This window comes from Oncorhynchus tshawytscha, linkage group LG03, assembly GCF_018296145.1.
Source record: "Oncorhynchus tshawytscha isolate Ot180627B linkage group LG03, Otsh_v2.0, whole genome shotgun sequence".
Lineage (NCBI taxonomy): Eukaryota > Metazoa > Chordata > Actinopteri > Salmoniformes > Salmonidae > Oncorhynchus > Oncorhynchus tshawytscha.
The window spans coordinates 19,496,113-19,617,541 of record NC_056431.1 but is presented as its reverse complement, the minus strand read 5'-3'; the positions used below and the strand labels follow the sequence as shown (position 1 = coordinate 19,617,541).

At 44.3% G+C, this 121,429-nt stretch overlaps 2 protein-coding genes and 1 pseudogene across 3 annotated transcripts; all 3 read left to right on the top strand.

The window, feature by feature from the left end:
• Positions 1–9,022: 9,022 nt before the first annotated feature.
• Positions 9,023–61,475, top strand: LOC112229587 (synaptic vesicle glycoprotein 2A-like). 2 transcript variants are annotated; one of them, XM_042311611.1, is made up of 14 exons: positions 9,023–9,239; positions 18,400–18,450; positions 33,218–33,985; positions 46,553–46,733; positions 47,095–47,246; positions 48,740–48,873; positions 49,113–49,202; positions 49,607–49,714; positions 53,239–53,327; positions 53,717–53,881; positions 54,113–54,246; positions 55,765–55,971; positions 56,308–56,467; positions 57,173–61,475. In XM_042311611.1, exons 3-14 carry the CDS (start codon positions 33,379–33,381, stop codon positions 57,354–57,356), a joined length of 2,211 nt encoding a protein of 736 aa, XP_042167545.1. In that variant the 5' UTR covers positions 9,023–9,239; positions 18,400–18,450; positions 33,218–33,378; the 3' UTR covers positions 57,357–61,475. The 2 variants fall into 2 exon arrangements, with proteins under 2 accessions (XP_042167545.1, XP_042167537.1); XM_042311603.1 differs by lacking the exon at positions 18,400–18,450.
• A 12,748-nt stretch (positions 61,476–74,223) lies between these two features.
• LOC112244998 lies at positions 74,224–74,676 on the top strand (annotated as a pseudogene).
• A 24,417-nt stretch (positions 74,677–99,093) lies between these two features.
• On the top strand, positions 99,094–115,745 carry LOC112229571 (nuclear receptor subfamily 2 group F member 5). The gene is made up of 4 exons (XM_024395497.2): positions 99,094–100,177; positions 110,748–111,028; positions 111,398–111,644; positions 113,641–115,745. The coding sequence occupies exons 1-4, from the start codon at positions 99,811–99,813 to the stop codon at positions 113,955–113,957; spliced, it is 1,212 nt and encodes a 403-aa protein (XP_024251265.1). The 5' UTR covers positions 99,094–99,810; the 3' UTR covers positions 113,958–115,745.
• Positions 115,746–121,429: the final 5,684 nt, after the last annotated feature.

The window sequence follows — 121,429 nt, the reverse complement described above, 5'->3', positions numbered from 1 at the left end:
CAACAGAGGTGACTCTGGCAGCAGTTCAATGCAGCTTCAGAAAGAACAGGAGTACAGTCGACATGATATTCACCGCACGGCATCTCCAGGAGAAGTGCTGTGAACAACATCAGGACCTTTTCATGGCCTTTGCCAACCTCTCCAAGGCCTTCGACACAAAACAGGGAACTACTATGGGGCATTCTACTCAAATTTGGCTGTCCAGACAAATTTGTCAACATCCTTTGCCAGTTCCATGATGGGATGATGGCTTGGGTGGCCATAGGAGGGCAGGAGTCAGTGCCCTCTGGAGTAATCGTCGCTGGGAGGCAGGGGCGTGTGCTGGCACCTGTACTCTAACATCTTCCACCTAGGTGTCACCCAGCCTCTCCATAATAAGCTTGAGGACAGCAGCAGGTTTGCAGTGGACTTCAGGCTGGATGGAAAGCTATTCAACATCAGGAGGCTCCAAGCAACCACCAAGGTTTTGACGGCACGGGTTCTTGAACTGCAGTATGCTGATGACTGTGCTCGTGGCCACACTCTGGAAGACCTTCAGTCCATCCTTGTAGCGGCTGTGATGGTCTAGAGCAGGATGGGACCGTCTATCAACACTCTACCAATGGAGATCCAGCCCTCCACCCAACATGCCTGTCTTCACCATTGAACACAAATCACTGGCAACAGTCACATCCTTCCAATACCTGGGCATCATCCTCTCTGAGGACTGCAGCATCGACCTCTAAATTAAATATAGGATCAAGCAAGCATCAACTGCCTTCGGGAAACTCATACGAAGGGTCTTCCAAAACAGGGATCTCCACATCCAAACCAAAGTTGCTTTCTATCAAGCAGTCTGTATCACCACACTTCTTCACAGCTGTGAAGCATGGGTCACATAAGATGCCTGAAGCGCATCCTGGGAATCACCTGGTGCGACCGTGTGCCCCATACAGAAATATTTGCAAAGACCAACTGCAAGAGTATGGATGCCATGATCACACAACACCAACTGCGCTGGCTTGAGCATGTCATTAGAATGTCTCAGAAGTGCTTGACGCGGAAGATCCTGTATGGCCAGCTACATCTTGTCCGGCGATATGCTGAAAACGTTGCTGAAGTAGTGCAGCATCAAACCCACAGACCTGGAGGATGCTGCTGCTGACCGTTCCACCTGGCGGCAGCTCTGTCATAGCGGTATACATAGTTGGGAGGAGGGGAGCACAGCAAAACTGCAAACATAGCTCAGGAGACATACAACCATGCCCCGCCAACACAGACTGCATATGCCCCACCTGCAATAAAGTTTGTGGATCTCGGATTGGATTCTACAGTCACCAAAGAATTCACTGTTAACTTAGAAGTCATCATCGGATACGATGGACAACCGTAATGTAACATACCATCTCTTACCTTCTCCCTATAGACTGTCTCATCGCTGGTGGTGATCAGGCCTAACACCGTTGTGTCTGCAAACTTAATGATGGTGTTTGAGTCATGCATGGCCACGCAGTCATGGGTGAACAGGGAGTACAGGAGGGGACTAAGCACGCACTGGAGGGGCCTCCGTGTTGAGGGTCAGCTTGGTGGATGTGTTGTTGCCTACACTCACCACCTGGAGGAGGCCTGTCAGGAGGTCTAGGATCCAGTTGCAGAGGGACATGTTCAGTCCCAGGATCCTTATCTTAGTGATGAGCTTGGAGGGCACTATGGTGTTGAACGCTGAGCTGTAGTCAATGAACAGCATTCTCACGTAGGTGATCCTTTTGTCGAGGGCAGTGTGGAGTGCAATAGAGATCGCATCATATGTGGATCTGTTGGGCAGTATGCAAACCGGAGCCGGTCCAGGGTTTCTGGGATGATGATGTTAGCCATGACCAGCCTTTCAAAACATTTCATGGCTACAGATGTGAGTGCTACAGGGTAGCAGTCAGTATTGATTTGATTTAGGCAGGTTACCTTTGCATTCCTGCGCACAGGGACTATGGTGGTCTGCTTGAAACATGTATTACAGACCGAGTCAGGGAGAGATTGAAAATGTCAGTGAAGACACTTGCCAGCTGTTCAGCGCATGCTCTGAGTATGTGTCCTGATAATCTGAATGATAACCTGTTTAAAAGAGGTCTTACTCACATCATCTATGAATTACACAGTCATCCGGAACAGCTGGTGCGCTCATGCATGGTTCAGTGTTGCTTGCCTCGAAGCGAGCATAGAAGGCATTTAGCTCGTCTGGTATGCTCACATCACAGGGCAGGTCGTGGATGGACTTCCCTTTGTAATCCGTAGTAGTTTGCAAGCCCTGCCACAACCGACGAGCGTCAGAGCCGGTGTAATAGGATTCGATCTTAGTCCTGTATTAACGCTTTCCATGTTTGATGGTTCATTGGAGGGTGTAGCGGGATTTCTTATAAATGCCCGGATTAGTCTCCCACTAAAGCAGCAGCTCTAGCCTTTAGCTCAGTGTGGATATTGACTGTAATCCATGGCTTCTGGTTGGGATATGTATGTACGGTTACTGTGGGGAACGACGTCATCGATGCAGTTAATGAAGGCGGTGACGGATGTGGTAGTATACTTCTCAATGCCATCGGATTAATCCTGGAACATATTCCAGTCTGCAGAAGAGTCAGGCCAGAGATCACAATGGAGGGCATGCCATGGACCCCAGATGACCAGATGATGATGTTCTGCAATCATTCAAGTCTTCAAACAGAGTAATACAATTCACAAACTTTATTTTTTTAGCAAAATATATATTTACAATATGATATTGAACACTTTAAAAGTAGCATGGCACTGTACAATTAAGTTAAATTAAAATGCATAAGCAGTAAGTATACTCAAAATATCATATTTTTTAAGTAAGGTCCAAATGTCTACTAATAATAAGCAGTACACATAAATGTAAAGAACTGTCTGACACAAACATCTAATACTTAGCTCTGGCTTAATCACCCTGTAATATCAATTTACAGTATGTCATGGCACACCAATGGACATTATCTGTAATGTTATGCACTTCCATTAGTTTCACTTCCACCACCATATTACACAAAGAAGAAACACTGAGCCACTATCCATCACACAATACCAGATCACAATCTCAGTGTAAGGCAGTGCATTCAAATATTCAAATCAAAACACTAAAGACATAACTGAAAAGTCTAAATGGTTCCTACAGTATTTCATCTGGAGAGGGGACAACATGCATTTGTTTTTTAACCACACCCCTTGATGTACAGTATAAACTGCCTCAGTTTTACCCCCAGCTGCTCCCATGCTCTTTAGCCACCTGCTACTGCAGGGTCCCACATGGCCCAAAAGAGGGGGTACCCAGGTACCCATAAGAGGGGGGGCCCAGGTCCCCAAGCTGGCGGAGGGACTTGCACATGGGGCAGGGGTAATCAGAGAGTCCCTCGATGTCCTCAAAGGCCAGGTTGACGATCTGGTCTGTGCAGGGGTCACAGTAGAGGTGGCCACAGGACAGGCGTTTCAGACGGGCTTCGTAGGAGATGCAGCACTGGCAGTGAGGCAGGTCTGGCCCCAAGGAGAGAGAGCCAGTCAGGGAGCTGCTTTCCAGACTACCTGCCTGGCTGGAGCTCAGCTTGCCTGGAGACCTACAGAGGGGATGAGAAGTTAGGGGTTGGACTCTGGGTAAGAGATGTGTAATGTATACACAGGGAGTCAGGGAGCAGGCGCAGAAGGTGAGTTTAATAATGATAAACATGAAGAAAATACAAAACAGGATACGCGTACTGAACGTGACCAAAACCCAATACTGCCTGATGACTGAGGATTACTGAGGGCTATATGAAGGGAAAGTAATCAGGGTGGTGATGAAGTCCAGGTGTGCTTAACAATGGGGAGCAGGTGTGCGCCATGATGGTTGCCAGGTTTACGCAATGTGGGTTGCCAGGACTGGTAGTTAGTAGACCGTTGACGTTGAGTGCCCGAGGGAGGGAGCAGAAGTAGGCGTGACAAGGTGTTTGCTGAAGTGCAATGGTAAAGACTATACAGTGTAGTACTCTGAATCTTCTAAAATGAATTTATCCCAAACAAATGCTGTGGGGCAAAATGGTATGTAATAGGATCATATAAGTATAGAAACTATCATTCAGCAATCCTGAATAGAAAACACATATCATACATGCAGATGTCATTGCATTTTCAGTATGATATACACTGTATGATATGTTTTGGTTTAACAAAGGGTTTCCAACAAAGTCAGATGCATTTCTGGCTACATTTGTGGTCATGTAACACATTATTTCATACCTTTCATAATGTGTCTCATGAAGACAATGCTGGAGAATGGAGGTAAACCTTTTTGCTTCACAAACCTTTTGTCATAACAACTAAAGGATGGATTTTTTCTTCATAGCAAATATATTGTTACAATTCACACACTCTTATAGAGGGGGGGATCAAATAGATGATCCATATGCTATTAATCTAGTCTTAAAACGGAAATGAAATATTACTTACTGTGATATTGACACTTCGGCTCTGACTCCATAATATACCGAAAAAATATAAAGCACAACATGTAACGTGTTGGTCCCATGTTTCATGAGCTGAAATAAAAGATCCCAGAAATATTCCATATGCACAAAAAGCTCATTTCTCTCAAATTCTGGCGCAAATTTGTTTAGATCCCTGTTAGTGAGCATTTATCATTTGCCAAGATAATCCATCCACCTGACAGGTGTGGCATAATCAAGGAGCGGATTAAACAGCATGATCATTACACAGGTGCACCTTGTGCTGGGGACAAAAGGCCACTAAAATGTGCAGTTTTGTCACAACTCAATGCCACAGATGTCTCAAGTTGAGGGAGCATGCAACTGGCATGCTTACTGCAGGAATGTCCACCAGAGCTGTTTCCAGAGAACTGAATGTTAATTTCTCTACCATAAGCCGCATCCAACGTCATTTTAGGGAATTTAGTCCAACTGGCCTCACAACCACGCCAGTCCAGGACCTCCACATGCGGCTTATTCACCTGCGGGATTGTTTGAGACACGCCACCCAGAAAGCTGATAAAACTATGGGTTTGCACAACTGAAGAATTTATCCACAAACTGTTAGAAACCTTCTCAGGGAAGCTCATCTACATGCTCGTCGTGCTCACCAGGGTCTTGATCTGACTGCAGTTCGACATTGTAAGTGACTTTAGCGGGCAAATTCACACCTTTCGATGGCCACTGGAGAAGTGTGTTCTTCACGGATTAATCCCGGTTTCAAGTGTACCGGACAGATGGCAGACAGCGTGTATGGCGTTTGTGGGTGATCGGTTTGCTGATGTCAATGTTGGGAACAGAGTGCCCCATGGTGGCGGTAGGGTTATGGTATGGGCAGGCATAAGCTACGGGACAACAAACGCAATTGCATTTGATCAATGGCAATTTGAATACACAGAGATACCGTGACTAGATCCTGAGGCCCATTGTCGTACCATTAATCTGCCACCATCCCCTCATGTTTCACCATGATAATGCATGGCCACATGTTGCAAGGGTCTGTACACAATTCTTGGAAGCTGAAGATGTCCCAGTTCTTCCATGGCCTGCATACTCACCAAACATGACACCCATTGAGCATGTGTGGGATGCTCTGGATCGACATGTATGACAGAGTGTTCCAGTTCCCACCAATATCCAGCAACTTCACACAGCCATTGAAGAGGAGTGGGACAACATTCCACAGACCACAATCAACAGCCTGATCACCGTTATGCGAAGGAGATGTCTTGTGCTGCATGAGGCACTGGAAAATGGATGGTCACACTAGATACTGACTGGTTCTGATTCATGCCCCTACCTTTTTTTTAAGGCATCTGTGCACAACAGAAGCATATCTGTATTCCCAGTCATGAAATCCATAGATTAGGGCCTAAATAATTTATTTAAATTGAATGATATCCTTATATGAACTGTAACTCGGTAAAATCTTTGAAATTGTTGCATGTTGCCTTTACATTTTTGTTCATTTGTAATATATAATGGCATAACAAACTGTGGGATATCATACAAACAATTATGGTCATTGGGAAAAATTAGATTTTCTCACACTCACCTCTGTGAAGACGCCGAATCCTTAAAACAATCGAAGCTCAGAGCCGCTAAGATTCTCCATAAAAGGTCCATACCATTTCCTCTCATGATAGCGCCAATATTTCATCGACCTGGTTTCTGGGCCACATCCTCTTTGCGTCTGTCTTATTTCATATGTTACAATCTCTGTAGTCCTTAAAACCACCCTATCTAAATATGAAATTTAGGCAAATCCAAAAACCATAACAAAGCAGTATCGTTGTACTAGTTCCAGTCGAGAAAAAATGAATAACGTTACAATGGCGATTTTTCCTCTACCTACAGTAGGTTACATTGACACCAAGTATACACCGCACGCGAACAGAAACGGAATACGAAGTGGAGCAGCTGGAGTAATCAGGATAGACTAAAAGCGCGCACGACGTAGACTAGATTTGACCAATGCGATGAAAACGGGACAGTTGATATTGATCTTTACGTTATTTATTATCATACATGGAAAGTCTATAGGCTACACTTGGCGTTTCGGAATATAGCAATAAATTAATGAAATGGTCTGACGCCAAACGCGCATAGGGGTTTTCTCTTTATGGGCCATGTTCATGTGTTTCTTGTGGAATATCGGGTCATTAAGATGCGGCGATCGCTACATGAAGGCGTAACTTCACAAGGTAGCCACATGGTGGCGATACATACCTGAGCATTCTTTGACTAAATTTACTGGCCCACTGAGTTTTAATGTCAGCTATGGGCTACAATCAATACGTTTTTAATTATATAGTCAGTCAATCGTTTTAACTTTACGTTTGAAAAAAAATAGTTGTTCCAATGCAAGTGTTCTATTATTTGTCTTATATTGTTATCATAAAATATGAAATTATAAGGCAGGGAAGGAAATGATGATGCCACTATTGTGCTCAGGAAATTGGATCTCTTTGTAATTAAATTAGGTGTTCTTGGTAAACTAGCACCGGCTAGGCTCACTTTTGTTAGAGTACAAATATATGACACAGTCCTATATTCTTCTAAATTAAATGTAATAACAGGCAAATAATAGTAAAATAGCTGCAAATAGCAATGAAGACCATTCTACGGTGGGCCACATGAGATGCTAGCTAGTCTGGGCAGTGTTTACTTTCAGGCACATTTGTTTGTTAAGATTGTAATCTTTTCTGTCAGTTATGTGGGTCTCACACAAGCCAGCCCATCTGCTGACTGGTTTGTGGGCAATTTGTGCAGCTGTGTGGGAGTGTTGATCAGGTCTGTCAGTTTTCTAACAGGTTCCTCGGAGTGTGATGCATGGATAGCTGTTGCTCCTCCCTCGACTGGAGTCTGGACCACCTGTGGAAATTATGTCTAGTTAAGATACAGTACAGCATTATAAGCACCTACTGCAATACAGGATGATCATTTTACTCAGGTTTGTGTGTGGTTGCAGTGATACAGTGATTATAAGGATTATAGTATTATATTAATATGAATTTAGTTTAAGTATTATAGATTGTAATGGAAATGAAATGTTGGTCTCTGTTCGTTACAGTATTGTTATCATGCAATTTCATAACATGAAAATCATATAGAAACATGTTTTGTTTACTGTAGCAATAGGCAACACAACTTCCCCAAACATCTTTTAATGTGTTTCATTAAAAACAGCATGGCCTCCCTAATGAATTCTAAGCTGGTATCACAGCACCCTGAGAGTTCCATTTCCTGACTTCTGTTCTGATTTTAATTGTATGCTTTTCAAGTATGCTTTCCAAGTTGGATCGTGCTACGAGGGAGAAGTCCCTTGGAACTCTAATGCAGATCTCTCACATCAATGCTGATTAAATAACAAGGCAGCTTTAATCTGTTGACTTTTGACCCCAACCAATCAGATCTCTCACCAACAAACCGTGCGGGAAATGATTGGAAGACAGTGACACGTTGCTGGAAATGATTGGAAGACGGTGACGAAGTTGCACTGTACTACTCCCATATGTCAGCCAGGGTGGAGGGAAGAGTGTAAGATAAGCCATATAGCTATTCTAACATAATGCCAGTCATGCACTGAGCATCCCACTGCGACTGAGTGCAGAGCATCAGAGGTCAGGAGTACTATGGGGTGTCCTGATGTCCTGTTCCCATCATCATCACGGTCATGTGACATGTTACTTTGACAGCTTCAGTCAATCACTTCTCACTTTATGTGAATGAAAGGGTATAGGCTTATCTAATGTGGAATCAGTGCAGATATTGTGGAAAATATAGGAGTATAACTGTTGTGGTCAATAGATACCAGCCTGTAGGACCTGTCCAAATGGCAGCTGGCCATCTCTGAAATAGACTGTGGCTGGTGACTATAGTAACGCCTGAAGCTAAAGGCCAGGAACTCATCTGGTCTGATGAGATCAGGGTTTGCAGTTGGCATGGCAATATGTAGGCTTATTAGGGTTAGATGTATGGTGCAGTGTACAGTTTGGTAGTGTATGTTAGTCTATTTTGGTGTTACAACTTATGGTTTGCGCAGACTGTGAATACCCAATGAATTTACAGCAATACCTTTCCTGAAAGATTTTACACCTTTTACTTCTCCCAAATGATTTATCAGTCTTTTACAAACACAGTGTCAAACAGTATCATTTCTCATGTCCAATTATAGCCAGGAGCTGCAGCACGTGTAGGCAGAGGCATCTCGTGCACAGCTCAATGCACCAACAATTTGGTGAGTATGGCGAGAAAGACGGTCGAATCCATATCAGTTTGGGCAGAAATCTATAGCGTCTATAATATTGCCAAATATGTCTTCAAATGCTCCGGTGGTTTGAATAATGAATTAATGCCACATCACAAACAGCGTACGGTTCCATTGACATTCTAACGTCCACACTGAAGCAAAAGAAGAACACCCTCTCGGAAGAGAATTGTGTACGCGAGACTAGAGGGATGGATGCTCGAGAGGAGGGGGATGCTCGAGAGGAGGGGGATGCTCGAGAGGAGGGGGGTGCTCCAAGAAGGATGCTGTGTGGTAGGGTAGCGTACGACGTCAGCCTTGTGCACACAACAGGGTTATGTTGTATTCTAAACTGGGTAGGTGACCACAGAACAATTTTCATAGACCGGATTTAACACCTTTTGATTTTTTTTAACACGGTGACAACCTTATTAACAAATAAATACAGTTGAGGTCGACTGGAAAAACGCCAACCTTCTCTACCAAAGGTAAGGAAGAGTATAAGTCTCAGTTACGTTTATTTGCCGTAAATTTCGTCATACTCGATGTTTATCAAGAGCATTTAGGGTAGTATTGCAATAATTGTGTTAAATAGCCTAGTCAATAGTTTTCCACCGCTGTCCATGCCGAGCTGCCGAGGTTATTTTGAGCGATAGCAAGAAAGCACAACCGATAGAAAATGACCCCCCACCCCATCCCTAAATAGCCTGTTAGTGAAATAGCCAGAAGAGAAGTCAACGTCTGTGTGTAAAATACAAGTGATATACATCCGTTTCTACAACAAAAACAACATATCTCCAAAGAACGAATAGCATTTCTAAAGCCACCAAATTTGGTCCGGTGGTCTCGTGCGTAATAATGTAAACCTGCATCCCTGCTCCATCCCGGTGCCATCACATTTGAGCCATTATTACTACTGAAAACTGAGGTCTTCTCAAGCATGACATAACATGGCTAAATATAGGCTACAGTGCATTTACGTATAGTGGTGAAGACTCTTCCATAGTTGAGTTTATGGTTAATTGGCGTTGATTTAAATAATGACTCTCACCTTATCGCCTCGCCCCTTCACCAGTCTGGACTGCTTGAATTTGATTTGATGATTGGATATATTCACCCTGAACCATAAGGTATAGGCTGCACACACTGTTGAGCATCAGTGAATGTTTTTTTTTACCATAGGCTATATGTAGACTGTTTATTATTATTTTTAAGATAAGCGGCATAAACGGCTGCGTCCTATTCATTACGCGTAGAACGCGATAAATGACCTTGCGCTCTGTGATCTCGAAGATGAACTGAACTTGCTTAGAACTTCTTTTGTTCTTTGTCAGTGCAGTGTCGCGTTATTTCTGCTACAATGACCTTGTCATTTAAAAACATGACACATAGGCCTATACAGTCGATTTTTGAAGGCATCTTCAGGTTGTCCCAGGGTCTAGAATGGATAGGCTACGGTTACTGATTGACATGTTGGCCTGATAGAAAGGGCCTTCAGGGAAAAATATTCGATCTGATTGTAAAATAATTTGACAACAATTGACACCTATCTCTTTTACAATCATTTATTCACAATCATTGTTACATTTTGTTTACTAGGCTATAGCCATAGAATGTTGTTACAATGTCCATGTGTTCTCACCTTGGATAAGATCAACTACAATATGGCCTTTACCAATATAATGATAGCCAAATAAAATAAACATTTATAGGCTAACACACTATTTATTAAGATCGAAATGTGATTGGAAGATTGGAAGCTTTGTGATTTACATCAGTTCATAATCTAATTGACTAGGCCTATGGATTGGATTACAGTGCTTGCCAAATAGTGACACAGTATTTACTACCCTCCCTTTCATTTGTTATGCTTGTTGTCAATCAAGTCCTGCTGTAGCTACTTGCAAAGCCTGTTGGTGACTCAGATATATAAATGTATGTTTTTATCTAACCTTGCAGTAAATCCTCTGTCAGTCTCTTGGCTGATTCCCTACTCTTTTGATACTGCAATACTCATTGTAGTGTAACCTTAAGAGATTACATCTGAAAGGTGTGTGTACTGTAGAGTACTGGGTAAAACAGAATACATTGAGAATGACTTGGCAGCTCAGGTTGATGACAGCTACAGTCATGCCCATGATGATACATTCCTCTTCAGTGCATAATCTTCTTTGGAGTTTTGATATTACACCCTCTGTTGTTTGTGCTTGTTCAACAACCCTTTGAAGCCAGACGAGCCATTGCTAAAGTGGTGTTAAAGGCAGTATTCATTAAATACAGTGGCTATTTGGTCTCCTTGAGTTGTGTGTGATGTGGCACAGAAGTACAATCAAGTACATCAAGTACCAGCAAACTGGGGAAGTATTGAGACATCAAGCTCTGGGTGGTTATACTAAGGGAGAGTTGATCTAATCGATACAATAACAATATAATGGAGGTTATCCATTGAAGAGAGAGAGTATGGTGGATATGAGACAGCAGCTCCAGCCTCCACAGTTAGCCAGACGACAGGGAAGGGAGCTGGACAGTTTGGTGGTCTTATTTTCTGCCTGCTACCTCTGCTGATTAGGGTGTGCTCTGAGCTGTCCTCAAAGATTAGACTTGTCACAAGTTACAACTTCACTCTGCGGTGGCTGTGAGCACTGGGGCTTACTGCATTAACATAACACATCCTAAGACAAGGCTGAAATAGCCTGTGGACCAGCAACACAGACATTCAACTCATTCTCATTCCCATCCACCAGTATCCAATACATATCGTTGAGATCACTTGATCAGTGCAGGTGTTGCTAAATTTAGACAGTCCTCTTCCATCACCACCTAGCGACCCAGAAACACAGGCCATCGGTCAAATACATACTTACGTGTTTTACATTTCTACTCTCTTGTAGATTTACCGTACAACTGAGAGATAATCAATGCCTTTTTTCTTCTCAAAGCACATTACCATCAGTCTTCCACTGACAGCAAATGTGCTTTTAATCTGCCATATGGGGTATCTACCTCGGAGGAACGTAATGTTGTAAACCAAACGGTAAAGCGGTAGTGAACCACACAGTGTAGCTGCACAATAGCAAAACAAATAGCCCCAGTGCATGCAGTACTGGAGAGCAAACATTGTAGCTGTAAAGTAGCCATTTCAAACGCTTCACATTGGCTATTTTCGTCAGAGTCCAACAACAACCAAATGGTATTAATCCAATGCATAACACTGAGCATGGAGAGCTTGCCATATTTTCTACATAATGCAGTGGTGAGGATATCTGCATAGAGAGTACCCCAGTCCCCAGCATCATCATCTTCTCCTCCCATAATCCCTGCAGTATATTCTTGGGTTCTGTTGGAGAAATTACCTTCTCCTCTCTGGTATTTCACTGCAGTGTACAATTTCCCGTTTGTAAGATTCCTTTTCTCCAGCAAGGACGCTTTATACTTTCCTCTCCAAGCTTTCACTGTCTTCTCATATTTCAGTTCAAAGCTTGGCATTATTGTGTTAGCATCTACACCTGCTGCTACATTTGAAACAGTAGATTGACGACAACATTGTTGTTATGAGTCATGAAACGACCATGAAAATGGTAAAAACCCTCTACATATCTATTATTTCATACGTAGGCATTACAACTCAGGCATTACAGTAGGTATAATCAAATGCCAATAGCTTATATTAGAGAATCAGAGCCTCCGTTTAAAGGTGGACAGGAGTGGTACAAAGTAGTTCCCCTTGACATGGATACCACCAACATCCAATTCAAGTACTGGACTGTTAAAACCTATGGACCGTTACATCATTGAAGGGTATAACAAGCTCATTGAGTTGTCTCCCTCTGCATATATCACCCATTTCCTTCCCTTGTTACCTCTCAAAACTGACATGAAGAAGCCCTCTCAAATAGTACAATATTTTGTATATTCAACTTTTCTGTAGCAAGGGCAACTGCCACAGATGCTTATAATTCACTTTTTCATTATAGGTACTGCGACTGCATCCACAGCAGTTTTTTCTTTGAATATCCATATAGCAGTGAAGGGAACTAAAATGGATGCTGGGATGACATGCTGTTTGACATGGTGTTGCTAGCTGCTGTAGTGAGCCCAGGTTGACTATGTACACTGAGAGGTTCCGCCCAGGGAAAGATGACAATGATGACGTGACTCATGTTGGGCTGTGCCCTTTCCAGAGGGGACCTCTCTCTCTCTTTCTCTGCAGAACCATGCATACTGTCTAGGTGGGTGGAGCTACTGTATGATCCATGAAAGGAGCGTGTTTACGCACATCCAAACATGGCACTGGAGCTGGACAGAAAAGAACAGCTAAATAAATAGATGTTGTCTCCTCTCTGTTTGCTACTCCTGCTGAACAGCCTCTCATCATCCTCTCTCAGGAATACTTCCACCCTGTAATGCCCAACCCAGGAGTGTCCAGCCTGTGCAGTGTTCAGGCAGCAGGGACACAATGTAATCAAATAAAGAAATACATTTTTCTCTGGGACTCTTTCTAGGTACAGTACCAGTCAACAGTTTGGACACACCTACTCATTCAAGAGTTTTTCTACATTGTAAAATAATAGTGAAGACATCAACACTATGAAAAACACATATGGAATCATGTAGTAACCAAAAAAAGTGTTTTATATTTTAAATTCTTCAAAGTAGCCACCCTTTGCCTTGATGATGGCCTTGCACACTCTTTGCATCCTCTCAACCAGCTTCATGAGTCTTGAAGGAGTGCTGAACATTTGTTGGGTGCTTTTCCTTCACTCTGCGGTCCAATTCATCCCAAACCATCTCAATTGGGTTGAGGTTGGGTGATTGTGGAAGCCAGGTTATCTGATGCAGCACTCCATCACTCTCCTTCTTTGTCAAATAGCCCTTACACAGCCTGGAGGTGTATTTTAGGTCATTGTTGAAAAACAAATGATAGTCCCACTAAGCGCAAACCAGTTGGGATGGCATATTGTTGCAGAATGCTGTGGTAGCCATGCTGGTTAACTGTGCCTTGAATTCTAAATAAGCACCCCCACACCTCCTCCTCCATGCTTCACGGTGGGAATCACACATGCGGAGATCATCCGTTTCATAAAGATAAGGCGATTGTATCCAAAAATCTCAAATTTAGACTCATCAGACCAAAGGACAGATTTCCACTGGTCTAATGTCCATTGCTCGTATTTTTTGGCCGAAGCAAGTCTCTTCTTCTTATTGGTGTCCTTTAGTAGTGATTTCTTTGCAGCAATTCGACCATGAAGGCCTGATTCACGCAGTCTCCTCTGAACAGTTGATGTTGAGATGTGTCTGGTACTTGAACTTTGTGAAGCATTTATTTGGGCTGCAATCTGAGGTGCAGTTAACTCTAGTGAACATATCTGCAGCAGAGGTAACTCTGGGTCTTCCTTTCCTGTGACGGTCCTGATGAGGGCCCGTTTCATCATAGCGCTTGATGGTTTTTGCAACTATACTTGAATAAACTTTAAAAGTTCTTGAAATGTTCCGGATTGACTGACCTTCATGTAATAAAGGATCGGACCCTTTTTTTTCAATTTTCAACTAAAATGACATACCCTAATCTAACTGCATGTAGCTCAGGACCTATAGCAAGGATATGCATATTCTTGATTCCATTTGAAAGTTAAACACTTTGAAGTTTGTGGAAATGTCAAATTAATGTAGGAGAATTTAACACATTCGATCTGGTAAAAGATAATACAAATAAAAATAAAAAATTGTAAGTTTTTTTAATCATCTTTGAAATGCAAGAGAAAGGCCTAAATGTAATATTCCAGGTTAGGCGCAATTTAGATTTTGGCCTCTTGATGGCAGCAGTGTATGTGCAAAATTTTAGACTGATTCAATGAACCTTTGCATTTCTGTTCAAAATGTTGTGTCAAGACTGCCCAAATGTGCCTAATTGGTTTATTAATACATTTTCAAGTTCATAACTGTGCACTCTCCTCAAGCAATAGCATGGTATTCTTTCACTGTAACAACTACTGTAAATTGGACAGTGCAGTTAGATAAACAAGAATTTAACGTTACACAATACATGTATGTTTTGTTCGATCAAGTTCATGTTTATATCCAAAAACCTCAGTTTACATTGGCGCAATGTTCAGAAATGCCTCCAAAACATCCGGAGAAATTGCATAGAGCCACATCAAATAACAGAAATACTCATCATAAACTTTGATGAAAGATACATGTTTTACATAGAATTAAAGATAAACTTGTTCTTAATTTAACCGCTGTGTCAGATTTCAAAAAAGCTTTACAGCAAAAGCACAATATTCAATCATCTGAGAACATCGTTCAGCCACAAAAGCAAGCCATACATTTACCCGCCAAGTTGTGGAGTCAACAAAAGTCATAAATAGTATTATAAATCTTCACTTACTTTTGCTGATCTTCGTTGGAATACACTCACAGGACTCCCACTTCCACAAGAAATGTTCGTTTTTCTCAATTACATCCATATTCATGTCCAAATACCTCCGTTTTGTTTGCGCGTTTAGTTCACTATTCCAAAGGCACAATGCGCGAGCACAAAATCCAGATGAAAAGTCCAAATAGTTCCATGCAGTTTGTAGAAACATGTCAAACGATGTTTACAATCAATACTTAGGGTCTTAGGGCTTATGATAAATCTTCAATAATATTCCAACCGGACAATAGCGTATTCATTACAGAGGAAAAAGAAGGAACGGCGCTGCGCGCCCGCGTGACCGCGCAGTAAACAACTGATTGGCCACAGCCAATCCACTTGTTGAAACAGCTCTTATTTGACCCCGTTCCACAATAGAAGCCTCAAACAACTTTATTGTTGTTGTATATTGCCCACATCGTTGTAGACTACTGTAAGCTGAATACATTTGACCAATGTCCTGTTGGTGGGAGTTTATCACCTCACGCGTCTATAGATCATCACTTAGGGATGACTTGGCTGCTGCACCTCTGTCCTTGTGCCCAGACAACCAGGCATGAATAATGGATGGGTGTTTCGATCGGTCCAGGCCACCCCTGGACGCTCAGACCAGAGCAGTCAATAACTGATGGATGTTTTGACCAGCCCAGGCCACCCCTGGATGCTAAAACCAGAGCAGCACATATCTGAATAATGCGAGAGAAAAAAGGAACTGAGTCATAACTTAGCTGTCTAAGTAGATCATATTTCGAAAGTTACTGTAAAAACCTCACCTCTCCCTTTCCTTTTTTCCACAACTTTCTTTTTCAAAATGATACTCTTTTCTCTCCTTTCTTTGCAGTTTGTGGTAGATGGACATTAAATAAAATGGTGTGTGAGTGCGTGCGAGCTTGTGTGCATGTCCTCAGGGGAGTCCCAAGGCTCTCTACCTTAGTCTGCCTTGCCTCAACAGAGCACTCAATTGTCTTCCTAGACTTATTCCTTGAGGGCAATTCAATGACTTTATTACTTGTCTAGTCTATCATGTTGAGTATTCTCCAAACTGCAACACAACTTTCGCCTCGAGTTAGATGAAGTGAAATGGTATTGGTTTAACCTCTGGTCTTTCAAAGCGGCACCTCATCCGCTCCAAGGGGAACCAATTTAAACACATTTACTAACAAGCTTTCTGGTATTGAGGAAATTATAGAAATCAAAAAAAGACACTCACAAGAATGTGAATTTGATCTCTCGCTCGGTGTGTACACTGGAAATGAGTAATACCTATCAAAGTGTTATTTGCTCCCTGTTGAACAGAAACATACTCCCAATCAAATAGACTTGACTAGATACACATCCTCCTCAGTGTGTATGTGTTTCACCATGGTGGACAGGATGGTACCAGCATAGGTGTTTGTTGACTGGACCCTGTGGGTATCACTTCAAACAGACCAGACGTGTGCCAGCAGTGAGTGGGCCGCACTGACATGGCCCAGCATGCATTGCTCTGCACACATGACATTGTGGCAAGCCAAGGTTTTGTTAGCAAAACCACAAGTGGGAGTATGGTGTGAAAATATGGCTCAACCAGAAACGTGATACATTGGATACTGTTTGAGGTATATTTAAGCACGAGCGGGTGTGGTATATACAACGTTATGCACTAAATTTGTAATTGTATTTGAATGTGAAATGAAAATAAAAATAATTTTTCAAAAAAAAAATATAAAAAAAATATGGCCAATATACAACGGCTAAAGGCTGTTCTTAAGAACGATGCAACGCGGAGTGCCTGGATACAGCCCTTAGCCGTGGTATATTGGCCATAACCCACAAACCCCTGAGGTGCCTTATTGCTATAATAAACTGGTTACCAATGTAATTAGAGCAGTAAAAATAAATGTTTTGTCATACCCATGGTATACAGTCTGATATACCATGGCTGTCAGTCAATAAGCATTCAGGGCTTGAACCACCCAGTTTATAATTACATATGCTGTAAGCCTACCCAGGTAATGAAGAAACAGGGATTGTCAGAGTCGTGTGTATAGGTGGCAGAGAAGTCAGGCGCAGGAGAATCAAACTGAGTGTAATGGAGTGTTTAATAACAAATAAACAAAACATACTCCAAACACTAAATGTAACAATAAACAAAACATACTCCAAACACTAAATGTAACAATAAACAAAGTGGGTACGAGGACCCCGTTGCGCACCAATACAAAAACAACACAATACTGAATAACAAACCATCTCTGACAAAGACATGAGGGGAAACAGAGGGTTAAATACACAACAGGTAATGAATGGGATTGAAACCAGGTGTGTAGGAAGACAAGACAAAAACCAATGGAAAATGAAAAATGGATCAATGATGGCTAGAAGACCGGTGACGCCGCCCACCGAGCACCGCCCCGAACAAGGAGAGGCTTCGACTTCGGTAGAAGTCTTGACAGGGATGAAGATATACTGCAGTTACCTATAAAGGATATTGATGGTTTTCCCCATAACTAATCAGGCCATGCGTCTTATCTCCTCACCATGTAAATCTCAAGCCCATTGCTATTCATTTGGACCATAACACTTCAAATCATATATGCGGAAATTCCCAGCAACTGAATTCACTGTGTGTTTATTAATAGTAAGAAACTCTTCTGGACATCAGCAGGCAATTACTGGCATTTTCCACTGTATTTCAGTTGGGTTTATCAGGCATGAATGCACTGGTGCTACAGTTTAGCTGAGCTGCTTTAGCTACACTTCTGATGAATATTGCAAGGCTGCTGATGACCAAGCCACTCTCTCTCTGCAGTATTCTACTGTAACTTGGTGTTGATGAGGTTTTCCATTAAATGTTCTATTATGTTACCTCTTAGTCAGCCTCAATGTCTGCGTTTACACAGGCAGGCCAATTCTGATCTATTTTTTATTATGTTGTTCTGCAAGTTTCATTCAATTCTTTCAGAAGCTCTAGATAATATGCGGTAGCATTGTTATTTAAAAAAAAATGTTAACCTTTATTAAACAAGGCAAGTCAGTTATGAACACATTCTTATTTACAATGACAGCCTAGGAACAGTGGGTTAACTGCCTTGTTCAGGGGCAGAACGACAGATTTTTACCTTGTCAGCTGGGGATTCGTCTTAGCAACCTTTCGGTTACTGGTTTAGCAAGTCTTCTCACCAGAATGGCATAGCTTAAGGGAAGATATGTGATCATACCAACCGACAGCTGTCCTTTTTAATCCACAGCTGGAGAGGACAGATCCTTTTGCCTTGATGAAGGCGGTATTTTGAACCAATGTAAGTATAAGTGGCTTTTCAAATGCACATTATTGTTATATTGGTCTCTGAAAAAAATCTGATGTGAAAAGATCAGATGTGATTGGTCAAAAGACCAAATATTAGAAAAAAATATCAGAATTGGGCTGAACTGGGATATGCTTAACACCCTGGCAGTCCTACAATCTAAAATAGATGCAATCTCACACAAATTATCAAGGAACCCACCAGGTACAACCCTAAATCCGTAAACATGGGCACCCTCATAGATATTATCCTGACCAATTTGCCCTCCAAATACACCTCTGCTGTTTTCAATCAGGATCTCAGCGATCACTGCCTCATTGCCTGCATCCGCTATGGATCCGCGGTCAAACGACCACCCCTCATCACTGTCAAACGTTCCCTAAAACACTTCTGCGAGCAGGCCTTTCTAATCGACCTGCCCCGGTTATCCTGGAAGGATATTGACCTCATCCCATCAGTCGATGATGCCTGGTCGTTCTTTAAAAGTAATTTCCTCACCATCTTAAATAAGCATGCCCCTTTCAAAAAATGTAGAATTAAGAACAGATATAGCCCTTGGTTCACTCCAGACCTGACTTCCCTCGACCAGCACAAAAACATCCTGTGGCTTTCTGCACTAGCATCGAAAAGTCCCCGCGATATGCAACTTGTCAGGGAAGTCAGGAACCAATACACCCAGTCAGTCAGGAAAGCAAAGACTAGCTTTTTCAAACAGAAATTTGCATCCTGTAGCTCTAACTCCAAAAAGTTTTGGGACACTGTAAAGTCCATGGAGAATAAGAGCACCTCCTCCCAGCTGCCCACTCCACTGAGGCTAGGTAACACTGTAACCACCGATAAATCCACGATAATCAAGAAACATCTGGCCCTTCTTTGGACACTGTGTTAACTAACCTCCAAACGAGCTTCAATGCCATACAACAGTCCTTCCGTGGCCTCCAACTGCTCTTAAACGCTAGTAAAACCAAATGCATGCTTTTCAACCGTTCACTGCCCGCACCCGCCTGCCCGACTAGCGTCACTACTCTGGACGGTTCTGACTTAGAATATGTGGACAACTACAAATACCTAGGTGTCTGGTTAGACTGTAAACTCTTCTTCTAGACTCATATTAAACATCTCCAATCCAAAATTAAATCTAGAATTGGCATCCTATTTCGCAACAAAGCCTCCTTCACTCACGCTGCCAAACATGCCCTCGTAAAACTGACTATCCTACCAATCCTTGACTTCAGCAGTCATTTACAAAATAGCTTCCAATACTCTACTCAACTAACTGGATGCAGTCTATCACAGTGCCACCCGTTTTATCACCAAAACTACTTATACCACCCACCACTGCGACCTGTATGCATGCTCTAGTCCTCGCTGGCCCTCGCTACATATTCGTCGCCAGACCCACTGGTTTCAGGTCATCTATAATCTATGCTAGGTAAAGCTACACCTTATCTCAGCTCACTGGTCACGATAACAACACACACCCGTAGCACGCGCTCCAGCAGGCATATCTCACTGGTCATCCCCAAAGCCAACACCTCCTTTCCTTTGGCCGCCTTTCCTTCCAGTTCTCTGCTGCAGCTCTGACTGCAATGAATTGCAAAAATTGCTGAAACTGGAAACTTATATTTTCCTCACTAACTTTAAACATCAGCTATCTGAGCAGCTAACCGATCACTGCAGCTGTACATAGCCCATCTGTAAATAGCCCACCCAATCTATCTACCTCATCCCCATATTGTTTTTATTTACTTTTCTGCTCTTTTGCACACCAGTATTTCTACTTGCACATCATCATCTGCTCATCTATCACTCCAGTGTTAGTTTGCTAAATTGTAATTACTCCGCTACTATGGCCATATTTATTGCCTTGCCTCCTCACGCCATTTGCACACACTGTATATAGACCTTTTTTTTACTGTTGTGTTATTGACTGTACGCTTGTTTGTTCCATGTGTAACTCTGTGTTGTTGTTTGTGTCGCACTGCTTTGCTTTATCTTGGCCAGGTCGCAGTTGTAAATGAGAACTTGTTCTCAACTGGCCTACCTGGTTAAATAAAGTTGAAATAAAAATACACCAAAAAAATGTGATTTAGAGTGATGACAGTGGAGCACATACCTACAGGGGGGAGTTATTACAGACATCTGCATTTGGAGGAGGTGGCAGAGGGCCAACATGGAGGTGGGGAGAGATAATGTGTGTGTGTGTGTGATTAGAAGTGGAGGTATATGCATCCCTAGAGAGATGTAACACAATGCTAAAGCCCTACTGTTTGTACCCTGTCACCAAAACCCCATAGATCAACACATCCATAAAGAGCCAATCTCATTCACTCTTCTGTCCTCAAATAATATTTTACTGTAAACTCCGTCCGGAGCATTATGGATAATCTTCCTGATTAGCTAGTTCATGTAAGCACTCGCCAGACTACTGTATTGGACAGCCAAACAATACTATATTGTTGAGGCAAACTATGCTCTCGTGGAAGTAAATTTAGTTGTCCAAACCCATACAGTATCTGTAGAATTCCATCAAACCCGAGTTTAGTCGAGAGGATATGATTTGAGTGGGAGATTAGGCCTCCTGTCAAAACAGTGCACTATCTATCTGTTTGGTGTCTTTAGTCCTACTGTCATCCATCTTCTTACTCCATTACTGGCTGACTTCTCCCCGGCAACCCTGTCTCCTGCTAAACGTTTAGAAAGCCTCCGCTGAATAAAATGTCACTCCTTTATCACGTGCATTTCTCTCTTTGGTGGGTATATACCCCACTTTGTCAAATGGAGATCTGTTTGAAGTGGATTTAAATGACCGATTTATATGCACATTCACCTAGCTTATCCAAGTGTAGCCAAAGGCTAAATTGACGTGTCCTTATTCAGCACAGTTGTGGATCTTTCTGGTTTTCTGTGGAAGGGTTTTCTTGCTGGTAGGAGATATGACAGCAGTTAGCGTTCACTGACAGACTCCCCGAGCGACTCATGACATTTTCTAATGGGATCTTGACTCTTGTCCTGGCAATCTGGCAATCTGGGCTCTAGTGAACTGTAAACAGAGGAGTCAGAGAGAGTCGACTGAAACGGAAACATCATATTTCCTCCTTACTCCACTGTTTGAACAGAGGGAGACACTGTGCACAAAGTCAATACTGCTTACGGTACGAATTTATACACTGAAAGGTATTTAGGGTCTCATGTGCTGTGATTAAACAAACAAGACTTTTGGACAGCCGGCCAGACAACTGTACTGTGCAAACACATCTTCTATTGAGTTACAGGGCCTACTCCACCGAATCTGTTTTCATTGACTTGTGACTTTTATTGATTGTCTCACACCTTATACCGCATTACATAATGTTGGGCCTGTGTCTCTACAATTCTCTTTCAACATACATACAGTTTTTCCACTCTCATAACCCTTCTTGGCTGGATTAATAGTCTTGGTAGCATTAGCTCTAAGCTAAATCTGAAACATGCTAGGGTTGTTTTAAGCCACGGTGACGTACCCTTCTGGCATAGAACTGTCTGAACTTGTTGTTGTCTTTAACTTCAGCATATATTCATCCATTACTAATACCACAATGGTTTAAGGGAGGAAATGGGCAGTGTTGTATCACATTTAGCAAATGGTTGCTCATGTTAGCATTGGAAATTGACCCACACAATTTTAGCTGTTGACAGTTGCCTAGCCCAGTGCTCGAGTCTACATTTACTAGCTGTATTTTAGCTGTGGTAGGGCCTGTTAAGATAAGCAAATAAAATAGCTTCAGCCAGAGCATAAGACTCTTCCGCTTTAGTGCACTGCCTCACTTTTAACGTGCTAGCTAGCGTTATCTTATTGCCTGTTTCTCTCTGCTCTCTTTTGTTGTTAGCAAGTTGCTGCTCTGTTCCAGTATTGTGTGTGGTGTAGAGAGGAGCTCCACTGACCCCCTGGCATCCTCTCAGCTCACTAGAAGGAAATAGGTTTACATAATTAAATCTTTCATCACTGGCAAACGACAGCTAGGGTTTTGGTCCGGCTCCTCTCGGACACTTAATTTATTATCAATTTACACTTCATTAAAGATGCCAGGCCCGATAGGAGATGTGCTTTACTTTGGAATAACTCATTACGTTGTTATCTTATCGACTTTCTTGCTGTTTATCCCATATATTAAGCCTTTTGTTGTTGCATATTTCCAGAAGGATTTGCTGTCTTGTTGCGGCCAAATGTCCATATCATGACTCACAGATTAGTTAAGGGAAATGAAATATTCTCATCTAGATTTTTTAGTGCTAACAACCGCGTACTTGCAGCAGCATGACTCTTCAGAAGATAATGGTTTATTATTCCAGGCTAAAGAGCCTATCTGTACCTACTCATATCGATCAGTAGTGGAGATGTAAAGGGTAATCTGGTAGTGATGGCTAGCTCATTGCATTTAGATGGAGTAGTGAGTGGCTCCTGGTGTGAAGGTCGTGACCATGGAGACAAAGAATGACCAGCCAACCGGCTGGCGCCTCCGAGAGAGATTGAGGCGCTGTGCGAAGATCAAGATTTCTAGACCAAGAGCAGAGGTGGGCGGTTTTATGTGCCCTGAAGATCATGGATTGCTAAAAGATGATACAATATGCTTTTAGTTTTGGAGCAGCTATTTTACAGAATAGCTTAGATCAGTGGGCCATTAAAGTAAGGTACACCGGGGTATCTAGAATGGGGTAGGTGAGTAATAGCCCTCTTAAACTATTAAAGAGCAGAGATTAGACCTTTAGGGAGTAAGGAGTAACTATATTTCAGTAGGTGGGGGAGGTTGAATACAGCTTTGATTCTTCTGTTTTATTGTCACGTTTTCTTATCCAAACATATAACTAAATATGTCCTATGGGAGGGCCTCATTCATCTTCTTTGACTACACATGTAATAAAGTTGGATGTTTACATACACTTATGTTGGAGTCATTAAAACTCATTTTTCAACCACTCCACAAATTTATTTTTAACAAACTATAGTTTTGGCGAGTTGGTTAGGACATCTACTTTGTGCATGACACAAGTCATTTTTCCAACAATTGTTTACAGACAGATTATTTCACTTATAATTCACTGTATCACAATTCCAGTGTGTCAGAAGTTTACATACACTAAGTTGACTCTGCCTTTAAACAGCTTGGGAAATTCCAGAAAATGATGTCATGGCTTTAGAAGCTTCTGATAGGCTAATTGACATAATTTGAGTCAATTGGAGGTGTACCTGTGGATGTATTTCAAGGCCTACCTTCAAACTCAGTTCCTCTTTTTTTGACATCATGGGAAAATCAAAAGAAATCAGCTAAGACCTCAGAAAAAAAATTGTAGACCTCCACAAATCTGGTTCATTCTTGGGAGCAATTTCCAAATGCCTGAAGGTACCACGTTCATCTGTATAAACAATAGTATGCAAGTATTAACACCATGGGACCACGCAGCCGCCATACTGCTCAGGAAGGAGAGGCATTCGGTCTCCTTGAGATTAACCTACTTTGGTGCGAAAAGTGCAAATCAATCCCAGAACAACAGCAAAGGGCCTTGTGAAGATGCTGGAGGAAACAGGTATGAAAGTATCTATATCGAAATAACCTGAAAGGCGGCTCAGCAAGGAAGAAGCCACTGCGCCAAAACAGCCAGAAAAAAGCCAGACTCCGGTTTATATCTGCACGTGGGGAGAAAGATCGTACTTTTTGGAGAAATGTCTTTTGGTCTGATGAAACAAAAATAGAACTGTTTGGCCATAATGACCATCGTTATGTTTGGAGGAAAAAGGGGGAGGCTTGCAAGCCAAAGAACACCATCCCAACCGTGAAGCACGGGGGTGGCAGCATCATGTTGTGGGGGTGCTTTTCTGCAGGAGGGACTGGTGCACTTCACAAAATAGATGGCATAATGAGGGAGGAAAGTTATGTGGATATATTGAAGCAACATCTCAAGACCTCAGTCAGGAAGTTAAAGCTTGGTGGCAAATGGGTCTTCCAAATGGACAATGACCCCAAGCATACTTCCAAAGTTGTGGCAAAATGGCTTAAGGACATCAAAGTCAAGGTATTGGAGTGGCCATAACAAAGCCCTGACCTCAATCCTATAGAAATTGTGGGCAGAACTGAAAAAGCGTGTGCGAGCAAGGAAGCCTACAAACCTGACTCAGTTACCCCAGCTCTGTCAGGAGGAATGGGCCAAAATTCACCCAACTTATTGTGGGAAGCTTGTGGAAGGCTACCCGAAACGTTTGACCCAAGTTAAGCAATTTGAATGCAATGCTAGCAAATACTAATTGAGTGTATGTAAACTTCTGACCCACTGGGAATGTGATGAAAGTAATAAAAGCTGAAATAATTGATTCTCTCTGCTTTATTCTGACATTTAACATTCTTAAATAAAGTGGTGATCCTAACTGACCTTAAACAGGGAATATTTACTGGGATTAAATGTCAGGAATTGTGAAAAACTGAGTTTAAATGTATTTGGCTAAGGTGTATGTAAACTTCAACTCTATGTCCTCTGGTTGCTGGATTGAGATGTCTTACCAAAGCAGACAGCTCCCAACAGAGTCATTCTGTGTAAGGATCCTTGTAAACTATGGACCATTAACCACTAATGATGTCAAGGCAGGAAACTCCTGCATCAATACAGGCAGGCACAAGGGACAGAAGTTTTCTTTGCATGGTGACATATTCTGATACATTATCTGTCTGTTTCAAATTATATAATATTTCTCTTCTTTGAATGGAATTTATATCAACATGGATTCATTAGATTCCCTCTCAGCCCACATTTCCAATCTCATTACAATTTAATATAATGTTGTCAAAATATTCAATTATTCAATGTTTTCTTAGAGAGGCTGCTGGCATACACATCAGCATATAGAACTATTCTTGAGCTTCCTCCTCTTTACGCACTAACTCCATGTGTAATGCAACCACAAGGTTGTTCCCTTCCTGGGAAACCTGCTTGTTACTGCAGGCCTCATGTTTTATACATACTATATGTCTGCTCTTGTTCACCTGCCAAAGGTCCTACAGGAGGATTTCAATTTCATATTTACCTCCATATGTTTTTCAAGTATTTCTTTATTATAATTCATATTCCCACCTGCACGACAAGCTCTGTGCAGTAGGAATGGAAGATTGTCTCTCTTGTGCTTTCTCTTCCCTGAACGATGCTTGTGGTACAATGGACCCAGGTTTAAATGCAATGGCTTCAGGATTCTCGAGCAATACATATGTAGGTTCTTAATTTGCACCAGTTTGCTACAGCAGGAAAATAACCTTACAGCAACAGGCAATGTGAATTATTATGTGGATAATAATTCATGGATATTTTTGTAGGGGTTGATACATTTTCCGTTAAGGGCAAATCAAGTCTGAATTTTCAAAGTGGAAATTACAAACTTTAGAAGCCTTTTTAAAACTCAAATACACTACAAGTTTGCATTTCCTGCTGTGCATGAAAATTCTCAGCAACAAAAAATTGATCAGATTAAGATCCTACATCTGTAGCTAGCAGATGGGGTCTGACTCAGAGTCAGGGATTTCAAGGGCTAGTAGGGGCCATCTCACTCACTGCCATTTATATGGAAATCGGGCTTCTATGTTCCACTCTGGTGGCACCTAATGCGCACTTTACCGTGTGAAGTGGATGAAGCAAATCCACATACAATATACTGGCCTATATTAGCCCAGCAGCGAACAAGGAGAGGACATGATATGTAGAGAATTTTAACATGCAATTCAATGCAATCTAATTAATTTACATTGACATGCAATCATGTTTCAGTGTCACAGTATCTGCTAATACAGTGCATGTTTGGAGGAACTGGTCATACATAGGACACAAAGCTGGGATAATATGTCATATTCATATGAATTTAATCATTTCCATCCATTGTATTCATCCACTGTATTCGTATTATTCTCAAATCAAAAATCAAATCAATTTTTTTTTGTCACATACACATGGTTAGCAGATGTTAATGCGAGTGTAGCGAAATGCTTGTGCTTCTAGTTCCGACAATGCAGTAATAACGAACAAGTAATCTAACTAACAATTCCAAAAAACGACTGTCTTATACACAGTGTAAGGGGATAAAGAATATGTACATAAGGATATATGAATGAGTGATGGTACAGAGCAGCATAGGCAAGATACAGTAGATGATATCGAGTACAGTATATACATATGAGATGAGTATGTAAACCAAGTGGCATAGTTAAAGTGGCTAGTGATACATGAATTACATAAGGATGCAGTCGATGATATAGAGTACAGTATCTACGTATGCATATGAGATGAATAATGTAGGGTAAGTAACATTATATAAGGTAGCATTGTTTAAAGTGGCTAGTGATATATTTACATCATTTCCCATCAATTCCCATTATTAAAGTGGCTGGAGTAGAGTCAGTGTCATTGACAGTGTGTTGGCAGTAGCCACTCAATGTTAGTGGTGGCTGTTTAACAGTCTGATGGCCTTGAGATAGAAGCTGTTTTTCAGTCTCTCGGTCCCAGCTTTGATGCACCTGTACTGACCTCGCCTTCTGGATGACAGCGGGGTGAACAGGCAGTGGCTCGGGTGGTTGATGTCCTTGATGATCTTTATGGCCTTCCTGTAGCATCGGGTGGTGTAGGTGTCCTGGAGGGCAGGTAGTTTGCCCCGGTGATGCGTTGTGCAGACCTCACTACCCTCTGGAGAGCCTTACGGTTGAGGGCGGTGCAGTTGCCATACCAGGCGGTGATACAGCCTGCCAGGATGCTCTCGATTGTGCATCTGTAGAAGTTTTTGAGTGCTTTTGGTGACAAGCCAAATTTCTTCAGCCTCCTGAGGTTGAAGAGGCGCTGCTGCGCCTTCCTCACGATGCTGTCTGTGTGAGTGGACCAATTCAGTTTGTCTGTGATGTGTATGCCGAGGAACTTAAAACTTGCTACCCTCTCCACTACTGTTCCATCGATGTGGATGGGGGGTGTTCCCTCTGCTGTTTCCTGAAGTCCACAATCATCTCCTTAGTTTTGTTGACGTTGAGTGTGAGGTTATTTTCCTGACACCACACTCCGAGGGCCCTCACCTCCTCCCTGTAGGCCGTCTCGTCGTTGTTGGTAATCAAGCCTACCACTGTTGTGTCGTCCGCAAACTTGATGATTGAGTTGGAGGCGTGCGTGGCCACGCAGTCGTGGGTGAACAGGGAGTACAGGAGAGGGCTCAGAACGCACCCTTGTGGGGCCCCAGTGTTGAGGATCAGCGGGGAGGAGATGTTGTTGCCTACCCTCACCACCTGGGGCGGCCCGTCAGGAAGTCCAGTACCCAGTTGCACAGGGCGGGGTCGAGACCCAGGGTCTCGAGCTTGATGACGAGCTTGGAGGGTACTATGGTGTTGAATGCCGAGCTGTAGTCGATGAACAGCATTCTCACATAGGTATTCCTCTTGTCCAGATGGGTTAGGGCAGTGTGCAGTGTGGTTGAGACTGCATCGTCTGTGGACCTATTTGGGCGGTAAGCAAATTGGAGTGGGTCTAGGGTGTCAGGTAGGGTGGAGGTGATATGGTCCTTGACTAGTCTCTCAAAGCACTTCATGATGACGGATGTGAGTGCTACGGGGCGGTAGTCGTTTAGCTCAGTTACCTTAGCTTTCTTGGGAACAGGAACAATGGTGGCCCTCTTGAAGCATGTGGGAACAGCAGACTGGTATAGGGATTGATTGAATATGTCCGTAAACACACCGGCCAGCTGGTCTGCGCATGCTCTGAGGGTGCGGCTGGGGATGCCGTCTGGGCCTGCAGCCTTGCGAGGGTTAACACGTTTAAATGTCTTACTCACTTTGGCTGCAGTGAAGGAGAGACCGCATGTTTTCGTTGCAGGCCGTGTCAGTGGCACTGTATTGTCCTCAAAGCGGGCAAAAAAGTTATTTAGTCTGCCTGGGAGCAAGACATCCTGGTCCGTGACTGGGCTGGGTTTCTTCCTGTAGTCTGTGATTGACTGTAGACCCTGCCACATGCCTCTTGTGTCTGAGCCGTTGAATTGAGATTCAACGCATAGACATCACCAAAGTCACCTTTATATGTGTGGCACATTACTGCTCCTTACCATGGTAGAAAAGACAGAGGTCAGAGATGACTGATATAGCTGCTGTTGTTTCCGGGGTTCATTTTCAGTCTAAGTGAGTGTTACTTGGAAACACAGTCTTCCCAGAAGACCTTTGGGTTCAGTGATCTCTGCCAGTCTGTTTTCTGAGCAGCTCCCCAGCCATCCATCCTCTTCTCCAGTTTCTCTCCTCTCCTCTCCTCTCCTCTCCTCTCCTCTCCTCCTCTCTCTCCTCTCCTCTCCTCTCCTCCCTCCTCTCCTCCTCCCTCTCCTCTCCTCTCCTCTCCTCTCCTCCTCTCTCTCCCTCTCCTCTCCTCTCCTCTCCCCTCTCTCCCTCCAGTTTCTATCCCATCTGATCTCATGCTACTTAGCCAGGACACTCCGAACACAGTATAGGAAGTAGTCAGTTTGGTAAGGCTGTAATAGTAGCCTGTTACACAGTTGACTTGGTAACTACGTATGTGCCTTTTAGGTAACAGGTACTGAATCGCAGCACCAGAGAGTACCCCTTGTCCAACAGGTACTAGCTGAACTAGGACCGTAAAATAAAGTGTTAACAGATTAAAGGGGGGCCACTAACCAAAGAAGGGTGGGGACTGTTACAGTATTTCAGAGTGTGTGCATGGTCATTGGGTTCAGCTATGGTCTAAGGATCCTCCCTGAGGCCTGTTCTCTTCTCCTGCTGTGTCTCCTCCTCTTCAAAAGGCCAGAGAATCCAATAGCATTAGGCAGCCACAGTGGGCACCAACACCACTCTATCAAGGGATCAGCTTCACACTGTCTCCTACACATCCCCATTTGGGATTGGTGTTATTCTCAAACTAACAGCATACAGTCACATTTCTGAAAAAAATCGAATCATATTTTAAGGTTGTATAGTAGGCTAGGCTATATATTGTGCATGGATTTCAATGAACAGTGTGCACACTTTCTCTCTTAAGATATTGTATATTAATCTGACAATCTGACTGCATCTGTTTCCCTTGGCTGTATTGCTGTATTCCTCTGTGAGACAAATTTGATGGGCCTGTGTGTGTTATGGTGACAGAGGTGCAGGGAAAAGAGCAGGCCACTCGGCTGCCCATTTTTCTGTCAGCCTTGTTCTCCGGGTCAAGGTTTAACCTGCCTGCTATCTCTGGAGACTCTAGCAGGAGAGAGAGACTGGGAGGTTAAACAGCACAGCCCAGGCAGGTTAGCGTTGCCGATAGCGCCACGAGGAGCGGAATACACAACAGAAAGAACAGAGTGAAGCTGAGAACCAATTATCCTTACCCACAAATAACAGAGAGAGAGAGAGAGAGAGAGAGCCAGGGGAGGGAGAGAGAGAAACAGAGATAGAGAGCCAGGGGAGGGAGAGAGAAAAACAGAGATAGAGAGCCAGGGGAGGGAGAGAGAAAAACAGAGAGAGAGAACCAGGGGAGGGAGAGAGAGAAACAGAGAGAGAGAACCAGGGGAGGGAGAGAGAGAAACAGAGATAGGGAAGGAGGGAGAGAGAGAAACAGAGATAGAGAGCCAGGGGAGGGAGAGAGAGAAACAGAGAAGAGGGAGAGAGCCAGAGGAGAGGGGGAGGGAGAGAGAAACAGAGATAGGGAAGGAGGGAGAGAGAGAAAAGGAGAGAGAGAGAGAGCCAGGGGAGGGAGAGAGAGAAACAGAGATAGAGAGCCAGGGGAGGGACAGAGAGAAACAGAGAGAGAGAACCAGGGGATAGAGAGAGAGAAACGGAGATAGGGATGGAGGGAGAGAGAGAAACAGAGATAGAGAAGGAGGGACAGAGAGAAACAGAGATAGAGAGCCAGGGAGGGAGAGAGAGAAACAGAGATAGGGAAGGAGGGACAGAGAGAAACAGAGATAGAGAGCCAGGGGAGGGAGAGAGAGAAACAGAGATAGGGAAGGAGGGAGTGAGAGAAACAGAGAGAGAGAGCCAGGGGAGGGACAGAGAGAAACAGAGATAGAGAGCCAGGGGAGGGAGAGAGAGAAACAGAGATAGGGAAGGAGGGAGAGAGAGAAACAGAGAGAGAGAGCCAGGGGATGGAGAGAGAGAAACAGAGAGAGAGAGCCAGGGGAGGGAGAGAGAGAAACAGAGATAGAGAGCCAGGGGAGGGACAGAGAGAAACAGAGAGAGAGAACCAGGGGATGGAGAGAGAGAAACAGAGATAGGGATGGAGGGAGAGAGAGAAGCAGAGATAGGGAAGGAGGGACAGAGAGAAACAGAGATAGAGAGCCAGGGGAGGGAGAGAGAGAAACAGAGATAGAGAGCCAGGGGAGGAAGAGAGAAAAACAGAGATAGGGAAGGAAGGAGAGAGAGAAACAGAGATAGAGAGCCAGGGGAGGGACAGAGAGAAACATAGATAGGGAAGGAGGGAGAGAGAGAAACAGAGATAGAGAGCCAGGGGAGGGAGAGAGAGAAACAGAGATAGAGAGCCAGGGGAGGGAGAGAGAGAAACAGAGATAGAGAGCCAGGGGAGGGAGAGAGAGAAACAGAGATAGAGAGCCAGGTGAGGGAGAGAGAGAAACAGAGATAGGGAAGGAGGGAGAGAGAGAAACAGAGATAGAGAGCCAGGGGAGGGAGAGAGAGAAACAGAGAGAGAGAACCAGGGGAGGGAGAGAGAGAAACAGAGATAGGGATGGAGGGAGAGAGAGAAACAGAGATAAGAGAGCCAGGGGAGGGAGAGAGAAACAGAGAGAGAGAACCAGGGGAGGGAGAGAGAGAAACAGAGATAGGGATGGAGGGAGAGAGAGAAACAGAGAGAGAGAACCAGGGGAGGGAGAGAGAGAAACAGAGAGAGAGAAGGAGGGACAGAGAATGAGCAAGAGGAGAGGGAGAGAATGACAAGAGGGAAAGAGATGAAGGATGGGGAAAGGAGAGAGGATGAAGACAGGGAAGGAGAGAGGATGAAGACAGAGAAGGAGAGAGGATGAAGACAGGGAAGGAGAGAATAGAGAAAGAGAGAGGCTGAGACGAGTGGGGGAAAAGGAAAAAATAGGAAAGGAAATGTGGAGATAAGGGGCCACGCTCACTAGACACTCACTAGTCACTCACCAGACACTCACCAGACACACACCAGACACTCACCAGACACTCACCAGACACAACACTAGACACACACCAGACACTCACCAGACACTCACCAGACACAACACTAGACACACACCAGACACTCACCAGACACTCACTAGACACTCACCAGACACAACACTAGACACACACCAGACACTCACTAGACACTCACCAGACACAACACTAGACACACACCAGACACTCACTAGACACACACCAGACACTCACCAGACACTCACTAGACACTCACCAGACACTCACTAGACACTCACTAGACACATACTAGACACACACCAGACACTCACTAGACACTCACCAGACACTCACTAGACCACACTAGACACACACCAGACACTCACTAGACACATAATAGACACTCACTAGACACACACTAGACACTCACTAGACACATACTAGACACTCACTAGACCACACTAGACCACATTAGACACACACTAGACACACACTAGACCACACTAGACACACACTAGGCAAACTTAGAAAACATTATTGCCACGTCACATCAGTTCACAGAATACCACAAGATGATTTTTAAGTTGATATAGCTGAAAGACTAAGCTATCTCCCAAAAGAAACTGGTAGTGTTACCTAATTGCCTACAGTAGCTCATCATATTAATCCATTCATCTGCTAGACATGTAGGCTTATATCACCCCATTCTCCAGATTGTCAGACAGGAAATACTAATGTCTCTTTATAGACTTCTTGGGAACAAATGTAAATGCAGTGCTCCTAATTGCTCCTAACCTTCAGTGTTGCTGTATGTAGCCTAGTGGTTAGAGTGGTGGACTAGCAACCAGAAGGTTGCAAGTTCAAATCCCTGAGCTGACAAGGTACAAATTCTGCCCCTGAATAGGCACTTCACCTGCTGTTCCTAGGCTGTCATTGAAAGTAAGAATTTGTTTGTAACTGACCTGCCTAGTAAAATAATGGTAAAAAAAAAGGTTTGATTCAAGCTGAGAGCCATTAGAAATGCCATGCTGTGACTTGTGGACGGGCTGGGAGAGAGCAATGAGATAACTGGTGCTCAATCAATGTAGGCCACTGAGTTAGAACAGGTGCTCTTCTGTCATTTTCTAATTAAAGCTGTCATTTCCACTTATTAAGGACATTACATTGGGTCAGATAAGGTGGGCTGAATGGGCTCAGCCATAGGAATAAGGCCATTTGTTGAGAATCATGAATACAGGTACTGAGATCCTCCATGCGGTTACTGACTTCACTTGAGTTTGGCTTTCTGTGGCACGTGCAGCACAGGAGGCAGGACGGATCATAATAATGACTGGGATGGAGGAAATGGAATGGTGTCAAACACGTGTTCGATACAATTCCATTTATTCCCCTCAAGCCATTACTATGAGCCCGTCCTCCCAATTAAGGTGCCACCAGCCAGCTATCATGTACAGACGCAGGTGTATACTCTTATAAAAATTCCAACCGTATATAAACACCATAGTTTGTATTTCTTGATTGGAAGTTGACGGAGTGAGAATGAGTGAGAACTGCGATGGACAGTTGATGCTGCGTAGTGTCTTTCCACAGTGTCTTTCCACAGTGTTGGAGGTGCCGTTCTAACACAATCCCCTCTTTCATTCCAGGTCTCAATTTGGAGGAAGATATTCTATCTGTAGCTGATAAAGGAGCTGTCCGTGGTGCTGAATTCCAGATCCACAGAGATCCCCAGTTCACACCCATGCCCTTGTGCCACTCCTGATATCTCCCGTTCCTAGCAGCAACCAACCTCACCGCCAGAGCCAAGATGGACGACGGCTACGGACAAGACGGACGTCAGGACTTCATCCGCGGTGCCAAAGACATCGCCAAGGTGGTGAAGAAGCAGGCGGGCAAGAAGGTGGGCCGCAGTGTGGACAAAATGGCCGACGAGTACACCAAGCGCTCATACAAGCGCTTCGAGGAAGAGGACGAGGATGACGACTACCCCGTGCAGCAGAGCCAAGATGGCGACGGCTACTACCGCAATGACAGCCGGGCCAACGACGACGAGGGCGGCCACAGCGACTCCACGGAAGGTCACGACGAAGACGATGAGATCTACGAGGGAGAGTACCAGGGGATCCCCCGGGCGGAGTCCGGCAAAACGGGTCCGGTGGACGGGATGGCCCCCCAAGCTCAGATCAGGGACCTGGCCCAGTTCGAGGCGGAGAGGAGGAAGGATCAGGAGGAGCTGGCCCAGCAGTACGAGACCATCCTACAGGAGTGTGGCCATGGGAAGTTCCAGTGGACGCTGTACTTTGTTCTGGGGCTGGCCCTCATGGCAGACGGTGTGGAGATCTTCGTGGTGGGCTTTGTGCTGCCCAGCGCAGAGAAGGACATGTGTCTGTCAGAGGAAAGCAAGGGCATGTTGGGTAAGATGGTTCTAATGGCCTAACAGCCTGCTATCGATTATTCTAACTGTGTTACTCTCTCTCTATTCCGGTTCCCTTATTCCGCTTTCCCTCCTTGTTTATTCGCTCTTTAGCCCTCTCTCTCTCTTTTTCCCTCTCTCTCTTTTTCCCTCTCACTCTCTTTTTCCCTCTCACTCTCTTCATCAGTTTGTGTCTGCATCTCTTTATTCCCTACAAAAGCAAGCTTGAGTTCAAAGAGGTGGCCTATTCAAGGGATACTTCAGGATTTTTGCAATGAGGCATGCATGCTAGTAGATACCCATAGACTTCCAGTCATTGCGCTACCACTAGTTAGCATTAGCTCGAGAAACTTCCCTCTAAAGTCCTTCATACTGGGCTCCCGGGTGGCGCAGAGGTCTAGGGCATTGCATCTCAGTGCAAGAGGTGTCACTACAGTCCCTGATTCGATTCCAGGCTATATCACATCTGGCCGTGATTGGGATTCTCATAGGGCGGCGCACAATTGTCCCAGCGTTGTCCGGGTTTGGCTGGGGCAGGCCATCATTGTAAATAAGAATTTGTTCTTAACTGACTTGTCTAGTTAAATAAAGTTTTTTTTTTTAAATGAGACGTAAAAATGCTATCCAGAAATTCATCTTATGCTGGGGAAGTAGATAAAGGGCCGCATTGCCAAAATGCTGAAGTATCCCTTTATCAAATGTTCCCCATGCCACATTTTCCCCATAGTCTTATTATTTTAACACACTTTATATGAAGTTACAGTAGCTAAAGGCCTTTAGGATTCACTGCCCATGTAACTACTGAATGCTCCAAGCCAAATCCTATACATGCTTTGGTTCAGGGGTTTTATAGCAGAATATACTGCACACTGGAGACCATAGCATAGGCCCATTAAGAGAATGGTGAGAATGGTGTGTGTCTGTGTGTGTGTGTGCTGTGTGAAGTTACTCATGTGACCATTTCCCTTGCTGGGGGACAATGTCCATTCCATGCCATCTGTCTTTGGCCATTCAGCAAGGACACAATGAACGAGGGCTATGGTCCTAACACATTCAACTCATTCTGTATTTATACTGGCAGGCCATGTGTTATGCATGTTGTTTTTTATCGATTCGTTTTGTTTGTGTTGTTGCTTTTTGTTTGATGTGGGGAGTGAGGTCAGCGGATTGAATGGCATGTTCAAAGGGGTATCATGTTTTTATAGTATAGCAGAATTGAGAATGGACTCAAACAACCTCTCTCCATCACCATTACATTCTCCTCTCTTGTTGTTCGGCCAAAAGTCATACTGATCCATAGTGATTATTTTGTCAATGGCAGTTTTCGCTCATATTTAGATTAATTCAGTGAATGATCATATACACGCCACATAACACTGACATAGAGATGACTCATTTGACATCCTGTCATGCGTGTGTGGGTTGTTTTCTAGTCGACATATGACATGTGTGCATGCTTTCGTATGTAATGGGTGTGTAGGTATGGACCCAGCAGTGACACTCCCCCACATGTGCTCTGGCAGGCGTATATGTTTGTGTTTGTGTCTGTGTGAACTGTATGTGTGGTCTCTGGCTGACGACTGGCTTGCATGTGTATCTCTCTCGCTCGCTCTCTCTCTATGTCCCTCACTGGGTCTCTGTACGTGCTGTGTTGGGGGAGCCAGTATGGAAACAAGGCCCTTGGTCTCTCCCCTGTTACACAACATGCCTGACTCATGCTGGAGTGCTTCACTCGTGTATGCCACTGTGCCGCCCATGGGTCCTAGTGTCCTCGCTGTTCCCTCCTCCCTGACTGCCATTGTGTTACCCTGCCTGCCATTGTATTAGTAGTCAGAATAGACCGCTGTTAGTGTTGTCAAGGAGCCAGTCTCTTTAACCTGACGCACTCTGGCGGAACCACACAGTGTATGTGTGTGTCTGTGTGTGTGTGTGCGGCAATGACCATAATATATTCCCCCCTACTGTGCCCATCCAGCAGCGGTAAGTATCCACATTAGTCAAAGAGGTGAATTTGGAAATCGTGACACTGTGCTTGGAACATCCATTTTTTTCACGAAAGACAGAAAGGTGCATGGCTACAGATGCATTGTTACATTTCTCTGTACAGAACGCAAATGGAGAATCTTTGGTTGCCATTTTACGGTAGTACTGTCTGCCGCTCAGCAAGAGATTTCTGGGGAACTGCTGGAGATGTAGCTGTAAGATTTCACTGTCAGACAGATTTAACACAGTTGAGCAGATACACTTCATTTCTACTGACTACTGATACAATATCAAGACTCCATTTTCAAAAATGATAGCATTGTGTCTTGTTGACAGTGTGGTTATATTCAAACCGTTAGTCGTGGTGCCTTTTCTCTTTACCGTGGTTATGTTTTCAAGGTGGATGTTAACATAGCCATAACCTTGGGAAAATTCACATTGTCCCCTTTGGTCTTTTTCATTGTGTGCTTGTCTCTTGTTTTCAGATCAGCTGGTAGCCCTGAGGGTAAAGAGAACCTTTCTCTCCTGGTGTCTCCTTGGCCTTTAGACAACATGGCACAAACTGCTTAGCATATCAACGGAATGGTGGGAGAGATGGAAGGAGGGAGAGAGGGATGATTAAAACAAGGGCTAGACCGTGACAGCAGAGCAGAGGTGTGTCTGTTTTACTCAGCAAAGCAAGGAGGGACATGGTTAGCATTTAAGGGACTGTGAAAGCAGTGTGTTAGCATATTAGCAATGGAAGATGTAGAGCTTTTTTAGCAAGGGTAGAGTCATGATAGCATTTAGTGATGCATGATGGATATAGTAGTGTATTAGAAAACGATCTTAGCATTGGTAGTATTATATTAGCATTTGGAATATTTTAGGGAACAGAATGTCCTATGTTCAGTGTGCAACATCAGCATTTTAACAATGTACAGCAAAGTAGGAAGCATTTTAGCTTTTGCAAAGAAACAGTAACACCATGATAGATTTATACTGCTTTTTTACATGAGGGGACAGAATTTGTGAGAGCAGTAGCATTTTGACTGTAATGATGATGGTCAACTAAATCAACTGGCACAATGCTCTCTACTCTATGAAGGATCCTCTGCCCCTGGCTCACTCAAAAAGCCCTGTACGCTCTCGCAGAAAGGAGCTATTAATAGTGCCCCCTTAACCCCCCCTTCCCACACACACACGTGTGCGCACACATGCACACACACACACACACACGCACGCACGCAGGCGATTGCACACACACACACACACACACACACACACACATACACATACACACACACACACACACACACACACACACACACACACGCACACACATACACATAACACACTCCTCCATAGCCCTGCAGCCTCAGTGAGCCTCACCACGCTGCAGCTCACAGATTGTGGACTCCCTCCTCTCATCACTCTCTCTTCTCCTCCTCTCCCCTCCCCACATCCTATTTTCTCTTTTGAATCATGTGGAGCTCAGCTGTCTGGAAGGCTCCTCCTACCTCTCTCTCTCTGGCTCTCTCTCTCTCTAACTGCCTCCCATGGGAGTCTCCCCTACTGTTTCCGTGATCCTCTTGGGTACAGTAAACAGAGTCAACATTGGTTAACAACAGCACTCAGAATTGGCAGAATGATAACAGACCACCACCATTGGATGCAAGTCGGCACTACAGAATTAATATCGTAATAAACTCACTCAATTATGCATCAATGAAATATAAACATTAGCAATGTTTATGAGTGCTACTTTAGGCTACTGTATGTTTCATCATGGGATCCGTAGCCAATATGCCACAATTTGTAAAATGCCTAATATGAAGTATGGAAGGGGTATCATGGCAGAATTCACAAGCCATCTGTGAATATCTTCTCAACTATAGCATTTTTTTTTGTGAGTGTGGATATTTTATACAGTTGCCATTGACAACCATTATTTTAACATTGCAAATCATTTATTTTGTCAGATCTTCTATTTTTAGACCCGTTGGCGTTTTTAATATTCTCCCGCTGTATTAGTAATAAAAGGCCTATAGATGTATTTCTCAGGCCGTGTCAGACTGACTCAATTCACCAGGAACAATCTCTCACAACATTAAAAGATAAAGCATTTATCACACCCTATGTGATTTCCTCTGTGGCTGGACTGTTGCATTCCTGCCAGTCCCTGGGATGTGCTGCTGACTGTGGCTGCGATAGCCTTGGTGTCTAACTTGACGACAGAAATACAGATTTAGAGATTGAGGCTACTTTTGACCAGAGCTCTATGACCAAAGCCCTATGGGCCCTGGTCAAAATAAGTGCACTATACAGGAAGTAGGGTACCATTTGGGAAGCATTGAGCAATACAGTGAGTGCTAGGGTAGATTGAGGATCAGCACCACAGACAGCTCCCCTGGCAGAGCTCTGCTCCCCCTATAGGCCAGGGAAGAGAGGGAGAGAGGCACAGCCACCCAGGCCACTGGCTGCCACTGATACTGCATTGCGGCGATGGCTTTCAAGCTCAGTCATCATCACCAGCTCCCTCCTGCCACTCAGGCCTATTGTTAAGGCGGGGTACACACGACGGCGTTGACAGCTGCCTCAGTACACCGTCGCTGCACAAACAGAGATAGAGAGGTCTCGTACACACCTCCTAGCACGAGGAAGAAAGTCACCTTCAGACCCATCTAGGCATTGTTCAACACACACACACACACACAGCTGAAGGGGAAGGCGGTGGGACACCCAACATCACACAGGTGACTGACTCACCAACAACACAGTGCTTCTGTACTGTTACACTTGGTACCATGAAATCGCTATTTCAACGTTAGCCTACACTGACCCTGCATTCACCTGAGCTCCAACACTCATTCGCTTCCTAGCCTTAGTGATGGATTAGCACAGCTGATATTATAGATCCCTTGTACCCATTATGGGCTTGTTGACTTATCTGTGTGAATGGGCCCATAGTGTGGTCGGTGTGTGTCAGTCATCGTGTTGGTGTATTTACACCACTGAGGTATAAAAAGAACTTGAGACTGTATGCCTGTGGTATACACACATACGACAGACATACAGTACACACAAGCGGGTCTGAATTGATGTCTGTGGTATGTGTGTACAAATTGTGCTTGTGAGAATGTGGTTAAGAGTGTTGGGCCAGTTACCGAAAAGGATGCTGGTTCGAATCCCGTAGATGACTAGGTGAAAAATCTGTCCAGGTGTCCTTGAGCAAGGCACTTAGCCCTAATTGCTCCTGCAAGTTGCTCTGGATGAGAGCATCTGCTAAATGACTAAAATGTCAAAAGAAGGAGAATCCTTTAGCAGATCTCACTCACCAGTGACTTACATTGGATTTGTTTGTGTTAATAATATACTGTTGGAGTGTGTGTGGATGTCTTCAAATACAATTTTTATATACAGTACCAGTCAAAAGTTTGGGCACACCTACTCATTCAAGGGATTTCATTTACTATTTTCTCCATTATAGGATAATAGTGAAGACATTACAACTATGAAATAACACATATGGAATCATGTAGTAACCAAAAAAGTGTTAAACAAATTAAAATATACTTTAGATTTTAGATTCTTCAAAGTAGCCACCCTTTGCCTTGATGACAGCTTTAGGCTCTAGGCATTCTCTCAACCAGCTTCATGAGGAATGCTTTTCCAACAGTCTTGAAGGAGTTCCCACATATGCTGAGCACTTGTTGGTTGCTTTTCCTTCACTCCACGGTCCAACTCATCCCAAACCATCTCAGTTGGGTTGAGGTCGGGTGATTGTGGAGGCCAGGTCATCTGATGCAGCACTCCATCAAATAGCCCTTACACAGCCCGGATGTGTGTTGGGTCATTGTCCTGTTGAAAAACAAAGGATAGTCCCACTAACTGCAAAACAGATGGGATGGTGTATTGCTGCAGATTGCTGTGGTAGCCATGCTCGTTAAGTGTGCCTTGAATTCTAAATAAATCACAGACAGTGTCACCAGAAAAGCACCCACACACCATCACACCTCCTCCTCTATGCTTCACGGTGGGAACCACACATGCGGAGATCATCCGTTCACCTACTCTGCATTTCACAAAGCCACAGAGGTTGGAATCAAAAATTTCAGATTTGGATTCATCAGACCAAAGGACAGATTTCTACCGGTCTAATGTCCATTGCTCGTGTTTCTTGGCCAAAACAAGTCTCTTTATCTCATTGGTGTCCTTTAGTAGTGGTTTCTTTGCAGAAATTCAACCATGGAGGACTGATTCACGCAGTCTCCTCTGAACAGGTGTGAGATGTGTCTGTTACTTGAACACTGTGAAGCATTTATTTGGAAGGAAAGAAATTCAACAAATTAACTTTTAACAAGGCACACCGGTTAATTGAAATGCATTCCAGGTGACTACCACATTAAACTAACCCTGATTCAGCTGACCATCCTACCCATGCTAGATTACGGAGACATAATTTAGCAGGTAAGGGTGCTCTCAAGCGGCTAGATATTCTTTACCATTCGGCCATCAGATTTGCCACCAATGCTCCTTATAGGACATATCACTGCACTCTATACTCCTCTGTAAACTGGTCATCTCTGTATACCTGTCGCAAGACCCACCGGTTGATGCTTATTTATAAAACCCTCTTTGACCTCACTCCCCCCTATCTGAGATATCTACTGCAGCCCTCATCCTCCACATACAACGCCCGTTCTGCCAGTCACATTCTGTTAAAGGTCCCCAAAGCACACAAATCCCTGGGTCGCTCCTCTTTTCAGTTCGCTGCAGCTAGCGACTGGAACGAGCTGCAACAAACACTCAAATTCGACAGTTTTATCTCAATCTCTTCATTCGAAGACTCAATCATGGAAACTCTTACTGACAGTTGTGGCTGCTTTGTGTGATGTATTGTTGTCTACCTTCTTGCCCTTTGTGCTGTTGTCTGCGCCAAATAATGTTTCTACCATGTTTTGTGCTGCTACCATATTGTGTTGCTACCATGTTGTTGTTATGTTGTGTTGCTACCATGCTGTGTTGTCATGTGTTGTTCCTTGCTATGTTGTTGTCTTCGGTCTCTCTTTATGTAGTATTGTGTTGTCTCTCTTGTTGTGTTGTCTCTCTTATTGTATTTATTTTTTATTTTTAATCCCATGCCCCAGTCCCCGCAGCAGGCCTTTTTCCTTTTGGTAGGCCGTCATTGTAAATAAGAATTTGTTCTTAACTGACTTGCCTAGTTAAATAAAGGTTAAATCCATTTGTTTATAAAAAGCTAGTTGAGAGAATGCCAGTGTGCAACGCTTTCATCAAGTTAAAGGGTGGTTACATATATTTTGATTTATTTAACACTTCTTGGGTTTCTAAATTATTCCATATGTGTTATTTCATAGTTTTGATGTCTTCACTGTAGAAAATAATAAACATAAAGAAAAAGCCTGGAATGAGTAGTTGTGTCCAAACTTTTGACTGGTACTGTGCAGGCCAAAAGTTTAGAGAATGACACAAATATTAATTTTCACAATGTCTGCTGCCTCAGTTTGTATGATGGCAATTTGCAAATACTCCAGAATGTTATGAAGAGTGATCAAATGAATTGCAATTAATTGCAAAGTCCCTCTTTGCCATGCAAATGAACTGAACCCCCCAAAAAACATTTCCACTGCATTTCAGCCCTGCCACAAAAAGGACCAGCTGACATCATGTCAGTGATTCTCTCGTTAACACAGGTGTAAGTGTTGACGAGGACAAGGCTGGAGATCACTCTGTCATGCTGATTGAGTTCGAATAACAGACTGGAAGATTCAAAAGGAGGGTGATGTTTGCAATCATTGTTCTTCCTCTATCAACCATGGTTGCCTGCAAGGAAACACGTGCCGTCATCATTGCTTTGAACAAAAAGGGCTTCACAGGCAAGGATATTGCTGCCAGTAAGATTGCACCTAAATCAACCATTTATCGGATCATCATGAACTTCAAGGAGAGCGGTTCAATTGTTGTGAAGAAGGCTTCAGGGCGCCCAGGAAAGTCCAGCAAGCGCCAGGACCGTCTCCTAAAGTAGATTCAGCTGCGGGATCGGGGCACCACCAGTACAGAGCTTGCTCAGGAATGGCAGCAGGCAGGTGTAAGTGCATCTGCACGCACAGTGAGACGAAGACTTTTGGAGGGTGGCCAGGCGTCAAGAAGGGCAGCAAAGAAGCCACTTATCTCCAGGAAAAACATCAGGGACAGACTGATATTCTGCAAAAGGTACAGGGATTGGACTGCTGAGGACTGGGGTAAAGTCATTTTCTCTGATGAATCCCCTTTTTCCGATTGTTTGGGGCATCCGGAAAAAAGCTTGTCCGGAGAAGAAAAGGTGAGAGCTACCATCAGTCCTGTGTCATGCCAACAGTAAAGAATCCTGAGACCATTCATGTGTGGGGTTGCTTCTCAGCCAAGGGAGTGGGCTCACTCACAATTTTGCCTAAGAACACAGCCATGAATAAAGAATGGCACCAACACATCCTCCGAGAACAACTTCTCCCAACCATCCAGGAACAGTTTGGTGATGAACAATGCCTTTTCCAGCATGAGGGAGCACCTTGCCATAAGGCAAAAGTGATAACTAAGTGGCTCGGGGAACAAAACATCGATATTTTGGGTCCATGGCCAGGAAAATCCCCAGACCTTAATCCCATTGAGAACTTGTGGTCAATCCTCAAGAGGCAGGTGGACAAACAAAATCCCACAAATTCTGACAAACTCCAAGCATTGATTTTGCAAGAATGTGCTGCCATCAGTCAGGATGTGGCCCAGAAGTTAATTGACAGCATGCCAGGGCGGATTGCAGAGGTCTTGAAAAATAAGGGTCAACACTGCAAATATTGACTCTTTGCATCAACTTCATGTACTTGTCAATAAAAGCCTTTGACACTTACGAAATGCTTGTAATTATTCCTTCAGTATTCCATAGTAACATCTGACAAAAATATCTAAAGACACTGAAGCAGCAAACTTTGTGGAAATGAATATTTGTGTCATACTCAAACCTTTTGGCCACGACTGTACAGGGGGGTACCGAAACAGAGTCAATGTGCGGGAGCACTGGTTATTTGAGGTAGTATATACATGTAGTTAGAGTTATTAAAGTGACTCTAAGAGAGTAGCAGTGGTAATGACAACAGAGAGTAGCAGTGGTGTAAAGAGGGGGGCACTGCAAGTAGTCTGGGTAGCCATTTGACTAGATGTTCAGGAGTCTTATGTCTTGGGGGAAGAAGCTGTTTAAAAGCTTCTTGGACCTAGACTTGGCGCTCCGGTACCACTGGCCGTGCGGTAGTAGAGAGAACAGTCTATGACTAGCGTGGCTGGAGTCAATTTTTAGGGCCTTCCTCTGACACAACCTGGTATAGAGGTCCTGTATGGCAGGAACTGGGCCGTACTGGGCCGTTAGCACTACGCTCTGTAGTGCCTTGCGGTCGGAGGCCGAGCAGTTGCCATACCAGGCAGTGATGCAACCAGTCAGGATGCTCTCGATGGTGCAGCTGTAGAACCTTTTGAGGATCTGAGGACCCATGCCAAATCTTTTCAGTCTCCTTAGTGGGAATAGGTTTTTGTCGTGCGCGCTTCACAACTGTCATGGGGTGCTTGGACCATGTTAGTTTGTTGCTGATGTGGACACCAAGGAACTTGAAGCTCTCAACCTGCTCCACTGCAGCCCCGTCGATGAGAATGGTGAGTCCTCTTTTTCCTGTAGTCCACAATCATCTCCTTTGTCTTGATCACGCTGAGGGAGAGGTTGGTGTCATGGCCCAACACGGCCAGGTCTCTGACCTCCTCGCTATAGGCTGTCTCGTTGTTGTCGGTGATCAGGCCTACCACTGTTGTGTCAAGCCAATGACTGATGTGGTGTTCTCCTCAATGCCATCGGAGGAATCCCGGAACATATTCCAGTCTGTGATAGCAAAACAGTCCTGTAGCTAAGCATCTGCTTCATCTGACCACTTATTTTTATTGATCTAGTCACTGGTACTTCCTGCTTTAATTTTTGCTTGTAAGCAGGAATCAAGAGGATGGAATTATGGTCAGATTTGCCAAATGGAGGGCGAGGGAGAGCTTTGTATACATCTCTGTGTGTGGAGTATAGGTGGTCCGGAGTTCTTTTCCCCCTGGTTGCACATTTAACATGCTGATAGAAATTTGGTAAAACTGATTTAAGTTTCCCTGCATTAAAGTCCCCGGCTACTAGGAGCGCCGCCTCTGGGTGAGCGGTTTCTTGTTTGCTTATGGCGGAATACAGCTCATTCAATGCTATCTTAGTGCCAGCCTCTGACTGTGGAGGTATATAAACAGCTGCAAAGAATATAGATTATAACTCTATATAGATGAAACACCCATTCAGGTGTAGGATCTTAATTTGAACCAGTTTTCTGTAGCATCCTGCCACAACAGGAAATGTGAATTATTATGTGGATTATAATGAATGCACATTTTGTAGGGGTTGATACATTTTAATTAAGGGAAAATCAAGTCTGAAAGTCTTTTAAAGTGGAAAATGAAATTCTAATCTACGTGTTTTTCCCCCCTGCAAAGTTCTACTGCAATGGGGCGATCAAATTAAGATCCTACACCTGTATTCTGAGATGCTTGACACATATGTCCCCTGATGTGTAATAATGTTAAAGGATACAACATTCTTTAATACATTTTTGTGGTAGAAGAAGCAATTGTGTATCTGTCCGATGAGACTGTCTAGTTAGCTAGATTAAGGATTGCCTGGAACTCTATCAAGAGCTAAACTGAATTAAATGTAAATGAATGTATTGATCCATACTATAAAATACAATGAAAGGAACATGCTTGGAACCTCTAACCCTGGCAATTTGCCTGGCAAACTCATGGGTACACTCTCAATGGCTGCCTGGTATTGTGATGCAATCATTTCCATGGTAATGTAAACTGAGCAAAAAAAGAAAAGTCCCTTTTTCAGGACCCTGTCTTTCAAAGATAATTCGTAATAATCCAAATAACTTCACAGATCTTCATTGTAAAGGGTTTTAACACTGTTTCCCATGATTGCTCAATGAACCATAATCAATTAATGAACATGCACCTGTGGAATGGTTGTTAAGACACTAACAGCTTACAGACAGACGGTAGGCAATTAAGGTCACAGTTATGAAAACTTAGGACACTAAAGAGGCCTTTCTACTGACTCTAGGCTGAGAGAGGCTGGACTGAGGGCTTGTAGGCCTGTTGTAAGGCAGGTCCTCACCAGACGTCACCGGCAACAACATTGCCTATGGGCACCAACCCACCGTCGCTGGACCAGACAGGATTGGCAAAAAGTGCTCTTCACTGATGAGTCGCGGTTTTGTCTCACCAGGGGTGATGGTCGGATTCGCGTTTATTGTCGAAGGAATGAGCATTACACCGAGGCCTGTACTCTGGAACGGGATCGATTTGGAGGGTCTGTCATGGTCTGGGGCGGTGTGTCACAGCATCATTGGACTGAGCTTGTCATCGCAGGCAATCTCAACACTGTGCGTTGAAGGGAAGACATCATCCTCCCTCATGTGGTACCCTTCCTGCAGGCTCATCCTGACATGACCCTCCAGCATGACAATGTCACCAGCTATACTGCTCGTTCTATGCTTGATTTCCTGCAAGACAGGAATGCCAGTGTTCTGCCATGGCCAACGAAGAGCCCGGATCTCAATCCCATTGAGCACGTCTGGGACCTGTTGGATCAGAGGGTGAGGACTAGGGTCATTCCCCCCAGAAATTTACGGGAACTTGCAGGTGCCTTGGTGGAAGAGTGGGGTAACATCTCACAGCAAGAACTGGCAAATCTGGTGCAGTCCATGAGGAGGAGATGCACTGCAGTACTTAATGCAGCTGGTGGCCACACCATTGTTCAGTTTATGTCTCAGTTGTTGAATTTTGTTATGTTCATACAAATATTTACACATGTTAAGTTTGCTGGGAAACAAATGCATTTGACAGTGAGAAGATGTTTCTTTTTTTGCTGAGTTTAGAATGTTCATTCACATGATGCTAACTGATGTGGCTCATTTTTGTAATGTCAGTTGAGTTGAGTCAAAAAATCACGGCAGAGATTAATGGGTACACTTCCTGCTTTTACTTCCTGATTTGCTCCTATGGGTACACTCACAATGGCTGTCCACCCATTACACCATCATTGACTTGAATGGGGACGCCAGTTCCCTCCATTCTATTTCTATGATCCATACACTTTTAGAAAAATAGGTGCTATCTAGAATCTAAAGGGGTTCTTCGGCTGTCCCCATAGGAGAACCCTTTGAAAAACACTTTTTCGTTCCGGGTAGAACACTTTTATTTCCAGGTAGAACCTCTTTGAGTTCCATGTAGAACCCTTTACGCAGAGGGTTCTATGTGGACCCCAAAATAGTTCTACCTGGAACCAAAAAGGGTTCTCCTATGGGGACAGCGAAATAACCATTTTGGAACCCTTTTTTATAATAACCCTAATAGGTATTAATAACCTTCTCTCTCCCCCTCCATCCCTATATTCCCTCTCACCTTTTCTCCTCTTTCTCTCTCTCTCTCCCTTGTTCTCCTTCCCACTTCCCCACCCCCTTTCTCTCTCTCACTCTTTCAGGTCTTATTGTGTACCTGGGGATGATGGTGGGGGCCTTCCTGTGGGGCGGCCTGGCCGACCGGATTGGACGGCGACAGACCCTCCTCATCTCCCTCTCCATCAACAGTGTGTTTGCCTTCTTCTCCTCCTTCGTTCAAGGATACAGCTCCTTCCTTTTATGCCGTCTGCTCTCCGGTGTGGGGTAAGAAAGCACGCTGTGTCACACACCCCTTCTCCTCTGAGAACAACTCAGCTATAAATACTAGTGCCGACTGTAAATTATGCCAAAATTAATGTGCCCTACAATGACTCCCAAAGCTGGAAGTGTGAAAGCGATCCCAGCTTGGTTAAATCAACTGGATGAAATGTGTATGAAGCCTATCTATTATTGATGTTGACAATGTTATTCTGCTGGCACAGATTATTTAAATGACTTAATAGCCTGAAGAGACTTTATTACCTCTCTTTCTCTCTGTCTCTATTTCTTTCTTTCTCTCTCTCTCTCTCTCTCTCTCCTCCCGCTTTATCCCTCTCTCTGTCTCCCTCTCTCTCCCTCTCTGCAGCATCGGTGGCTCCATCCCCATCGTGTTCTCCTACTATTCTGAGTTCCTGGCCCAGGAGAAGAGAGGAGAGCACCTCAGCTGGCTCTGCATGTTCTGGATGATCGGCGGCATCTACGCCTCTGCCATGGCCTGGGCCATCATCCCCCACTATGGTGAGAAATGTCAATGAACCAATCAACCTACCAGTCAATCACTCAATTTGTATTTTTATTTATTTATTTAACCTTTATTTAACCAGGTAGGCTAGTTGAGAACAAGTTCTCATTTACAACTGCGACCTGGCCAAGATAAAGCATAGCAGTGTGAACAGATAACACAGAGTTACACATGGAGTAAACAATAACAATACAAGTCAATAACACAGTAGAATTTTTTTTTAAAGAGTCTATATACATTGTGTGCAAAAGGCATGAGGAGGTAGGCGAGTAATTCAAATTTAGCAGATTAACACTGGAGTGATAAATGATCAGATGGTCATGTGCAGGTAGAGATACTGGTGTGCAAAAGAGCAGAAAGGTAAATAAATAAAAACAGTATGGGGATGAGGTAGGTAAAATGGGTGGGCTATTTACCGATGGACTATGTACAGCTGCAGCGATCGGTTAGCTGCTCAGATAGCAGATGTTTAAAGTTGTTGAGTGAGATAAAGGTCTCCAACTTCAGCGATTTTTGCAATTCGTTCCAGTCACAGACAGCAGAGAACTGGAAGGAAAGGCGGCCAAATTAAGTGTTGGCTTTAGGGATGATCAGTGATATACACCTGTTGGAGCGCGTGCTACGGGTGGGTGTTGCCATCGTGACCAGTGAACTGAGATAAGGTGGAGCTTTACCTAGCATGGACTTGTAGATGACCTGGAGCCAGTGGGTCTGGCGACGAATATGTAGCGAGGACCAGCCGACTAGAGCATACAGGTCGCAGTGGTGGGTGGTATAAGGTGCTTTAGTAACAAAACGGATGGCACTCTGATAAACTGCATCCAGTTTGCTAAGTAGAGTATTGGAAGCTATTTTGTAGATGACATCGCCGAAGTCGAGGATCGGTAGGATAGTCAGTTTTACTAGGGTAAGTTTGGCGGCGTGAGTGAAGGAGGCTTTGTTGTGGAATAGAAAGCCGACTCTAGATTTGATTTTAGATTGGAGATGTTTGATATGAGTCTGGAAGGAGAGTTTACATTCTAGCCAGACACCTAGGTACTTATAGATGTCCACATATTCTAGGTTGGAACCATCCAGGGTGGTGATACTAGTCGGGCGTGCGTGTGCAGGCAGCGAACGGTTGAAAAGCATGCATTTGGTTTTACTAGCTAGGACTGTTGTATGGCATTGAAGCTCGTTTGGAGTTTAGATAGCACAGTGTCCAATGAATCAATCAACAAATCAGTTGATTTGGGGGGTTGTTCGTCGGTCAATGTTCGTCGGTTCATTTCTACCACCCCAGAGTGAAATTTGGTTTCCAAGCAAAGATTACACATTCTGTACATTTAAGTACAATTGTATGCACACTGTTTATACACACAGAAACAATCATTACATTCTTTGTTATGCTTCTATCAAACATGGATGCATATGCTTATCGTCCTGTGTACTGCTCTCTGGTATGACCCTTGCACCATAATTCTTCAACCTCTACATGTCCCTGTCCCAGGCTGGAGTTTCCAGATGGGCTCTGCGTACCAGTTCCACAGCTGGCGTGTCTTTGTGTTAGTGTGTGCCTTCCCCTCTGTGGCAGCCATCTCTGCCCTCACCACAATGCCCGAGAGCCCACGCTTCTTCCTGGAGGTCAGTCCACCAACCACCAATGAAAATATAACAAAAAATCGTAGTAGCTACCCAAGGCATCATTTATCATCTTGGGTTTAACTTGGGATTTACTGCTGTGTTTGAATATCATGACACCTACAGTAGCTACCTTCAATATACAGCTGCTGGAATCCTGATTATCCTGACAAATATACTATAATGAGTTCCTATTTGTTTAACTATTCATTAGACAAATGTGTCTGTCTTGTCTGTTGTAGAATGGGAAACACGATGAGGCTTGGATGATTCTGAAGCAGGTCCATGACACCAACATGAGGGCGAAGGGCTACCCAGAGAGGGTCTTCTCTGTGAGTGACACACACACACACACACACACACACACACACACACACACACACACACACACACACACACACACACACATGCACACACAGTACATCCATCCTAAACTACTATAAAACCCAGATCAGACACATCTAGTCTGTGAAGTGAAGCAGTCTTTTATTCAGAGAAAAGAAATGAGGGGACATTTTTATATCCATGAATCATCTAGCAAATCCCGCCTCTGAGCAATCACAGCCTGTCTCTTACATTTACAGTAAGGAGGACCCTTGTTCAATTTGCATGAATTAGCTTGAACTTATTAGTTATTTGAGGATGAATTTAGCTCTGAATTAAGCTTTGATAAACTTGTTTAGGGAGTAATTATGTTAAGGAAGTTAGTGTGACTGAGTTGTGTTGTTGCCCCTAGGTGACCACTATCAAGACAGTTAAGCAGATGGATGAGCTGGTGGACATGGGAGAGGGCACCGCCTGGCACCAGAGGTGGAGGATGAAGCTGGCTGACCTGTTCAACCAGGTAACATACTCTACCTTAACCTGTTCAACCAGGTAACATACTCTACCTTAACCTGTTCAACCAGGTAACATACTCTACCTTAACCTGTTCAACCAGGTAACATACTCTACCTTAACCTGTTCAACCAGGTAACATACTCTACCTTACCCTGTTCAACCAGGTAACATACTCTACATTAACCTGTTCAACCAGGTAACATACTCTACCTTAACCTGTTCAACCAGGTAACATACTCTACCTTAACCTCTTCAACCAGGTAACATACTCTACCTTACCCTGTTCAACCAGGTAACATACTCTACCTTAACCTGTTCAACCAGGTAACATACTCTACCTTCACCTGTTCAACCAGGTAACATACTCTACCTTACCCTGTTCAACCAGGTAACATACTCTACCTTAATAACCTGTTCAACCAGGTAACATACTCTACCATAATAACCTGTTCAACCAGGTAACATACTCTACCTTCACCTGCTCAACCAGGTAACATACTCTACCTTAATAACCTGTTCAACCAGGTAACATACTCTACCTTAATAACCTGTTCAACCAGGTAACATACTCTACCTTAATAACCTGTTCAACCAGGTAACATACTCTACCTTAATAACCTGTTCAACCCTGTAACATACTCTACCTTAACCTGTTCAACCAGGTAACATACTCTACCTTAATAACCTGTTCAACCAGGTAACATACTCTACCTTAACCTGTTCAACCAGGTAACATACTCTACCTTAACCTGTTCAACCAGGTAACATACTCTACCTTAATAACCTGTTCAACCAGGTAACATACTCTACCTTAACCTGTTCAACCAGGTAACATACTCTACCTTAATAACCTGTTCAACCAGGTAACATACTCTACCATAATAACCTGTTCAACCAGGTAACATACTCTACCTTCACCTGCTCAACCAGGTAACATACTCTACCTTAATAACCTGTTCAACCAGGTAACATACTCTACCATAATAACCTGTTCAACCAGGTAACATACTCTACCTTAACCTGTTCAACCAGGTAACATACTCTACCTTAACCTGTTCAACCAGGTAACATACTCTACCTTAACCTGTTCAACCAGGTAACATACTCTACCTTAATAACCTGTTCAACCAGGTAACATACTCTACCTTAACCTGTTCAACCAGGTAACATACTCTACCTTAACCTGTTCAACCAGGTAACATACTCTACCTTAACCTGTTCAACCAGGTAACATACTCTACCTTAACCTGTTCAACCAGGTAACATACTCTACCTTACCCTGTTCAACCAGGTAACATACTCTACCTTAACCTGTTCAACCAGGTAACATACTCTACCTTAACCTGTTCAACCAGGTAACATACTCTACCTTAACCTGTTCAACCAGGTAACATACTCTACCTTAACCTGTTCAACCAGGTAACATACTCTACCTTACCCTGTTCAACCAGGTAACATACTCTACCTTAACCTGTTCAACCAGGTAACATACTCTACCTTAACCTGTTCAACCAGGTAACATACTCTACCTTCACCTGTTCAGAGACGATTGTAATGTTTCACTTGCTCTCCTAAGGATCTTTGGTCAACTGGGGCTAAATTGAGTGAATATTTTAACAAGAATGGGAGGATTATCCTTCCTTCTTCTTCTTCTTCTTCTTCTACAGTTTGAATGCTCATCATTGGTCTAACAAAAATGTGCTATGTTCTAGCTAAACTAAATAGTATCTGTATACCAAAAAAACATGTTTTATTGTCACATACACCAGATAGGTGCAGTGAAATGTGTTGGTTTACAGGGTCAGCCATAGTAGTCCAGCTCCCCTGGAGCAAATTAGGGTTAAGCACCTTGATCAAGGGCAGATCGACAGATTTTTCACCTTGTTGGCTCAGGTATTCAAACCAGCGACCTTTCTGTGACTGGCCCAACGCTCTAACCGCTAGGCTACTTTCCGCCTATAGTCTCACATACCTCTCTGATAGACAATCACCACTGCTATTACTATAAAAGAGAACAGAGAAGGTTCATGTTTATATGCTCTTAACTACAGAATGAGAGACTGGAACGATTGTTTGTATATCAGACCCCGTTGTTTATAGAGTGCCTGTGTGCAGAGATTACCTAGCTATGTTTACTAGCTGTGTTTACTAGCTGTGTTTACTAGCTATGTTCACTAGCTGTGTTTACTAGCTGTGTTTACTAGCTGTGTTTACTAGCTGTGTTTACTAGCTATGTTCACTAGCTGTGTTTACTAGCTGTGTTTACTAGCTGTGTTTACTAGCTGTGTTTACTAGCTGTGTTTACTAGCTATGTTCACTAGCTGTGTTTACTAGCTGTGTTTACTAGCTGTGTTTACTAGCTGTGTTTTCTAGCTATGTTCACTAGCTGTGTTTACTAGCTATGTTCACTAGCTGTGTTTACTAGCTGTGTTTACTAGCTGTGTTTACTAGCTGTGTTTACTAGCTATGTTCACTAGCTGTGTTTACTAGCTGTGTTTACTAGCTGTGTTTTCTAGCTATGTTCACTAGCTGTGTTTACTAGCTATGTTCACTAGCTGTGTTTACTAGCTGTGTTTACTAGCTATGTTCACTAGCTGTGTTCACTAGCTGTGTTTACTAGCTATGTTCACTAGCTGTGTTTACTAGCTGTGTTTACTAGCTGTGTTTACTAGCTATGTTCACTAGCTGTGTTTACTAGCTGTGTTTACTAGCTGGGTTTACTAGCTATGTTCACTAGCTGTGTTTACTAGCTGTGTTTACTAGCTGTGTTTACTAGCTGTGTTTTCTAGCTATGTTCACTAGCTGTGTTTACTAGCTATGTTCACTAGCTGTGTTTACTAGCTATGTTCACTAGCTGTGTTTACTAGCTATGTTCACTAGCTGTGTTTACTAGCTGTGTTTACTAGCTGTGTTTTCTAGCTATGTTCACTAGCTGTGTTTACTAGCTATGTTCACTAGCTGTGTTTACTAGCTATGTTCACTAGCTGTGTTTACTAGCTATGTTCACTAGCTGTGTTTACTAGCTGTGTTTACTAGCTGTGTTTTCTAGCTATGTTCACTAGCTGTGTTTACTAGCTATGTTCACTAGCTGTGTTTACTAGCTATGTTCACTAGCTGTGTTTACTAGCTATGTTCACTAGCTGTGTTTACTAGCTGTGTTTACTAGCTACGTTTACTAGCTGTGTTTACTAGCTGTGTTTACTAGCTGTGTTTACTAGCTATGTTCACTAGCTGTGTTTACTAGCTATGTTCACTAGCTGTGTTTACTAGCTATGTTCACTAGCTGTGTTTACAGTTGGCTTGTGTGGAACGTGGAACTTTATGTTTATTTATTGCTGTTGTAGATTGTAGAGAGATTTCCTTTGAGATATATTGTTTGCGTGTGTTTGTCCGTTTGTGTGTGTGTGTGCGTGTGTGTGTGTGTGTGTGTGTGTGTGTGTGTGTGTGTGTGTGTGTGTGTGTGTGTGTGTGTGTGTGTGTGTGTGTGTGTGTGTGTGTGTGTGTGTGTGTGTGTGAACCTCCCTGTAGGTGTGGAGCAACTTCCTGGCCATATTCTCTCCTGAGTACCGCCGCACCACTCTCATGATGATGGCTGTGTGGTTCTCAATGTCGTTCAGGTAAAGTCACGCTCCCCAAAAAAATTTCAGGTCATTTACAGCCAAAGTCACGTTCGCATAGAATGAACTACAGGTATAATAAACTAACTTAACTTCTTGTTTCGATTTTTTTATTATTTGTGTATTAGTATTGTATTTGCGAGGCATTCTGCTGCACTGTTGGAGCTAGAAACATAAGCATTTCACTGCACCTGCTATAACACCTGCATATGTGTGTACGTGACCAATAAACTTTGATTTGATTGTGTCTGACTCAAGTGAAAATTTAGTTTGACATTACTGATATTGATGATGTAGTTAGTGTCCTATCCCTTCTAAGTGGATTATGTTAAGTTGATCATCATGATCCCTACGTCTGTCTTAACATCCATCTCCCTTCTCTCCCTCAGTTACTATGGGCTGACGGTGTGGTTCCCTGACATGATCAAGTATCTCCAGAAGCAGGAGTACTCCTCGCGCACCAAGGTCTTCATCAAGGAGAAGGTGGAGCACGTCACCTTCAACTTCACCCTGGAGAACCAGGTGCACCGCAACGGAGAGTACTTCAACAACAAGTAGGTCCCCCTTTCCCTCTTCCCTCACCAGCGTTGTCATGGGAACACAGCAGGGTACCAAGCCATTCATACAGGTCAAGGGTCAGTCAGTCATTCTGATGTTAAAACAAACTCTTTATCTCTCTCTCTCTCTCTCTCTCTCTCTCTCCCCCCTCTCTCTCCCTCTCTCTCTCTCTCTCTCTCTCTCTCTCTCTCTCTCTCTCTGATTCTCTCCCCCTCTGTCTCTGACAGGTTTATGAATCTGAAGATGAAGTCTATGGTGTTCGAGGATTCTCTGTTTGAGGAGTGCTACTTTGAAGACATCACCTCCAGCAACACCTTCTTCAAGAACTGCACCTTCATCGCCACCCTCTTCTACAACACAGGTTGGTTGTTTTCAACTCTCTGCTGATGAGTGTTGTATCAGTGTTTATAAGTTGTGAATGTCTTGTTTTGCTTATAAGGGGCTTCCCCTTCATTAACTCATCTAAGTACTGTAATCTCAATTGTGTTAGTGGCTTCTGTGTTTGATTGACAGATAAAATACAATTGTATGCCATATTGTTGTCTAAGGAGATAAACATGTCTTATATTGTTCATATAGGTCTTTTGCATTTCTTGCTAAGGTGTAAAACCTCTCTTACAGAAACAGAGCCAGAAACAGAGCAGAGAATCAGCTCCAATTATATTCTTCATACAAGACAAAATGGCTCAATTACCATCACTCTACTCTCTGGCTCTGTAACATAATGAGGCAATGCAGACAGAGAGAAGTATCCTAGCAACACAGCCCCAATGCTATTTTACTTCAGCCTGCAAATTACATAACTGTCAGTCATCTCAAACTGAATGATAGATTTTTCCAAAACAAAGGCAGCCTGCACAAGAAGATGATTCATCTGTATGGCTGATGACAAAAGATGGGCAAAATTGATGAGCTTGAAGTCCTCTCGATCCATCGGCAGAATCCAATTTTATCTCTGGCATTACAACGATGGAAACCTATTAGATGGGCAAAATTGATGAGCTTGAAGTCCTCTCGATCCATCGGCAGAATCCAATTTTATCTCTGGCATTACAACGATGGAAACCTATTAGATGGGCAAAATTGATGAGCTTGAAGTCCTCTCGATCCATCGGCAGAATCCAATTTTATCTCTGGCATTACAACGATGGAAACCTATTATCAGCCAAACACAAGCCCACAATGGCTTAGTCTCTCTCACTCTCTCTTTCTCTGTCTCTCTCAAGACGTTATCAGAGCAGTACAATAGTGACTATCTAAACGCCTCCCTCTCGTTCTGTTAGGTGTTTGTCCGTCATTAGGCTAGTCAAGCAATCACTCTGCTGCTATCAGTGCCATGCAGGAGCTACTCATTTGCATTTGAATTAAAAAGCCATTTCACTACTACTGCTTTAATGTCTAATCCCTCTGTGCTTTCCCACTAAGAGCTAGTAGCTGCTAGATTGTTGCCATAGTGCAGGATGTTAACCCACTATGGGACCAACCTCATGATGGATTTATACTGAGAAGTACAGCAGAGCAAAACCTAGAGGTTGGAGGTCAGAGGTTAGGCTTGGACAGTATGGACACACCGGTCTCACATGTACAGCAGAATAAAGAATTCAGTATTATGAATGTATTTTATTTTGTAACTCATTGAATAGGCCCTATATATGCGAACCTTACGCCCCAGTTCATATTCTGTCATTCATCCATTAGAATGACTGTAGTTTATGGTATTGTGTTCATATATCTCATATGAACACAATACCATCATCTCAGCTGATCTCAGCTGACATTAAAGATACCAGCAGTACAGAATGCATTAAAGTCTATCCCTACGTTGAATCGAATTAACCACAATTCTCGTCAATAACACCCCCCCCCCTCTCCCCAACAGATCTGTTCAAGTACAGGCTGATCAACAGCAAACTGGTCAACAGCACCTTCCTGCACAACAAGGAGGGCTGCATGCTTAGCGACTTCAGCGACGAGAACAGTGCCTACATGATATACTTTGTCAGCTTCCTGGGCACCCTGGCCGTGTTGCCCGGCAACATCGTGTCGGCGCTGCTCATGGACAAGATCGGACGGCTGAGGATGCTGGGTAATAGAGCGAGGAGAGGCGACAGTGTCGTCACGGCTACAATGGTGTCATCTGATTTTGCACTGTACTGTTGGTGCATGTCTTCGACACATAGAGATCAGCAACCTTAAGAAAACAAAATGTAGTCTGCTTAATCTATGGTAGATTGGGCAGAATTTTCTGTCTCACAATGGCCAAAATGGATTCAGCAAGAATAGCAGGCATATTAGATGACATATTCATAGATTCATTCATTTTCCCTCTCTTCTTCTTCTCTCTCTCTCTCGACCCCTCCTTACCCTCTGTCTCCCTCCCTTTCCCTCCCTCCCCATCTCTTTCCCTCCTCTCACTCTTCAGCGGGCTCAAGTGTTATCTCTTGTGTCAGCTGTTTCTTCCTGTCGTTTGGCAACAGCGAGTCGGCCATGATCGCTCTGCTCTGTCTGTTTGGGGGCATCAGCATCGCCTCCTGGAATGCCCTGGACGTGCTGACGGTGGAGCTTTACCCCTCTGACAAGAGGTAGGATACTCCAACCAGAGAGCCACACCAAAACCTTGGCATTGTGGAAGGTTGTAGTTTCCAGGGTGTACTGGCAAAAGTGGTGCCTTGATGTGATTGGTTACACTAGATGGAGGAAAATGGAGGTTGTAGTACTGTGTAAGAGCATTGGTGGTAGTGGTGCGTGAAACTGGGTGGGAATCCTTACTGCCACCCAATGGCTGAGTGAACACTGCACTGCCTCAACCAACATATACTAAAAAAAATAAAAAATCTGTATATCCCAGTAAACTGGGTTGACTGAAACATTTCTGGCCATTTCAAAACTCTGAGATCTCATCATAGCAGACTGGCTGTTCATTATTATCAACGGGGTTCGAGCCCTGAATGCTGATTGGCTGACAGCCGTGGTATATCAGACCGTATACCATGGGTATGACAAAACATTTATTTGTACTGCTCTAATTACGTCGGTAACCAGTTTATAATAGCAATTAAGGTACCTTGGGGGTTTGCGGTAAATGGCCAATTTACCACACCCCCCCATGCCTTTTTGCTTAATAATATCGGACCATGATTAAATATTATTTTCCAATTTCAGAAAGGGTAGTAGTGCTGCCCATCTGGCTGAACAGTCCTCCTGCAGGTGTTACATTATGAGTTCAATCTGAGACTGTTTGAATAGAGGTCATTAGGGAACTGACTGATCTTCCTCTCTCCTCCCAGATGCACAGCGTTTGGCTTTCTAAACGCCCTCTGTAAGCTGGCAGCCGTGTTGGGCATCAGCATCTTCACCTCTTTCGTGGGCATTACCAAGGCTGTGCCCATCCTGTTCGCCTCCGGGGCGCTTGCAGCGGGCAGCTTCCTGGCGTTCAAGCTGCCGGAGACGCGGGGCCAAGTGCTGCAATAGTGTGGCCACGCCCCTAGGGGGCGACATGGGGGGTCAGAATGAGTAAGCCACACTGTGAACAACAAGTAGCCCAAGAAACCCCTAAACTCTGCCCTGTACGCCCCATTGAAGTCAGAGCCTATTCACAGGAATTAGTTCAATGCAGATGCTGCACAGATCTACTAAGCTGTAAATATTGTGGATTGCCTGATATTGGATGTACTGTTTAGATAGACACATCTCTATACTACTAAGATCTGTGGAACTGTGCTGCCGATGCTTGACATTGATCCCTATGAATAGGCTGTGAGTTGGTAGAGAAAGGGAAGTGCAACCAAACTCTGCCCCTAGACCAACAGAAGCTGTTCCAACTTGAATCCTTGTTCAGTGCAATCTTAATCACTGAGTGTATGTGTTTATGAGGGTTGAAGAGGTAGTTTAGATGCAGGTCCCCAAAATGAAGACAGATTACTGGGGTTATGGGGTAGGGACATGGGGTCTAGTTTATGAGCCATGCCAATAGCCCGTAATAGAAATTACCACTAGCCATCCAATCCATATTCACACCAATTTCTCTGATAAGCTCAACTCACTTCCCATCTACATGAGTCTACATTGCTATGGTAGAACGTCAGTCATAAATGATGCGTTATGCCTTGATTTGAACTATTTTTGACTTAATGGGTAAACCAAAACATTCAGTTAAACCAAGGCCTCCTCATTTTCATACCTTCCAAGGTCTTGTGTTTATTTTATGTACAAAATAACTGCCATTTTATAGGTTTTAGAACATTCCAGGTTTACTTTTCATTATGGTTTGAATGAGACTGTTGACAAAAGTGATCTGTTGAGCTTTTTCCCTTTAAAACATTCTTTCTAGCCGTTCTATCTCAATCAATCATTAAACGGCCGCTCAAATCAATCCTTCAAATCTCCATTTCTGACAATGTTGAAATTTGTTCAGCCCACATTGTTCGCCATGTACATTTTAGAACAGCACTTTTGTTCAAACATTCCACATTTAAAGCACAAATGTTTGCTAATGCAAATAGGACTGTTGTTACAATAGTTATTATTATTGTCACGTTTTAAACGAACGTTTAAAAGCCCACAGTTCAAGCGTCATTCTTGCTTCATGTATCCTGTAGTAACAAATGCCTTCTTTGTTCCATCTGTCATAGGTTTTATGTTTTGCTCTTAGAAGATGTGTTTTTGGAAAGTGGTATGCATAAGTGAATTCGTAGACAATTTGCCAGAAAGATAGAACACAATACGAAAATGGCATTGAAGTGTATCATGTTACTGTAGATCAATAAGTCAGATGTTAGATGTTGAATCCATGTCCTTTTTACGAGAGAAATCACACTGCCTATGATATCATTTGCCTGTTCTAACATTGACCTTGGATTTCAGGAACATTCTCGCAACCCTTAAACACATCAAACCACTTTAATGTGCACAACTGAAACATACGTTTTCATTTTTTGTGATATTGTGAAACAGGAACTAGATGTTCAAAGTGGAGCGAAAATCCTCAAAATAATGAAGTTGAAAATAAGACACAAAGATATGGAAAGGACGTAGTAAACTTCCGTGAAACATTGCAACAATGTGACATATTTTCAGTAGATTCCATTTGATATTTATTTTGAGTTTGAAAGATATTAAGATATATTTAAGATTTATTTATTTAAGATATATTTACTTTTGGGTGCAATGTGTTTCAAAAGAGACTATAGTGGTAAGGACATATATGCACTGTCATTAAATACTATCATGTACATCATAGCCCATATTTTATTATTGATTTTGATATGGGTGTGAGACTGTGCATGTTTGCCTGTGCAATATTGAACTTTGACCTGCAATATTGATGTGTTTTTTTGTGGATTCTTGATAGCTTGTTTATTAGTTGTTTTATTCGATACTTGGAGTATGATTAACTGATGTGGCGATACAAGTAAAAGCTGCTTTATTGATCAAATGATCAAAACGACAATTAAACCTCGATGAGATGGGGAACATTATTGGATGCTTATGGGAAACATTTCACCAAGCATTGAAATAGAAGTAGTATAACTTTCCTTTGATTTCCACCCTTGAAGCTTAGAACATCATGCTATATGGGTACATTTAACATGTTACACACCTCCGCTGAGGTTTTTTATCATACATGATAGACTAGGACTAAACACACTGCTAAGGGCAGTGTCCTCATGGGATGTCTGATCCATAGATTTCCTGAACATTGGTTTGGTACCAAACAACGTTTCACATTCCCCTTATAGCAAGCACATTGATCAAGTGTGGTATGTTCACAATTGCATGTTACAAAGAAACAAACTCAGAAAAGCAACAAAGCACTGATTCAGCAACAAAGGAAATGATCATAAACTGCCATTTTTTAGGATAGCAGCCATATGTAGACTTAACAGCATTCTAGATAAAGACCAATCCATTGCACTAAATGTACTTAGCTGTACATGCACAGTTGTTAATGCCTTGCATTCTTGAAAAGACCAAAACCTTTGAGACATAAAATATATCAGTAGCTAGCACATGAAGGGAAACAGAAGGTAAAGCAGTTGACGTACGCACAATAACTGCTTACAAGCGACCAATTTAAGACAGTAGCCAAATGATTCATTGGTACCAAATGAGTGACGCATGCAGTTGTGAACCGCACACAAAATAATCAGTATACAATGATTTACAGTAGTCGCAGTTGACTATTTATTGACATAGCAACCTCTCACTTTACTTTATGTTTACATTACCATAAACTAGCATATCGTACGTTCAGTGTATGACCTCTTAATCTATATAGGAACTTCAAGCCGTTACCACATTCCTCAAAATCGACATGCATTAGTCTACACATCCAAACCATTCACTGATGGTTTAGTGACTGCCGATCTATAAGTGTGCCATGAGTAACTTCTCTCATTGATTATTGCCAAATATTTTTGTATGTCTTAAGTTTATACTATGTCATAAAGAAACTGGAATATAGATTTAAATATGTAAATTAAAATAAATAAAATATAACATAGATCATTAATAAATATTATAGCTCTTTATAACCTTTGACCCCTTGAAAATATTCCTGTGGTAGGGGGAGCAGTTTTTATGAACTGATTTGGGACGTGGATGGCCAGTCTGTCGGAAAGTACATTAATTCACAATTCCTCTAAGAAGCGCAGTAATCTTAAAAGATTCCATTTGTTATTGAAGAATCAGCATCAGCATTGCAGCATGTGTCTGATCTGTGTTTCCATATCCTATCTCTATGTTGTCATAATTATACCGCCCATGAAATGATAAACAAGGATGTCAATATTAATGTTGTATAGTACGACATGGAACGCTGTGAAATGCTTAACTATCTATTTACTCTCTCAGTGAACCAGTTCAGGATATTTTAAGTCAAGATTGTTTCTAGTACCTGTAGTTGCATATTTTCAATTCTGTTACATGTTTTTTTTTGTATTCTTAACTTGTTGCTCGGTCAACGGTCAATCATGAGTGCAAAAACGTAATTATAGCAATAAGTGTTAGATTGTTTGTCTTTTATCTCTCCCCAAAACACTATTGGGAAATGAAACACATTATATGCTGGGCCTTTTCCACTGAAATGCTGTGTGTTGGCTTCTACTAAATGGGACTGAATGGCTTATATTCACTTCTAAAACTACCCCTAGGTCTTTGGAGGCTTTTGTCAATAAGAAAACATTGCAATTAATTACATGTAACAGAGAATTTATCACTGTCATAGTACTGTGCTGTAGAATCTGTAGTTGTTTGTATGTAAGTATAGATCATAATATTAGAAATTACAATACGGTATACATGTGGAACCATAAAAAAATACAAAGGACAAAAAAACTGAAGTGTAAATGACAGAGTACTATTGTATGGTGTCTTCGATTTACTGTATTTTGTAAATGAAAATGGAATATAAGTAAATACATCAAAATAAATACTACTGGTTATGAAGAATACTTAAATGTTACAACGTCATGATTCTGTTATAGTTTGTGTGTGAGATTTTTTCTTATCTTTTGTCATCGTTTATTTATTTACCTTTTCAGAACTGCAATGGATAGCAAAGAAAAATAAACTACTGTCCTAATGCTGAAACCCTTGTAATTATATAATTTACCGAATTGATCATCAATGATAAAATTGATTTCTTGACTTTTGTGCCTAGGGGTCAGAACAGAATCCCACTGGCCACAGATGTCAATCCAATGTCTTATTCCATGTTGGTTTAATGTAATTTCACCAACAGGCATAATAGCTCATTGAGAAAAAATTTACTTTGCAACAAACCTCCACCAGTACTAGATTTACTAGCCTACAAAGACTACAATTTACTGCTGCAAATATGAGTCCCAGGTCGTCTACAAAGACTACAAAGTCACAAGACAGTCCAAACCAGGCGGCACTTCCTGTGTACGTTGGATAACTGAGGACGCTGTGAAAAGGTAGGTTGCAAATACATTTATTACAACTCGCTTTGGGTTATTACAGCTTTGATAATTTATTAATAACAACCCTAACTAGCTAAGGTACTATTTGAGGCTATGAAATGCAGTCAATGTACTGCAAGTAGCTAGCTAACCAGGTAGATAACGTTAGAAGGCAAACGTAGCTAGTCATAGTATGTTGTGAAAGAAATTAGCCCACGTCAATTGGCAGCATTGCATTTTCATGTATTAAAGAACAGATCTTGAAGCTATAGGTAACAGATACTGTAGCTATGTAAAGCAGAGTCTGCTGTAAAATAGCTGGCTTAACAGCAGATAGCAAGCTACTGGATGCAAGCTACACACAAAACGGTTCCAAAAGGGTTATTCGGCTGTCCCCATAGGAGAATCAATCAATCAAATGTATTTATAAAGCCCTTCTTACATCAGCTGATGTCACAAAGTGCTGTACAGAAACTCAGCCTAAAACTCCAAACAGCAAGCAATGCAGGTGTAGAAGCACGGTGGCTAGGAAAAACTCCCTAGAAAGGCCAGAACCTAGGAAGAAACCTAGAGAGGAACCAGGCTATGAGAGGTGGCCAGTCCTCTTCTAGCTGTGCCGGGTGGAGATTATAACAGAACATGGCCAAGATGTTCAAATGTTCATAGATGACTAACATGGTCAAATAGTAACAATCACAGTGGTTGTCGAGGGTGCAACAGGTCAGCACCTCAGGAATAAATGTCAGTTGGCTTTTCATAGCCGATCATTCAGAGTATCTCTACCGCTCCTGCTGTCTCTAGTGAGTTGAAAACAGCAGGTCTGGGACAGGTAGCACGTCCGGTGAACAGGTCAGGGTTCCATAGCCGCAGGCAGAACAGTTGAAACTGGAGCAACAGCACGGCCAGGTGGACTGGGGACAGCAAGGAGTCATCAGGCCAGGTAGTCCTGAGGCATGGTTCTAGGGCTCAGGTCCTCTGAGATAGAGAAAGAAAGGAAGAAAGAAAGAGAAAGAGAGAGAGAATTAGAGAGAGCATACTTAAATTCACAGGACACTGGACAAGACAGGAGATCACGTCAGTGACTCAGTCCACTCAAATCACGCACCCTTCCCAGGGAAGAGCACCAGTAAACCAGTGACTCAGCCCCTGTAATAGGGTTAGAGGCAGGGAATCCCAGTGGAGAGAGGAGAAACGGCCAGGCAGAGACAACAAGGCCAGTTAGTTGCTCCAGTGCCTTTCCGTTCACCTTCACACTCCTGGGCCAGACTACACTCAATCATAGGACCTACTGAAGAGATGAGTCTTCAATAAAGACTTAAAGGTTGAGACAGAGTCTGCGTCTTTCACATGGGTAGGCAGACAATTCCATAAAAATGGAGCTCTATAGGAGAAAGCCCTGCCTCCAGCTGTTTGCCCTGCCTCCAGCTGTTTGTAAAAAAACAAACATTTTTTACACCTTTACTTATCTAGGCAAGTCAGTTAAGAACACATTCTTATTTTCAATGAAGGCCTAGAACGGTGGGTTAACTGCCTTGTTCAGGGGCGGAATGACAGATTTTTACCTTGTCAGCTTGAGGATTCGTTTTTGCAAGAAGCCAAGGTAAGTTGCTAGCTAGCATTAATCTTATCTTATAAAAAACAATCAATCTTAACATAATCACTAGTTAACTACACATGGTTGATATTACTAGTTTATCTAGCGTGTCCTGCGTTGCATATAATCGATGCGGTGACTGTTAATTTCTCATCGAATCACAGCCTACTTCACCAAACGGGTGATGATTTAGTCGTTGCACCAAACCTAACCATAAACATCAATGACTTTCTTTAAAATTAATAAACAAGTATATATTTTTAAACCTGCATATTTAGTTAATATTGCCTGCTAACATGAATTTCTTATAATTAGGGAAATTGTGTCACTTCTCTTGCATTCCGTGCAAGCAGTCGGGGTATATGCAGCAGTTTGGGCCGCCTGGCTCGTTGCGAACTGTGTGAATCCATTTATTTTTAACAAAGGCCGTAATTAATTTGCCAGAATTGTACATTGACATTAACATTGAAGGTTGTACAATGTAACAGCAATATTTAGACTTAGGGATGCCACCCGTTAGATAAAATACGGAACGGTTCCGTATTTCACTGAAAGAATAAACGTTTTGTTTTCGAAATGATAGTTTACCATATCACTGACCAAAGGCTTGTATTTCTCTGTGTTATTATGTTATAATTAAGTCTATGATTTGATATTTGATAGAGCAGTCTAACTGAGCGATGGTAGGCAGCAGCGGGCTTGTAAGCATTCATTCAAACAGCACTTTCGTGCATTTGCCAGCAGCTCTTCGCAACGCTTCAAGCATTGAGCTGTTTATGACTTCAAGCCTATCAACTCCCGAGATTAGGCTGGTGTAACCGTTGTGAAATGACTAGCTAGTTAGTGGGGTGCGCGCTAATATTGTTTCAAACGTCACTCGCTCTGAGACTTGGAGTAGTTGTTCTCCTGCTCAGCAAGGGCCGCGGCTTTTGTAGATGTGTCACGCCCTGGTCAAAGTATTTTGTGTTCATCTTTATGTATTTGGTCAGGCCAGGGTGTGGCATGGGGTTTTTGGTAATTGTGGTGTGTTTGTCTTGGGGTTTTGGTGGTGGTATTGGGATTGTAGCTTAGTGGGTTGTCTAGCAAAGTCTATGGCTGTCTGGAGTGGTTCTCAATCAGAGGCAGATGCTTATCGTTGTCTCTGATTGGGAACCATATTTAGGCAGCCATATTCTTTGAGTTTGTCGTGGGTGATTGTCCTTAGTGTCCTATGTGTACTCTCTGTTAGTTTGCACCAGTTAGGCTGTTTCGGTTTTGTTTATTGTTTTTTGTAAGTTCGTGTTTCTTTGTTGTATTAAACATGGATCGCAATCGACACGCTGCAGTTTGGTCCGACTCTCCTTCATCACCACTAGAAAACCGTTACAGAATCACCCACCAACCAAGGACCAAGCGGCGTGGTAAACAGCAGCAGCAACAGCAGCAGCAGGAGAAGCGACAGGTGCAGCAGGAGCAACAGCAGCAGCAGCAAAGGCAGCAGCAGGAGCAAAGGCAGCAGCAGGAGAAGCAACAGAGGCAGCAGCAGCATTGGGAGAGGCTGCACTCTTTGGATAAATGGACTTGGGAGGAGATCCTTGACGGACAAGGACCCTGGGCAGAGCCATGGATGGAATTGGAGCTGTCGGCGAAGCAGAGTGCTGAGTCTGAGAGTGTGGAGGATGTATTGGACAGAGTAGAAAGAAAGGTGTGGGCTTGGCATAGCATGCACGGCATACCAGTGCCAGCACCACGCATCAGGCCTACAGTGCGTCCCACCTGTTCAGCGCTGCCGGAGCCTTTCTCCTCTACAGCGCTGCTGGAGTCTTCCGCCTGTTCAGCGCAGCCAGAGCCTTTCTCCTCTCCTGCGCGGCCGGAGTCTCCCGCCTGTTCAGCGCAGCCAGTCTACAAGGAGCTGCCAGTCTGTAAGGAGCTGCCAGTCTGTAAGGAGCTGCCAGTCTGTAAGGAGCTGCCAGTCTGTAAGGAGCTGCCAGTCTGTAAGGAGCTGCCGGTCTGTAAGGAGCTGCCGGTCTGCACGGAGCTGCCGGTCTGCACGGAGCTGCCGGTCTGCACGGAGCTGCCGGTCTGCACGGAGCTGCCGGTCTGCACGGAGCTGCCGGTCTGCACGGAGCTGCCGGTCTGCACGGAGCTGTCAGTCTGCACGGAGCTGCCAGTCTGCACGGAGCTGCCAGTCTGCACGGAGCTGCCAGTCTGCACAGAGCTGCCAGTCTGCACAGAGCCGCCAGAGCTGCCAGTCTGTAAGAAGCCGCCAGAACTGTCAGCCTACATGGAGCAGCCAGAGCTGTCAGTCTGCATGAAGCAGCCAGAGATGTCAGTCTGCATGGAGCAGCCAGTCTGTATGGAGCAGCCAGTCTGCAAGGAGCTGTCAGTCTGCAAGGAGCTGTCAGTCTGCAAGGAGCTGTCAGTCTGCAAGGAGCTGTCAGTCTGCACGGAGCTGCCAGTCTGCACGGAGCTGCCAGTCTGCACGGAGCTGCCAGTCTGCACGGAGCTACCAGTCTGCACGGAGCTACCAGTCTGCAAGGAGCTGCCAGTCTGTAAGGAGCTGCCAGTCTGCACGGAGCCGCCAGAGCTGTCAGCCTACATGGAGCAGCCAGAGCTGTCAGTCTGCATGAAGCAGCCAGAGATGTCAGTCTGCATAGAGCAGCCAGTCTGCATGGAGCAGCCAGTCTGCAAGGAGCTGTCAGTCTGCAAGCAAGAGCTGTCAGTCTGCAAGGAGCTGTCAGTCTGCAAGGAGTTGTCAGTCTGCAAGGAGCTGTCAGTCTGCAAGGAGCTGTCAGTCTGCAAGGAGCTGTCAGTCTGCAAGGAGCTGTCAGTCTGCACGGAGCTGTCAGTCTGCAAGGAGCTGTCAGTCTGCAAGGAGCTGCCAGGCTGCAAGGAGCAGCCAGTCAGCACGGAGCCGACAGAGCTGTCAGTCTGTAAGGAGCAGCTAGTGCTGCCAGTCTGCCCAGCGTCGCCAGTCTGCCCAGCGCCGCCAGGCTGCCCAGCGCCGCCAGATCTGCCAGTCAGCCAGACTCTTCCAGATCTGCCAGTCAGCCAGTCTCTTCCAGATCTGCCAGTCAGCCAGACTCTTCCAGATCTGCCAGTCAACCAGACTCTTCCAGATCTGCCAGTCAACCAGACCCTTCCAGATCTGCCAGTCAACCAGACTCTTCCAGATCTGCCAGTCAACCAGACTCTTCCAGATCTGCCAGTCAACCAGACTCTTCCAGATCTGCCAGACTCTTCCAGATCTGCCAGTCAGCCAGTCTCTTCCAGATCTGCCAGTCAGCCAGACTCTTCCAGATCTGCCAGTCAACCAGACTCTTCCAGATCTGCCAGTCAACCAGACCCTTCCAGATCTGCCAGTCAACCAGACTCTTCCAGATCTGCCAGTCAACCAGACTCTTCCAGATCTGCCAGTCAACCAGACTCTTCCAGATCTGCCAGTCAACCAGACTCTTCCAGATCTGCCAGTCAACCAGACTCTTCCAGATCTGCCAGTCAACCAGACTCTTCCAGATCTGCCAGTCAACCAGACTCTTCCAGATCTGCCAGTCAACCAGACTCTTCCAGATCTGCCAGTCAACCAGACTCTTCCAGATCTGCCAGTCAACCAGACTCTTCCAGATCCGCCAGTCAGCCGGGATCTGCCAGAACTGCCAGTCGGCCAGGATCCGCCAGTCAGCCAGGATCCGCCAGTCTGCCAGGATCAGTTAGATCCGCCATTCAGCCAGGATCCGCCAGTCTGCCAGGATCCGCCAGTCAGCCAGGATCCGCCAGTCAGCCAGGATCCGCCAGTCCATGATCCGCCAGTCAGCCAGGATCCGCCAGTCTTTCAGGATCCGCCAGAAGTGCCAGTCAACCAGGATCCGCCAGTCAGCCAGGATCCGCTAGTCTGCCAGGATCCGCCAGTCTGCCAGGATCCGCCAGTCTGCCAGGATCCGCCAGAACTGCCAGTCTGCCAGGATCCGCCAGTCTGCCAGGATCCGCCAGAACTGCCAGTCGGCCAGGATCTGCCAGTCGGCCAGGATCTGCCAGTCAGCCAGGATCTGCCAGTCGGCCAGGATCTGCCAGTCGGCCAGGATCTGCCAGTCGGCCAGGATCTGCCAGTCGGCCAGGATCCGCCAGTCTGCCAGGATCAGTTAGATCCGCCAGTCTGCCAGGATCCGCCAGTCTGCCAGGATCCGCCAGTCTGCCAGGATCCGCCAGTCAGCCAGGATCCGCCAGTCAGCCAGGATCCGCCAGTCTCCCAGGACCCACCAGTCAGCCAGGATCCGCCAGAAGTGCCAGTCAGCCAGGATCTGCCGGAACCACCAGCCAGCCAGGATCTGGTAGATCCATCAACCTGCCTGAGCTTCCTCTCACTCCTGAGCTTCCTCTCACTCCTGAGCTTCCTCTCACTCCTGAGCTTCCTCTCACTCCTGAGCTTCCTCTCACTCCTGAGCTTCCTCTCACTCCTGAGCTTTCTCTCACTCCCGAGCTTCCCCTCAGTCCCGAGCTGTCCTTCAGTCCCGATCTGCTCCTCAGTCCAGTGGGGTTCTGGGTGAGGACTACTAGGCCATGGTCGGCGGCGAGGGTGGACTATCCAGGGACGAAGGGAGAGGGGACTAAGACATTAAATGAGTGGGGTCCACGTCCCGCGCCCGAGCCGCCACCATGGACAGACGCCCACCCGGACCCTCCCTATTGTTTTGAGGTGCGTTCGGGAGTCCGCACCTTAGGGGGTTCTGTCACGCCCTGGTCAAAGTATTTTGTGTTCATCTTTATGTATTTGGTCAGGCCAGGGTGTGGCATGGGGTTTTGTAATTGTGGTGTGTTTGTCTTGGGGTTTTGGTGGTGGTATTGGGATTGTAGCTTAGTGGGTTGTCTAGCAAAGTCTATGGCTGTCTGGAGTGGTTCTCAATCAGAGGCAGATGCTTATCGTTGTCTCTGATTGGGAACCATATTTAGGCAGCCATATTCTTTGAGTTTGTCGTGGGTGATTGTCCTTAGTGTCCTATGTGTACTCTCTGTTAGTTTGCACCAGTTAGGCTGTTTCGGTTTTGTTTAGTGTTTTTTGTAAGTTCGTGTTTCTTTGTTGTATTAAACATGGATCGCAATCGACACGCTGCAGTTTGGTCCGACTCTCCTTCATCACCACTAGAAAACCGTTACAAGATGGGTAACGATGCTTCGAGGGTGGCTGTTGTCGATGTGTTCCTGGTTTGAGCCCAGGTAGGGGCGAAGAGAGGGACGACAGCTATACTGTTACACTGGCAATAATAAATTGCCTATAAGAATATCCAGTAGTCAAAGGTATATGAAATACAAATGGTATAGAGAGAAATAGTCCTATAATTCCTATAATAACTACAACCTAAAACCTCTTACCTGGGAATATTGAAGACTCATGTTAAAATGAACCACCAGCTTTCATGTTCTCATGTTCTGAGCAAGGAACTTAAACGTTAGCTTTTTTACATGGCACATATTCCACTTTTACTTTCTTCTCCAACACTTTGTTTTTGCATTATTTAAACCAAACTGAACATGTTTCATTATTTATTTGAGGCTAAATTGATTTTATTGATGTATTGTATTAAGGTAAAAGAAAAGTGTTCATTCAGTATTGTTGCAATTGTCATTATTACAAATAAATTGTAAAAATTGTCTGATTAATCGGCATTGGCTTTTTTGGTCATCAAATCAAATCAAATCAAATTTTATTTGTCACATACACATGGTTAGCAGATGTTAATGCGAGTGTAGCGAAATGCTTGTGCTTCTAGTTCCGACAATGCAGTAATAACGAGCAAGTAATCTAACAATTCCAAAAAAACTACTGTCATACACAGTCTAAGGGGATAAAGAATATGTACATAAGGATATATGAATGAGTGATGGTACAGAGCAGCATAGGCAAGATACAGTAGATGATATCGAGTACAGTATATACATATGAGATAAGTATGTAAACCAAGTGGCATAGTTAAAGTTACTAGTGATACATGTATTACATAAGGATGCAGTCGATGATATAGAGTACAGTATCAACGTATGCATATGAGATGAACAATGTAGGGTAAGTAACATTATATAAGGTAGCATTGTTTAAAGTGGCTAGTGATATATTTACATCATTTCCCATCAATTCCCATGATTAAAGTGGCTGGAGTAGAGTCAGTGTCATTGACAGTGTGTTGGCAGTAGCCACTCAATGTTAGTGGTGGCTGTTTAACAGTCTGATGGCCTTGAGATAGAAGCTGTTTTTCAGTCTCTCGGTCCCAGCTTTGATGCACCTGTACTGACCTCGCCTTCTGGATGGCAGCGGGGTGAACAGGCAGTGGCTCGGGTGGTTGATGTCCTTGATGATCTTTATGGCCTTCCTGTAGCATCGGGTGGTGTAGGTGTCCTGGAGGGCAGGTAGTTTGCCCCGGTGATGCGTTGTGCAGACCTCACTACCCTCTGGAGAGCCTTACGGTTGAGGGCGGTGCAGTTGCCATACCAGGCGGTGATACAGCCCGCCAGGATGCTCTCGATTGTGCATCTGTAGAAGTTTGTGAGTGCTTTTGGTGACAAGCCAAATTTCTTCAGCCTCCTGAGGTTGAAGAGGCGCTGCTGCGCCTTCCTCACGATGCTGTCTGTGTGAGTGGACCAATTCAGTTTGTCTGTGATGTGTTGCCGAGGAACTTAAAACGTGCTACCCTCTCCACTACTGTTCCATCGATGTGGATGGGGGGGTGTTCCCTCTGCTGTTTCCTGAAGTCCACAATCATCTCCTTAGTTTTGTTGACGTTGAGTGTGAGGTTATTTTCCTGACACCACACTCCGAGGGCCCTCACCTCCTCCCTGTAGGCCGTCTCGTCGTTGTTGGTAATCAAGCCTACCACTGTTGTGTCGTCCGCAAACTTGATGATTGAGTTGGAGGCGTGCGTGGCCACGCAGTCGTGGGTGAACAGGGAGTACAGGAGAGGGCTCAGAACGCACCCTTGTGGGGCCCCAGTGTTGAGGATCAGCGGGGAGGAGATGTTGTTGCCTACCCTCACCACCTGGGGGCGGCCCGTCAGGAAGTCCAGTACCCAGTTGCACAGGGCGGGGTCGAGACCCAGGGTCTCGAGCTTGATGACGAGCTTGGAGGGTACTATGGTGTTGAATGCCGAGCTGTAGTCGATGAACAGCATTCTCACATAGGTATTCCTCTTGTCCAGATGGGTTAGGGCAGTGTGCAGTGTGGTTGAGATTGCATCGTCTGTGGACCTATTTGGGCGGTAAGCAAATTGGAGTGGGTCAAGGGTGTCAGGTAGGGTGGAGGTGATATGGTCCTTGACTAGTCTCTCAAAGCACTTCATGATGGTCCTCCAATAATCGGTACCGGTATTGGCGTTGAAAAATCATAATCGGTCAACCTCTAGTGACCATAGCGTACGTGTAGGTATGTACAGCAGGACCAAATCGGAAAGATAGGTAGGAGCAAGCCCGTGTAGCAGGACCAAATTGGGAAGATAGGTAAAGCCCGTGTAATGCATTGTAGGTTAGCAGTAAAACCTTGAAATCAGCCCTTGCCTTAACAGGAAGCCAGTGTAGAGAGGCTAGCATTGGAGTAATATGATCAAATATTTTGGTTCTAGTTAAGATTCTAGCAGCCATGTTTAGCACTAATTTAAGTTATTTTAGTGCTTTATCTGTCACGCCCTGGTCAAAGTATTTTGTGTTTATCTTTATGTATTTGGTCAGGCCAGGGTGTGGCATGGGGTTTTTGTAATTGTGGTGTGTTTGTCTTGGGGTTTTGGTGGTGGTATTGGGATTGTAGCTTAGTGGGTTGTCTAGCAAAGTCTATGGCTGTCTGGAGTGGTTCTCAATCAGAGGCAGGTGCTTATCGTTGTCTCTGATTGGGAACCATATTTAGGCAGCCATATTCTTTGAGTTTGTCGTGGGTGATTGTCCTTAGTGTCCTATGTGTACTCGTTGTTAGTTTGCACCAGATAGGCTGTTTCGGTTTCGTTTATTGTTTTTTTGTAAGTTCGTGTTTCTTTGTTGTATTAAACATGGATCGCAATCGACACGCTGCAGTTTGGTCCGACTCTCCTTCATCACCACTAGAAAACCGTTACAGAATCACCCACCAACCAAGGACCAAGCGGCGTGGTAAACAGAGGCAGCAGCAACAGCAGCAGCAGGAGAAGCGACAGGTGCAGCAGGAGCAACAGCAGCAGCAGCAGCAAAGGCAGCAGCAGGAGCAAAGGCAGCAGCAGGAGAGGCAACAGAGGCAGCAGCAGCATTGGGAGAGGCTGCACTCTTTGGATAAATGGACTTGGGAGGAGATCCTTGACGGACAAGGACCCTGGGCAGAGCCATGGATGGAATTGGAGCTGTCGGCGAAGCAGAGTGCTGAGTCTGAGAGTGTGGAGGATGTATTGGACAGAGTAGAAAGAAAGGTGTGGGCTTGGCATAGCATGCACGGCATACCAGTGCCAGCACTACGCATCAGGCCTACAGTGCGTCCCACCTGTTCAGCGCTGCCGGAGCTTTTCTCCTCTACAGCGCTGCTGGAGTCTCCCGCCTGTTCAGAGCAGCCAGAGCCTTTCTCCTCTCCTGCGCGGCCGGAGTCTCCCGCCTGTTCAGCGCAGCCAGTCTACAAGGAGCTGCCAGTCTGTAAGGAGCTGCCAGTCTGCACGGAGCTGCCGGTCTGCACGGAGCTGCCGGTCTGCACGGAGCTGCCGGTCTGCACGGAGCTGCCGGTCTGCACTGCCGGTCTGCAGCTGCCGGTCTGCACGGAGCTGTCGGTCTGCACGGAGCTGCCGGTCTGCACGGAGCTGCCAGTCTGCACGGAGCTACCAGTCTGCAAGGAGCTGCCAGTCTGTAAGGAGCTGCCAGTCTGCACGGAGCCGCCAGAGCTGCCAGTCTGTAAGAAGCCGCCAGAGCTGTCAGCCTACATGGAGCAGCCAGAGATGTCAGTCTGCATGGAGCAGCCAGTCTGCATGGAGCTGTCAGTCTGCAAGGAGCTGTCAGTCTGCAAGGAGCTGCCAGTCTGCACGGAGCTGCCAGTCTGCACGGAGCTGCCAGTCTGCACGGAGCTGCCAGTCTGCACGGAGCTGCCAGTCTGCACGCCAGAGCTGCCAGTCTGCACGGAGCCGCCAGAGCTGTCAGCCTACATGGAGCAGCCAGAGATGTCAGTCTGCATAGAGCAGCCAGTCTGCATGGAGCAGCCAGTCTGCAAGGAGCTGTCAGTCTGCAAGGAGCTGTCAGTCTGCAAGGAGCTGTCAGTCTGCAAGGAGCTGTCAGTCTGCACGGAGCTGTCAGTCTGCACGGAGCTGTCAGTCTGCAAGGAGCTGTCAGTCTGCAAGGAGCTGCCAGGCTGCAAGGAGCAGCCAGTCAGCACGGAGCCGCCAGAGCTGTCAGTCTGTAAGAAGCCGCCAGAGATGTCAGCCTATATGGAGCAGCTAGTGCCGCCAGTCTGCCAGGATCCACCAGTCAGCCAGGATCCGCCAGAAGTGCCAGTCAGCCAGGATCTGCCGGAACCACCAGCCAGCCAGGAGCTGGTAGATCTATCTACCTGCCTGAGCTTCCTCTCACTCCTGAGCTTCCTCTCACTCCTGAGCTTCCTCTCACTCCTGAGCTTCCTCTCACTCCTGAGCTTCCTCTCACTCCTGAGCTTCCTCTCACTGGGACTAAGACATTAAATGAGTGGGGTCCACGTCCCGCGCCGGAGCCGCCACCATGGACAGACGCCCACCCGGACCCTCCCTATTGTTTTGAGGTGCGTTCGGGAGTCCGCACCTTAGGGGGGTTCTGTCACGCCCTGGTCAAAGTATTTTGTGTTTATCTTTATGTATTTGGTCAGGCCAGGGTGTGGCATGGGGTTTTTGTAATTGTGGTGTGTTTGTCTTGGGGTTTTGGTGGTGGTATTGGGATTGTAGCTTAGTGGGTTGTCTAGCAAAGTCTATGGCTGTCTGGAGTGGTTCTCAATCAGAGGCAGGTGCTTATCGTTGTCTCTGATTGGGAACCATATTTAGGCTGCCATATTCTTTGAGTTTGTCGTGGGTGATTGTCCTTAGTGTCCTATGTGTACTCTCTGTTAGTTTGCACCAGATAGGCTGTTTCGGTTTCGTTTATTGTTTTTTGTAAGTTCGTGTTTCTTTGTTGTATTAAACATGGATCGCAATCGACACGCTGCAGTTTGGTCCGACTCTCCTTCATCACCACTAGAAAACCGTTACATTATCCGGGTAGCCGGAAAGTAGAGCATTGCAATAGTCTAACCTAGAAGTGGCAAAAGCATGGATACATTTGTCTGCATCATTTTTGGACAGAATGTTTCTGATTTTTGCAATGTTACGTAGATGGAAAAAAGCTGTCCTTGAAACAGTCTTGATATGTTTGTCAAAAGAGAAATCAAGGCCCAGAGTAACGCCAAGGTCCTTCACAGTTTTATTTGAGACGACTGTACAACCATCAAGATTAATTGTCAGATTCAACAGCAGATCTCTTTGCTTCTTGGAACCTAGAACAAGCATTTCTGTTTTGTCCGAGTTTAAAAGTAGAACATTTGCAGCCATCCACTTCCTTATGTCTGAAACACAGGCTTCCAGGGAGGGCAATTTTGGGGCTTTACCATGTTTCATCGAAATGTACAGCTGTGTGTCATCCGCAAAGCAGTGAAAGTTAACATTATGTTTCCAAATGACTGGTAGAACCATTTTGGGTTCCATGTAGAACCCTTTCCACAGACGGGACAGCCGAATAACCTTTTTATGTTCTAGATAGCACCCTTTTCTCCTAAGAGTGTAACTTCTGAACCTGAAGAGGGAACACCAGACCACTTTTCATTGCAAGCTGACTACAGTCATCGCCTGCCCCAATCCTCTGAATGTTGCCCAGTGTTCTCAGCTATGCTCGTCCAATCTTCACCACCCACGCCTTCACCATGGCCCTTAGCCCACTTCAGACCCCACATGGCTCCTGATCCCAACCTGCCCATGGAGGGGGCCATACGGACCAAACTCACCCAGCAGCTGGAGCCAGAACCCCTGGAAGTCAACAACGAGAGCCACATGCACGCCGTGCCCCCTGGATCCGAGTCCCACTTCCCAGTCCTGGTGGTCAGCCCAGATTCGACTGCCTCTCCCAGCTACAGCGCCACCACCTTCTCAATGAGACCCTAGCCGAGGAGCTGAAGACCTGTATTCACGCACTGGCCATCCAGGCCAAGACACCCCAGCAGTGGGGCAGCAACCCTAGTATAGCCAAGAGCCCACCCTGCATGGGAGGATCCAAGGGGGACCACAAGGTGGAGGAGGAACTCAAGGCTGGATGGGACTGACCAGCGAAACTCAGCAGTCATCAACCCTGGTTCTAAAGAGTAACAGCCTGTGCAGGCTTTGGTTCCAGCACAAACTCATCTATTAAAATGTGTTGTCTGTTCAAGACCTTGATTAGTTTAATCAGGTCTGGAACAAAAACCTGCATGCCCATATGCCTGCAGTTGAAGATGGTGTCTATTAACATTGTTGTAAACTAGTGTGATATAATTTCATTACTGCTTGAGAGGTTGTTTCTAAATGAGCAGCATCACTTCGGTCTCTTGGCAGTTTAATTCAAGAAGAGTTGTGTTTTAGATTAATTAGACTCTTGCATTTAGTGGCCATCACTATAATGTCTCAAGATCTTGTAGTTCAGTACTATGTGGTACATTGAACTATATGATATGATATGAAGTGATGGAGTGTGTCTGTTTTGTCTGAAAATAAAATGTCTTGTATGTGAGGGCAGAAGTACGAGAAGTCAAGACAGAATAAAGAATATGTTTTCTCAGGTGCATTGTGGCAGTTTTGTGGTTGGCATCATTTATTACATTATTTATATCATTATAAATATTTAATGAAATATTGCATGTCATGTTTTTGTTTTGTATACTACCTTTGCATACACATCTGCAATATAGGTTTAAAAATTGCTGTGTTTTGATTTTGAAATGGAACTCTAAATGTAGTACTAATGTTACCACATGAGGGCAGTATGTGCAAATGTTATGTTGATTTGAAGTGCAGCGTTGACAGAATGATGAAACATGGCTTCATTCTTTCATTATGACACTGCCTTTCATCAACTCTTCAACACAGTAATGATTAAATCCCATAATACTTTTTATTTCATTTCTCACCATAACAAAATGCCAGTGTTATAGCAACAGGGGATAATCACTCAAATTGTGGAATATAAAGGGTTGGTTAATAGAGGTGGTCAAACTCGATTGTCTTAACTCACATACAGGATGTATCACAGTTCACTTACTTCCTTATCAATTTGACTTATTAGCCTGTCTTTTCTAATTATTGTGGATGGCTTAGGGCCAGAAGACAGGGTGAAAGATGTTGGTGGTTCTCAGAATGACATATCCTAACCCTATCATGACCGTGTGTTTCTATTTCTGTCTCGGGCTGTATGTGTCAACGTGAAGGTCCTCTTGTCCTACCCTCAACCCCAGGACCTGCCAGAATATCTGTTATTACAAAAACATGTAAGAGTAATGGCACAAAAAACATTGTTGGTGATAGCCTAAACAAACAATGAGCAAACATCTTTTCCCAATGTGCTGTTTTTCCAATAAATTAGTAAACATTTTAATGTTTTAGGAGGTTTTATTGAAATATTTCAGTACATCAACAAACAGGATCACTTTAAAATATGCAACTAAATCAACAATATTCAACAGAGCCAAAACAACCATCCAAGCGGCCATTTTTCCCATACATTTTTTAAGTGCTGAAAAAAGAAAGATCATCATAAAGATGGTCCTTATTGAATGTGGAGTCAACTCAAGGTTGACTTCTACGAACGTCCCTGTCTGGAATAGACAACCTGTCAGGCATTACAAAAGGCCCTGTAAGGAAGGTGAACAACTGGTGTCACTGGTTTGAAAAAGGAAAACAGTAACACAACCATTTTATGACCCTGTCTATTAAGAGTCAGGCCTCAGGGGGAGACGTAAACTACTACACAGGGGCAAAAAGCGAAGGGTGAAGGCAATTGCAATAAAGTCTACTGCCTCGGGAAGCAAAGACTTGTCTCTGCAAATTAGATTTACCTGTCACAATTCCAGGTGCTGTTATGAGGGAGTGGCGAGGAAGACACGTCAACGATTTTAAACCAGCATAGCATAGTGCTGTTGCAACAAAAAATGACGAAGTTGATTGGTTGATATCCTTCATGAGTTGTTATGAGATGAGAGTTTGTAGAGTTTATTGAACTGCTAGTTCACAACTCAATCAGAAAATGCTGACGGTGTATAGGTAGCATGGGTTAGGGTCAATTGCTTTCCAATTGGTAATACTTTGAAATGTATTCATTTAAAACTATAAGTAATGTTGAAATATAATGGGTTATCTTCAATTCATGAACTGAAAGGAAATTAAATTAATGGATGGACAATATTAAAAACTAAAACAAATTACAGCCAACTCTGGTAGATAGGCTGCTTTCCCTCTGGCTGGTCCCTGGTGATGATGGATCATTCAGGGGGTCCCGGGTTGCCCACGTGTCCTGGTCTGGGTGATCCATCAGTGGGAACCCACCTCAGTGGTAGCCTGCTCTACGTCAGAGCCAGGAGTAATGGTGCCAGGCCGGTCTGGGACCCTGGGCAAGGCAGGGTTCCCGCGATGGCCCCTGATTTACGCTCCCGGCTCTGGACCAGGTCTCCTTTTGCACAGCTGACCCCTCCAGGTTGGCGGTCAGGGGGGCTCAAGGAGAGGAGGGAGGGAGGCACCAAATGGGTGTCTACTCTGAGAAAAGGCCCTGCCGGGGCCTGCTTGACCGTCCCAGGGGACTATCTCCCTCCACAGCCCCCCTGGTCAGCTGCAGTGTCTGTGCAGCATGTGTGTGGAGGGAAAAGAGCCTGTTAAACACATTTAATTAAACCCCACTAGTAACAACACTTGTTAAATTGACATGTTTTGAATGATAAAGCTGGGGGTGTTACACATTAAAAACTATTAATCATTGTAGGAAATGTTACAAAGACCCATGACTATTATATGGGATGATTTGTACTAGCTTTATTATCCTATTTTGCCTTAAAAACATACTTTGGCATGTCTTCACAGTACACTCGTAGGTCAAAATAGGGAATACATCACATTCAAAACACTAATTACAAGTTAGAAACTTCAGAAAAGGTTTTAAAAGTTCACACTGATCTGATAAATAATCATTATCTGGTTTCACAATGTGAGAAAAAACAAGTGTTGGATTTAAGATGACAGTAATAGCCTATTATAAAAGCCTACTAAGTCCTTTAATTGGAAAGTTTTTCTCTCTCACGCAGCACACTGCCTACTAATGAATTCAGTGAATGGGCGGCTTGAAGGAAAAGGACAAAGAAAGAGATAGGGGAAGACAATATCCTTGTGTGGGAGAATTAGTTACACTCAGTAGTCTAAGTATTCAAAGCAGAGAAAAGGGCTGCAGGGATTAAGAGAAAAGTCCACACAGGTGGGCTCTGGGAGAAACCAGGGTCACATGACAGGACGTTACCTCGTTTGATAAACACCAGCCGGGCTCACAGGAAGAAGGAAGGGAGTTATTTTATAGGGGAATTAACTGGTGCTACACATCAGGTATTTATTAAGGCAGATATCCCAGGTGTGCAGTACAACCAAGTCAAGCAAAACATCTTGGAGGGTTTCTTAATGAGAAACATCTTGGATCTAAACTTCATAATGGTCAGTAAATAGTCATACTGATAAGGGTTGTGATTTGAGACTAAGAATGAGGCTAAGCATATTTCAGTCTTCATGGGAGAGGAGTTAAACAATCTCAAACAATCAATCACACGTAATCACTTTTGCACATTTTCCTCTGCACATTGGTCAATCATGTCATTAGATGAGAAGCATTCTTCTACCTTTGTCCCTTTACATTTTCACTTATTTTATTCTGGGTGCAAGAATATTTGACCTTCACAAACTCCAGTTATAAAAGAAGCATGTCATATCGATTGTTTTTTCCTTTTCAACCAAAGAAGACAAAATGTTCAGTTGTGTAAAAATATCTACTCAATCCCCAAACTCAAAGGAATTATGAAATTGAATAACATTTTACTTGTGCCACGCAGAGTATCTGCCTTTGTGTGATGACGACTTTTGGGGTGTGCATGGTTCGCTGACTCACATGACAGTGGAAAACCATGACTTCAGAGTTGAGTCTGGGGCTGGTTAGGCTGGTTTTGGGCCAGAGTGCACAGGCCTTACCCCTAAGCCCTCTGGAGGATCCACGCTCAGTAACTGACATGCATGCCTCTTATTCTCTCCCCTGCAGGGCTTCAACTAGAGGAGTGTACATGTCAAGACAGATGGGACACAGATAAGACTCCCTCTTTCAACCTCGTCTCTCTCTGTCCTCCCTCCTGCCTCTCTCAAGCTCTCTTTCTCAGCCCCCTGTCAGCGTTTCAGCAACCTCTGATCTTCTCTGATCTTTTGTTGATCTATGATGCGTCTTTTAACCTCTTCCCGTTCCTTTCTCAACCTTCCCTCTTCTTCTAATCGTCCTTCAACTGTTTTTAGTTTAGGACCCCCTCTCAATCCGCTCTCGGCCCCCATGCATAGTTTCTCTCGATGTTCTACGCACAAACTATTTTCAAACTTTTCTCAACTTTCCCTCTCAACTGTTTCAAAGCACCCCCTTTGAATGCACTTCCAGCCGCCTCGCTCATTCTCTGTGAACCTTTTGTTTTTCTTTCGCAGCCTTTTGCTAACTTTTGTCAACCCTTCCCTCAACCTTCTCCATTTCACTCTTCACTTTCCTCAACTCTCTCTCAACTTTTTAGCCGGCCCTCATGTCCATCCTCTGTAGACCACCTAACGTAGCTTGGCTGCACTTTGTCCTTCAACCTTCTCTCAACTTTTCTCAACCAGCCCTGCCATTCAAGTGAGCTCCATGCTCCGCTTCTTATAGAGGAATACCAATGCTGAGCTCCCCAGAGAGCTGATAGAGCCTATTTATGTTTAATGCACAGCCTGAAGCTATTATCATATTACCATGTGATGTTATTGCTTTGCCCCCTGAGAATTACTTAATGTTCATGTTTTTAGTCAGAGGTTGTAAGTTATTCAAACATAAATGTTGGGAATCTTTTAGTATTTTGAGTGACAGCCGACAGAGGTACATGAGCCTATGGCTGTAGGGTGCGGCGCCTGCTTTGGCATCAACTCTCTCTTCCTTATGGTCTCTTTCTGGTTTAGTTTGTTGGACCCAAAATGCACTGACATGGATGGTTACTCACAAATGTAACTTCAACTCATAATTCATTCCCTGTCTATAAGAAATGATCAGAAAATGCTCAGATACTGAATAGATGAATGCTTCATTCTCAGGATGTTGACGAAGTATTTAAGAGCAAACAGTAGTTATTCCACATAGTGCTATGGGGTCCCTTTTTCCTGTTGGAAAAACAAGTGGTCACGGTCGGGTCACCCAAATCTAACGTTGCAGTAAACTCTCATGAATGCCCCCCATTCTATCCCAACCTGCTGAATTGCTGAGGAAAGGCACCTGGTGTGCGTTGGTTGTGGTAGTAGTGTCCTATAGAGATTGTTTGGCCGGGCGTAGGGCATAAAGGTCATCCCAACGCAAGGCCAGTGAATAGAGGGTTAATCTTCATCGCTTCAGATGTACGGTCAAGCTGAAAAGAGCCAGAACGCTTGACTCGGGGCTCCGACAAAATGTGATCTATTGTTCATCTGTCGGGCGCCCGTGATATATTCTATCCTACACTCTCGGACAAAACGTACCCGGCGATTATACAAGCGGGGCCGCTGGCCTGTAACAACGCCAGCTCAGGGAGTTTGGACACCAGGGTGTTTGACCTCTCGAGTCCTCTGCTCTTTTGTTCCCAGTGACCTCTGTCCCTTTACACCCCCCCTCTGAACCTAAAACCTCAGTCCCCGCCCTCACTCTCCCACACACCCTTCACACAAACAAATAAAGAAATGGGGCCCTCCAGTTTATTTTATTAGCACTTTGAAACCCAGGCCTTTTAAAGGGGAGGAGAGAAAAATAATAATAGGATTTATTAGGGTTCAAATAAAACAACGGGGCTCAGGTGAAGTTCTGGGTCAGATGGGGGTGTCACCGTGTTTGATTTTAGGAACCCCTCCGTTTTTGTCTTTGACCTTGGAGCTCTGAAATGGTGAAAAATGCAGACTTGGAGACCCCAGATCATATGTTGACGTCAGTGAGTGAGGGGGGTTGGTGACCATATGGGCTCACACTGAGGACCAAGGACCAATGCAGGGGTTATTTCTCTCACCCCCCCCCACACACACACACACACTTTTCTTCAACAACTAATAGGGATCAAATATTAAATTAAATAAATCACACACACACACATAACCAGTCCAGTCCTGGTGTGGTGTTTGTTCATTGCCAGGTGACTGTTGTCCCCTTGTCTAACTCTGTGATTTGACCTAGTGAGTAGTGGTGACAGGTAGGCAGCCCATGTCCCTTCCTGAATCCAATTTACAGTAAACACTTTCCACATAGGTCTCCGCTCTGCTGACCCTGTGTCTTGCCCACTTCTCTTGTTCCCTCTCCTCCTCTTCCCCTGTTCCTCTACTTTACAGTTGGTGCTCCCATCATCTTTTCCATTGTTTACTAAACAGACAACAGACTCTCTTGCAGCCCTCCCCCTCTTTCCTCACATGCATGTCTTTGTTTGGGATCATCTGAGCAGAAAATGGTTTACATTAACTGACGAGTTGAGTTGCACCCCTGTTTGCCCTCAGAACAGCCTCAATTCGTCAGGGTATGGACTGCAAGGTGTTGAAAGCATTCCACAGGGATACTGGCCCATGTTGACTCCAATGCTTCCCACAGTTGTGTCAAGTTGGCTGGATGTCCTTTGGGTGGTGGACCATTCTTGATTCCTACAGGAAACTGTTGAGGCTGAAAAACCCAGCAGTGTTGCAGTTCTGGACACACTCAAATAGGTGCGCCTCACACCTACTTCCATACCCCGTTCAAAGGTGCTTAAATCTTTTGTCTTGCCCATTCACCCTCTGCATGGCACACATACACAATCCATGTCTCAATTGTCTCTAGACTTAAAAATCCTTATTTAACCCGCCTCCTCCCCTTCATCTACACTGATTGAAGTGGATTTCACAAGTGACATCAATAAGGGATCATAGCTTTCACCTGGATTCCCCTGGTCAGTCTATGTCATGGAACGAGCCGGTGTTCCTAATGTTTTGTACACTCACTGTATTCCAGCAGCAGGCCTGGCGTTAAATTGCAGTGCGAGACAGGAGTACTTAGGCGCTCATTCTGGGAGAGGGAAATCTGACAGTGCCAGTCTCCTTCCCTGAGGGGGAAAACCTCAGAGCACAGGGGAAGCACAGCAGCTATACACAACACTGCAGAACACACCTGTCTATCACAGAACACAACAGCCTGGCACAGAACACACACGTCTAGCACAGAACACACCTGTCTATCACAGAACACACCCGTCTAGCACAGAACACAACAGTGTAGCACAGAACATAACAGCCTAGCACAGAACACAACAGCCTAGCACAGAACACAACAGCCTAGCACAGAACACAACAGCCTAGCACAGAACACAACAGCCTAGCACAGAACACAACAGCCTAGCACAGAACACAACAGCCTAGCACAGAACATAACAGCCTAGCACAGAACACAACAGCCTAGCACAGAACACAACAGCCTAGCACAGAACACAACAGCCTGGCACAGAACACAACAGCCTGGCACAGAACACAACAGCCTAGCACAGAACATAACAGCCTAGCACAGAACACAACAGCCTGGCACAGAACACAACAGCCTGGCACAGAACACAACAGCCTTGCACAGAACACAACAGCCTGGCACAGAACATAACAGCCTAGCACAGAACACAACAGCCTAGCACAGAACATAACAGCCTAGCACAGAACACAACAGCCTGGCACAGAACACAACAGCCTGGCACAGAACACAACAGCCTGGCACAGAACACAACAGCCTGGCACAGAACACAACAGCCTGGCACAGAACACAACAGCCTGGCACAGAACACAACAGCCTGGCACAGAACACAACAGCCTGGCACAGAACACAACAGCCTAGCACAGAACACAACAGCCTAGCACAGAACACAACAGCCTGGCACAGAACACAACAGCCTGGCACAGAACACAACAGCCTGGCACAGAACACAACAGCACAGGTCGTTCAAAGAAGATGTGACCCGTTAATTGCTGAATAATGTGAGATACTTGATAGAGGTTTTGTAAATGCACCAAACCAAGACAGGATCACCAACATGGGAAGGGTTGCTAAAAATGGATGAACTCTTCATCTGAAAAGAATCGACACCCAGAATCACAATTATGTGATGAGGCCGACAGCAGAATACAGAGAGATGTGAGATGGTGCTGAGAGGAGAGATGTGGGTAATATAAGTGGCTTGCTCCTGGATGGCCAACTAGGTCAAGAGAATCAACACGGGGGTGAAGGGGCTCACGAAGGCGTGAGGAGAAGGTCAACCGTGAAATCCCCCCCCTCTTTGCCACTGTGACCCCCAGGGAGGAGCCATGAGGACTGGAGAGGAGTGTGTGTGTGTGCGCGAGTTAGAATAGTATGTCTATTCATGTTAAGTGTGTGTGTCTAATATTTCTGTGAATGTTTTGTGGTGTGTGTGCATGTATGTTCGTGTGTGTGTACGTGTGTGTGTGTGCTTCCGAGTGCGTGTATGTGTGTGCACATATCTAGGTCGGGGAATCCTGGTTATCTGCCCTGCAGTCAAACAACTCATCCTTGTCATACCCTGTCGCCTCATGCCGCCCCACTTGGCAGGTTTCTTTTTGCACTCTCTCCATGTCAGAACCCACCTATATAGCTACCGCTACGGTTACTTACCTATTGTTTACTAGGGGATTGGCTTCTCCTGTAAATTCTTATTTAGTCCCAATGTGCATTATTAAATGCTGAGACTTTTACATTTATGGTTGTAGTAACATAGACAGGTAAAGTGTAATTACAGTGTAGATACACATTGTTAGTACTTAAAACTGTTATTTTAATTCTTAAAAAGGACACTTCTTAATTAAGAAGGGTATTTATTTTCCAGTAAGACACCGTAGCCAAACAAATTGCAATCAACACAGATAGTACGTCCCTCAAAAACGCAGACTGACCATTGACCACTGTTCCTTTTGAAATGTGTGTTAAATGAACATCACATTGACTCATTCAAGTAGTAGCCATCCTAGTCCTAGAGAGTCACAGGGAGTCCTGGACTCAGTGTTCCTTTTCTCACCCAAATCCCATCCATAAACTTGAGTTGAACACGCTTAACTCTGACCATTGCGTAAGACAGTCATGCACTGATGTCAAACCAAGATTTACATGACAACGTGAGTAATGCACACACTTCTTAAGTTAGGATTTGGGACGTCAACTAATTCAAAACCAAAGACAGTGGTGTTATGTTCATAATGACTTAAGGTCATTTCAGTCCAAAACTCATGTAAACTAATAAACTGGACAGAGCTTGCTTCTTTCAGAAGAATCCAAACCATAATCGATCATCAGTGAGAGTGGCCTCATTTAAGCTTATGTAAGAGCATGGAGAGTGATTTCCCGAGTGAGCATAGTTTAACCGCTGCCATGCTGAAAGTCCACATAATGAACAAGCATTAACCTATGGTAGCCACGGTCACAGCTTGGAATTGATGACTGAGGAATTTACTGTAAAGGCCAGTCAGAGGACCAGGGAGTGTGTTTGTGCGTGTGCGAGGACCAGGTGGTGTGTGTTGGACGGGGAAAATGTATTTTAACAGCTTTGCAAAAGGAAATAAAAGACCATGAGCAATCATACATTATTACAGAAATATTAGCATATTTGATCAATCTGCAAGTACGGTAACCATAAAACAACCCCAAAAAAGTCCACTCACAGATAGTATGCATCTCTTTCGGTCTCCATTTTGTTTGTGATTGTGTGTGTATGTGTTCATGTGTGTGTGTTAGGAGTGGTAGGTGGTAGGGCTGGAGGGTCAGTCAGCAGGAGGAAGGCGGTGATGGTGGACTAGGCCCCTCCCTCAGGTCAGGGGAGAGAGGATGAAACCTGTCATTAGAAAGGTGAAGGGAAGAAAGGCCTCAATGGGGGAGCTATTGTCCCGGGGACGGCGAGGAGGTCTACCTCTTTAGTGCCTCAAATAACACGGCCAGCCCGCCATTGTGCCAGAGTGAAAGGGCCGGGGGCTCCTAAACAGTGGTCAGAGGAGAAAGCCCCCATGGGTTAGGGAGTTGTGGGGGCAATTTTGGGGGCTTTTCCCACTCTTGTTTTCTTTTTCTTTCTCGTCAGCTCATCCAGAACCCTTGGTTTGAGAAGATCGGCAGTGGTTTTATCGAGGGGTGTGCGTGCGAGTGAAGTAGGGGGGGTGCAGCTTCCTTGTCTTAGAGAATGGGGTGTTGCAGATTGAATGCCATAGTTTGACATCTAAGCTGAGGCTCAATGCAGAGTCAGGACCTTTCACTCATCCCTGTGTTTTAAGAGGACGGGTCAAACCAAAGACCAAAGCTTTCCTTTTTTTTCAGTGGCACAGTGGAGAGATTCTTTACAACTCTGTCAATTCTCTGAGCACCGACCGCAAATAGAGCAACTAGAGGAAATACACTTTCACTACAAGTTAGCAGCACTGTTTGTATTAGGGAATCCCTTTAAAAAGTGGATGAAGCAGTTATGATGTTGTACAAAATGTGCACCTTTCTAGACCACCTCTCCCATTTCCTCTCATTTCAGTGTTGTATGTTTTTCCCTTACAATACAGATACTTTAATCAAAGCAATTTCAACTTCTGAATTTCATTTACCTTGACTGAATAAACGAGTATTCTGCTAATTATGTATACTTTTCTCTAAAGCTGTTCCCACCACCAGAGCACCTAATAAACTGATTGGACTAATTACCAACTCCATCAGAAGGCTTTCACCCAATCCCAAAGCGCTGATGACTTTAGAGGGCCAATAAAACCTGCTGAATGTTTAGGAAACCTGAGAGAGAAGAGGACAAGCTAAAGTCAACAATGTCACATACTTCTGACAACAAGTACAGAGTAAGCAGGTCAAACACAATGGTGAGAATGAAGAGTGCTGACTGAGTGTTGCTCTGTGCTGGCTTGGTCTGCACGTCTCTTCATTGGGAACCTGTGGTAGATGGCTAGCTCAATGACCAATGTCAATGACACATCTGAAATAGAATGATGATCAGTGGTAACCTTCTGTTAGAGAAACATAGGAGAAGGGGAGGGAGGGAGAAAGCGAGAGAGAGCGAAAGAGTGTGTGCTTGAATGTGTATTGAGGGAAAGCAAGGATGTGTATTGGGAGTTGGAGATTCTGCATTTCTAATCCATTGAGAGGTGAGGCAAATAGCAACAAGGCTCTCTAACAGTGCAAACTGTCACAACTTGTATTAGAAGGCAGAAGAGGAGGAGGAGAAGGAGGAGGAGCGGCTGCTTTGCCTAATCACTTTCCCCACTGACTTCTCAGAGGGGAAGGAGTGACAGATCACAGCCCCACAAGCACAATGCAGCAGTCCCATACTCCTCCCTCTCCTGTATTCCTTTCTCCTCCCTCTATCCTCCCCATCCCATTGAGAGGACGCCCGGGGTGCCTGGTTCTCTAGTTCTGCCCACTGGGCTATTGAGGATGTGATGGATGGCTTCATAAAGAGACTGTTGTTGAATCCCAAACCAGCCCCTTGCCCCTACCAACTTGCTTGGAAGGACCTTCGTTGTCATGTGTTGCTGACGGAACTTAAAAGGTGACTTCCAGAGTGGCGAGGGGGATCAACTAAACCCATCAACTTTGGGACACACCCGTGACCTAAATGGTTTCATTTGTTACATGTGTCACACCTGGAAATCAATGTCATATAATTAGTCATGCCTCTCCATTCTTCTGTATGAAATTATGCAAACTCCAAACATATCGCGGTGCGTGTTGGGTTACAACTTCGCTGTGAAGCCGGCAGCATAGCTGGCTCGGTTGAAGTGGCTATTGGAGGGTCTAATTAGACCCTACACCCTCAATAATTTGCACTCCCTCAGCTTTGGGACACTGATTTGTGGTTCAGCCTCTCTCTCTCTCTATCTCTCTCCTTTTCTGGGGTGGTAGTAGGGGCTTGTGGTGGTGAAGGAATTTTGGCCTCTCTCTCTCTCCCTCCCTTGCGCTCTCTGCTTCTCTTTTTTACTCTCTCTTTCTCTCCCTCTCTCTCTCTCTGTTTCTGTCTCTCTCCCTTTCTCTCCCCCTGGGGCTGAGGACAGATGCAGAGGCCTTCCTTTCCCAGCATTCCCAAGGGAGAGAGTATACAGGTCTTAACGCCCTTTTGGGGATGGAGGGATGGGGGGGTTGTTGTTGTCCAGGGGTCATGTATTTGGCGTCAAGTGATGCGTAATTAATGCGTTGTTTGGTGTAATTTCGGGTGCTTTTACTGATTTGGCTTTTAATTGGGTCGTTCTCCATAAAAGTATCCTGTAAAGACAAGTATTTTACAGGCCTAGTATTTTACATGGTTAGTTTGGGCAACACAAATTGACAGTTGAATGCAGTTGCAATTGGATATAGTTGTTTAATTATGCACCTTCATAGGGTTAATTCAACTATGATTTTTGGACCGACACGTTTTTAAAAAGTAGTTCCAGTTACCATTCCCCTAATCACATTTGTTCTTGTTAATATCCATATTACTGTAGTTTTTTTGCCCCAGTATGTCTTTATGTTGCAGCTCTTTGAGAGAAACTACAAACAGACCTTTCATACGGCTCTTGATGAAATCTTCATATCGCAAGCTGGCAGTTCTAACCAGTCTGGCAGTTATTTGGCTTATTCTCCTCAGGCTATTGAAGTGACAGCACATGGTGGTTTGACTGTGAGGACCCATTCAGCCTCTTGGCCTCCATAGCCCAGGCGTAAAAATCGGCTACATTTAATCAGACACGGTGCAGAGTTTAAAGAAAGGGATCAAGAGACCTTTGTCTTAATGGATTGGCTACAGTTTAGGGATCCACCACACCGAGTTACCTTAGATGAAGGCATGCCACTCGGTAACAAACTAACTCAAACCACATGGTGTTTCCTGGAATTTTTAGGCTTCGAACATAAAAAGCTGTGTTGTTTAATCATTGGAGAAGCTAGACTGGGTTAGTTAATAAGGATATTGGTCAGCCATGTTTTCAATTGATGAGTCCATCAAATCATTTCAAAATGAGGCAATCTTCAAAGAATTAGCAAAAGGGGAAAAAGTAAGCCTTGTTTTTTAGCAGGATCATGTGACCTTCTTTCTCTTCTCAGTCAGTGGTTCTATTCTCCAGTCTATCAGTCTGTACATTAGAATTTCAAGCTTATGGCCATGGCATTTCTTAGAAATACAGAAATGAGAAGGCATTAAAAGGCCACCACAGTCCAACACAGAAGTAAATCAAGTGGTTTGACAAACACTCACCAGACAGTTTGCCGTTTGTCATGGACGTGAATGGAACTAAACGAGAAGTGCGGACACATCGTTCAGATCGACATTGCTCAGATACTGCACAAGAGGCCTTTTCAGACAGCTGCAACACTGATTACATTGTGAGAGGGCCAATCAAAGAGGAAAATGACGAGAGCAGTCACGCCGGACACACACAATGCACAAATGGCACTGGTCAGATGGTGGAAAGAGAGGTGGTGCACCACAGGGTTTTAGAGTCGTACTGGGGCTGTTGGGGCAGCGGCATGGGAACGGAGGACTCACAACATCTCGCAAACATGCACACACTTACGCACATGTGCGCACGCACACTAACACAACAACGTGCATGCACACACATGCACGTCTGCAAGCCCGCATAAATGCAAGCATGAACACACACACACACCGACACCGATACACACACAAACACACACACACGCATTCAAACCTTGGTTAGAGACCAAGATATTAAGACTCATTATGCCATGTGCCTGAGGGGAGGGTTTGGCCTAGAGGCGTCCCAAGTGTGTGTGTGTGTGTGTGTGTGTGTGTGTGTGTGTGTGTGTGTGTGTGTGTGTGTGTGTGTGTGTGTGTGTGTGTGTGTGTGTGTGTGTGTGTGAGAGTGGGTGGGAGAGAGGGAGGGAGGATTGCTAGAACAGGGGATTTTTTGTGTTGGGGGGAAAGAGAGGCTTGGACACTTCATCTTCTCTTCTCTGTGCTGCCAAAAAGGGCAGAGGTCAAAAGTCAGGGCGATTGGAGAATTCCGTGCTGCATGCCTACAGATCGGGTTTCAGGGGTGGGGGAGGGACGTGGACTGCCCTAGAGGGATAGGTGTGTGTGTGTGTGCGTTTGTGTGTGTGAGCTTGTCTGGACAGCTCTTTATTTAAAACTTCTCCTTACAGCTTTAGTGCTCACAGCATTTGAAACTTTCTCTTGAAGTTTACTGCTCTGCAAAAGCCTTTTGGGAAAAACTTGCCCAACATGTTGCAAAACTATCACTCCTAACTTGGTGTCTAGATTAGAACACCCCATCACACTGCATTTTGTAGAGTAAGCATTTACTGATAAAGTGACTATGGTGTGAAGAGTTTTTAAGACAGGACTTGAGAACCAAAGCTAAACCTTTTCATCCAAACATAAATTATTTAAGCACTTTTCAAAATAACTTGGAACACAGGCTCGATATATGGTGGATTCACCCTGCGCTTGGGACAATAAAAGGCCACTCTAAAATGTGCAGTTTTGTCACACAACACAATGCCACAGATGTCGCAAGTTTTGTGCGATTGGCATGCTGACTGCAGGAATATCCACCAGAGCTGTTGCCAGAGAATTCAATGTTCATTTCTCCAATGTCTTGAGATGCACAGAGATACCGTGACGAGATCCTGAGGTCCATTGTTGTGCCATTCATCCGCCACCATCACCTCATGTTTCAGCATGACAATGTCGCAAGGAATTCCTAGAAGATGAAATTGTCCCAGTTCTTCTGTGGCCTGCCTACTCACCAGACATGTCACCCATAGAGCACTATTGGGATGCTCTGGATCGACGTGGATGACCGCATGTTCCAGTTCCCTTCTAATTTGGGGCAGCAGGTAGCCTAGTGGTTCGAGCGTTGGGCCAGTAACCGAAAGGTTGCTGGATCAAATCACAGATCAATCAATCACTTAAACCGTCGACTCATCCACGATCAATTTAAGACGACATCCTCGGTTATACATTTAGCAGAAGGTTCGGTCATTCAAATGATTTGAGATGCAAAGCCCTACAGCCCTCAGCGACTACTTCCACCATTGTAGCCTTTGTAATTGATCATTAACGAACATGTGCTCCCAAGTCTCCAGTGGCTCCAAGACCCCAAATAGAGAGCACAGCTGTCTTTCCATTGTACTTATCCATGGAGCCACAAAATAACACAACGCTCTGAAGCCTACTGCCCTGGCTATGTGCTGGAATTTCTAACGTTTACTTTCCAAGACTTGTAGGAGATGAGTGAAAAAGGTGTTGGGTGGTTGACGTGTGTAGGAAGCAGTAGAGTAAATGTGAGGGGCTCACTTTTATGATTTCAAAAAGAATGACTGATTTATGGACATACAGGTGGTTTGTGGTCGGTAAAGTTACACAGAGAACTAAAGAGAGTTTAAAGGGACATGTCAGGTCAAACCCATGGAGAATTAGCTGGATAGTGTGTTATTATTGCACAGTGCAAACATGGGGAAAGTCATTCAACTACGACTGCTCTTCCTCAAGCCATGTTTGTTATAATACCAATGAGTGGATGTAATAGCTATTTAATCGTGTGGGTAATATTAACATACTATATAAAGGAAGTGTTGATTTTATGTTCATTGAGCCATCAGGCAATATTTTCTTTATTGAGGAATAGTACAATTTGTGAATGTTGCATACTGTAGAGCAGCCCATAGCAACGTATTCATAAATGTCTCCAGAAGCTTGGGTGACACTCCAACAACATAATGTTGAAGTAAATCTAACTTTTAAAACTTCATATTCTGTTAACTCAGAACCAAATAATGTTGTTGACTCATTCTATACTCGTATTTGTAGCCAAAGTATAAATTGGAGAAAAAAAGACTTAAAAAACACCACATCAGACTGTTAAAAAAATATTTGCTATTTCCTTATAGAGGACGATGTCATATATTTAATATTTTTAATGACCGGTATATGCCCACACCATTCTGTTGTTGGTGTATGCCGACACCATTCCAACACTGAAAATATGCTTTTTAAAGTACTTAAAGGGATACTTAGATATTTTGGCAATGCCCTGCGTGCAGTTTGAAGAAAGTTGCTAACTAATGTTAGCGCAATTGCTAACTAGCGTTAGCGTAATGACTGGATGTCTATGTAACCATATAGAATGCTAGCTGTTACCATAGACATCCAGTCATTGTGCTAACGCTAGTTAGCATTGGCTCACGAAACTACCTCTATCTTCCTTCATACTGGATGCAGAGACATAAACATGGTGTCCACAATTTCATCTATGCACAAAATGTGTGTTGCAGATCATGCGGTTTCGGGGTTTTGTGTGGATGCCAATAGACGTGTCGGCTTTATTATACATTAACAGTGAACAAGTGCTCCACTCACTGTCCCATTCACAGCTTCCACTGCACAACCTTGGCCCAGAGAACAGTGCAGTCACACAGAGGAACACACAAAGGTCAGAACCTACTCCCACCACCCCCTGTTCCCCCTTCCAAAACCAGAGACTCTCCCTCCCTTGCCCCTCAGCCACACACACTTCCCTCCACTCTCAGGCCCCCATCCCATCCCAACAGAGCCTATACACTGAGGCCTGTTTACAGTTTCAGATCCCTTACTACCCTCTTTCACGCTCAACATTTTTTACACGACCAGGGATCATGAAAGAGAGCAAACGAGTCATTGATGGATCGGACGAGGGTCTAAACTCGGGGGGGCCGGGGGCACAAACCCAGCCTCACCCCCAATCACCCCTTCCAGTCCTAGGGCTGTGTGAGTGGTGTGTTCTGATCAGGCCCGGATCTCTCTCTCAGGTCCTAATGGGGCAACTCGTTGAGGGGGCCGTAGCTTTGATGCCGGCTGGGTTTCTTTACAATGTGTCCTTTCTGTGATTGGGGTGAGATATCGCCAGCAGGGTTCCAAGAGAGGCGAAAATGTAAACTACGGATTAGATCGACTAATGGCCCCTCGCCTGTCATTGACGTTAATTAGCGTTAATTAGGAGCCCCTCATTAAACGCGATGGGGGTACGGCCATGGAACCTGTGTGTGTACGCTGGAGGCTTTCTTTCAGAGCCCATAGGGGTCCATTTAGACCTGGGCGACTCGGAAGAGTTAAGTACCGTCGCTTTTATGTGAATGAATTTCGGAGCATGATGGGAACATGTCAGGAGTGCATTGGTAGAAATTCTCCCGGAGAATCTGATCGTCTTGTCCGGTCTTGTCGGTTCGACATCCTGTGACATTAGCAAATCACGAGCCAATCACCACAGAGTGCGGGGGTGTTCCCAAAGCATGGCATTGGTCCCACGTGGGGAAAAACAGTGCATCTCAATATGGATGGAGCACAGAGCAGACAATGCATGTATCATCTGGTAACTTTTTTCCTGCTGTGACAGGTACATTTGCTGCAGTCTATAAACACAACAAGACTGATGGAACAGACCCCGGGTCCTGACCCTTTTTTTCACGTGCCATCAGGACCACATCGGACTGATATGAATTGCTGGTTGGGCCATAGGTTGGGGGCTTTGCAATGAGTTGGTTCACGGGGTGTTGGAACCAAATCTGGTGGTTGTCTGCTGTATATACTGTAATTTGAGCTTTACACACATATACACACACAAGTCAGGGACTCTCTGTTAGCATGGCGGCTGCAGCCACTAGCACTTGTCCGCTGATGGCTTCCCTCTGTTGCTCTTCACTCGCTGGGTTTTATCTTCACAGCTATTCAGGGGGTCCTCTTTTCTACTGTTCCTGGGCTCAAGCCACCCCACACAACTCTAACCCCAGTATGCCACCTTATAAACCTCTGATCTGTGCTTGTGTATCCACTGAGCCGGGAAAGTGGCTGGTGGGATTTGGGATTGGGATCTTTTTGGTTAAAATCCTCCTCCGTGGTACATAATCGGACACTTTGTTGGCTCAGTTAACCCATATTGTCATAGAGGCCCATTGGAACTCTGATGCTACTCAGCTTGCCGTCACATGACATGTGTTCTCCCCTCTGCTTGGGATGTCCACACACACACACACACACACACACACACACACACACACACACACACACACACACACACACACACACACACACACACACACACACACACACACACACACACAGGTCCACCATGTCTCTGTGACTCACTGCTACCTGAGGGGTGTTTTCATGTTGACATACGTGGCCACCCCTCCTGGCTAACTTGCTCTCATGCTTGATCCCCAGCAGGATTCAGCAGTGTGAAATAGGGGAGCCCCCAGTTTGGTGGCGGAGTAAAACAAAAAACAGAAGAAGGAAAATGCCTCCCTGGCCAACACCTGGTATCACTTTATTAACCCTCGGCTGTCTCGACCCTGAGAGCCCAGGAACAGCGGGGGCGGGGGGGGGATATGGACGTCCCCACACTGCCTTTGAAGGGGGAAGTGATGCCCCGCATCGGAGTCCCAGCGATGACTTTACCAGTGCCATGACCCTCGTGACCTCAACCCCCCACACCTCCCCTCTCTCTTCCCCACCATTCCTCCCTCCCCACCTCCCCACAGCTGCTGGTTCCTATTGGCTGGCAGTGGAGCCTCAGTGGTGGAGGTTAGAGGGAGAGAAGAAGGGAATGGAAGGAGAGGAGGTGGAGGAAACGGAGGGGGCCATGGCGAAAGGTCAACTGTTGGTCAGAGATTTTTATTGGGAGAGGAGGAGGGAGGGAGAGGGAGAGGGAGAATGTGTTAAAGACCACCGTCTGAGATTTTAACAGTGGGGAGAGAATTTGGCCTTTTTCCACCCCTGCACACGTTAACTACGCAGAGATGACTGGACTGACCTGGTCTGCTGGCCTAATGATACGTTACTAAGAAAAGAGGAGTATTCTCCAAATGTTTGTTACTGAGAACAGAGGATTTCTCCAAACGTTTGCTGGTGGTTCTTGTCTTCTGTGCCTAGATATTGGACCATGGGTTATAGCCTGGCTAGTTGAGATTCCATCATAAGGACGTCACATAGAGGACATCTGATGCAATCAGACACTAGAGCAGGTCTGGGATCAGTCAGAAGTCTGGGTGGCCCTTGACATGGCCATTGGTGAATCATGATCACAAAATAATCTATACGGCCTGATGAGGTGAATCTAACAGCATGCTGTCCAAAAGCATGACACCTAGACAGACTAAATTGAATAGACTAAATCATCGCCCACACAGACAAACCTCCTTAATCTCATGCTGGAGTTATTGGAGATTATTATTATTTTTTTAAATGGCATCAGGATCCCCAATCTTTCCGCATTGTGCTCGTATGCTGCCTCATTTCCTGTTTTTGGCATTCTTATCACCACAAGAGCACAAAGACGACATTTGGCTAAAACGCTAGCCGCTTCCAGGAGACGTACGGTTGGCAGGCCTGTGTCAGCGAGGTTCCACTGGGAATGCATTAGGAAACTTGCTGGGCGGTGCTGGGTGTTCTTCTCCAGATGTCTGTCTTCTTCATGGTTGTTTCAATGGAAAACAGTGTCATACAAGGTTATCTCCTGACTAGGCCCCGGCCATGCAACGTCAGAACTGTTCAGGCTAGCCTAGTACGCACGGGCTAGCAAGTCACAAGGGCTTCCCTTCCCTCCGCAGGGGCCAGGGGTTCATTTATTGGCTGATCACATGACCGCAGATCAGTGTAGAAATGCCTGTAAACATTGCATTATGAAGGTTGAGGAGGTTAGGTGGAAAAGTATCTGTTTCAGCCCCAAGTACACTATCTTGTTAAGCCCATTGGTCACAGTCTCAATGCCTGATCATTTATAATTGTGTCTATTAGGACTCAAGGCTGCCTGCCACAAGGCCTCCTTATACAGTCTTATGTATGGATGTCGGTAGTCATAGACTTACATGGTCCTCATGTGGCACAGCCAATAGACGGTATAGAGGAAACAGTAACACACTACTGAAGATCTGAAATGCACTTCATATTTCACAAGAGTTCTGCTAATTATTTGTTTGTTACATAAATGTGAACTAACAAATTCTTAAACTGTGGAAAATGTATGGTATCATAAAAAGTGTGGAAGTGTGATAGGGTATCTTTTTTGGTGAATAAGTAAAGGACTATGGGTGAAGTGCGGTATCTTCCACTTTCCCCTCTTTCTTTCTAAATTTCTCTCTCTCTCTCTCTCTCTCTCTCTCTGTAGGCACCTTTTTATGGAACTGACATTCCTGGAGTGGTCGAAACAGAAGCCCTTGTTTAGGAGCAACCCTCCCACCCAATCCCTTTTTTCATCTTCCTAGTTTTGGAGCCTGAGTTCAGAGGTCGAGACCCCCTCCAACTTCAGAGACATGTCAGGTCATGATAGCACATAGCATTCCCTGTATAGCCCCACTGGAAAAGGCCCACTGACTCTAGGTTGTGGCAGGACCCTACACAAAAGGTGTGAGTAAGTGTGTGTGTTTTTAAGACAGTCAGTTGAAAGAGACTTTTGGGAGAAAGTGTCCATGTGTTTAGAATTTTTTTATGTGTAGTTTTTCCAACCCAAGTCCTAATATCAGTAGTTAGAAGACATGAATTATAATAGATTGTTTAACAACTATTAACTCTTTATCTATATAACTATAACAAGCCTGATCATATGTCATAGCTTCCTCTTTGGACTAAATGTACAGGAAGTTAGTGAGCTTGTTTGTTAAATATGTAAACAATGAATTAATGTAGAAATACATAAAATGGGAAACTGAAAACTGAAAACAATAAGATGGTACTGAATTAAAATAAACATTGAATACTGTAAAACAAACACAGTCATTTATCCAAGGGTCAAAGTTGAACCGATAATAATAATAGCAATTTTAGGGAGTGTCTTACTGGTTTTGTAAAGGTCATGAGACTTAGCAGGGACTTCATTCATGTCATAACATAGCTTGCTCAGCAAAATGGCAGCAACTTCATAACCAGTGCAAAAAAAGGATGAGGAATGAGCTTGGGATGGACAAACAGGGAAAATGCAGTGGGGAAACATGTGACCCCTTCCAACATACAAACAAATAACTAAATAAATCCTAAGGACACAGGGGTGAGGGAAGCAACCCGTACGGGGTCAGTGAAGGAACAGATAAATCTCCCTTAAAGACGCCATGCTTCTCCATGGTTAACCTCTTAATCAACCCCAATCGGCCAAAGGAAACAGCAAGGCCAAAAAAACTGTCGGCTCAGACCACTATAAAAAGTAAACATGCTCACACATTCACTTTGACACAAACACACATTTCCTTGGATTTTCATTAATGTCTGTCTCTGTGCTAGCCTAGTTCTTGAAAACTACACACATGTAACTAGTTGGACTTGATCACATACATAGAGCGTCCAAACACCACTTCTTGTCTCTCTAAGGGCCTTAGCGAGGCCCTGTCCAACAGGTCATTCAAGTCCCACTTCTATTTTCGCCCCACACTCAGCTCACATACCTGATCAGTTTATGGACACCTTTCTGAAAATGGGTCATATTTAGCATAGCCAGAAGAAGCATTGCATTGTGGGCCTCTGGCGTTGTCAGGGCCTCCATAAATTACCCAGTAAACCTGTTGCCTTTGCATTTGCTAGGCAATCCTTTGCGGTCATGTTTACCCTCCAACCCCTCTTACCCCTTAAACCCAAACCTGACCACCAGTTGCTGGGGTCATTTATCACTTAAACACACAACGGTATTGGTTCATTAATTTAGGACTAACTAGTTTTGACATGGGTGAGGTTGGCATGAGCTGTAACATCAATTTCAATAACCAAGTTACAGCTAAATGACAACAGCAATTACCCTAATTTATATTCAGAAATACAATCAGAAGTTGTATTGTCATCTTAATAAGCAATTACAAAGGTCCATCAAATCAGGTCTCTTTATGGCATATCTGTACCTGCATTGACCCTTTTTTGCAATGACTCTCCTGAACTGGTTATGCACATCCATTGGACTCTACTCACACACTCACACATACACACACCCATGCACACTACATATGCCCACACACATGCATACTGACTCCACACACACATTCACAACCCCCCCCCCCCCCACACACACAGCCTATACACTTTCACACTCACTACATATGCTGCTGCTACTATCTATTATGTATCATGTTGCATAGTCACTTTATCCCTACCTATATGTCCATAGTTACCTCAATTACCTTTGACTTGGTACTGGTACTCATTGTACTGTATACAGCCATGTTATTTTAACTCATTGGTATTCGTTATTCACTGTGTAATGTTTTCCCACTCCTGTCAGTATTTATGTTATATTTTATATCTATAACTCTGCATTGATAGAAAATGACTCATAATTAAGCGTTTCACTGTTAGTATATGCCTATTGTATACGAACCATGGGACAAATAAATACAATTAGAATTTGATGGATCGTTTTTATGCATTCTAATTAATCTGCCATGGAAACTGATCCAATTTCACTAGTTCCAAATCTCAACAGTTCACTTAAGTCAATGAAAACATAATATACAACTAGTATTGGTCCATCTACTTATGTTGAAGAATGGAGGAGGAGTACATATAGTATGCATAAAAAATGAACAATTTTGGTTGAACCTCATTAAATGTCGCTTTGCTCAATTAAATTGACTTGAAAACTCCTCCAGCCTTCCTCATAAGCCTTCAACGTATAGAATTACACCCTAATTATTAGGCCCCCAAACCAAAAAGTGCCCTTGGTCACTAGCCTATAGCCAGTGGAATGCTCTAATAGCGAGTCAAGGGGCTAATTGGAAGACAGGTAAGGTTACATGTGACAACAATTATGCCGAGCGCGAGGCCAACGTTTTCGCCCGGGGCACTTGAAGCACTGCACTCAACCTGTCTAAAAGCTAAGTGGGGTCCCGTCCTCTTCGCGCTTTTTTCCTTTGGGTAAATCACTTCAACGTTAATGAAGTTTTTCCGTTCCCGTAGCTTATTTCTGTGAATGTGATTAACCCAGGTTATATTCTGTTTATACTTTAGGCCTACTGAATATTTGGTTTTACGCATGGTTTTTAAACCAACCTGCACCGGCAATAGGTTCGCTAATGACATTGTAATTAAGACATTTTAAAGATGAGTTATCCTCATTGAAAAAGTAAAAATCATAAAAGCAAAATGTGTGTAGCTTTGCATTTCTGAAAGCGCAAAGCCTTCACGACACACTGTTCGGTCTCTTCTGGTACAACTGTACAAAAGCTCAATAGAAAATGCCTTCTAAATGGCACAGCTTAAAATTGTGTGAATTAGTTCAAGTCAGAATAGTTTCAACGGGTTAATGGCATTTCCATTTGTGACAATTTATTGGCCTTATGAGAGCTAACTTTTGGCGCACAAAGGTTGGGGACATTTAGGGAGTATTTCCCTCTGCATGTTATGACACGTCTGGGGAAAAAATCTACTCACAGATCTGTTGCGAGAAAACATACATTGTTGGTGTTGTCAAAGTTGCTAGGCTTAAATGCTGTTATCAACATCTGACATTTCAGGACGGATTTAGAAAATATGAATTTGTATTTGAGTTAGTCAATATCGAAGGTAAGCTATAGGCCTATGTTCAAGTCACAAACAAATAAATGGCTGCAGAGGGAAAGGTTGAAAACATGTACTATTTTAGTTGAATTTGCTTCTAGTCTTCACATGGGATTCTGCTGCTGTCATGTACAATGGTCTTATTACTCCTCAAATGACAGATCAGGACCTGTCTGGAAAAATAATGAGGTCCCTGCTGTTTTCAGCTTGAAAACCCCATTAGAGAAAAACACAGTAGCCATCGTTAATTACTGCTATGGCCTTTGGTGCATTGATATCCAGATGGCAAATTTAGCTGCACAACAAACTGACAAAATGAACACTCCATATGTTTGTCTTGGTGAGAAGTTTGTCAACTTGGTTTGGGGCAATCGATAATCTTACTGTGAAAACTGCATATCTTTCAGCACGTGGGCATAACATTAAACATTCAGAAAGAGTGCATTGTGGTATCAGTATGATATACAAGTAATTAAAACGTTTTTTTTTAAAGTGGGTATGATTGAGTTCAATTAGCCATCAAATAAAAAATGAAAATAAAAGCTAAATTAGAGTGGGAAAGTGTATAAAGACTGATGTTTGGGGACGTATTTGACATATAAATGCCTATTACTTTGATAAAGGCATTTTACCCTTTGACTGAGGCCTAACAGTTTTGTGTTATTATATTTAAAAGAAATCAAGATCTATGTCTACAGTGATTTGTGTATCCAGCTACACTCTGCTATACAGTAATAACTCAGCCACTCTATCAGCCAGAACATACTGTATGGCTGCGCCAATTGGAGAGTGCCTTACTGCTTTATTCTCCTCTGGCCAATTGAAACTGCCCGCACATGCGTTTAACCGTTCTCGATGAGAGGAGGGGTCATGCCTTATATGGTAGTTTTGGCCTTATATGGGCACGGCTGTTTCGTGTCACTTTCACCAAATTCTAACTATGATTCTCAGAGATGGGACAGACAGCCGACGGGTGAAGTACATGTTTGGCAAAGATATCTGCTTGTGAACATACTGCATCTACCACAGAGCACTCCATCCATGGTTTATCGAAATTTCTATGCAGACCTCATCGTGGCGCACAACATTTAGAGGAACGAAAGTAACGTTTCTTTTGGGATTGCACGTCCGTATGAGTTCACTAGATAACTTCGATCACATAATTGCGTAGAACTGTGGTCAGTATTGTGTTTTTGTGATTGAGAGAATATTTTGATTTAGTTCAGTTCGAATATTAAGCAGAATACGATTCTAGGCAGTCGATATTCATGAAAATGACACTTTAACGACCACTTCTCCATTCTGTACATGCTGTATTGTTAGTCGACTTTTCAAATACAATCAACGTTTTTGAGAGAGCGTGTTTATGGATTTCTGCGCAGAGCAGAACACTGGCCGTAGCCTCCATTCTTACGCAATAGTCATGTTGATACCGTGCTGTCTTCGTAAACTTTGATAGAAGTTTACAGAAGATACGTTTACGACAGGGATATTTGATTAACTAGAGAAAATCAATTTGATAATATATTAAATACTTTTTGGAGGAAGTGGGAAGCGCCTTTTCGCCCTGCCTTGTTTTCCCAAGACGTCAGAACGGATTCTTATCTCCTCCCCGCGCTACGGAGTTGGACTCGTATCTGTTGTCTAACCAAATTGTTTTAGGATAGCATGGCAATGGTAGTAAACCAGTGGCAAGAGAACATTTCGGCGGATCCCGGGTCCCAGCTCCAGATTTGCAGTCAGGAGCCTGGCGGGACACCGGGAACACCCTCTGGTTCCACCCCGGGGAACGATGCACTTTCCGGGGACAAGATTCCCAACGTGGACTGCATGGTGTGCGGGGATAAGTCCAGTGGCAAGCATTACGGTCAATTCACATGCGAGGGCTGTAAAAGCTTCTTCAAACGTTCGGTGCGACGGAACCTCAGTTACACATGCCGGGGGAACCGCGACTGTCCCATCGACCAACATCATCGGAACCAGTGCCAGTACTGCCGACTGAAGAAGTGCCTCAAAGTCGGCATGAGAAGAGAAGGTAAGACAGGATTTGAGATTCGGTGAAGACTGTAGCCTTTATGCAAATGTAATGTAAATGACTAAAATGATCAAATTGGGTTTTGGCGGACGTTTGGTGTCAAGAATATTGGTGCGTAAAGTTGAAACCATATAACGTTAGTGCTTTAACGAGGGATATCCGTGTCTTATAGATTTCCTGCTTCTATCAGTCATAGTTCTCCTAAAAGGCATTTGTAGTCTGCTGTAACGCAATGTTTGTTGTTTCAGATCGTCTACCCTTGTATTTCCTATTCAGTCCATAGTATGCAATTATTTTTCTCCCCTCGGAAAAGGGCTCCCTTTGTCTCCCCAATTAATTCTGGTGTTTGCTCCTCTACACCCTATCCGCTACAAGAGGGCCCGCTACATGTATTGTATTGTGCATGATTATGAACGGGTCAATTAGTGCAAAAGATGAACAGTGGCAACGTGTTCGCAAAGCACTGCGTTTCACTTTTAATCAGTCAGCTTGGACCTTGCTGCGTCATGTTCAATCAAACGAGTTGTGTTAATTACAACACGCGAACCAGACACTTGAAATCCTCATAAAAGCTTTGCACATGCATGTCTCCATGCTGGACGTCGTTGTACTCTGTGTTTTATGCGTTACTCACCAACAATACTACATTTCTCTAATCATAAATACATGTTTATCGCTGTGCAGTGTAGCCTACTCTGGAGTCAACCTTGTTAGTTTATTGTAATAGATTTTTATCGCAAATTATAAACAGTTATATTATGTACTGTAATTCTTGCTAAACCTGGCCACGCAAGCTGTTGTGGATACCCCAAAAGGTTCCTATGATATGACCATAAACAGTGCAAATAGTGACACAAACCGTAGTCAACAGAAGACGTGCGCTCTGTGCAGGAAGCACGCTGTGTTCTAACTTCCAGTGTGTAAGTGTATCAAGCAGGCAGGCCTATTACAAACGAGGTCTTGAACAGTAGCCTCTGTCAAAATGAACTAACTATACAGTACATTTTAGGTGGAAATACCCGTGCTATCGCCTAATAGTATCATTCAAGGGATCTCGTTAGTGTGCTAGTGTGTAAACTGTACACAGTTCATGTAAAGCACTGCAGGGTAAATTTAGTCAGCCATGCCCCTTTCTGACTGAATGAACCCGAGGAAATCTCCTGACACAGTGCAGTCTGTTGACCTTTCATCTACATAAACATGCTCAATATGTTATCAGACCATTATTTGGCTACATTATATATTAACTACTGCAGATAACATTTTAAAAGGGATTTGATTTGCTATGTTACTATTATATGGTCTAGATTAATATTCACCAAAAACACGATTCAAAAATCTCAATTCTTTCAAGTGTTGATTAAATTGATACAGGTCTGTCATACGCAAAACAGACTCATCCTCATCGTGGATTACAGGCCTAGAGACATGTCCTCGTAAGTGTCAGTGCCTTTGAGGAACATTTTGAAATCTCACTTCTTTAAAATAATAAAAGTGTTGGTTTTAAATTGAAGATGATGACGTGGTTAATGCAGGCCTAGGCATAACTATTTTGTATATGCCTAATTTTCTAATTGACATTCAATACAATAATTATAATTGAAATGCTATGCAGAGTTGTGTTGTACTACAACCAAGTGTTAACAATGCTTTTAAACGGCAACCTTTGTGAGGTAGTAGATAAAACATATTTAAAAGAAAATTGTTGTCTTTAGGCCTACCAATAATTTTCAAACCCTGAAAGAAAATCAAATTATCTTCTTAGTCAGATTATTATTAACAAAATATTAGAGGCATAATTTGGTGTGAAATAGTCTACATATATGTTTCTAACTCAGGAATAGGGCCTAAGATAAAGTCCTGCTAACTATTTGCCCTGAAAAGTTCAGAGGTAGCCTAATGGTGGGGATAATTAATAATAAAAGCACCAATTGTACACATTTAAATGCAGCATTGCAATCACATTAAAGGCTTACTGGTAGCAGCGAGAAAGCAGCAAGACTACACACCCAAAGCTACTTTTCGTCTTCCCCAGAGGTCATACATAAGTCATGTTTCTTCTACATAATGCACCTGGGTCGGCTGACAGAGGAGGCCATTGGGCTTTCTGAGTTATAATCCATGTGAATTTTGGAACATTTTGGAAATACACAAATGTACATTCCTGCCCTGAATATTGATTTGAAATCATCTCAAATTGATTGTTGAAACTATCAATAATTGACTTTGTAATAGTTATTACCACTACAAGGTATTGCCTACTTGTGTTATGCAAGCCATGCACAAAATAATCATCTAAATATCATGCTATTCTCGGCACATGGATTGGTAACCAGTGACGTTAATTCATGGCTGCCAAGGGAAGCTAGGCGGCCCAAAAAAATTGACCAATAAAAAAATATATACTGAACAAAAATATAAATGCAACATGTAAAGTGTTTCATGAGCTGAAATAAAATATCCCAGAAATATTCCATACACACAAAAAGCTTATTTCTCAAACAAAATGGCAAAAATTGGTTTACATCCATGTTAATGAGCAAATCCCCCTTTGCCAAGATAATCCATCCACCTGACAGGTGTGGCATATCAAGAAGCTGATTAAACAGCATGATCATTACACAGGTGCACCTTGTGCTGGGGACACTAAAAGGCCACTCTAAAATGTGCCTTTTGTCACACAACACAATGGCAATTTTTGAAGGAGTGTGCAATTGGCATGCTGACTACAGGAATGTCCATCAGAGCTGTTGCTAGAGAATTTAATATTAATTTCTCTACCATGCGCCGCCTCCAACGTCGTTTTAGAGAATTTGGCAGTACGTCCAACCTGCTTTACAACCACAGACCAAGTGTAACCACGCCAGCCCAGGACCTCCACATCTGGCTTCTTCACCTAAGGGATCATCTGAGACCAGCCACCTGGACAGCTGATGAAACTGAGGAGTATTTTTGTCTGTAATAAAGCCCTTTTGTGGGGAAAAACTGAGTCTGATTGGCGGGGCCTGGCTCCCCTGTGGGTGGGCCGACAGGGGAGCCAGGCTGAAATCCATAGATTAGGGTCTAATTCATTTATTTCAACTGACTGATTACCTTATATGAACTGCCCCTCTGTCTCTGTATGTGTAGGCCATGTATCTGGTGTTGTCTGGTTTAAAGAGTATGACATTGTTGCCTCTCGTAGCATAGAACGCAAGGGAAGCCAGCGAGCATTTGGCCTCTATTGATAAAAAAGTATCAAATAATAACCAATCAGCATTGAGCAAATCTGAGTGAGCTCAACTGTGAATGGTCCTGGTGCACCAAGAGTACAAAAGTGTTAAGGGTAAGCAGCTTGGATTTGGCGTCACTCCTATCAAATTGAATTGAGAGCATACGTCATTGACAGAAACAACTTGAATTCTTGCGTGGTTGTGTTGTTGTCATCCGGTGGCTTTGGACTTGTGGTTTTACTTAATTCTCCATACTGGCAATAATTATAATGGCGATTCTGATCCAACCATTAATTCATACATTACTGTGCCACTGGCCTGAGAGGATGGAAGTTCAGTATGTAGCAAGTTTTAGAAGGCTAATGTAACAAGCTAATGTTGCCCATGAAAGGAAGTTAGATTAGTGAGCAAACATTTTAGCCAGGTAGCCTAGGACAACAATAAATAAAAGCATGTACTGTATGACAGAGTGAAAGACCGCTTCGTCAACATGAAAGAGAGGAGGATGGCATTGGCCTTTCTCAACAAGTAGGGTGAATCAACATGTTTTTTCTACTTACGCACACACACACACACACACACACACACACACACACAGAAATCAACCATGGACAGCCACATCATATTTAGCTTGATGATTAGACTAAATAGTTTTTGGTATCTTTTAGTTGTCACTCCATTAGACAAAACATAGGCAATTTGATGAGGTTGAAATGTTGAAGTTGAAATGGTGCTGGAATAGTGGAGGCAGCTCCTGTTTCCTTTTCGACTTGCGGTAACTCTCCGTTGTTCTAAGTCAATAGTTGTTTAATAGGTCCAAAAATGTCAGAAACATTAACTGCTTGACCATGCTGTAGGTCATGTAGCTGTTTGTTACAGGCTAAATGCTTTGTGGACTTCACCGGACAGAAGTTGCTCTCTGGTTTTGTGATGAAACAAAGGTGTGGTTGAATTTATTCTGCCACTGTGTCTTCTTATTGTCTCTGCCTTTAGGCCTATATATATCACGGTGTCAAGGCATATGAACTAACAGGTTATAGAGCAAACCATGTAATTATCACAACACATACAGTAGGTTGTAATATGGCATTTTTCCTGGCTTCCCTAGTGATTCTACCCACGCCCTTCTACTGTTGGTAACATGCGTAAAAGTAACATATTGATGGTCTCTGCCAGTGAAAATAAACAAATATAGCAGAATATCAGCAACAAAGCATATAAAAACAAACCTGACAGGTTATGTTTGTGGTTAGGCGGGCCTTTCTTGTCGACCAAGTCGCTGCCCCTCATCTCCCCTCCCTCTCCAAAAATGCACCACTCCCTAGTGGCGAAATTCTGTAAAACATGGCAACGTTTTAGTAAGGTACAAAAAAAATAGTAATTGATCCTATCTATGCTATAACTTGCTACAAAATGTACTGCACACACATCTTCATTATTTAAGATCAGTGTCACATTCGCTGGCTAATTCAGGAGTGTTTATTTGGACAGTTCAGTTGATCTTTAGGGTGACCCTTCGTGTGTAACTTGACTGAGAGGTCACTCTATTTCAGCCCACATAGATATCGAATATCTCGTGTTAAAGGTTGATTTATACTAAACAGTCATGTAAAAGGTCATGTTTACCTCTTCACTGCTCTACCTGTTTGGCACCTCTGGCATCTCTACTCTACATGTTTCTCAATGACATTCCTGCTTAGAGTAGAACACTGGTTTAAGGGATGAGGAGGGAGTGAGGAAGAGAGAGACAGTGAACCTGTGCAACTGGCTGACAGTTCCTTGGGCTAGTTGGGAGTGAAGTGCATATCATGTTCTGCTGTCGGAATGTTCCGTATGTGCTCCTCTGACCTTAGTGAGACCAAAAAAGACCAATATAGACTGTGATGTTTGTCAAATTCACACATTCGAAGAACACACTGTATTCTTGACACATTGACAATTTTACATTCACAACTAGCAGCCTTCTCATGCATACAATACATTCCCTACCAGCTACCGCACATAGTGACATGGTATCAGAGATTGGCATGGACAGGCATACTGTCCACTAGTATGGGAGCTACTTCTCGTATGGGAGCTACTTTTAAAAAATGAAACGGGTCGCGAGCTACTCATTTTTTCTAGCTATGTTTTCTGTCAATATACCTGCTAAAATAATGGTTAATAAAAAAGCGGGGTCCTATAGAATTTTTTTAAATTTTAGATTATTTATTTGTTGATTTTCCCAACTGATGTTTTTTTCTTAGTTTTATTTTTCCTGGTTTTAGATTTTCAGATTTTTTTCACTCTCAAAATTGCAATGATTCATAGAGAAACAACAGAATTGGATGGTCTGAGTCCATGTCAAAGCTCAAATTAAATCAGAAGACTCTTTTTGTAGGTCTGGAAATAAAACTAGCAAATGATTATGTTTGTGTGTTATTTCCCTTTAGTTGTGCATCTGGCCTTTTAATTGCACATCTAGCAAGTGAGGATTGTGTCATCTAATGTGCTGGTCTAGTAATGGTTCTGTACTACTAATGCTCATTTCATGGCAACGTTTTCAAATAATAGATACAAATGATATACTTACTCATGATATACTTCTGCCAGGTATGCCTAAATTTAATTGAGAAGGATTGGGAGAAAGTATTTCTGTCAACCCACAAGACAGTTATCACATCAACTGGCTACACACGGAGTGACAAAAACACGCACCACACAGACAGACAGGGGCAATATTGATGGAAATTTATTGGCAGATGGTGTTAGGTTTGGCTTTTTAAGCCAATAGTGGCTAACTAGGGGTGGGATAATATCAATGAATAGTAGCTGGGAGCTTGTGGTGTCTGATACTTCTGAGATTTGTTTATGACAGTTTGCCGTGGAATACTTGAAAATTGCACGTACTTTCAGAATTGTTTGGCGAGTTACTCATAGGTGGGCTGCGAGCTACTGGTAGCTTGCTATCAACCTGTTGGAGAACCCTGCTCTAGATTGTTCATAGTACGTACATAGTTACGACTGTTCATAGACAGAACATTCAAAGACAGATTATCTTCATTATGACTCCTAGTGTGTGTGTCCTTCAATGGTAAATAACACAGGGAAAGACCTGTATATTGATATTCAGTTACTCATACATAGGATTATGAAACACATCACTCTTGACGAGACTCGCTGCTACAGCTGGTGACCCTTGGTTCACACCGACCAAACACAGAGACGGATATACTGTGGGTCAACAGGAACCAGAAACTAAACATTAATAATGGAGATGTTCAAGGTCCAAATGTGAGGTTGACTCTATTGAGAAAGTACCAGGGCTTGCTAACTGACTGCCTTTATTGACTAATCCATACACGTTGTCCAGTTTGTATGAGCAGGCAATCACAAACCGAGACTAGTTTGACCCCTAAACTCTGGCCTGCCAAAACATTCCCCTATTACAATACTGTCATAGTTTATTGACATGTTAGAATAGGTCTCTTTAAGTCCAAGCTGGCTGTAAGGTTCCAGCACCATGGCTTCCATATTGACAGAGGCCTTGCCATTATTCACTGTCAGAAAGCAGCCTCCATCTAAGTGATAGGCCACAAAGAGACCATAGAGCTGAGGCACTAGTCGTTTCCCATTCTGATATCCCCAAGGCTAGCATTTAATATTTTAGAGGAGGAGGGATGTGAGTGGAGGAATAGAGCTCACTCTGCAGAGATGGGCTTCCTTTGACACCTCAAGGTGAATAGACTCCAGTTCACAATACATTGCGTGTCATATTGTCATATTTCTCTGTTGAGTCTCTCATTTTCTCTGTTGTCTGTACAATAGCCAGGTTAGCCTATTGCCACAATATGAAAGGCTAGCATCTACAGTAAGTCCAGCGTCATCCATATTCATTGTTACATTTTGAAGTATCGTGTTGTTTTTGATTCCAGGCCACTTTACACCAATTTTCTTGAGATACAGCCATTGAGTTTTTAACTCAATGTAATGAAAATTATTGAATCGCTTGTATAGCATAGCTTGTTGTGTGATCTCTTCCATTGTAGAAATGGATATGAGTGAGTAGAGAGATGGATAGAAAGCCAGAGCACTCCTCCGTGCAGGGTGCATTTCTGTTATTAATTCATATCTGCTTCATCAAAGCAGCGCCAACGTGACTGGATGGATATTAAAGGGCCTACGTTTGCAGCTAACGCGTCTGAGCATCCTCACCGGGAGCTCTCTCCATCTCCGTCTGTCTGTGTCTCTCTTTTTCCCTGTCTCTTTACCCGTTCCCTCTCCCTTTCCATACAATGTCATACTTAACTCTGTCTCCCTCCCTCCCTCTTCCTTGATCTCATTGCCTCTTTCAGGGATCCCCCTCCAGCATTGAGGAAAATCCCACATCTATTTCTATGGGCACAAGCACGGTTCATGGCACAAACTGTTCACAGCCCTCTTATTGGTGGAGAGAATTTTGCAGGTTTAAAGCTTCTTTCCTGCAATTCTACGCATTTTGTCATGTCTAATGTGTATTCATGTGATATTTATAGGTCTCTAAGGTATGCAGTGACTAACATGACAAGAGGAACTGATGTGGCACTACCCACTTTCGGGGATTGCACCTTGTGCATTCTACTATTACAACTTTCAAGAGTACGTTTAAAGCCAGACTGAGTTCCTTTATTTATTTATTTTTTTGTGGGGGAGAGCCACCCCTTCTGACCCTTTGGGGGCGTGCCCCACAGTTTGGGAACCACTGGTTTATTTCACTTCATCCCTCTATTTCTCAATTCTCTACTCTTATACTCACCTTCATCTTCATTCTCAACCTCTTTTTTTCTCTCCTTTCCTCTCACCCTTTCTTCCTCTCTTTCTCTCCACATCTTTCTCACAGCCTTGGCCCCCTTTCCTCTGTGAATATGGAGTGGACAAAGGGTAAATGGTTTGACTTTTTGCCGGGGGATTGGTGCTTCACTGTAACCCTTGCATGCAGAGTGAGAGCAGTGACCCCAGAGTTCAGAGTTCAACCCAAGCTAAAGGAGTCTGTCAGAAGCACAGGAATAACACATGAATGTCACATCACACACTCCTCTCTGAGCGGGCTTACACAATACACACTGCTTTACTGTCCAAAATAAGCCATTTTTTTGTGTATCTGTGTTTGAATGTTACAGTATCTTGTGTTTTTTGTTAGCAGACTTTTAAGGGACTACACGAAAACCATTATACTAATTATCGCCGTTGACAATGAGGCTGTGCCAAATCTGTCATGCTTCTAGTACATAGCCCCTGACTATGACCTTTTACAGGAGCAGATAGTCCTTCATTGTATTTATCTACAATAGTTTGCTCAACTGTCTTGTACTTCTAGCACAGTGAGTAAAGGCCAAATAAGGACAGCCTTGGTGGGATGAGACATGCTTAACTCCATGGCCACACACTCTCTGTGACTCGCTGTGGTGGTGTTTTTTAAAAGTCATGGCTGAAATCGCCCGTGATACCTGTTTAGTGCCCTTTTCTCCCCTCTGCCTTATTTATGTACCATATTTTATCCGTTGGGGAATATTTACAGGGGAGAGGAGGTTATATGTAGTGCCGTGGTCTTTCTGTTTGGGGTTTTAGGCTCTTTAGTTGTTTGGTCCCACTGTTTGCCAGTACCTCTACTGTCAAGAGATCGGGATTTGGTCTTTCCAATCACACTAAGCCACTGCTGACCAATTAGAAATCGGGAAATCGATTATGGCAGGCATTCAAATCTGTCTCTACATCCTCACTCTCACTCTCTCTCATCCCATGCCACTCACTATCTTTCTCCCTCTCCCTTTTATCCTGTCTATGCCCTTCTCTCCCTGTCTCATTCATTTCCCTTGCTCATTCACATAGAGATGCTTTTCAAGCATCATTTCGACTCAAGCACTCATGCACTCACACACAACCTCCTCAAAGAGGCTTTTCAGAAGACAAGTGGATGGGGTGGATTTGGCATCTGGTGCATTACGTCATTAATCATTATGATGCATTAATTATTATTATTTTAATTCAGATAGTTATAACATACTAACCTCTAATGAAGGGCAACCATGCTCTAGAAAAGGTTCAGGTTTGGGTACGACCAGGAGTTGTTTTTTTTGTGAGTGACATGGTACGGCCCATTGTGCAATGCTGTCTCTGTACGCTACATTGTCGTTTGCAAAATGAGGCAACATTCTTTCCCTGGGACAGGAGTTGCTTGTGTTCAAGGGAGACCAGTATTTTTTGGTCACAAACTCAAATGTTTTTCTCATCATTCAACAGTCTTGAAATTCGATGGACATATCTATTGACTTACTATGTTCTTGAGTGATTTGACCTGTACTCTTTGGTACACTGTAGTGTATTCAATTTTCACAGCTGTTGTGTCGAAGGACAGGTGATGCTGAGTTTCAAAGTATTTTCCAAACCCTAGCCTGTCCTCCCTCCCTCCCTCCCTCCCTCCCTCCCTCCCTCCCTCCCTCCCTCCCTCCCTCCCTCCCTCCCTCCCTCCCTCCCTCCCTCCCTCCCCCTCCCTCCCTCCCGCGTACTCTCTCTCTCTCTCTCCCTCCCTCCCTCCCCCGCGTACTCTCTCTCTCCCTTGTTCTGTAACTGTAGAGGGAGTTATTAGTCAGACAGCGGGGATGACTGAACAGGTGTTTTCCAAATGGGCTTTGAGCCGCCGCTTCTTAGCTCGGCGGGGGTGGGGATGTGTGCTTAGCCTCTGCGTGCCCCCTTCCCCTTTGGCTGAGCCATTTGGCAGTGGGGGGGGCAGAGGTGTGAAGAACCATAGTGTCTTTACTGGCTGCTGGTTGCCATTACTCACTGATGCACGGCACCGGTGTCTGCCGGTCAGGAGACAGAGTGCCGACACATTTAGAGCCGCAGAAATTTCCCCCCGTTTCTCCACACTTTGCACCCCTCACCTCCAACCTCCACCCACCTTCCTCCTCTCCCCAGACATGGCTTTTAGCTGCTAGCCCCAGTGTGATTTGGCCCTATATATTCCCATTGAGAAAGAGTAGACTCGTCTGAGTGCCTCTAGATACTGCTTTATGACACAGTGGTAATTGCAGCCTACTAAATCAAGGCAGTTAGTGTTGGACGCAGTCATGACGATGTGAATGCAGAGAAGCTTCAGGTCCTAAATGTTACTGTAACTGTGCCAGCCTGGATTGAAATAAAGCCTCTTAGGATAGATGGATAGAGTACAGCCACATGAATGAATGAAAGATGCAGTAGTCTAACCAAGTTAGCCCCATGCCAAACAATTAGCTTCTAGCTTATTTGCTTATGAAATGTCAAGAGGGAAAATGTATTTTGCTCATAAAATTCAAATGCTTTATCTCCTCATTTTCTTAACCCTTTCTTTCTCTCTCCCTCAGCTGTCCAGAGAGGCCGCATGTCCAACTCCCAGTCTAGCCCGGGTCAGTACCTGACCAATGGCAGCGACCCTTACAACGGGCAGCCCTACCTATCAGGATTCATCTCTTTGCTGCTGCGCGCCGAGCCTTATCCCACGTCCCGCTACGGGTCCCAGTGCATGCAGGGAAACAACCTGATGGGCATCGAGAACATCTGCGAGCTGGCCGCACGGCTGCTCTTCAGCGCTGTGGAGTGGGCCAAGAACATCCCCTTCTTCCCTGACCTGCAGCTCATGGACCAGGTGAGGACGACCACCCTGATTCCTGACTAGACACTCTGTCTGACTAGATCTTTTTTTTATGCCTGACTAGAAAATAGAAATGATGAATGCTTAGAGATGTGGTGTGGTCACTTTATTTGGGTAGTCCCTTATGGATGAGCTGTAGATGCTCAACACAGATATTGCCCAGAACAAATATATGTATATTGGTATGTCATGTAAAGGTTCAATTGTGGGGTCAGCAGCCTTTAAAAGTTTGAGCATATCACTAACACTTGCCATACTCAATCATTTGCACAAGGAAGATAAACACTATTATCCTTGTTTCCCAGAACCACCCTCGTCCACTCTGAACTAACCAATTCTGCCATCATTCCTCCCGTGTCCTAGGTGGCGCTCCTGCGCATGTCATGGAGTGAGCTGTTTGTGCTGAACGCGGCCCAGTGCTCCATGCCGCTGCACGTGGCGCCCCTGCTGGCGGCGGCTGGCCTGCACGCATCGCCCATGTCTGCGGAGCGCGTGGTGGCGTTCATGGACCACATCCGGGTGTTCCAGGAGCAGGTGGAGAAACTGAAGGTTCTGCAGGTGGACACGGCTGAGTACTCCTGCCTCAAATCCATCGTGCTCTTCACCTCCGGTGAGTGGCGTTGACTTTAGTGGTTTCTGTTTCTATATGTCTTTGTTTATGTCCACCTGTAGGATAGTTTGCGTTGTATTTTGTGCAGAACTACACATTTCGGTCGTAGTGGTCACTCCAGATAAGTTAGCAGACGTATAGAGTCTGCAGTACAGCGTGTGGTTAACAACAAAGTGGTTAACAATATCTTTGTAAACAATGTATCAATAATGTATGGATACCATATCAATATTATCATGGATGGACTACTTATATGAGCTAAAGAAGTGTAAATATTGGTGAAATAGCGATATAAAAACAATACTTTGCTTATTGCTTTGATACACCACTTTTGCCACTGTATGAGGCACAGTACATCATTTTGGTTATTCTACGCCACCGAGAATGCTGTCAGATCTGGGATTGGGATGTGTGGAGGACTCATTGTTTATGACCCAGGGGGTATGAGTGTGAGAGAACCCAACTCTGAGCTCTTGCTTTTTGTTTCCTGTCGATCGCCCTTTTCCTCGTCTCCATCACACAGCTTGTCAGAATCACGTTGCATTATACCAGGTTCTGGCTCGCACTCTTCCATTTGGATGGCTGAAGAACCCCTTTGCTCTTCTCATTTATTTCATCACCCTCTTCTCCTTCACGCTTCCATCTATTATTGAAACCAGTCAGACAGCCCCTCCCCTTTCCTCCTCTCCAAACCCCAGCCCTCTCACCTCTGCCTCCACCTCCGTGCTTGAATTATTCATGGTGGGTTGCAGCGACAAGGGGGATTCGCCACAGCCCAGGCCCTGACCTACACAACCCCTGTAGCCCTGAGCATCCATGTGATCCATCCCACAGCTCCAGCCAACACACATGCATGTACACACAATGAGACACACACACACACACACACATGCATGTACACACAATGAGATAGACAGACCATTCGTAGACCAGGCCCCCCATCGAGACCTGCCTGCATGAGCTAACAAGGACAGACAAAATCTCAATACCCCCCTCTCACCTCCGCCCTCAGACATTCCACCCTATATCCCAGTCCTATCACCCCAAATCAAAGAGCGGCCATCTTACCACCGCCACCATCCTCATCCCCAGAGTGTGGCTGTGTGTGCCCAGGGAGCCAGACAAAGGGAGGAGGTGCCTGTAAAGGATGCCTGTGGAGGGGTCGTGGTAGCACGTGCAAGCTCAATCACACAGACAGAACTAGCTTTCTCAGCCACTGATGCCTCACACGTACCCTAAAATGGTGGATAGCTTAAAAACTTAATGTCTGCCCTCAAAGTGGGAAATGTGGCAGAATTTGCAGTTATACCCCACCTGGGGGGGGGGGCCCTCTGCGACAAAATTATGAGGCACATGAATCTTTTGTTACGCGGAACTGAAGTTCAGCTGGACCAAGTTTGCACAGGGGGGCGATTAAAGGGTACTATAACAAAGGGACCAGCATGCTGGGTGGTGGGTAAAAGATCCTGGCCCAGTGCTTCTGCTGCACACTAGAGTAAAGCACTTGGGAGAAAATGACCCTCGCTGTTCGATGCAGCCTTTAAACAAGGTTCATACTGGGGACAGAAACACTGGCACAGTAGTACTGAACGTGCACTACAGTACCGTGCAGTACAGGACAGCACCATGCAGTACACTAAATGGGACTTTGTTTTGAGTTCACCCATCTCTGACCCCATAACCACGGAGCTCGAAGGATGTGAAAAGTATCTCACACAGTCGACACGCTCGCTGTGTGATGTGAGACTCACACCAGGGACTGGTGGTAGGGGAGGTGTGAGAGCAGGGACAAAACTTCGACCCACAACTGAAGGCAAAGGGAATTGTATTCCACCACATAGAATGACATATTTACTTAGGGATGCAGACATTTCAGCTCTAATGTATGTACGTAGCTGGACACAATTTCACATTGCATGTCAGTGTGAGGTCGACTCATCAGAACCATAATGAACCAGAAACTCATCAACACCTAACCTTCCTATCCCTTTCTCAGATGCCATGGGCCTGTCGGATGTGGCCCACGTGGAGAGCATCCAGGAGAAATCCCAGTGTGCCCTGGAGGAGTATGTGAGGAACCAGTACCCCAGCCAGCCCAACCGCTTCGGCCGCCTGCTCCTGCGGCTGCCCTCCCTCCGCATCGTCTCCTCGCCCGTCATCGAGCAGCTCTTCTTCGTGCGCCTGGTGGGCAAGACGCCCATCGAGACGCTGCTGCGCGACATGCTCCTCTCCGGCTCCAGCTACAACTGGCCCTACATGCCCGTGCAGCGCGACCGCCCCATCTCCCTCCACTACAATGAAAACGGGCCCTGAGGAGGACGAGTCGTCGCGTATTCAGCTCTTCATCCATCCTTCATCGACCATCCCTCAATCCCTCCCTCCGTTTATCTCCTCCCTCCATCCCCTGGAAGACCACCACTGTTCTGCCAAAAAGCAGACTGACCACCTCACCACATCCCTACCCCATTCACCAATCCAGCCATTCACATGCCTCTTCTCCAGGGGACCACGGCCAATAGAGAGACAAGGAGGCTGCCATGGCCCCTCCTACTTCGCCATTGCCACATTTGAGAGGTGACACTAGACAGGCCGGCTGGCAGAAGGGTTTTTGCGCCGTTCTCCTGCAGCTCTGTCGAACTTACGCCGTTAAAGACGACTTTGTCAGTCTCGGACTCGATGCGGTGTTGGCTACTGGCGACGCAGTCACTCTATTGTCGGCACTGTGCTTGCATCTAAAGGAGACGTGTCCAAGAATCTCCACTGTATGGCGATTTAGAGCAAGGCCTTTGCCGATATAACTGCTTGACCGAGAGAGCCAGGCCAAAGGTTCTTCATCAACCAATAATTTTTTAATGAACCCGAAGCCATTAAAAAACAAATGCCAAATTTCCTTGGAATTTTCAGAAGACATTTATTGTGTGTGTGTGAGTGTGTGTGTGTGTGTGTGTGTGTGTGTGTGTGTATTAGCACTGTTTATAATGAGAGAAATTCATGATTGTGTCCATATGTATGTCATTGACTCATAGACATCCACATTAAGGGGTATGTTGGGACTAGCTCAGGTTCAGGTTGGGGAGACAGGACAGACAGGACAGACATGCCACTATCAGTAGGAAACAGAGAATGACTCCTCACCCAGGGCAAAACACCTATCAACAGCCTGTACCAAAGTGGAACATGGATATTAATTGTTTGGATTATCTTTGTGGTAGTGGTGACAAAAACACCTTTTGGTTTGTCTATAATTTGACCTTTTACTTGTATTTAGACGTCAGAGGGTGTGGGAAGTTGCAAAACAAATATATATATACAAAAATAGGCACTTGCAATGTGAAACTATCCAAAACCCACACTTGCCCCACTCCCATCATAAACACAGCACTGGTAGATTCTTCCTCAGCTGCCATTTTGAGGTCAAAACTACAGGGCCACTAACTGGTAATGGTCAGTGTACTTCCGCCACTGTTTCAAAGCAGAATATCATACAAGTATCCCTTCATAACATCTATATAATGCTGTCAAAGGAATGACATAACACATGCCAGTTAATCCCTGTTAGTTTCATGTCACAATCACAAAAAAATGAAAATTGTTATGGAGCCTGAACCAATAAGCATTTGAAAACTATAGTTGTACTTGCCTTAGAACAAGATTTTGTCACTGAGCATTTATTTTATGACTGTGCCATAATCTGAAGTTACCTGTTATGACAGGCAATATATCCTCCATATGAGGCCACCTCAATTCAATTGTCATTCAAGCAGCATACTAGGAAATTGTATTACTAACCTCCAAACCTCAATTAAAGTTACAATGGTCATTACTGTGATTTAGCATAGATATTATAGTGTTTTTGTTACCATCAACTGATGACGGGCTGTACGGCAACACTGATTGTTAGACGACCAGTCTGTTTTTTAACGTGGCACTGGGGTATCAGCAACAATTATTGGGATTTGAAAGCCATTGGGACCTTGGAGAGCAGGACTGTCTGTTGATAAATTTGTTCACAGAATATTTCTATAAGAGTATGTTTTTTTTTCTCTATTTTTGTTTGGGAAAAATGGATCCATTAATTGAAATAAAAACGTGTTGTTCACAGTTATTTCTCCATCTTGTGTTGCTATGATCCGAACCAGCTAACATCCTACTCTATGAATGTATTGCCTAATGCTGTTAACACATGACTTACAGATGTCATAACCATGACTAACATTTTAGATGTTTAACTATACTATCAAAGGTTTATTCACTTCAAACACCATGGCATATTCTGTCATTATGACCACAACATAATACAACTAAATTCTCTTACCAAAGAACAGGCTGAAATCAGGTGATACACCAAGTCGATATGAATTTAAGTGGCCATTTTAGACGGAGCTTATGACAGGTGGCTCAAGTCATATGGATAATTCCATGTAGTGCAGTCCATTGGCCATGAGTAGTAGTCACTCAGTGTGGACAGTGTGTTTATCTCAAGCTGTTTGGATATGATGGGGTACAGAGGCATGAAACAAATCAATGCTCTAAACTAATCAGTGAGAAACAAAGTGGGGGACTCAACCAACTCTCACGGCAGGGTGTAGCCCAAATGTTGATACTCCCCTGCTGTTAGTGTGAGAGAGAGAGAGTGTAAACAAACACTCTGACCTCTCACTTAATGATGTATGTGTGTGTTTGAGTCAGGGAGAAAAAGAGAGAGAAAAAGAGAGAGAGAGAATCAAGAGAAAGTGCACACATGGTCTTCGACCCTTCAGTTCAAGGTGGTGTGTGTGTATAAGAGAGGGAGAGAGAGGCTTGGTGGGTGGGTACTGTATGTGTAAACAACATCTGTGGTCCTTCACTCAGATTGGCAGCTCTGTGGCAGCCTGATAAAGGTAAGAGAGAAGAGCTCACAGGTCCTCCGCCTCCCTAAAGACATGCTTTATATTCAGTCATTCTTCCCCCGCCCCCCTCCTCCCATCACACACCACTACCCCACACTGTAACCTTGTGCCCTTTACACCCCACCTCCCTCCCACCAACTGCCTTAAAGCCTTCTCCCTCCCCAGTCCCCTACCCTTCATAGCCTTGTTCTGTTCCCCTCCCCTCTCCCCCTATCCCAGAATGGTGCGTGTGGTGAGTAGGAGAGTGACTTATGCCTTCATTTCAGAGCTGTCACTCCTGGCCAAACACCATGACCCCTCAACCCCCATTTTGAAGGCACACTTTTTTTCCCTCCCTTGGTATGAATATAAAAAACACATGTGGCCCAAAGGTGTGTGTGTGAGTATCTGTGTGTGTGTTTGTGTGTGTGCACTACTGGGGATAAGGGTAAATCAAACCCTGACATGGTTGCTTTGAATGGCTTGAGAATAATTACTCTTGCCTTCCGTTTTGCACACCTGCCTTTTTACGGCAAACATTTCCACCTACACATACCATCAAAACATGACTACATAGACATATTCATCTGTAGGTGGAGTCAAACACCAAATTCAAGGTTGTATAGTACTTCCCCATGTGTGAACATAGAAGTATTTCATTGAATAAACCAATATTTGAACAGCATTGCAAAAGACTTGCATGCATGTAAGAGGAGGTTAGTTCTCACCAATCAAGGCTCAAGTCAGAGGTTGGGATGATAAATACATTAACTCTGCCGATACGTCACTCGTAGCCTGACAGTAATTGTTCCAGGTCCCATCACCCCTAAAACACGCAGGTGCCTCTGGAGATGACACACACAGGCACCAGTCACATGCCTTTAACCCAGACACCTCCTCAATCTGTTATGACAAACACTTCACATTTTGCAAATGGTTCCGCAGATGAGCAATGCGGAAAACCTGTAAAACAGGGTTGGGGGATTAGGGGGTGTATTCTGATTGAGCCTGTGTAATTTATATTTCGGAGAGGGGGATGGTAGAGGGAGATGGGGGGTTGTGCTTGATAAACAGGCCAGAGTTATTTAAACGTGAACGTCAGTCATACAAGGACGGCCAAGCTGTCTGTCTCCAGGGGATATGGCAGCCCAGGCCGCCATCGAAGGAGATCGATAGGCGAGACGTCAGATCGAATTGAGGTCACTCTTTGTCCCCTAAGAGGTCCCACTTACTGGCTCGCACGCAAAAGCTAGATGGGCTGAAGGGAGGGAGAGAGGGATGGAGGGAGGGGGATGGAGGGAGAGAGGGATGGAGGGAGGGAAGGGGATGGAGCGAGAGGGGGATGGAGAGAGGGGGATTTTAGCTGGACAGCTGTATTTGGCAACCCATGTCAGAGATATATGGGTTTTGTCAGTAACATGTTCATTGGGAGTCTGATCCAAGACATGGTTTTCATTGTTGACACGTTTTGTTCTATATAGTCCATGCAAATTCAAAAGTTTAATATACACTATTAGTGGATTCGGCTATTTCAGCCACACCCATTGCTGACAGGTGTATAAATCGAGCACACAGTCATGCAATCTTCATAGACAAACATTGGCAGTAGAATGGCCTTAACATAGAGCTCAGTGACTTTCAAAGTGGCACCGTCATAGGATGCCAACTTTCCAACAAGTCAGATCGTAAAATTTCTGCCCTGCTAGAGCAGCCCCGGTCAACTTTAAGTGTCGTTATTGTGAAGTGGAAATGTTTAGGAGCAACAACGGCTCAGCCGTGAAGTGGTAGGCCACACAAGCTCAAAGAATGGGATTGCCAAGTGCTGAAGCGCATATCATGTAAAAATTGTCTGTCCTCGGTTGCAACACTCACTACCGAGTTCCAAACTGACACTGGAAGCAATATCAGCACAAGAACTGTTCGTTGGGAGGTTCATGAAAGGGGGTTCCATGGCCAAAAAGCCGCACACAAGCCTAAGATCACCATGCGCAATGCCAAGTGTCGGCTGGAGTGGTGTAAAGCTTGACACCATTGGACTCTGGAGCAGTGGAAACGCGTTCTCTGGAGTGATGAATCACACTTCACCATCTGGCTGTCCAACAAACAAATCTGTGTTTGGCGGATGCCAGGAGAACACTACCTGCCTGAATGTATAGTGCCAACTGTAAAGTTTGGTGGGGGAATAATGGCATGGGGCTGTTTTTCATGGTTCAGGCTAGGCCCCTTAGTTCCAGTGAAGGGAAATCTTAATGCTACAGCACACAATGACATTCTAAACGATTCTATGCTTCCAACTTTGTGGCAACAGTTTGGGGAAGGCCCTTTCATGTTTCAGCATGACACTGCCCTCATGCACAAAGCGAGGTCCTCACAGAAACGTTTTTTTGGGATTGGTGTGGTAGAACTTTACTGGTCTGCACAGAGCCTTGACCTCAACTCCATCGAACCTTTGGGATGGAACGGCGACTTCAAGCCAGACCTAATCGCCCAACATCAGCGCCCGAACTCACAAATGCTCTTGCGGCTGAATGGAAGTCCCCGCAGCAATGTTCCAACATCCAGTGGAAAGCCTTCCTAGAAGAGGGGGGACCAACTCCATATTAATGCCCATGGTTTTGGAATGAGATGTTCGACGAGCAGGTGTACAGCACTTTTGGACATGTAGTGTATGATAAGCAATTTGTGTTGCCTAGTTAGAAATGTTTGTCCATGATGGAAATAGACAGATTCATAAAGTGCTAGTAGGGACATAAGATTCAGAAGGAGACCCCCAAAATCATGACCAATAATGTCTCTGTCACTAAATTTAACAGTCAAGAAGATGACCCATGCTTCTGGATTCCTTATGTTTAGGAGCAACAACGGCTCAGCCGTGAAGTGGCAGGCCACACAAGCTCAAAGAACGGGACTGCCGAGTCCTTATTAAGTCTTGATAGAATGATTGTATGTCAGGCAGCGATGTCAAGGTCATTCACATCCGTTTTTATTTATACTGGGTTTTCTACAAAGTCAATTTCTCACAGAATCCATGACAAAATCTCCAGGCCTAGAACGCTTCATAAGTAAGCCCACTTGACACTTGATATGTAAAGCAATGCATCTTAGAAACGAATAATGAATGTGATATGGGAGTCAGTGTGTGTGGCTAAACAGTGCACTGTTTGTGAAGATGTTCCAGAAGCAATAACCCATATTCCAGAATCAACAAACCCATTTGGCATTCCCAGATCCCTTGAAAGGGGAAAGCTCATAACAATCATCCCGTCCGTGCAGCATCAGAAGGGAATTGGATCTGCGTCAAGGCAACCCTCTCTCCTCAGATCTCATCAAGGGTGCACAGAAGTCACCCCTCTCCCACGGAAATTGCTACGAACAGAGAGACATCGTCTGCATCATCATGGTACGGATCCAAAATGGCATTGCCCCTCGCGAGGAGTGCGCCTCCCCGGTTCCTGCAATAAATCCTTAAAGAGAGCCCAACTCCAATATCTGGCAACAGCATCAATATTAATGTGGGAGAAAGTTCTTCCAAAGCCGGTTTAGCCACAGAACATTAATATTGATGGTGTTGTGCAGCATCCTCGCTGCTCAGTCGGAACTCTAAAATGGTAATGGCAACAGGGCTGGGGTTATAGGCCAATCTCACTGCTGAATATGGACACGGAGAGCATTGAGATTGAGGTAGAAAGGGACAAAGGTACATGCCAATCACCAGGTCTTCTCCAACATCTTCACCATCACAATACGTGTCTGTCGACGGTTGTTTAGTCACTGTTTCGTGTGGACCCCAGGAAGAGTAGCTGCTGCTTCTGCAAAAAGCTAACTTGGATCCAAATAAACAAATACATTTCAATTATTTTCATTCGACCATTCTATCATAAGGAGAAGGACTATTGTTCTTGTGTTTTCTTTCAGTATTGCCATGCAAAAGTTGTATTTTCCATACCTGATTGAGATATCTGAAAAGGTAATACCCTATTGCTGTTCATTGCAGAGAAAGGTCACGTGAGAGTTTCAAAACCAGACCAGAGTGAAAAGTGTTATGAGTTCATTGATGAATTACTACCGCATCAAACGTTCTGAGTGAGTGTCGTCTTCATTTTACTCAATGGTACTCTGGTCTCAGTCATGCGGATTTTCGCTGCCAACATTATACACTGACATTATGTGGTTCATTTGCGTAGGTTTTCTAGTGTGTTCTCCTGCGACGAGCCACGTACTCCTGGCATTTCCTTACCGTTTCCATTGGCCCAAATGATATCATGGCTGTGCCATTGCAGTCTCTTCTGGTGGAGCACAGATATGATTACACTGGGGCTGTTTCTGGGTCAGTAAGTTAAATATTTCAGATGATTTATTTTTAGCCCGTCTGTTTCCACTTTCTGTACGTTCCCCTCGTGTGTTCACTAGTGCATCTCTCTATCTCTTGTTCCCTCTCTCTCTCTTTCTATCATTCCCTCTTTCCTTCCCTCTTGTTCCCTGTCTCTTTCCATTACTCTCTCACTTGCTCTCTCCCTCTCTCGGTCTCTCTCTCCCTCTCTCGGTCTCTCTCTCCCTCTCTCGGTCTCTCTCCCCCTCTCTCGGTCTCTCTCTCCCTCTCTCGGTCTCTCTCTCCCTCTCTCGGTCTCTCTCTCCCTCTCTCGGTCTCTCTCTCCCTCTCTCGGTCTCTCTCTCCCTCTCTCGGTCTCTCTCTCCCTCTCTCGGTCTCTCTCCCCGTCTATCTTTCTTTCTTGTTCCCCTCTCTTTTTCAGTTTTTATTTTTTGCTTCCTCCGTCTTTCCCTCTCTTATCTCCTCTCTCTTTCCCTCTGTTTCTCTCTCATTCAATGCCATGTCTGCAGGCTCCATTTGACCCACTAAGTCATCTTCACATGGCCCAGAGGCATATCAATCGCGCATTGTGTGCAGAAGGGTCCCTC

Coding starts and splice junctions, on each gene's coding strand:
- LOC112229587 (XM_042311603.1), top strand. CDS start 33,379: ATGGACGACGGCTACGGACAAGACGGACGTCAGGACTTCATCCGCGGT. Junction 47,247..48,739: donor GGCCATCATCCCCCACTATG/GTGAGAAATGTC, acceptor TCCCTGTCCCAG/GCTGGAGTTTCCAGATGGGC. Junction 54,247..55,764: donor CACCCTCTTCTACAACACAG/GTTGGTTGTTTT, acceptor TCTCCCCAACAG/ATCTGTTCAAGTACAGGCTG.
- LOC112229571 (XM_024395497.2), top strand. CDS start 99,811: ATGGCAATGGTAGTAAACCAGTGGCAAGAGAACATTTCGGCGGATCCC. Junction 100,178..110,747: donor AGTCGGCATGAGAAGAGAAG/GTAAGACAGGAT, acceptor TCTCTCCCTCAG/CTGTCCAGAGAGGCCGCATG. Junction 111,029..111,397: donor ACCTGCAGCTCATGGACCAG/GTGAGGACGACC, acceptor CCCGTGTCCTAG/GTGGCGCTCCTGCGCATGTC.